Source organism: Ixodes scapularis, unplaced genomic scaffold (genome assembly GCF_016920785.2).
Source record: "Ixodes scapularis isolate PalLabHiFi unplaced genomic scaffold, ASM1692078v2 PGA_scaffold10__122_contigs__length_95168666, whole genome shotgun sequence".
Taxonomy (NCBI): Eukaryota; Metazoa; Arthropoda; class Arachnida; order Ixodida; family Ixodidae; genus Ixodes; species Ixodes scapularis.
This window is the reverse complement of record NW_024609836.1, coordinates 26,922,565-27,051,275: the sequence shown is the minus strand read 5'-3', so window position 1 is coordinate 27,051,275 and position 128,711 is coordinate 26,922,565. Positions and strand designations below refer to the sequence as shown.

The window sequence follows — 128,711 nt, the reverse complement described above, 5'->3', positions numbered from 1 at the left end:
GCTCCTTTTCGGGCGGAAATGATTCGAAAATATAATACTATTATTTATGGCGCCCAAAGCATGGGAATGGTAGAGTTATGCATTTACTCTAGGGAATGGGATCTCGCATCCGTGGGAGGCTTGCGGGCCGCGTGCGGCCCGCGGGCTGCGTGTTTGTGAGAGGAACGCACGCTGGCGCAGAGCGCGACGCGCGCGATGCATTCAAGGGCCTTGGATCCTGGATCTAAAAAGACGCCGCTACAAGTGCGAAGGGATCTTCTGGACCGAGGCCGGCCATGGGCACCCGCACGCCGAACGCTTTAGTGTGTGGGGCACGAATAGTGTTCTACTATTCGTCCCGTTCTTCAAACATTAAATGTAGTGCCTTGTTTTGGAAACCCTGGTTCCTTTCCCACAGTATCTACAATTTACTGATAACATTTCTCTTAAAATTTTATGGGCATTACTTCAGTTATAAAAAAATGACATTGACAATCTGACGTCCTTTCACATTTCGACCCGCCGGGGCGAGCCAGTTTTCGCTGCACACTTGGATAGGCCGTAAAGTTCCCCGCTTCGGTTTTTCGCGTCCTTTCCGCTGGATGTCGTCGGCGCCGCAAGGCGCGTTCTGACAGCGACTTTTCACAGCGCTTCCCAACTTGACGCCATCAACGTCACGGAGTTTTCGCAGACCGTTTTCCCAGATCCGCCGTATACGCTCTCTGGTACGAAAACTCCACCACTGCGCACGCGCGGCGCTAACTTTGCCTTCAGAGTCCCGGACCTCGTAGCGAGTTGCGGAGAACGTTTGGGAGACAGCGGAAACGACCCTAAGAAAACTCCTTATTGTAGTCATTAGGGAATTGTAGTAGACCGTTCCCGCAGCCCGCTAAGCATAATACATGTGGCCGTAATCCGCCACATGTATGATCTCTATGAACTATGCAGACAAGGCTGGCGGCGCGCATGCGCAGCTGCGGCGTTTTCTTCGGGGATACCGTAGCGGAGGAGAAAAACGATCACTCCCTATTAGGGAGTCTACCCGTCCCACAGCACTCTCCGCAACCCGCTACGATGCCCGGAACTCCACAGCCAAGGCCATCGGCGCGCAGGCGCAGTAGCGGCCTCTTCGTCGCGGAGGGCTTAACGGAGGGGGAAACGCGGTCTACGAAAACTCCCTATTATAGTTAGCGGTACCGTTCGCCATCTTGTGGAGCCATGTTGCTTCAGTGGAGCCATCTCGTGGTCTTTGTCCATGACGTCACGACCAGGATTTGCCTAGTCGTGACGTCAAGAGCTATGGTCCTGGCTACCTGTTATCGGTGGCGACAAGTTCGATAATGTATTTAAAAATGCCAACCGGGCGAAGTTGACACTTTGGCAATGCCCCTGTGCCTGTTTGGCTAATCTTAGAAAGCCGGCCACAAGGCAGTGTTTTTAAACGCGCGCGTTTTTTTCTCTCGTTTTTTTTTTTTTAATGTTTGATGCACTGGACGACAAGTATCATGAAAAATTATTTAATATGCATAACCAGTTAGATACTTACTGTACCGACTTCTCCACATAATCGCTGCACATATATCATGACGTGGCACAATTTGGATGCCCTCCTCAAGGAAGGTTACCACCGAATCGAACAAGAATGCCGGTCGTCGCAGACGTTCGTCCCTGACCCTTATCATCATGGACGTATGTTCGTCCTTCCAAACACTTCACGAAGTTCTCTCCATAGTACATGTCCGTGCCGACTGTATAGGTCTTATTTGTGCGTGGTGGAACAGGCAGCAACTGTTTTTTGAGGAGGTCATTCCAAATTTTGGTGCCATTTCAGTGCCTAAATCTGTGTGATCACGTGGAGAAAATACAATGTGCATCTAATTTTTGTGTATATTAAAACAGCTTTTCTCGATCTTAATTGTTTTCTGTAACCAGTTCATCGCAGGTTGAAAAAAAAAAATCACTCGTACAATTTTACGTTGTAATTTGATACCTTCACTTACTATGCGTGAAAACTAACATACACGGTACGTGTTTAATTTTAATTCGAACCAGATTAAAAAAAAAAAAAAAAGGATGAGAGTTAGACAATTTTCGGTTTCACCATGTATTTATCGGCTTTATCGGACTTTACAGAGGCGTACTGTTCCTATAGTCTGGCCCCCAAGTATACTCGCACGGACGTCCACCTTTCAGTCTTGCCTTCGCAAAGTTTGATGACGTAATTGCGAGATCGAAACCACCCGCCTGACGACACTCGAGAGCGGCTCATGGATTGGACACGAGAACTGCGTGAGTGGATTTCGGCTCGTAACAATCAATGCCTCGGCGGACACTCGGGCAGTGGCTCGTGTTCAACCACTTCGGTGCCGGCGCGTGGCTATGATTAAAGCTGGTTCTGCTTCTGCATGCCTAATTGTTGTGTACTTCTTGGTCAAGGATGTTCTGCGGATGTATCATTTCACCTTTGAGGTTCAGCACTGCCTGACCTTGATATGCCATAAGATAGGCACCAGGCCACGCGGCCGCTTCTGACTCCGAGTTGAGGGGATGAACGATGCTCATATTTCTCGAATTTATAGACGCTTTACACACGTGCCAAATTACAGCCGCCATTGCTGACCTTCTCTTGTCTTACCGAGATGCCGAGCAACTGAAACGGTAGTTGGCGATCCTGTACGAAGGCCGATGCTTTAGAAAAGGACACAGTTGAATCTAATATGGCAATAACCTGGCCTGCTATGGTAATGATGAAGTGAAATAAGCGGAATGAGAGGAGACAAAAACTGAAGGTCAGTTATGGCGGCGTCCATGCACAGCTGCTGCAAAGCGTCTATTGGATGAGCATCGTACCGGCGTGCGGTCGTGTATCACTACTGCGTACCCCAGGCTAGCGGCTGTACCGCACTGGCTAAATTTCTCATCTACAGCTCGGAGACTCGTCGCCCCTGTGAGGCAGACCAAGTTCTAGGCTGTATAAACACACACACAACCCAATTAATTGAATTTATTTGCCGACTGCCATTGCTCAGAAGGAAAAAAAATGAGGCAAGTTTATTCGGTTATTAGCGTTAGGGAGTAATACTGAGTAGTATTTAGCGAAAGTAGAAAACTCGTTTCATGGCCCCAATTTATAATCGCGCTGAAAAAGAGCGTCGAAGCCTTGTCACAGGAAAAGGGAAGTCGCCGTTTATTTGATCACTGTCTCGGCAGCGTGTCCTTGGTGGGTGCGCCGACGACAGTGACGAAGTTACCTAAACAACTACGTCACTCTTTCAAGCCTCATTATCGCCAGGCCTTGATGCGCTCTTTTTACGCGAAAATTTTAAATCAGGCAAAAAAAAAAAAAATGATTGAATAATATCTAAAAAATATTACATTTTTTTACGAATTCTTTAAATCGGTCTGACCTCTGATAGTCATTGCTGTCAACATTGCAATTCGCATATGACCCCTAAAACCAATAATTAAAAAGCCCATTAAGGAAGTTTTAGTTAATCAGTCAACTTAGCATAGCGAGAATTGCCTCGTCTAATGTATGCGCCGAACCTGATAAATACAAGGTGAAAAAAGCCACCGCCTAACGTTCGCCCCTTTTTTGAAAATAAAATTTCTTCGAATTAAAATCAAACACCTGACCCTAATTGAAAGATTAGAGGCGATACGAATCCGGGGAAGGACTATTTTTGCGGCCATGATAATACAAATTTACCCAGCGTTTAATTTTGTCCAACATCTTTTCAATCAGGAAATTTGAGAAGATCATAGTCGTCGTCTATTGCCTACCTATCAAAGTTGTTTCCTATCAAAGTGCTAGACAGCAGCTGTACGTGTTATACAAATATAACTGCGACTGTGATATAAAAATTAAAATAAAAAGCTTACTCCTTTTTTTTTTCTCAGACAGTCACAGCAAGCAAATTCACGGGTAGTAGAAGTCATAAAAAATGATGTTGGCCGAATATTAATTAATTAATTAATAATTAATCTAGTCATTATAATTTCTATACTGTCCTACCGATTGCGGACATCAAAAAGCAGTTCAAGCCGGAAGGTGCAAATATTTCTAACGCATCCTCATTCTTTGTATGCTTATGCTCGTGTTCATAGGCGTAGACTACGAGGGGGCATCGGGGCTCGTGCCCCCCCTGGTGACATCCAGGGAAGAGAGGGTGAAGGGGGCTGAGCCCCCCCCCTTCCCGGGCCATGATCTTTACCGAGACGCTGTTTACGTGCCATGTAACGAGCTTCTAGTAGTGGCATGTAAACAAAATAGCGCACACAGCAACGGACACATGAGGATATACATACGCCGTAAAATGTACCCCCTAAAATAAACTACTGATAATTGCCGGTGTAAAAAAAAATTGCACGGAAAAGCACCCCCGCCCCCCCCCCCCCCCCCCCCCCCCCCCGGGAAACTGGAAAGTCTACGCCACTGCTGGTGTTCATATACTACCATACGTTGAGCGACTTTTTCTGCCTGCAGTTTTAAACGTCTTTTGTTGCATGTTCGTCATTCTTTAATTTTTGAAGAAAGGTCACTGACACGTCGTTACGCGAACACATTTCTAAAATCGGTGCTTACTCATTAAAGCAACATATGTGTAACCAAGAAATCTCTGCATATTTTACAAATATTAGAGAGTTTTAGTAGATCGTTCCCATGACTCCGACAAACGATACCCGATACTCCGCCACCCGCCTCCCTTGCGCATGCATAGTATCGTTATCGGGGCTATCGGAGGTATCGGAACGATCTGCTAAAACTCTCTATTGTTATAGAGCGAATGTGACGATACTTATAACGGATTTTTGTTTCCTTTATCTAGAAAGAACATCGCGGGACTGGTCATTTATTTTTCCCAACGAGAACTTGCATGGATAATGTAAAAATGTACTGATGATGCGTAAATAAAATACATATACGTATATAAATTCAAGCATAACTAAATAATTTTGCATGCCTAGAAATTGATGTAACCTCACGAAATGAAACTGCCATACTTAATATTTTATAAAAGCGTACATAGTTTGTATTCTTACAAAACCCCGAGATAAAGGGGAAAAAGACAACAACAACAACACACATACATCTTAAAAAGAAAAAAAAAAGATAAAACACTTTATAGGAAAAAAGAAAAAGAAAACGAGTTAGAGGTGAATTTTGGCGCATTTTCATCCTGTGAATCTGAATATCACGTTCGTTTTCTCCGAAGATGTAACTACACGCGAGAAAACACGAAAAACCTTCGACCAGTCGTTACGTCCCAATTAAAGGATCTCATTGCTAATGTTTCTTATATTTCAAGCTCCAAGGGCTTGTTTGAAAAATATAATTTGTTGCGTGTTTTCGATATGTATACATATAAACTTATGGTCCGTTTTAAGGTAGAAAAACAAAAAAAAGAAACGTGGATATTCTGGCTAAACTTTCTAAACTAAGGGAACATGTTACCTCCTATCCAACTCGTTCGGCGGCACGTTGGGCTGTGCCTCTTTGCCATAACAACTATTCCATGCAGTCTCTAAAGTATATGCTACCTACTTTACTAAATTTCCTCTTAAACAAAAACGTAGGTATAATGTCTGTCACAATGCAAGATTTATTTTCTTAATTGAATTGAATATATTACTTTTCTGCGATAGGTTATAATCTATTTTTGTATACAATGTTGATATTTTTGCTGTTGCTTTGTATTTCTAATCTGTCATGTGGAACTGTAAGAGAGCAGGGGGCTTCGTCAAGCTGTTAAACAGCTTTTTCCCTCTGTTTCCTCCATTCCTGTATCGAATGGGAAATAAACTTTATTATGATATTATTATTATTGTGTCGCCATGGGCGTGTCACTCGTGTGGGCATCGCGTGCAATTGCAAGCTGGCCAGGTATATTCCCCCGTACTGACACCAGTCGTGACATCTCTTTCTGCAGCCATTTAGAAAATAGCAAGAGTGCGCGTGCATAGCTTTGACAGGCGCTGAAGATGCGCGAGAGCAGAGATTCTGAAAACTCTTTGTGTGACGTCACGCCCCGCGAAGGAGCGTCAGCGGTACTTTAAGAATTAAGTTCTCCAGCCTCCGTGCACCAAATTCAAAAATAATCTGGGTATTCGTGATCCTGGAGGCTAATTAAGAAGGAATTGGGTGTTTTTCCTCAAATACAGAACCGTTTTTGTTTCCCTTTAAAACAACACAAAATCGTTGTGTTGTAATTTTTTTCCTGGCTTTCTTTCTTTCTTTCTTTTTTCTTTTTTTTTTTTTTTTAACGTGAAGTTATAAGCATGTCCGTTCACCGGAACCTACTCCACTACCCTTATTTCAGATCGTCTGCATAATCTATGTGTTTTATTATGATTAATATTCCTCTTTCGTGTCGTGTTGTCGTTGTTTGCCTTTGTAAGGGTAGCGAGGTCTCGTCAAGCTGGATAGTTTCAACTTTTTTCCTCAATGCACCCCCCCCCCCCCCCCCCCCCAAATTGCTTATGTGATGGAAATCAACAATGTTTCGATGTATCAAATAGATTAGCAGGCAGCCCTCATTTTTAATGCCTTTTTCTAACTACTGATTTTAAAATTGAAGCCTCTAAAATTAGTGTAGGTCAAACGAAACTTTAGAATGTTACATATATTGATTTACGGGAAGACCCCAACATGGAAGTGTTTTACTCAAGATTAAATTGAGTTCCACCAGCGGCCACCAGTCGCCTAGAGGGCCGCGAGTGGCGCTCCTGTCCATTTCTAAGGAAGCCTACATACGGAACTATCAATTTCAAGGGGAAGTCTATTTATCCTTGCATAAACTTTAGAAAAGTACGCGTGTCAATTTCGTGACGGGTAATTGATGGACCACCACATTCCTGACCTTGCATAAGCACCACGCGATTTATTTAACCCTTTAGCTGGCAAGATTAGAAACAGTGAGCCTAGCATATTCTCACTGGTTTATTTCGTGTAACACACTTATACAAAAAAAAAAAAAAATAAAAAATAAAAAAAAAAACGAAACGTTTTATCAAAAATTGAACGATACAGAAGGTCAACAATTGTGTTGATCTGCCAGTTCACAATAAATATAGGGGTCTAACTCGGCAGATTTGCACTAATATAAACGTAAAAGCTGGGAACCAAAGCGGCGGGTTTTGCAAAGTTATTAACTATAAATCTGCCTACCCGAGAGAAAGCCAAAGAATGACAAAACGCTTTTCGCCATGCAAGCTTCAGATTTAGTCATCTGCCAGTCAGGGCCGTACCCAGAAAAAATTTTCGGCGGGGGTTTTCGGGGACAACGGCGGCCATTTTGAAAATGTCTATTGTCTTATTTTCGCCTATGAATCATGTGCATCGGTGGCATATAATGGAGAGTTATAGCAAACCGGAGAACCGGTCCCGGTTTGGTACCCGGTAGCCGACCGGCGCCACTGCGCGTGCGCAGAGGTGGAGATTAAAATCGGCTGGCTGCAAGTGCACCGACCAGGGCCGTACACAGAAAAAAATTTCGGGGGGGGGGGGGGGGGGGGGGGGGGGGGTGTCAGAACCCCCTAACCCCCCCCCCCCCCCCCCCCCCCCGATTACGGCCCTGCTGCCAGTATATTTGTTCGTGTCTGAATAACACTAATGTAGCTGCGTAGATTAGTATTTTGAGCGCGTCTGCAGTACCAGGACTGTTCAAAATATTTTAGTTAAAAATTCAGATGGCCTAATACGAGCCTTGGTTCGCAATCGACAGCACTGCTGCACCGTGACATACAAGCTTCAGTAAACCTTCTGAATAAATTTAGTTGGAGAATGCCCGTAAAATAAAAACCAGCATTTTTTAAAATTTATTTAGGGGGGTGAGGGACATTGGTTAGATCGATCTTTGACGACGGCATAAGTTTGGATCGTTCTCACCTTCACTCCGAGACACGGGCATCTGCTTCTGCACGTAGCACAAGATGGTCCTGGGCTTCATGGCGGCCGCGCTCCCCCAGAATCTCACTCAGCCTGAACAGGTGCACGAAGATGTCGTCGTCCATCTTGAGCACATGATCCACGCTGGGACATCGATCCACGGCCCAACGCAGTCCCATGACGTGCTTGTACGTCAAGTTGTGGTACGAGTCCACGAAGTCACCCTGGACGGTGTCGCCGTGTCTCCGATTCTCGTGGGCTATAAGGTCCTGGAGCGACTCCTCCGGCGTCCTCGCCAACAGGAAGACCATCTTGATGGTCAAGTTCTTGAGCCATCCGCTGCCACCGCTCCCCAGCTGGTTCGAATGGAGTCCCGCTCAGCGAAGTGGTCAGCCGCCGAATGAACCAGGACCAAGAGGTTCTCTTCTCCGCTCTCACTGCAGGACTTCGCATCCAAGACGTAACTGAAGTTCTTGAGGTCAATCAAGGATTCGTTGTCTCTTTCCGGGTATAGAATCCTCGGGCAAGGCACCGGGTCGTGAACGCACCTCTGAGGGTTCAAACTCCGTGGCACCGAATCCGTCTGGTCAATCACCGTAGGCAGCTGCACAGCCTTGAAGACAACGATGTAGGTGAACACCACCAGGCACAAGATTGAAGCGTTCCTCTTTAGTTTGGCGCGAAGAGCCATCGAGATGGTGAGGGCCAATCGCGATCGTTTCTCTTAAAACTCAGCTCATGCCTTCGTTCTCTCCGTGCCGGCAACGACTGTGTATCGGCCGCGAGATTCGAAGGCACAACCGCCGGCGTCCCACGCGCCGCGCGCCGAACGTCCCACCGCCCGTTGCCTCTTTCCGATCACACGTTTCGCTCAACGGCGTCGAGAGGGAAACGCAGGGGTGCCCCATAAGCTTGTTTTAGCGAAAATACCAATTCCGAAGTCTGGATGGATGAAGGCGAGCCGGGGAGGGTAGTCGTCGGAGAGACACGCCGCAGCAGGGTGCGGTTGTGCTGCCTGTTGCGCTGTCGCTCAAATCGAAAAGAGCGCTCGTCCGTATCAGACGCTCCCGCTGAGCAGGCGACTCACGACGCCGTCGTCTCGCAATGCATCTTCGGCGGAAGAAATCGTCGGAAGGAGAAACTTTCAAGAGGAAAACTAATTGAAGGCGGGGGTGGAGACCGTTTCGGCGGCAAGTAGACGCTGCGACCACGCCCGAGTTTGATGGCGGAAGCGGGGGGGACAACTCGTGGGACGTGTGTGCAAAAATTACGTAAATGGAAATTGGCGCGCTTCCAAAGCAGACGACGCTCTCTCAAGGACGAGTCACCTGCGGTTGCGTTCGATTGCGTCGTGTGGCAGCAAGCGGAGAGCGCGGAGGCGCGGAGAGCAATAGCCACGTGACCTAGAGTAACTCCGTGACGTCACGCTAATGTGTTCGCGTGTCAGAATACGGGACGAAACGAACAGACGGACGCATGGAGCCCTTTACGCGCGCATTTTTGAATGGCTGCTTCAGCATGTTATAGCGTGCGGCGATGGCGTAAATGGAAATAGATCTGCGGCATTTTTTGCGGACTGTCTGGCTGACGACTTCGTTTCGTATAAGAGATCGCGAACACCGACAATGGGTCGCCCTACCGGGATAGGGTAAGGTGGCCCACCTTTCGCTGTGAGAGACATCTGAGAAAGGGTGATGTTTCAACAACTACTATACTTCTTGCGTGGTCAGGATGTTCTTAATCTCATACTCCTAAACAGCGGCGTCGGAATAAGAAAGCAACTCCCCCCCCCCCCCCCCCCCTTTCCAGACATTTAAAATATTTCATGGAAACAATACGGGGCGGGGAAGGGAAAGCTCCCTTGCCTCCCCACCACCAGGGTGGCACGAAGGTGCTGATGAATCTAGAGAAAGCTGATTTATTCTGGATGGGAGAGTTGCTGCATCATTGAGAAAGCATTAATAAAATTATTCCGTGCTCGAGGACTTCCAGAGAACCCCGAGGCTCGATCTAAAACATAGAGTTATTATAATAAACGCTAGAGGCTCAGCTGGCGCTAGTGTCTATGGGACTTCCGGTTGCAAATTGAATCGGACAGCATGCAGTCTACTTTTCCAGTCTTCCTGTGTATTCCTATGGGAAAACGCGCGTGAATTTTGTCTCGTCGCCGAAAAATAACATTAATAACTTTTGTTAATTTCGGTTGTACCGGATAGTATGGACCTTTATTAATGTTGTGAAAGTGTAATTGCTTTAGTTACAGCATTTTTCCTTTACCACTGAACGATGTTAAACTTCGCTATATTTCAGGCCCTCTGTTTCATGGCAGGTATGTAGAAACGAGCGACGATTCCAAGCAAAATAACAATCGAAAGGAATGTAGAGTGTGTTCAAAGTTCACCAGCATTCCGTTGGTGCTTATATATTGCTAATATGCCTGTCCTCTCACTATATGAAAATGCTCCCGTCGTGCATCTTTGCGAGTGGTTAAAAAAGACGTTCGAAACGTAAAGAATAAAGTAAGTGGGCTACGAGAGGTGCATTTTCTTATTATTTCCTATGTTGGGCAGTTTTTATCGCGCACTTGTTCTCTTGCTTCCCTCTATTTGCAAAGATTTGGAGCGTGCGGGTGATGATTTGAACACAGAACAAGCATCTTCGCATGTATTCATGAGCAGAAAGAATAAAGCAGTACTTATTTATTGCAAATCGAACTTAATTACGCGACTTTCAATTTATTTTTGATCGTCTGCAAGCACAAGGAGTTACTTTTCCAGTGTTACTGCGTGGTTCTTGCCGTCTCTCTTGGTTTTCCACATGTCCTTCGTTCGTTTGGCACGTATACCCCCATGCTGGAAAGCGCCGGCGCCGTATTCGAGCTAACAGTGTCCGACAGTGCACATAAACACATGTACGAAGCGGTTTTAGCACCGTTTTTCATGCCACGATTTTAAAATAAAAACGCCGTGACTGACCAATTATTTCATCTGCGTGTCTGGGAAATGTTCCTATGTGCCTAGTACGTACACATTATTCGTGATATTTGCTCTTATAATCGAGCGCAGGGAGGAAATGCACTCGCTTTTTTCCGTAGAAATGCATTACCGGAAGTCAATTTCGGACTGCTTGCTGTCTGCTTCAATTTGCAACAGCACACTAGTGCCAAAAATGCGCCGTAAAAACCGGCGCCTGCACGTAGCAATCGAAACTTTTCGTCAAAGGTGTATTTCACAGGGGGCGCTTCTCTAGCTATCCGGTCTGCTTTGAACTTTTCCTTTTTTTTCTTTATTGTTTGATAACTACCTCCTGATTTCCTTTCATTATTTTATTACCGGGCGAACGTGACAATTGTGTCACGTTGGTGTCTTCGCGCCTTGGTAAGAGCCTAGTTGGTGTTTCCATCGACGAGGAAGGCGAACACAGCGTTGGCTGCGACCACAATTGCCTGCGACTGGACTTCAGCAGGGCCGTAACCAGGGGGGGGGGGATAGGGGGTTTTGATTCTCCCCGAAATTGTTTTCTGGGTACGGCCCTGGTCGGTGCGCTGGCAGCCAGCCGATTTTAATCTCCACCTCTGCGCACGCGCAGTGGCGCCGGTCGGCTACCGGGTACCAAACCGGGACCGGTTCTCCGGTTTGCTGTAACTCTCCATTATATGCCACCGATGCACATGATTCATAGGCGAAAATAAGACAATAGACACTTTCAAAATGGCCGCCGTTGTCCCCGAACCCCCCCCCCCCCCCCCCCCCCCCCCGGAATTTGTTTCTGGGTACGGCCCTGGACTTCAGTAAAAACACATGGACAAAGGCGAAAACCCGTCCTCAGTACAAGAGACGAACACATCTGGCTTAGAAGGAGGTGGAAAGGGTCACGAAGAAATTTGAAAGAAGCAACATAAGGATACAAGCGTCTGGTTACAGACAGTACATCACAGAGCTCAAGCGTCTCATCAAGCAACATGCATCCAGGCAGCCCAGTGGACGGAGAGTGAGGAAGAGGTGGTGGGACACAGAGGTTAAAGAAGCTATACTGGCTAGACGGAAAGCCAACATGGAACATCGACAATCGCTCCGAACTGAATCTGGGAGTGAGGTTGCTAGAAGATGGATCATGTACCACGACTGCAAGTGCTATGCTAAACGACTAACCCAAGAGAAGATGAGAACAGCGGATCTGGAGACCGTCCGAGATATTAGATCTAGCGGAAGGGACGCAGCGAGAAAGTTCTGGAAGTACCTTGGATCGCTGGAGGGAAAGGACCAAGATGTTACCATAATTGACGAGAGCACGGGGAATCCGCCAGAAGACCTTGGAACCCACCTCACCAAGTACCGGAAGGAGACGTTTGCTCCTGAGGAGGTGTCCACACCACTAGAAGGCCGACTTGCCCCGGATCAATCGGACTCCAACCAAGAGGGGGACATCGGCCGAGTGATGGTTGTGCGTGCACTGGCACGCTTGACAGGGGCTACTTCCCAGGGATTGGACGGGGTCCCCGCTAGCGTTCTCAAGTCCTTGGGAAAAGATGCAGTGGAGCAGCTGGCGGATATTTTTGGAGCAATCTTAAGGGGAGAGGAACCTGTGCCCCAAGACTGGAGGGTCGGCCGCGTGGATCTGATCCCGAAGAGAGGGGGCGACAAACAGTTCCTCAAGGATTATCGGCCCCTGACCGTGACCTTTACGGTATACCGCACCTTCGCCCACATTATCAAGGAACATATGGCAGCATGGGCTGAAGAGAACGAACTGCTCACCGAACTCCAGGGCGGATTTCGGAGGGGTCGAAGGTTGGAAGACAACCTGTTCACCCTCACGCAGTGTATTGAAATTGCCCGAAAACAGGAAAGAAGACTGCTGTGCTGCTTTCTAGATGTGGCAAAAGCATATGACAGTGTGCCGCACGCTCAACTCGTGCGACGTTTGGAGGAGCTCCACCTTCCTCATCGGTGGCTAGCTGTCATACGGCGCCTATACTCACGCAATACAGTAATGACGCAACTGAAGGGAGTCGACTCAGAGCAAGTCACAGTGACGAGGGGTCTCCGACGGGGGTGCCCACTCTCCCCGCTTCTTTATATTCTGTATGTGTCAGGGTTGGAGGAACGCCTGATCCAGTCGGAGGTGGGTTTTCCCCTGACACACATGGAAGGAGGCGCAGAGGTGAGGTGGATGCTGCCGGGCCTCACCTATGCGGACGATATTGTATTGACGGCGGAGACGGTGGAGGACCTGCAGCGTCTAATATGTATATGTGAGACGGAGGCGGCTACGTTGGGCCTTCGTTTCAACGCCAAAAAGTCGGCAGTCCTTCAATTAGCCGGGTCCGATGAGGCTAAATTAAACAGTCTGGTGCTGAACGGCGAGCAAGCACAGGTACAGGAGTCGTACCAATACCTGGGAGTTGTACTGACCAACAAGCCGGAGTACTTGTCCGATTATTACACCCACCTCCGACAGGCAGCCGTGCGAGGTACGAATGTACTCCGAAAACGTAATCTCTGGAGTTGCAATCGTTTTCTGGTGACTCGCGAACTCTGGAAGGCGGTTGTGGTGCCTGGACTAACCTTCGCCAACGCGGTTCTTTGTGTCCCTGGCACAGTGCGGGAAGTAATGGAACGTCGTCAACGAGAGGTCGGGAGGCAGGCTCTGGGCTGTCACGGAATGGTGGCCACCGAAGCGGTCCAGGGAGATCTTGGGTGGTCGTCGTTTGAGGCCAGGGAGGCGACCAGTAAGATAACCTACGACAGTCGTCATGGACCGCGGCCGGTGGGCCAAGAGACTCTTCGTCTACACATTATCTCACGGGAATGCAGACTGGCTGGAGGAAGCGGCTGTATCAGTTAGAGAAGAAATACGGCTTCTTTTCAACCCCTGTAACTATTACATCAGACAGGAAGTGGGAAATGGAGATTTGAAACAGGGTGAGAGAGGAGGAGGCAGCTCGGTGGGCAGAAACGGCGAAGTCCAAGTCGACGCTATATATGTGCCATCGATATAAGCACAACATTTCGGCAGAGACTAGGCTATACGACAACAGCCTGGGCAGCCGGCTCCTCTTTGAGTCACGCGCAGGAGGGCTGCGAACGCAGATATATCGCCGTCGCTTCGACCAGACGGTGGAATCTGCAGCATGCCGTGTGTGTGGTCAGGCGGATGAGACAATTGAACACATTGTGCTGTCGTGCACCGGTCTGCAACCAGTCCAACCAATGTAGTGTGGACAGGCAACCCGGAAGCTCGCACTGGCAGAGGCACTCGGCTTTGGGTCTGCTTCCAGCTCAGTGGCAGACTCTGCGGGTGGGACTAATGGCAACAACAACACCGACGAGAACCAACGGAGGGTGGCGTGAGCAGGTGGAAGCCACGAGACGAAGATTAGAGAACTGGTGGATGCTAGTTCACCAATGGGGATAACCGAATTCCCACTGGCTAGGTCCCAAACTCTACGGGACCGCCTGATTCAAAAGGGAACAGTCGCAAACCATCATCATCATCATCATCATCATCATCATCGTTTGTGACGTCGCGGGTAGAACAGTCGGCGCAGATCTTGGATCTCCCGTCTCGTCAGTCCCCTTCATGCGCTGCTTGGGTAACGCGCGGCAAAGCCTGTTTTACGGATTGTGTTTATTTGGTGAAGTGTGTTGGTAACATTGACTGGCAACAGAAGAATAAAACAAACTCTGGACGAGGGACGACGAACAATAACGCACTACCTCTAGAATTTCGTCGTCCCGCGCCCCGAGTTTGCTTTATTCTTTCTGTTTACCAAATCTTGATTGCGTGGCACGCGTTGTCGTGCTAACACTTTTGGCGCTGAGTTATCGAAGCGCTGGGATGTTGGTGAAAGTAGAAAATGCAGCGCTTTACCTCACCATTAACAGAAATGTGTGGATAGGTGGATGGATGGATAGATGGCGGCTATTCCCTTTAAATCGGGCGGTGACTTGTGCCACATATCCAAGTAGTGTTTTAGTTCTACATTGATTTTGACTACGTCAATTTAATCTATCCGTCCCTTGATTTTCGCCACCATTCCTCTAATCTTTTACTGATCTTTACCTCTTGAAGATGGTTTGTTTCACCGTTCTCTTCGAATCCCAGAGCCCTGAGGAAGTCAGCCTCTCCGCGTGATGTCATTGAGTGGCCGAGCCTCCTCCTCTCCTCCCCCCCCCCCCCCCCCCGCACACACACACACACACACAGACACACTCACACATTCCATAGCGACATGCTCTGACGTTTTGCCACCCTCCCCACACACCGTGCATGTTCTATCCACCTCTTGAAATTCGGCCCTGTACGTCCCGGTTCGCAAATAGCCTCAAACAATAACGTACTACCTCTAGAATTATGGGATATTCCTTCCTGTCTACAATATCAGTTTTCCTTGCCCTGTACATTTCCAAAGCTGGCTTCTGCTTTCAGTGTCTCCCACATTTCTCTCTCTTCAGCTCTCCCTTACAATATCCTTCACTGTTCCTGTCCGCCCATATTCCTCGGTGTTACATAAGTTCTTTGACGCGAGTCGTCGGGTTCGTTTTCTCCATCTTGCGTCTACGCTGCCCATATGTATATCTAAATATTCTACCTGCCCATCTCTCCTCATCCATTTCCCGCAGCCGTTCCTCAAATTCCAGTTTGCTATTTGCCTCCCTTGCCTCGAACGACGACCAACCCGTATCTCCCTGTACACCTTTAAGGCTCCATTGGTGGTTTTCCCATGGGATTCTAGTGACAAGCTGTACGCCACGCTGTTTGACTTCCTGTCTTGACTGTACCTCCGGCGTCGTGCAGAAAATAGCATTTTTAAATGTTAAACCAGGCACCAGTCCCCAGGCACCAGATCCCCCTTCCAGATACCTCTCATTACCTCGTATCTGTTAAGATTATACAATGCTCGTTTCATCATTACTGATGCATTCCTGTGGCCTTTCGTTGTCACATAGTTTTCATGTTCATGGAGGCACTGTTTGCCCTCGTTTAACCACCAGGTCTTAAAGTCTGGGGGGTCTCAGGGGGTCTCGGACCCCCGCTGATTTTAACGGATGGTCTGAGACCCTCCTCCACAGCCCCAGCATTAGTGAAATCAAAATTATATCTTGCAATAAAATAGCTTATTTTTAGGGATGTGACATTTGGGGATTAGCAATTTGAGCGTTGCAGGAACGGCGGGGACAGAGTCAGCTGTGGGTTTTATTTTATATACATCTAATACATTTCGTCGAAACTCCCCCCCCCCCCCCCCCCCCCCACACACACACACACACACACTCCCCCCTTCTTGTAGGGACACCCTCAACTTACGGGAGACTTCAAGCACTGTTAACCACACTCCCCAATAGTTGTATTGCTCTACTCTCGAGACTTTAAATCGTTGTATACATCATGGCTTGTCCTGCGTGTCGTTAAAAACCATAATTCCTGACTTCTTTGCACTAAATTCCAGTCCCAGCACGTCACTTTCCTGAGGTCGCGTACCTCTGTGGCGATGTCTGGTGGAAGGCTGGCCACGATGTGATGATACTTGGTGCGATCAGCGGTGATCTTCCGAGTCGCGAACTGCGCCTCCACTTGTAAAAACCACAGCTCGGGATCCGCAGGCCAGTACGGTGGGAGCTCGAGGGCGACGACGGAGACGCCTTCCGCAGGGGGCGCCGTGGTTGAGGAGTTAGCAGAAGCATTTTCTTCTTCTTGATTCATCGCAGCGCTTGAGGTCGGGTTTCTCGTTTGTCCGGGTCATCAATGTAGTTTCAAATAATGTTCTACTGAACTCGTTTTATTTTTCTGAGGGACTACACAAGAATAACGACATTAAAACTACGAGGAATGTTCCTGCGTCCTAACCGGGCGCTGCTCGCAAAGCGTCTACAAATGTAAAAAAAAAAAAAAAAAAAAAAATGTAAACAAGGCAAACAAACAAACAAAATATTAACATAAGTAAGCAATTACCGCACTTTTAAACAAGTCAAAGAGCGGTATGTTAACCGATTGCGCGGGAAGGCGACTTTATGATCTCGACAGAAAAGCTTCGTAACCCAACCAAGGGTTTGTGGACTGCACTTCGTGTCAGGTGAGGAACCTCTTTTCGATTGACTAGGACAGGAAAATATTCTGAAATGTTGCTGTAAAAAGACGGTGCTATCACTCTACGGCGCTGTTGCGACCGCAATAAGACGCCGAATGCCTACAACATGGCGCCAAGGCACTGATAGCCTGCTGATAGCAGACGACAATGTTGGTTTCGATTGCGAGTCTAACCGAAAGTAACGTCAAATGCAATGCGTGACCGTACTACAGCTATCGCTTTCGTTTCTTAGAACATTGTGGACAAAAAATACGATTTTGTTTAATAACTTATAATAGAGGAATAATCTCTTTCTGATAAACGTTATCATATCTTCTAATTTGTGTCTTAAACACTCAACAGTGGCTAGAGGGCGCGGTCTACCACCCAAACAAATAAAAAGCGGTCAATGCATTTTATTTCTCTAATTGCACTGGACAGTTTTCACTTTAAATGGCGGCGCGCTTGGTCTCTGTGGTGGCGTAGTTGCGTGGTTTACAAGGTTGTACTAAGACGTCGCGCAGGCCCTCGCAGGCATATATTTCCTCCATCTCACGCACCTCAAAATTCCCACTGGTGAGTGGCAAGGAAAAAAACAGGGCGCTGGCTTCCACAACGCCTCGTGCCCGCTAGATTGGTCCACGACCACTGTCCACGACAGTGATCACTCGAGACCTTTTGGTCTCGAGTGTAGAATCCAGTGAAGACCTTTTGGTCTTCACTGGATTCTGACTGCACATTTCTAAATGACATTGACCATTTACTGAGAACTATTACGTCTTAAAAAACAAAATAATAATAATAATAATAATAATAATAATAATAATAATAATAATAATAGTTTTATTTCTCATCAATGATGAAGTGGCCCTTCCACGCTATTTGGTAACACTTCTAGGTAGATTCGCCTCAAATGCATATCTTTATTTTTAAGTAGAACAACGCACATCCCTGAGGAGGCAGCCAGCACTTGGATGTACGATCTTCTGTTCTTTGGCTGCCTCAGGCTCTCGCAGGCACGTATCCAGAAAAGGGGGGAAGGGGGGAGGAGGAGGAGGAGGAGGGGAAGCATTAAACACGTTTCTTAAAGCGTGCGATATTGCACTACACCTTTTTATAAAGATGTAAAACTACAATACCCCTTCTCGTCACACACGTAGCCAGGGGGGGGGGGGGGGGGGGGCCCTTAAGGCCCCCCCCTCCGAAATCTTCTATTTTGCTGGGGCCTCCTCTCCCCCCTTCCCCTCATACAGCATTTTGTCATGGGCAGCCCCAGCCCCCCCCCCCCCCCCCCCCCCCCCCCCCCAATCAAAATCCTGGCTACGTGCCTGGGCTCTCGACTGTATGGAAGTTGAGCCAATAAACTCCTTCAAACTTTGAGGAATGCGGCGCTTGGGAAACAGTCAAGCCCATTTTATTTACATGTACAACATTAAGAAGTAGACATACATTTCACAAAAATTCCACAGATGTTCTGGGGAGTAGGTCCTTTGTTTGCTCCAAACTTCTAGATCCTTTGCACCACAAGGAGCAGCCTAGATTTTTGAATTCCCTAATAACATCGGCGCGCTGTCAATACTTTGATCAATGCAGAGCGCAAGTCTGTATGCTTCTTTTGCAGGGGTTGTGGCGACGTCAGAACGCCGAGCTCTGATGGGCTCTGTTTGAAGAATAGTGGGTAGACCCCAAAGCAAGCTGCCTTGAGGACTACCCACCATAGACTCGGAGCACATGTTTAGGAAGTGCCACAGTCGTGCGATAATCAGCACCTGCACTGGTGAAGAAATGCATTGATGGGCAGTCGCTGGCTTGCCTGACTGCGTACGTCCCCGCACATATTGAAAACATGGTGATTGGTTTGTCTGAAGTAGAACTGAGCTGTTCCTTTGGTATTGTGGATGTAATGCTCCAGGCATATTCTTAATAATCAATTGAATGCAGTCTGACGCGGAAGGCACCCACACAACAAGGTATCGGGTTGACGAATTCCGTCTCGGTGAGCTAATCATTTTTATTAGCATTCTCTAGATCATATCTGCCGTTGGTTATTTTATTTCTATACGTATACAGAATGTTTTATTTTGCGCCACCTCGGGAATGTGTTTCTTTTGAGGAAAATATTTATTTTATTCACATTATTTCATTGTTGGTGAACATTTGCACTAAACTTGTTCTGTATTCAGTTTATTCTGACTATAATATATTTGCATGACCAACCTTTTTGGGATTGTTTACGGCTTGGAGGGCTTAAGTCACTGTGATATATGGCTGGTTTAAAATATGGAAACGCCGATTTGTTTCGACAGCAGTAGGAGCTAATTAATAGTTATTGACTGCCAAGTTGGTGCATTGCAACGTGACCACAAAATTAAATGCAACGTTACGAGAAAAATAAGGGTTGTGCGAAACCTGTTGCCCGCAGACCAGAAGTTGGCGGTGTATTTAAGAAGCTTGTTATTAATGTTTCAAAATATATACATCTGTTTTTTTTTTTTCTTCTTTTAACTGGAATGTGGTTTAGATGTGTGGCGGTACTTAGACTACATATTTTGTGCACCACTTGGATAAATATGCCTACTATAACGTCGCAATGTCTCCACTTCTCGTTAAAATATGCCTACTATAACGTCACAATGTCTCCACCTCTAATTAAACTAAGTAAAGCACTTAGAATTGTTTAACAAATTAATAGTCAGCACCGGTCAAACAACAAATAACAACCTGGCAAATCTGCAAATAATGCTGTGGAAGTTCAAATAACAATATCAAGCGCGACAAAGGCAGTTGAGTCGGAGCACTATTTTGGTATCTGGAATAAATTAAAGGCAGAAATGTATCCACCACCTTCATCATTTCGTCTGCCAGCCACCCCCAGAAGAACCTTATGGCGTGCAGCTAGAGCTTTAGTTCTCTCGTTAAAGAAGACACTGCCACAAATGCAGTTTTCACAGTTTTGACAGCGCTACAACAAAACAAATCAATCACCGAAACACAGTATCGATTAAGTGAGTGCTAGAACTCAGCAAATGGATAAAATAGGTAAACAATGCAGCCTTTTGTCTCCAAGCATTGTTACCAAGTGCCCACACATGTACGGAAAGCAAGGACGTCGCACTTGTTGCCTTCGCTGTTTTACGCATTAGGATGACATGCAATATAGTTTTAATCACAAACTGTAAAAAAAAAAAAAATACAAGGTAGTTGTATGTTTTTGTTGTTGTGCACTATGCCAGTGGAAGTATAGCATCTTCAATGGCTCAAATGACAAACTGGACTTGCCATCGTTGCGAAAGTTGCACACCAGATGTGCAACTTCTGTAATCTGTTAGGGCAAACTCCATTGCATGGTTTCCATCCTTCCATCAAAGCCAATCAGTGCTCAGCATTCTGACGTCATTACAACCCCTGCGAAAGAAGCAGACGAACTTGCGCTCCACATAGTTTTATTTTATTCCTGTAATAATCATCATAACTGGATGCTCCACACTCGGGGATGATATTTTGTGGCATCTCAGGAGTGAAGAGTGTACGTGCAGAGCTGTGATTGGGTGGCACTCAGTTGGTTGAACGACGTTTTAGCAAACGCCGATTTTTCATCAGAAGACACTTTAGCGAATGGTCAGCCGCCGTGAAGCGGCGTTTACTGGTGGGCCTATTGGGTTAACATTTTTTAATGAGACGCCGCAAACTTTCGCCGCTAGGCGACGTGGACGCAGGGGGGTGGGAGGTTTAACACGCGCCCCAGTTATTTGCTAAAACGTCGGTTTGCTCAAATGACCGCTGTTTTCAAAAACGTCATTCGCTCAAGTGATAATCTGCGCTCAAAGTGTCCGAGCACATGGGTTTGACCTCACTGCCACAGAAAGTTGGTCCCAAGTGTTGGTGGCTCCAGTGAAATCGACGGCACCTAGCGGCTAGAACAGAAGGCTGGGATAGCCGGTTTGCTCGCCAGTCTTTTCGAGCGAATCAGATATTCACAGCGCCTGGCAGCCTAGAGGCAAAGCTGTGAAAGTAGGTACAACACGTGATGAAAATCGGCAATAATACATATATCTTCTTACATTTCATTCTATCACTTTTGGCCCTGTTCACTTCCCCAAAAGTGGCCGTGTAACAATATTGCGTTAGAACGTTTCTCCCTTTGCACAAGCTTACTAGTATTTGCATAGAGTTAATATAATAATCTAGAGGGTAAGGCCCTATGCACTGGGGCAGCTTGGAAACAGCGACGCATAGACGTGAACGTAGGCGGTCCAGTTAGTGGTCCTGATGGGCCAACATTGCTGGCGATGCCTTAATATGCACAAAGAGGTAGCAAAACGTCACCTGTAAGGTCAGTACCTTGTTCTTTTCTAGCTTACTCTGCAGAAAAACACTGGAATCGTGCACTGTATAAAAACGAATCAAGTCGACAAGCACTCGAGTAACTTCAGCTCGTTGCGGCAAAACAAACATGCCTAACCTTTTGTCTGCTTTCTTTCTCCGCTCTTCTGTTGCTCTCTTTCTCATTCTTTCTCTCCAGACCGCCAATGTCGGCGCCTAGGATTTGCCGCATTCTGCTCCCGTCTTTGCCCCCTTGGGTACTAGTGACCGAGATGTACTCGAGCGCAACGCCACCGTTTGTTTTTGCAGTCTCTCCTGCGAGAAATGTGGTGGTGTATTGATGGGGATTGCATATTCTGTTCTTAGTTGTGGGGATTACCATATAATGACAATATTCAGGTGCAGTTCGTAGATTTGACCTGAGTACTGCAAAAACACTTGGCTTGGGCTCGTGACAATCAATGGATTGACGAGCATTCGTGTAGTGGCTCAGTTCAAATCGCTGCAGTGACGGGAATAACCAAACACTAAAACATGTCTGGAACCCAGCATGTGCCCTGTTCCTTGCTAGCCTCAATGCGTGGGTATGGTGAACATTGGCGGCATACAATCGGCACCAAATCACGTGGCTGCTCATTCTGTTTGCGACTTGAGGGGTGAATGGTGCTCGTTTATTTTCAGTATTTTTCTGTGACTGCCATTGCGTGGGGAGACAAACAGATGCGTGTTTCGTAGGTCATGACCCTCAGACTTATTCTGTGCAGTATCTAGTGATGTACAAAAATTATTGTACCACCCCTTTAAACGGGGTAGCCTGTTAGAGCCTAAGGCACAGTGTTTTACTGAACACAATTTCTCTCTAGCCATGGCCCCAAACATCAGAGCCATTATGAGACGCAGAGCGGCGGCAAAGCGGTCTGAAGGTGACGATGGAACCAGCTGCAAGGTTAGAAAAAAACAGTGCACAAAGGCCGATCACGAGGCTGCCTCGACGTCTTCGAGTTGTGCCTCCGCTCCGAGCCACAAGGGGCTCTCGGCCAGAGACCTGAACAAAGTCAGGAACCGGCTCCATGCCCGTTTTTCTGCATCTGGACAAACTTCCGAAGATCCGCTACCCTGCGGCGAAGATGCCGTCGACGACAGCGACAAGAAACAGACCAGGTGGGATACCATAATTCCCGGTCTATAAGTCGCATCTCCCTATAAATGGCTGTTTTCAGAAAAAAAGTTGATATATAAATTGCACCTCTGTGTAAGTCACACTTCTATGTTTCTGTGCTCGGTGCGGTAAAACTGCATCAATAAGGCCACAAACATGTATTATGATTGCGATATATGCACTAGCAGGATCCAGTTACGACGCTCCTGCCAACAAATCAAATGTAAAATATAACCGATGTGGCAAACATGTGCAGTTAAGGTCCATACATATGGAAAACGAAAATGCATATAAGTCGCACCATTGTATAACGGTGCAACTTAAAAAAAGTTAAAGACGTTTACAATTTTTTGTAATGCCGAATTAGAGCGCAGCTCTTGAAGAGGAGGAGCGGGTGGTACGAGGGGAGGGTATGCCCCTCCTCCTTCCCGCTGAATTTAGCGGGGAAAATTTTCTGCTGAATTTAGCGGTAAAATTTTATTCTCGTGATGTCACACGTCGGTACGGTAAATTTAGCGGGAAAATTTTACCCTTGCGACGTCACACGTCAGTAGTATAAATTTAGCGGGAATTGTTTTCTGCCAAATTTAGCGGAAATATTTCCCCGCTAAATTTAGCGGGGATATTGACAATGTTAGATACTTCTGACGTCACGCAACATCACATGTGACGTCATACGTCACATGCTTCCTATAATGATGTCACACGTGACGTCACATGTGACGTCACGAGGGTAACCTTCGTGAGGGTAACCCTTTTGACCCTCTTGAGGGTAACCCTTGTGATACTCGTGAGGGTAACCCTTGCGACACTCATGAGGGTAACTCCCGTTACCTTTCGTGAGGGTAACCCTCGTGTACCTCTTGAAGGTAACCCTCATGAGGGTAACCTTTGTGACTCTCGTGAGGGTAACCCTCGTGACCCTCTTGAGGGTAACCCTTGTGAGGGTAACCCTCGTAACCCTCACGAGGGCAACCCTTGTGGCGTCACACGTGACGTCACGTGTGACATCATTATGGGAAACTTCCCATAATGCAATGCGCGGTTATGCCGACGGCGACACCGACGCTGTCGCTGCTCAAGCCGAAAAGAAGTGCCCGAAAGCTGCGCTTTAAAAAAGAAAAAAAAAACTTGAGTTATACATTGGAAAATATGTCATTTACTAATTTCGAACATGCTGCTAGTCATAAAGACAAAGCAGTTTAAATGTCTAAAACATAGAACGTCTTCATATCTCTGAAACGATGGTCCCTTGTAAAAACAGTTCTTTCTTGTGAAGCACCACGGACGGGGCAATAACACAGTCATTGGCCTTTCCTTCAGTGGCCTGTGCGTCTAGTAGTTTGCTCGTAAGCTTGTCTGTGTTTTTTTTCTACAATGTTGATGTTGTGTAACCTTGCAGTGCATTGGCACTGCAAGGTTGCATGCAAGGTCATCTTCAAACGTTCAGCTGCCTCCATCTCTAACTCCTAAAAGAGTTTGCGTTAAAGTGAAAAGGTGCAATGTATTTGTTGTTTTGCTCTCGTTGCCTTTTCGCGGGTTGCACACACAACATATTTGCGAATATCGTAAAGAAATGACCACGCAGCGAGTGAAAAAATAATTTTATCCCAGTGGGATACTGGTGCTTAGGGGTGGGACGTTTGCAGTAGACTTCAGTATCAGCACGGCCTAGGTAATGAGACCCCAGTGCTAGACTTTCGACATTCATCATTCGAGCGGGACTCGTGTTTGCTGTGTGAAAATGCAAGTTTCAGTTGAATACTGACGCAGCGCTGGACTCCAATCTGTGTCCCACGCTGGCCCCTGGTGGGTGGCACAGAAAATCCAGCATTACGCCCTTATAATTTACGAAATGTTGGGTGCATGTGGTACGGGCATCGAACAAGAAGACAGAAGAAGGGAAAGTTTCCTTGCCAGGCTGGGTTTTCCAGTGAAGCTGCACCCAAAGCTTTAAAGATGAGGATTTGACTGCTTTTCTGCCCAGTGTCATATTGGTTCCGTCAAGCTGCATTGTCACATTTTTGTTTTGTTGAGGCTCGTCATGGACCCAGCAGTGGCGTGGACCTGAGATTAGCCCGATTTCAGAGTGGGAAATTCAAACTATCTTCATTTGTGTTTGACGGATGGAGTTTAACGACACGTTACCCTTCCTGAATGTGTCTGGTTAATGCTGGTTCACACGCCTGCGTTTGGCGCCAACTAAGTGAGCTCGTGCCTTTTTACGACGAGAGAACACACTGGCACGTTGGCACCACCTATGAGGTGGCCCTGGAACTGCATTTCACTAGAGTGAAGGTCTTATAGCATTTGTGAGATCAAACATATATATTGTCTATGGCAAATGGTTTTTGATAACATTGTCAGAAGTTTTTCACGGCCACAATGAAAGAATGATGCGCGAAAGAAATGGGAAAATATACGGAAATCGCGGGCATTCCACGGCTACCTGTTATGCAGTATCTGCGTGGTCTCTGATCGTAAGGGGATCACTTATCTGCACGACAAACTTGGTTGCAACCAAACACAGGTGTGTGAACCAGCCTTTACGGTTACTTTGCAGTTATTCATGGAATACCGCATCGCGTCGAGACTGTGGGTGCCGTTGTTGCCCACCTGCTACTCAGTTCAATCCCAATTCGATTGCACCACTACCCACCAAACATTTCAAGGTGGGGATCAAAACAAGTAGCGTACATCAACAGACTCTGGATTAATGTGGATTAAAAAAACCGCATCATACGCTTGCAGGTGTGCTCCTGACATCCCAAAATTACAAGCGGTGTTCCAGCCGATTCTGCGCAACAGACTAGGCTGGAACCTGTCGTTTTCTCTTCCCGATTCTGCTCAGCAGACTAGGCTGGAACCTGTCGTTTTCTCTTTCCGATTCTGCGCAGCAGACTAGGCTGGAACCTGTCGTTTTCTCTTCCCGATTCTGCGCAGCAGACTAGGCCTGTCGTTTTCTTTTCATTCTCGCTTAACACAATCTTTCCCTGAAATGACTTTACACCTCGTTCCTCAAGTACATGGATGCGATTCATTTCAATTTTATTTCGAGCCTATTTGCCCTCTTTCTGTACGCAACATCGGACTTGATTGAGCGAAGCGAGGACGGACTTATGGCAGCCATTTGCCTGGAACTCTAGTCACATTTAGTTCCTTGTTCCCACGGAGCCGGTTGCATGATCTCACAACCTCTCCTGCGGCTACTTTAATCGCCGGGCGGTCAGGCTGCTTAGTGTTTTAATTAGGGGTGTGCGAATACTCGAATTCGAATCGAATAGAAAGTTCCCGAATAATTCGATCCGCGAATCGAATTCTTCGGTCACTCGAATATTCGATATATTCGGCCAAAGACGCGCGGTCGCCGCGGAGCTGACACAAAAAAAAGCCGTTTTTCCCCCCGATGTAAGCGCCGTGTTGTTAGACAAACCATGCGAAAAACAGCTCTTGGTCCTACCATTTCACAAAAATCTAACGCACAGGTTAGTAAAAAGAAAAGTAACGAACGCCATGAACTTTATAGTACGCAGATTTACTCACGATCGTGATACAACCTACCCTTGAATCACAACCGAAACATCCCGTTTGCGCCGCTTCCAGAGAGGAATTGTTGGGAGGCCGAAATCCCGCGCCATGCCTAATTCTTTTCACGAGTAAAGCCCCTCGTTTCAAATTGAAGCACCGATGTAAAACACACTTGCCGCACTCACAGAAATCGGCGACTGCACGATCACAGAAAGATAAACACGCCGATAAAACCAGCCGAGTTATCGTCGTCGTTCTTTTGGAACCTCGAGCCACAAATTCTGATTCGGAACGAAACGGAACGGGAAAATAGTGTGCCTAGATTTGAGAGGGTTTCCAACCGTTCGATAGCCGCGTTTGAATTACGAACTGCGAGAAGGTGACGAAAAAACGAAAGCGTCGATCGGGATCGGGCAGGCAGGCAGGGCAGGGAGACTAGGCGTCGTTGCCCTTCTGTTTGCTCGCCTTTTTCCTCGCGACAACACAACACATGCGCACTTACGACCTATCTGCACTGGAGCCGTCTCCGTGGTTTCAGTTTTGCTTGCTCCCTCTTTTAAATCTAGGCTCTCTAAAACAGAATAGATAGACGGAAAAATGGATGCATAGCGGCAGTTGGACGGTGTCTTGCGCCACCTAACCACGCTTTTTTTTTTCTTACTTCAGATTATATTGTTTAAGCCTGTTTACTAAGATTTAACACCTATCTGTTTATTTACGTGAAATAACATCCCGGGTGCCCTTTTTCTTCCTTAAAATGAAAACCAAATATTGCAAAATGCCCTTTTTCTGAGATATGCAAACATTTATAAAACAAAAAGTCGCGGTGTTAGGTTGGGCTTAAAAAAGGCATGCGTGGCTTCGGTTTTTTTTTTTTGTGACGTTTAGGGAAGATAGATTATATTTGTGCCATAAAATTGGATCTTTAGTGCCCAACATCCAACAGCTACTGCTTTTATTACTTTTTTTTCACCAGAATTTTTTTACATTTTAGCTTTTGTTCTGCACAAGATGCATATTCTGCAACAGGTGCATACTCTACACATATAATAATCTCATTCGCAGCACACTTTGAAGAATTACTACAAATAAAATCATTATTCGATATTCGATTCGATATTCGGCTTTTTTTTCTTGATTCGATTCGGTATTCGATTCGAAAACTACTATTCGGTATTCGCACACCCCTAGTTTTAATTGATGCCGCTCATATGTTTCCAGCTACACGCCACTTGAGAGCCAAGTGATCGCGATCAAGGCGCGCCATCCAGACACTGTCCTCATGGTGGAATGTGGCTACAGGTTTCGTTTCTTCGGGGAAGACGCCGAAGTGAGTCGCCGTTTTTTTTTTTTGTTCAACATCCCTTGCCAGAATAATCAGAGTGACGCATTTGTAGGTCTTGGAAACCAATTGGCCTACGTGTTGTCAGTCTATGCCAGCAGTTTTCAAATGGGGGTCCGCTGAGGAGGTTATAATGGGCAGGAGGTGGCGCCCGTATTCTCGATATATGGAGCAAAGTGTAACGGAAGTACCGTAGTCGTGCCCACAAAATGTCCCTTCTGTCTCACGGCCAATAGACAAACTCGGTTAATTGGCGCCACCATGTATATGGGGCAAACAACCGCGTTGCCATTGCCGTGACAATGAGGTTGTTTGCCCCATATTTAAATGGCAGCATCCACTGAATCGGTATGGAAGTGGGAATATTCAGAGTCCAACACTTGACTGGCCAGTAGGATATCGGCGCATGGTGGACGCTCTAGACCCAGTGCCGTGGGCGTCGTCTAGAGCGAGTAACCATAGTGCGGCTTTGGAAAGCGAGCATGTCGGGTGCTGTGTGGGTGAACGCTGGAAATGGCACCGGGTCAAGAGTGCCATAAAAGTTCTGTTTCCAGCACGCATTCGTTGCCTTCTGTTGTGCTGCAAATGCGCGTGCCCATCAAAACTTCTTTGGATGCTTTCATTGTATTGAAAGCCAGCCATGACAGCGGTCAGACGAAGCAGACCGCAGCCACGGAGCAGGCGTAGCTAACCTTAGCCCAGCATGGCCGACCAAGCTGATTGAGTGTCGAGCAGACGATGAGAGCTCCGTCAGAGTGCGAGGCAGTCGGGATTGAGTTCTTCTTCCGGCGTCGCCGAGCGTGGCGTTATGCCGGGTCCTGGGGTATTTGAATTTTCTTAAGGTCCATGGATTCGTTGGGGGTCCCTAAAAACATTCTTAGGGTCCCCAAAGCCCTTGACCATCAGTCAAACCTAGCTATAAAACTTGATTTGTATTGATGTTATCTGTTTCACAAAGATAAATGTACCAAACCATATGCTCTGAGCAAGTAGGGTTGATTATTCTTTGTTTCAGAACTTCGAAGTTCGTTTGCATGCATGCAGTTTTTTTCATTTATTTTTTGTCATTATAATCATACTATACTGCCCACCTTCCCTTGGTGGATAGTGGATAGGAACCCTTATCACTTCCACTAATTCAGAAGGGGTCCCTGAAACAATGAGTAGAGCAGTGTAGTTCACAATAAACAGATTTGCTCAATGCATGTAATTCCCTTTCTTGAGACCTGTGTTGTAGGACACAGCTCACTAGGAGTAGTCTAGTAAAGAAGCAAAATAGAAGTAGGATATTGTATCCCATCCTTGTATGGACATCTGACACAAAATATGCACCAGTCGCCTAGCTGTGTTTGGAGATTTGTGCTTGTCCTTTGTCCCCCTTGTTCCCCTTCTCCAGGGATTATCTTTATTCTTGTTCAGCTCGCTTGCACCTTTGCATTCATTGCATTATCATCAGAAAAAAGTCAGTCTTATGTGACATGTAAAAGTGTGAGCCTATATATTTAAGTAAGAATTTCTTGAGCCAAAGGATTTTTTAAACCACTGCAGAATTAAAATTAAATATAGAAGCTTTACAAAAACTACTTTGTGGCCAGATGCTGTGATGGACCGGGTGGCTAGATGATCTAGACCTTTCATTCCTAAACTGGGTTCCTAGAAACCCAGCAGTGTCTCTTACGACCTTTTACTTCTGAAATATACAAAGTTTCATTTTTGATTGCACACAACCATAAAAAAGATAGTGAGGGAAGCACAGAGTACTCTTTAAAGGTGTCTTCCGTGGCCGACATGGCACTGAACACTCTTCCACTTGTGGCATTGAGTGAGTATTGCGGAGTCATTTGTGTCGAGGGTGTTAGACAACAGGGAGTTAGTTTACCTCAAGGGCTGTTTTATGTCTCTGCTGCAGATGAACAATCCAGCCAGTGTGGTGCGACTGCTAACCCGAGGTCCTTAACATGCGTCACACTGCAGTGATTACACGAGCACATGCCGGTACGATTATGGTTCAGATCGAAACGGGCAGGGGTGGGGATCGATCCCAGGACCCCTGGGTTTCGCAACGCGTGCATTGTCGTCATAATGAAACTGAGAGCGGTCACCTCCTTTGCGACACATTGTGACAGTTTGTTGCACCTTGTGTTGCAGTTGGCATCGAGGGAGCTTCACATCATGTGCACTCAGAGTCACCACTTTCCGACAGCCAGCGTACCCGCCCACCGCGTCGGAGTCCACCTCGAGCGCCTCGTCTCTCTCGGCCACAAGGTGTGCATTCTCAAAACGGGATTATGCCTCGAAAGATCCTTAATCATTATGTTGACGCATATCATAATTGCGAAGCTTGCGAAGACAAGGACAAAAGGAGAACTGGACAGCACTGTGCACTTATTTTCATTCGTTTAATCGCGGGAAACGACAAAACTGTGTTTACTGTGCCCTTGCAGCACTCTCGGCCAATCCGATGCCTTGTCACTGCTTGCAAGAAAGTGATAAGGTCGTAAGCAAGAGTATTGAAGCTGATGTAATCAAAAGATTTGCTACAGCATATGTCAGTGTAGCCCTTCTTGAACTTGCAGGTAAGCAAATGGCAATCTTGCAAATGGTGGTGAGGCGTCGGATTGGTTGAGAATGGTGCAATGGCACAGTGTATATATACTGTAACATCTCGAGAGATGCCTCACCCGCAAAAAGTAACCCACCCCTAATTTTGGCGTGGTTTTCAGTTTTTTTTTTAAGAACACCGAGGGATAGTCGCTTTGTACTCAGTGGAGTGTCCGTGCCAATGGTGACACCAGCGGAAATTGGGTTATAGTTACCTGTGGTGGAAGATAAGCAAACATTGCTGACTGGAAAGGGCAATGATCCCTGCTTCATTGCTCCTCGTCCAAGGTAACATGCTTGACAGGTCACTTGATCTAAAAATAGCATTTCTTTCAACGTTTCTTGATTGTACACTGAAAGTTAGCCCACTCCTTGTTTTCACTCGATTTACTCTCGATTTCAGGTGGGCTGTTTCCCTAGATATTACGGTAGTTTCTTCTTTTCCCATAATTAAACAGTTAAAAGTTAGTGCACAATAGTGTGCAGTTCTCCTTCATTTGTTCTTGTTTTTGAGCGCTACCATGCATTCTATATGTCGGCACCAACTAGTTGAACAATCAACACATCATAGAGTCTGGTGAGGTAATTTACCCTCAAGCGGTAGCATGCCCCCTCTTTGTGTCCCCAAAGGAAAACACTGAAAGGTGTCCTGTTCTTAGTTTGGACAATTTGGGAGATGCAGTGAACGATTCGATTCGATTCTTGACAACTGTAGCAGTGAACACGAGCACTGCACAGCACACCGGAAAGCTTTGAATTTGCAAGGAATTGCAGTTGAGTTTGTCAGGGGACAGCATGAACTGCTACGAAGCACTAGCTGGAGTCAATAAAACCTGCCAAGGTAAGCATCTAGTTTAGCATGTTTTCCTTTTACCATATTTTCCAGTCTACAAGTCACTCCCGTTTGTAAGTTGCACCCTCCTAGAAACAGCTGCTTTCAGGATGAAGTTGGTGTACAAGCCACACTTACATATATGTACGGTTGACATGCATACGTCTGTTACACTTGCAATATATGTGCAATGAAAGCAGGTTTCAATATTTTCATCGACAAATCGAGTGAGAAATATAACCTCCGTGGCTAATTTCTGCAGTTAAGGTCTATACTCGTAGAAACAAATGCACATAAGCCGTGCATTGTTGTGTAAAAGGAGCCGACAAAAAGTTTTGAAAAAGAAAACCAACTTAAACACCGGAAAATATGATGCATATGCGTGTGGGAAATGTGCATTTGGTTCTTTGTCGTGCCGAGACCCCTATGAACCATTTCAATGCATTATTACATTTCTGTGTTCAAAGTTCTTCAGGCTCCTAATGGTTCACCGTTCAAGCGTCCATTGCCAGTGACTACTTTGGTCAGTTCTACTGCTTCACATTAGTCATTATACATTCTGTTTAAGCAGCCAGGGAATTTGAAGACAGAATTGTAGGACTGGGAGCAGAATGGACGTGGTTCTCACAAAAAAAATTTCTGCATGAGGGCCCATTTGCGTTAACCTGCTAATGGAGCAGAATGGGCGTTTCTCTGACAAAGGAAATTTCTGCACGAGGGTCCGTTTGCGTTAACCTGCTCTGAGAGCAACACACGTTGGTGTCAAAAGTTAAACTAAACCAAGTCAATTTGCTTTTTCAGTTGAGCTTCGCTTTTTAAATTTGCCCTCACTTTTATGGAATAATTTTGATTGACAGCTTAAGAAACACAGGGCATTGCCTACATTTATGCTTCTTGAATTGGGGTTCATTCTTCAGCATTCTTATAAGCTAAGGCCGCGATCTAACTGGCTCCAAAGCAAGAGTTAGGTTCTCAGGAGTTGCCCTGCGTTAATATCTTTCTGTTTTTTTGTTGTTGTTATTTTAAAGAATGTTTTTTTTTACTCCCAGCCTTTCACTTGTGATAGACTACAACTAGTATGTTTGTTTAATTCACTTACGTCGGTCTACACTAATGCCGGAAGTCTAGGCGCATTTTAGGGCAGCATACTCCCAGCGTGCCTTTGGAGGTAGGCTTCCATCGTACAGTGTGTCAGGCAGTGCACACTGGGGCTACACATGTACGAGAAGCATAGTTCAATGAAATCAACTCACCGTAGTCTTACGGCCTGTTCACACATACACTACACTGTTAACTCACCAGTGCTTAAATACATAGCACCAACTTTCCTCTATACTCAGCGCTGAGTCAGTGCTGACACTGACATTGGCTTAGTGCTTACTTAGTTTTATTTCAGCGCTGTGCCTAAGTGATAACCGGCCTTTACCGAGGAGTGGTCCACTCCTCGGTTTGAGAGCGAATTGTTTTGGTGTTTGTGAGCTTCGTTCTGGTGCTTCGCAGGCCTGAGTTGCCTTCACTCTTTGGTGTTCTTCGTGACCAGGTGGGCATTGTGCGGCAGACAGAGTCTGCTGCGCTCAAGTCGGTCGGTGCATCGAAGTCGACGGTGTTCTCAAGGGAGCTCTCTGCTCTCTTCACCAAATCAACGCTCGTTGGAGAAGGTATGGGACCGAGCGTCTCTCTCGAGACTGTTCTGCATCTTCATTTCTTCCAGTTTGTGTCTTGTATTTTTGCGCACAGTGCTTACGTTTTAATTGAGAATCCTTTTTTTTTTGCTCGCAGGATAATTTTGAAACGAGATGTAATGTCACGGATGGAGCATATATTCGTTATCATATACAGTAAACTTTCACTTGAGCGAACTTCAAGGGACCCAAGAACTAGTTTACTTTAACTGAAAATTCACTAAACTGAATATACTCGCTAGAATATGGAACAGCATAGGGCACAGCATACATCGAGTCAAAATTGTGAAATGGAATTTATGGAGTCATTTACATCGACATATACACAGTGCATAACAGTTACGTTGCTGCCTTTCTCACTTTGGAAAAAAATTTGTAATTTTCACTTACACCGGCGCTTTTAAAGTGCGTGAAGTAACAAAGCTGTCCAGAGAGTCAATTTTTTTCTTTGCACTTCCTCTGGCACAGCTTCTTTCTGTGGGAGCTATACCATAACAGCATTGTTTACTGGCTTGAAATATCCTGATCAGAGTCGTTTCCTGTTGGGATTAGATTGCAGCTTAAGCTTCCTTTAAGCTTCGACTTCTGCTTCAGTATCATTGACAACGTCGACGATAGAACTGTCGATTATGTTTCTGCTATACTTTGTTCCACTGTAACTTGGCAAACGATGAAGACTACAGTCCATGTTAGCCAGTCGGCGTGTAGAGGGAGACGCCTGGTTACAATCTGACTCGCTAGTCAGACGCAGTGCTTAGGAAAAGATGTTTTTGTACAAAATTTGAGTTACGGGCTAATCTTCTAGGGCATGGTTTCTCAAACTTTTCAATCTCGGGGGGAGCCCCATTCGCCATGGATGGCAACCGAGGAATCCCTTTCAGTCTCAGCATCAATCTAGTAAGGTAGTGCAGAAGCTTACAGACGTTGCAAACAATAGTGTACAAACTGGGGAGCAGATGATACATAGTTAGGCATCAATGGATGGCTCACGTCTGATAAAAGGCCGTTGAAACTGCAAAAATACCTATCTTTGAGGCAGGGGTGGTTGAGGAAATTGGGGAGCTTGGAGGTCACATAAGGGTGCTCTAGGGAACCCTTCAGTTAGTAGAAATCCAGTTTGAGGAGCCATGTTTTAGGGCGATAAAAGCGATGTCTGGCGTGCACAAAAGAGGGTCTGTGTATAATCTGCTCTGGCAGGTAAGTTACAGTAGGCTCGCGATAATTCAAACTCGGATATTTTATACTTCTGGTTAACCCTTTAAAGGAGCTGTGCAACGATTTTAACGTTGAAAGAATTGGCCTCTTCTGCTTTTGATATTGTTCACCTTGTCACAAATGACAGAAAACACACCTCCTTTCATCGAAATGTTGCGATTCCGCCGCGTAATAGCGAGGCAAAACTTAGAATATTCCCCGACCTGCAGCCGCGAGCGGCGGCCATGAGAAACGCTTGGCGTGACGTCGATGGGGAATCTTGTAGAAACATACCAAGTTGTGCGAATACCTGCTCGATAAAAGGTAACTTTTCTATAAATCTTGTCGTTCCAACATATATATAAATGCGTCAAAAACCTGGTATCATCTACAAAACTTTTATTATATGGAGTTTTAGTGGCGCCATCTATCCTAGGTCCACAAAACCGTCAGCTCTCTGCTACCGCGAACAGCTGCCAGAAGCCGGAGGGGGTGGGGGACAGGGTCGGACGGGTGCCGGACCCGGATGAGACTTTCCTCCTTTCACCGGCGGCGCCCGCCAGCACGTGGTCATGCGGTCGCGAGCGGATGAGTTCTCGCCGCTCACTGATGGTTCTAAAGAGAGAACTTTTCCGGAACACCGCGCCTACCCCATCAACGTCACTGCGCACATGACTCGGAAGACGACGTACGGGTTGAGAGGCGACAAAAACCTGGATCTTTTTCATTTTTTAAAATAAAAACTAGGGTATCCAGGCAAAATATGTTTTTTGTACTTCACTTCAGAAGTGTCGGGCATCAACTTCCACAATAATTTAAGCAAAGCCCTGAAATTGTTGCACAGCTCCTTTAATTAAGTGCCTTGGACGAGCTGAGCTCGTCGGCCGCTTTTTGGCTAAAAATGCCGTGGATGAGCTCAGCTCATTCAGTGTTTTTTTTTTTTTGTAGCCCTCACTTTCATGGACGAGCTAGGCTCGTCAGAGTAGTTTGTGGCGCTGATTATAGATGGCAGCACTCGTTTTAGTTGGCACATTTTTTTTTCTGCCGCGGCTAATTTTTGGGTAATAAACTTTTGAAATTTTATCTGTATTACTAGAAGAATAAAACTTCTAAATTAAAAAAAAAATGGCACTTTTAGGTTACTTTTTAAAAAAAAAGGGCCACTTAAAGGGCAACTCCGCTTCATTTTTGGTTTTGAAAAAACAATGCAGTCCTCTTCAGTATCGCCTAGGAAGACCACACATGAAATCTTACGACGCAGTTCTGTCTAAATGTTTCTTAAACGGTCCTGCAAACTTTGCAACTCGCCAAGTTGCCGAAATCGGCTGACTTGAGCGGGCGAATTCAGGCGCAATCAACTGCGCAGTCAAGGCTACGGCACGGGCGGAGCCAACATTAAGCTAAACGCCATCTACATGGCCCCCTTTTGCTTGTTTTCACTTCTCCGGGCGAGCGTAGCGCATGACGTCAGCAACGTTGCCTCTCGGCGCTCAGCAGTGTCCACGTGATTGGCGTAACGCGCCTGCGCAACGCGTTTCTTGGGAGCCGTCCGGCCGCCCGCCGTGGTCCCGCCGTTACCGCCGTCTTCCGCGTCACAACCGCTGTCGTCGTCTCACCGATTGTGATTATTGTCTCTCGGAGTTTCGTCCACACTACGGACACCACGTGCGCGCACACTTATGCCGCAGTTGTGCAGACGTCGTCGAACGCCGTAGACACCAAAACGTGGCGAAGAGTGCAATGCAGAAGACACTCGCGCCTGCCACACGCCCGCCCCAATCCCGCCCGTCGTGGGGCCGAGGATCACGTGACACATCTCGTACCACGTGATGGCCATGTACTTGGCGACCCGAAACCAATGTTGCCTGGCGGAGCCGAAGTTTCGGTTTCGATTTCCGCTCGGGTTTAAAATCAGATTTAAAAATATATATCCCATTTTTCGCGAAGCAAACGATGTAGTGTGTTTTACTAGGACTTTTTAATTCGAAATCAATCATTATCCCGAAATCTTCGGAATTGAGCAGAGTTGCCCTTTAAGGGGTTAATTAAAACAAATTTTAAAATTTCGGTAGTCCCGCTTTGTTTTCAGTGTATTTAAAGTCCTTGTCTTTTTTCCACACTTTTACATTTCAAGTATACTTTTGTTCTCATGGCCCCGTTAGGCACGCTTCTTTCTGAGCACTGGTGCTGTGGAGAAGCAATAACCACAAAGCTCGTTTCCGCGGGTGTCGCTGCTCTGCAGTGCACCGGTGCTGGGTAAGAAGCGCGCTCAACGTGGGTAATAGTCCACAATAGACAACCTTTTTTGCTGGATGAACAAACCTAATTATGTTTTGAAGTGTCATGTGCTCCTAAACAGCCCACGATAGACAACATTTCTGAGGGGTGAATGAAGTTATACATTATGATTAGTAGGTCTGTGTAGAGGGAGTAATCAAATGTCTGCTTTGTACGTGTAGCCATCCACATAGAAAAGCATAACTTTTTCTTGCATCATATTTAGATGCATTTTTGATAAATCAAACGTTTGATATTTGAAGCAATATTTGTGGCTTCCTGGAGTTTGAATTAATGAGACTCTAGTGTAGCTTTGTTGAGTGCACTTCTCACCATGCCCTTGTGTATTGCAATAAAGCAACAACCACGAAATAAGCTTTGCAATTTTGCTTATCCTGCTTCTCCGCAGCACACCCGCATGCTTAAAGGGAAGCACTCCCCCTGAGCAGGACTTTAAACACGCGGGTGTCGGGTATATTAAAAAAAGCGAAACTTGGTGAGTGTTAATGTAACAGATCTTAGTTGCAGTAAAAATTTCTGAATAAAACTGCAGCTAATATTTATGGTAGACTGCAATATTCTGGCGATATTTTTTTCAAATGCGAGATTAAGCGAAGGTACTCGCAAGAAAATTTGTGTGAACTGCTGTTTAGGTTTATTTTTATTTCAATGCTCTCGTTTAGTTGTCACCTTTGGAATACCACAACAGTAGGCATGTTTCCTAGTTGGATAGGCAAAGACATGAAAAGTAACATAATATAATATTCTGAGTGTTATTTGTTCGAGGTACAGTCAATAGAATAAATTAAAGATAAATTAACTGACGCAGTGGAGGAAGCTTGGGAATTAACTAGTTTGACTAGATTGTTTTCATAAGGCATACTTATCGTTCACTTGTCAATCTTTGTTATCTTGAAATTTTACATACAAAATGTCATTGATGTTCATAATTCATTGACAAGAGTTCTTTTTTTTAAAACTGAGTTAAGATTTTCAGTTTTATTACAACTTTTTGAACTTCAATGAAACACCAATTTGTGTGCTCAAGATTATTCTAGCATTATTTCAGTGGAATATGCTATTTGGTTTACATTTTATTTCACACATAAAATAACCAGTCACAGCAGTCCATACTGTCCTTCATCGATTAGCATCTTGTTGCCATGCCTAGTGCTTCTATGTGCAACTAAACAGTGAGTGCTGTGTTCGAGGCAAAAGCAATCAGTCCTGCCGTACAATTAGTGCGAACGAAAGTTTCCACAGAAGTGTGAAGGTAAAGTAGGCATGTTTCCTAGTTGGATAGGCCAACACATGAATATTAACATAATATAATATTGTGTGCGTGTGTGTGTGTGTGTGCTTTAAAAGTACTTTTTTTTCGCTTCATAATGAGATGAGCTTGTGGCTGCTCCAAAAGGTGCTGCAAGACGACTCATAGCCAATCACATCACTGTAGTAGGTGCTTGATGGAGACATGCGATGTGTGGAAAAAGCTTTTGTGTTTGGGTAGAACTAGATTTTACTCCAGGTTTGCATCCCAAACAGGTTTTATCAGTGAGCATTTTCAAAGTTGTTTCTGTTGTAGTCATAAAAACAAGCTGTCATAATATTTCACAAAAGCTGCCTGTTCTTAATGAGATGCTTGCTGTTGAAATTATGCGCAAAAAAGTAGTTTTTGCATGTGTCGATCATCCCGGCGTGCTGTAATCTACAGTGTCTCGTTTTCTCAGAGCACACGAAACCTGGAAAGCTGGAGACTCCCGAATCATAAAATTGGACGGGAAAGAGTACGACTCTTCTCCGCATTTCAGTACGAACAGCAAAAACCATAAACCTTACTCTCTGAATTTTCGTCGATCACGTAATCCGAAAACAGAGAACCCCAAGCACAACCGAGTTGCATGTCATGTCCGTCACACATTTTTCGACAGATCTGCAGTTGAGTGGACAGTGCCAGTCCACGGGTGCCTACCTGGTGTCGGTCGGCGAGTCTGAATGCACCACACCAAACCACGTCCTCGTCGGAATCGTGGTATGTGACGTCGTCTGATTTGCTCGAGCCAATCTCAATTTATGTGCGGACGGCGGTGTCAGTTACGTAGACCGAAGCTAAAGTCACTGGATCTTGGGTAAGTAGCACCAGGTCGTGTGGTCACCATTTTGGTCCACGGAACAAGCAGCTTTTTCTCGACCTCATGGTGAACCGATCCCAATTCGGGGTGACGGGTTACTTTATGAAGACATCGGTTGGCCACACGTCGGCGAGACGAGTGCATATCTTTGCACTGCCACAACATGCGGTGTAGGTGCCCGATAGAATTAAAAAATAATTTTCTGGAGGTAAGTTTGTTTCGTATATAGTGCCAAAGACGCGTATTTATGCAAGGAACGCTTTCAGTGAGATGGATGACCCTTTTGAAGCTTCGAAGATTTGAAAGAATCAAAATGGAGATTTCCCCGGCAACAGATGCCATTCAGCAAATCGCCTTGCTAGGATTTGGTTGTCTGTATGCTAGTATCTGCTTTGTATACAGCTAGCAGGCAGGGAAGGCAATGGTGCTAGCTTTTCAGGATCCAGTGACATTAAAGGGAAGCTGAAGAGGTTCTGGAAAGAAATTAGAGGTGAATTCTAACGTATGTTTGTTCTGTGAATTTGAATATCACAAGCATTTGACCCAAACACATCAATAGATGCAAGAAAAACAAAAAAAACCAACTGCTGGGTGTGACGTCGTACCCAGAGGTTTCAATTGCCTTGCGCATGCTGCTTGTGAAGGCATGCGTTCAGCTTTTCTGACTGTTTAAGTCAGCTTGCAAAATGTGTGGGAAATGTTGAAATCCCTGTATAATATGTCACAATTGTTTCCTTGCTCTGAACATGCTGGGGCTTCAGCAGTATTTTGAAAGTGCTGTTGTGGCTACTTGGCGCACCAATTTGAGATAGAATTTTGATATTCGTTATCCCGAAGGCCAAGTGAAGGCAATTTAAAGGGACACTGACAGGGCATTTTGCTCTCGAAGGTCTTTATTTGTACATGATATATAAGAGCCCAACTACCCAGAACAGAATTTGCGGCTCAAAATTCGTTTTCTTGCTGTCCGAAGACTGCTGATCGAGAACTGGCTGGTTTGAGTCGTGCTCAATCTTTTCTTCATGGTCACGGGCCATTTTCTATGGTTTAGGCACAACCACCAAGTACACATAATAAAAAAAGCTGTAGGTCCTCGAAGGCGCACACTGAATATTAAAAATATAAAAATAAATGTGACATCCATTTTTTGTGTCTTCTAAAAAGCTGCAAATATGTTGAGTGCACAATTATGTAATTTTTGCCAACTCTCTCCTCCTCTGTTTCTTCTTCCTCCCCAGTCCAGTTTTGATTCCGGTTTCGAGCAGTACGTTTTTTTCCTTTATAAAATATATAAGTGACGCTGCAGCAAAAAAATTGATTGGGTAGTCTTCTCACACCATGTTAAATTGCCTAGAAAAAAATTAAAAAAAATTTTTCCGAGGAGTGTCAATGTTTTTTAAATGTCTTTCGTCAAATACAGAACTGCTTCAGTTTATCTTTTACCAAAACAACAGCAACGACAAAGTCACAAGGACAAGTGTTTGCCACACAATAGGGCAATCAATGCAAGAAGTGTCCTTCTGAAACAATCATGAGTCTCGGTCGTCCTGGTGTCCTGGTAGTTGCTGCTGGTTTGGTTGCTGTGGACGCAGCCAACACAAATGGGTGAACTAGGCTTCAGCCGCACTATTTATTATTAAGAAGATATAGCAGTAGAATTTCATCTCCGATTGGAACTTTTCCGGAATCCAGATGGCACTGGAGAGGACGCCTTTCCACTCACCTGCCTACACGATATAGTGCTATTTCCAAACAAAAATAGAGAAAAAACTTGTCTTTTTGTTCTGGTTATCAGCGGACGGCTTGACCCTGAAAGCCCCCCACTTAACCCACCCATCCCGTCACCCCGCCCTGCAAGCTGCGAGAATGGCTTTTTTTAAAAATTCTGTAGTAGTTCAAAAAGAGGATAGCAGTGAGGGTTGTGGGCCTCCAAGCCCATCGCGAAGGAAGCTCTTTGTCCCATTCTTACTGGATTAGGAAGAACAAAAACGCGGTTAGAGAACGCCTCATTTCGCTGCCCGGTTTTACTTCGGAAAAATATCTTCCTCCGTTTTTCGGGTATTTCATGTTCCGAGATTTTTCGCACCGAGATTTTTCGCACAATATGATTTTCAAATTGCATGTAGATTGTTGATATCGTCAGTACAAAAGCAAAATATGCCATACATTTCTTTCTTGCTGTTGTGTCATAAACTAAAATGTTGCGAAATGATCTGCCACAAATCGGAATGGCGTTGCGTCCTAGATAGCGGCCTTTCAGAGCCTGCTTTTCATTCCAGCAAAGCAGTGCTTAGAAAAATAAAGCTAGTCACTCTAAAAAGTATCTGATCTCGTGAGAAAAAAAGAAACAAAATTAATTATTTCGTGACGCAATCAACAGCCTTTAGAGTCCCAGCATTCCTTTTTTTTCCAGAGCACCAGATGTCGTTTTATTTCAACGGTCACCCTGATTTCTAAATAGGTGTGCAATTTCTAAATTGCACGGAAGCAGAACTATATGTTGTACTTCCGAAATGCCAAAAAATCAATTACCACAGGTTTACATAGTGTTGCGTCTTATATGCTTACTGATTAGAGCCTAGTTCTATTGTAAGAAAGCTATGTTTTAAAGAAAAAAAAAAAGATTTTGACTAACTTTTATAATCACATGTTCTGATTAATTACTTCACAAAACTGAATTGCCACTAAGGCCCCAGCATCTTTTACCGAGCACCGCATTTGTTGTTTTGTTTTGTTTGCCCAAACGAGACACCGCCCCCGCAAATCACTCAAATAAGTAAACGCTGTAGCACCAAGTAACCGCGTCAAGGGGCGCCGGGCGCTTTTTGGCTCATGTGATTGTCTTTTTGACAAAATTATACGTAAAAACTTTTTTTTTTTCGAAGTGAGCCAGTTCTATGTCAAGCAAAACTGAGATGAAGTGAAATGTTTGAGTATCAGTAAAGCTATGAGCCATGTACTGTGGTCACCTCTGCAGTGTTTTTTCTTGCATAATATGACCAATTTCAGTTTAAAAACATGAGATTGATGCACCGACAGATATAGTCTGAATTTCAGGAAAAATTAGCTGAGTTTCGGTTTTTGGCTTGTTTCGGGCCGGCTCTCTCTTTGCGCTGGGGATAACGCTAATTGAACTTGAGGAAGAAGACGAGGAAGGACGGTTTTCCTTCCCTTCTCGTTTTCTTGCATCTTATACCAAACCGCTCGTTCCGTCCTTGCGGATAACGCTACTCTCGAGTTAATTAGAGGGGTTCACTGTCTTGTGGCTCGGGTAGGTGTCGTTGTATTGCATTCCGAGGAGTCTGGACCTCCTTTGTGTTTTGCCGGTTTGCCTTTAGGGAGAAAAAAAAAAGGGGGTGGAGGGGGCTCCAAATCTGCGCCTGAGTTATCCTCGAGCAAAGCAGTAATGAAAAAAATAACCCCAAAGTAAAAAAAGAAGAAAAAAAGGGGGAAACATGTAGGGTTTCAGGACATTTAATCGAACGCCGTTTCATCGAAAAAATGGTCGTCCCGTACCGAAACTTTCAATTGCAATAATTGGCCGGTATTTTCAAACAAAAAATCCTAATAGCAAAAAAAAAAAAAAAAAAAAGTTGCTAACAAAAAAAAAAAAAAAAATATTGAGGCTGGAGAAGGGGGGAGGTGGTGCAAAGCCCAAATCCATCCGCTTGGTTACAACTCCAGGCGTGTCCTCCGTCGTGCCATCTAAGCGTCTGTCGTACGAGAGGACAATGAGAAATGACTTCATAGTTTGCAAGATTCAATGATGTCAAAGAAAGTATAAATTTTTAAATTTTATTGGCAGAAACTTCTGATACATTGAATGAAACGGCGTTCGGTGAAATGTCCGGTCCCAGTTGCGGTTGATCTTCTAGTGCGCAACAGAACCTCAGATGCCTCGCTTGGGGAGAATATGATGACTGAAAACCGGCGCCGTGCAATTTTTTTTTGCGGTTCCGATATAAAACAAAAAGTGCAGGTCGATGCCGAAGTCACGAATCTTGGAAAAAAGCTAATAGAAGAAAATCTTACCGCACAACCGACTGACGAGGAGAAAAGCTCACCGGCCTCTTGATGAATGCGGTGGAAACTCACCTACGATTTTTGTTTTCGGAAATGGCATTCTTTTGGTATATAGATAATACCAACAATCTTTTCCATATTTTTTTTTTTTTTTGTAGTAACTTTTGATTTCTGGTGCGGATGGGTCCTGACACAATTTCAGGGCTCTCTGTGGTCGTTGGGTGCAATGACGAGGTCACTTCATTATAGAACTCAACGTTGAGGCAATGTCTTCATAGAAAAAATGTGTCTATCACTTTGTTAATTTTTTACATCCTGCATAACTGTGGACTTCTGCCTCTTCATTTCTATTGGTGTCTCTAATATACAAATTTATATATATCTCCGTTTGCGTTCCCCACAGGGCCCCCGCAGTAGAGCCGCAGATACTAAATTTAAAAGCTTGATCGTATAATTCTTGCATGGATTTATCTCAGCATTTTTGCAGTGAGCTTTTCTTCCGTGAACTTCTTGGTGTTGCGCTGTTCTCCGGCAGAGAAAAGCTCACAGAAATCCGGCGGATGCGGAGAAGAGCTCACCAGACTTTTGATACATGCAAAGAAAAGCTCACCTTTACAAACCGATCTAACATTATTTCTTCGTAGCTCTCGATATTTTATCGAGCTCTGTTCTATCAAAGATATTTATTTCAACGCCATTTATTTGAACCCAATTTCATCGAAGCCGTTCAATAAAACACCGTTTTATTGAACATCATGGTTTCTGGCCAGATCGTTTCTCGTTTTTGTAAATAGTGTTTTTTCTTTGCATCCAAAGGATAAATATATTGTCACGAATGACAACTGATGAGGCAATGAATAATTTTAGAAACTAAGCGTTTAATCAGGTGAACAAAATAGAAGGTTAGCATCGCAGGCGTCGATGTCGGCGAAACAGCAAGATCGAGACTGACTGCGGCTCGCCACGCGGAGCCCCTTATGTACACTCATGGGCTTCTGGAACAATCGGCGTAAAAGGTTCGGCGGTGGAACCAGCTAACCTCGAATAAGCAACAGGGTTCTAGAATTTAATAAAGCTTGGACTTGGGTTTGGGCTAGTTGGTTGTACCTGGCAACTTAGCAGCGCATTGTGCGAGATGCAGCTGCGAACCGCTATTTGGAAATACATCAGTCATGGACAGATTGAAAAATAGAAACAAGCGAGATATCATAGAAGCCTTCCACATGGCATCAGGGAAGCACGTCACAACGAAAAGGAAATTGAACTGCTGAGACACTACATAGCATAACGAGGCGGACACCAGCACCAGCTTCAAGGTCCCCTCTCACTCCACAAAAGCCGAACGTTTATCAGAAAAGGGAAAAACACCACAAAAATCGAAAGTCCACACATCTTCATGAAGACATTTATCATTATTACATAGCGTTCGCTCCTTTCCAAACTCGCGCATTGGGAAACTCATGCATTGAAAAGGAGAAAAAAGAAAAGAATAAACAGTTGTTAGTCTGCGCCCATTCGTGTTCGTTGTGTTTCTCCTCTCAATGTAAACTCATCCTTTTCCTTTCAATTTTTAGTCACGCGTTTGTTCCGTAGAACTTCGCAGTGCAGCATGTCTATGATTCTAGAATTTACCAGAACACGACATTACAGAAACAATAAAAAAGTGTATTCGTGGCCAGGCATCGAACCTCGGCCATCTGCGTGGAAGGCAAGCACGGTAACCGTTAAGGGCGCGCTGCCTAGTTGGCCAGCTGTGCACGCGGCAATACTATGTTCCATTTTTCTTTTGCTTCGTAGTAAACAATGACCTCTTTCGGTGATGTGGCCAAAGACGGACTTGATACTTTTTGGGAGGTCAGGAGTCGTCGGGTGCCGAGATGGAGGTCACATTGTTGCTGTTCGTAGTACTCAACTTTAAGGCAATGTCCTGTTTCCATGTAAATGATAACAGAAAAAAAAAAAAAAATGAGTTCCTCACTTTTTTTTATTGTTCGCATTCTGCAAAACTGTGGATTCGTCTGCCTCTTCCCCATTTTTCTTAGAAAGTAAGCTATTCTTCTGGGACTGAACAAGAACACTTGGTTTTACAACTATACGAACACGCAAAAAGTGCAGCATGAGCGGTGAGCAAAGTGTGGACGTGAGTTTTAAATATAAACACCGCAGTGCGAACAATACCGAGAATATTAAATTTTAATTGTTGAATAAATTATTTCGTAAATGAGCTTTTCTCCGCATTTGTCAGTTTTGCGGTGAGCATTTCACCGGCGAGCTTTTCTCCAGTGAAATTTTCTTCTCCGCCCGACAGTAGCAGCCGACCAAGGGCTCATCGCAGCCAAGACGTGCAGTCGACAAACACCATAATAAAAGGCGTTCGGGTTCTTGTCTAATACATTCGCCTCTATTTCATAAAATACTGAATAAAGAATGTGTTGGTTCGGGTCAAACAGAGAATCTTCAGCGCGAGACTTTCACAACTTCCAAATAGAAACGTGTGACGCCCACTACCAAAAACCTTGTTTTGTTTTTAGCTTCACTGAAGAAATTTTTGCAATGTTTGTTTTATTACGGTAGAAATCAGCCTCCACAAGTTGATATGCAAAGCGAATGTCGAAATTAAAACAAAATCGACAAACTCACGTATGTTTCTTCCGCATATAAAATATGTAAACATTTTAAATGCATCTCTGCAGAATATTTGAAATCGCCAAATCAAATCACCTTTCCTACTTCAAACAGCAAGAAGTGGTAAGACATTATCGCCCTTTTGACGCTTTGGTAGCTCTTGTCTGCCTGCATTTGGTAACTTCAGGATTCACGCAAGGGCCCCTTAAAGCATGAAATCTTTCACCCCCATTTTCGTGACCCAAAACGCCAACTAGGACGTAACATCCTCCCAATGACGCACTCTGGCGATTGAAAACTAATGACTCACACCCACCCGCAAAATATCTTTGCCGCTGAACAAGAAAGGAAAAAACAAGAAACCTTTCACTCGCATTTGTGTGACCCCAAAACACCAACAAACACCGGAACATCCTCCCAAGGACGCGCTCGGGCGATGGACAACTTACTGCTCACTATCGCGATAACCCGCAAAATATCTTCGCTCGCAAAAAAAAAAGTTTTGAGAGGCACTTTTTCTTAAAATCTTGACCGTCAGCCCGAGAACTTGAAGATGTAAGTACTAGTCCAGGGCGCAAAAACACATTGCGCAATTTCAAGAGGTAGTATTAGCGACACGCTCATACCGTAAAATACCGGGCAAGCGCCCACTCAAACTTTGGAGATAATCGCAAAAAATTGGGGGATGGGCGCTTGTCCGGTCATCAATTTTACATATAAATGTACTGTGTGTATTTTCTCAGATCTCACAAATTTGGTAATGGGCGGCGCTTAATATGGAATGGGCGGATGCACGGTATTCTACGGTAGATGGCGCCAGCTGACAGCTGGATTTCTGGCATTTTGATGGGCCACAAACTTAGTTAAATTTTACCACAATGAGAATCTCTGGCAAAAATATCTTGTAAGAGATATATTCATAAAGTCTTGGTCTTCAATATTGTGGCACCTGAATTTGTATTTAGGCCCTGGTTTATTTTTAAATGTTCATGAAGGACAGAACGAAAATAGGGCCTTTACGAGCAAGTTTAAGTTCCCGTAAAACAATTTTAACGTTTAGATCGGGAAATGTAGTGCCACAGTATTACTCCATTTTTTATGATATTTCTAATAAAACCATTCCCAATTTAATCCGTTTGGTGGTTGCTGAGAAAAAAAGTTGCCATTGGAATTGCATATGGGAGCTGCGATATCCTCTTACGTATGTATTGCAGAGAAATGGGTACCATTATGGTCGGGCTAATATTTGTTTAATAATTTGTTTGTTTTTCCTGGGAACCAGAGGTTTCTGCTTTGCTATAGTATTTATTTCACACATGACTCGGCTTCATAAATGAAAATTTATATCGATAAAATAAAGTTTCTGTTTATTAGTCTGCATTTCTTGCAGATATCACTCCAGTGCTAAAGGCTGTGTGGAAAAACGGTGTGAAGAAGCATGACAGCGAGTGAAAGTTTGGCAGCATCAACATACAGATGATTGTTTGGTTCTTTGAATTTTTTGATGCAGCATATTTTTGAAAAATGAGTGCTGTACATGCTTCCACATTTTAGCGACTTTGTAGCTTTCGCAAAGGGTCCTTTTGGAAACGTCAGATTGGCACCTGACGTTTTGCCAGGAGACTGCTTTTTTTGGAGGTTCGTCATTGTAAAGGAATGAATGTCTTTCATTCATTTCAAAATGAATTATGTTAATGACTTCTTTTTATTTGAGGCCTAGGCCCAACCTCAAGATCAGTTTTATATCTCTGAACAGTGACCTTCATCATAAAAACAGTGGAGCTTACCCTCTCTTTAAACTCACTCTGTGCATAGGGTAAAGTTTTGTCAATGCCAAAAGAGTACCCTTCGAGACCCTTCCTAGGCCAAATACCTCAGTAACTGACTACACTGTTTTCTAAGTCACAAAAATAAGCCTTTGTCATTTATTAATTTATTTACAGAAGTACCTGCTGCGCCGTTAGGCATTATGCAGGGGGGAACAAAAGAAAAACACATTCAAAAGACATTCTCAGTAATGCAATCAACAAACATTAAGTACTACATTTTCACTTGAGCACGCTTCTCTGCATCCTGTCATAAAAGATGTCATTATTGATAACATATATCGGTTCTACTGGAAGGGCCCTCCACTCCCGAGCAGTTTGAACAAAAAGAAGAAAAACAAAAAGAATAAGGGTTACTATTTGAGAATCTTGACTCAGATAATTGCACGCTGAAATTTCGGTAGCCTTTCCCCCACTGCATCTTGGTGCATCTTTGCAGAAGATCACTGCTGTATAAAAATTGTACTGTAAATAGTGTAATCATCATCATCATCATTATCATCACAATGACTTGCTGGATGGTGCCACTTTCCTGGTGCTTATCTATTATTAATTTGGTGCTCCCTTGTGTCTCGTGCTTTGTCTGGCTCCTACTTCATCACTAGATGTATGTTATGACCTTTTATTTATTTCATTTTGCAAGTGAATACAGTGAGGCAAAGCTTGTGAAACCAAGCAGGAAGAGCCTCAGGTGTAGTGGGGCTATCCAGCGACTAAACAAGAAATTAACTTTTTCCTTATGGCAGGAAAAAGGTTGTCGTGGGGTGGTCTCGGTAAAAAAAATTGTTTAGCCACGAATTGCACAACTAAATGTGACAAAGCATACCGAAATGTAGTTAAAGGAATTCTCTTTTCAAAAATGTAAATGTCAAACCAAACATTTATTTATAGCACAAGAAAAAAAAAAAGTAATTTAAAATTTTGTGTAACCAACATGGAAGTTTTTATTTAAACTCAATGTGCCTTGCAGAGTATTAAAAGTAAAAAAATTAAGAATATTTATATGTTTCATACTTCATGCTCTTCAAGGTACAAATCTTGCAACTTTGAAAAGTCTCTATGCAAAACTTCTTGTTCTGTAGACGAAAAAAAAGTTAGACTTTGTCATGCCGGGGTCGGGACCGCGCCGCCTTTCCAAAGAAAACTCCTCTTGTTTTGTTGCTGATGGCATAAATCGAATCTATATTAGGTTGTCACCCTGCAGATGAAAAATAATGCATTCGGAACACTTCCAGTATGTCCACAGAAGTTCACGGAGGCAATGCAGTAAGTACTCTTAACAGGTAAAACGAAACATACCGCTCCTGCGGATAATCCCAGCTAAATCGACCCACTGCCACGATCGAAACTCAAATCCATTGAATGAACGTCATCATCTGACTCACTGCTGCCACTTTCATCCACAAACTTCATTGCGTGTGCACCAGAACTGCGAGTCGGATGATGTTTTTTTGAGGAGCTTCAGCGTGTGACGAGGAAGTCATGACTGATTCAATCGCGAAAAATTGACCCCCATGTGGAAAAGCAAAAACTGAAACTCAAGGTAGAGCTCCTTCATAACGTCATTGATGGCGTCGCATGTCCAAGAACGGCGCTGAACACGTTTAATTGTGGGTTTGAAATCTGTCGACCGAACTGATAGACTTAAATAGGTGCGTTAAGGAAAGGGTTGAACTATTTACAGTTACGGTAATCGGGATGCACTTTGTCTCTATATGTATGTCGTAGCCTTTTGTTTGGAGAAATACACGAGAAAAAATACACTGAAGCAAAGCTCGAGATACCAAGCACGAGAAGCTGGGAGTATTGTACTGCCACCTTACGACTGAACAAGAAATTATACTATTGCAGCAGTCAGGATGCACTTTGTCTCTAGACGTACGTCACAACCTTTTATTCGGCGAGATACCCGAGCCACTAGATGAAGACAAAGCACGAGAAAGAACAGGTATACGTGTGCCATCTTGCGACAAAACGAGACACTAAACTGTTTACATTGACAGCAATCGGAATGTGCTTGGTCAGGAAACAACCAACTTATGATGTACATAACTAAAGACCAAAACGAATTGTCTCAGGTATATTACGCCGGTGCCGTCATAGTCTTTCATTTTGCAAGATACATGAGCCATCAGAATGAGACAAAGTGCAATAAACTGCCAGTATAGCGGTGTCATCTGACGACTTGATGCCAAACCTTTTACGATTACAGCAGTCGGCATGCACTTGGTCAGGAAACAACTGACTTGTGGTCAGTACGACCTGGGATTCAAGTGAATTGTCTTGTACATGGTGCACCAACGCACCTATCTCGGTGAAGGAGTGTTGCGGGCTGACGTCTTGCAGGCAGTGCAACCGACGACGGGCGAAGTGCTTTACGACTCCTTTCAAGAGAGCTCCGGCGGAGGGGAGTTGGAGCAGAGGCTGGAATCGCTCCAGCCGGTGGAGATAGTCCTGTCGGAAAAGTCGAGTCCAACGGTTCTCAGGACGGTGTCCTCGTACCAAAGTTTGAGGTGAGTCAGAGGCTGGCTGCTCCTGTCAGCAACTTAATTTTTATGAATTTCGCGACTCGAGGAATTGCGAAGAACGGATCACGCGAGTATCTTACAATATGGTAAAGAACACATAGCGCACTCCTCCCAATTGCCAAGTTTTGTGCTTGCAAAGCATTCCCAAAACCCAGACGTCTAAAAATATTGCGCTCGCGAAAATGAAATTGTTCGCAGTAGTCGCCGACGGATCAAGAAATGTAGGGCGTGACGTTCTATGTCTGCGCTCCTTGTTTCGTGATTCGTTATTCAGCCTTCTAGTCAGTGAAGGCCGTGAAGGCCACAATCTTGTTGGCTACGAGCGATAATGAGATGCTTGGAGCATGGCCCACCCTCCATATTTTCCAGTTATCAGCGACTATAAGTGGGAAGGAGGTCTTCAGTTATCTTGTTTGTGCGCAATGCATTTTAACAGAGACGTGGTTTAAATTTTGTGCAGCTGTCGCGTCGCCCTAGCCCTAGTGTGCCTACATCAGCTAGATTTAGCGGGAAGCGGCTGTGGGCCACGTGGTCACGTGACATGCTCAGGGGCTGTCCGAGGCCTCATGACACATGCGAACGTCACGTTCCACGTGACTCGCGGTGTGTAGTCGTGGTGCCGCATCACGTTACGGTGTCAACATCATTACATCTAGTCATGTCGGGCATCAAATCTCGTGTGCGGAATCCTGTGTGTATGCACTTATGGAACATGTGTGCAAATCTTAGGGTTTTGACAGTGTGACGGTGTCAAGTCATGGTGTCACATGACCGTGTTAACACGGCCACGTGGCCTGACTATGTGACACGTGGCTCTTTGACTTGACACCCAATGTTTCTACATCTAAAAATGTTGACACTGTGACATCATGTGATACCACAACTCTGCACCATAATGTCACATGGTCATGTATCCTGTAGCGGCATCAGGAGTATGATTCGTGTGATCCACGGTGGTGTCTTGCTACATTTAGCGGAAGTTAATCCGCTAGATTTAGCTAATGACGTAACTTTTAAGGGGAAAGCCTTATATGTCTCATTGTTCAGTCGACCTTAAAAGTCCTTGAGCGAAATAAGTCAATGACACGACAAGGATGAAAACACGCCAAACAAGTGTCAAAAGTGCATCTTCAGAGAGCGCGCTGTCTTCGGAGGTTTGCTATCACCGGGACCTCAGCCGATGCCACGATCCGAGTGAGCCAATGAAACGGCACCAGGAGTGCGCCGTCAGAGAGAGTGTTGTCTTCGGAGATTCGCGATCACGTTTACATCGGCGCTTGGGCTTTCACCTTCAAGTCGTCTTAGGGATAACATAAGAGACCCTGTGACTTACTCCTCGCTTTCATTGGCACGACACGGCGACGGCTGCACAAATCCCTACTTCATTTTTGTCAAAATGCATTCTGCATTAACAAAAGTTTGCAGTTGTATTTTGATCTCTCGATCAAACCGTCTTAGTACGATGAATTCCGTTTCATGAGGAACGCAGTGGAAGCAAACTTCAGTCTCGGCCTTCCAGGCATGCAGCACCGTGTCTAGCGTCACCACGTCCTCATTTTGTACAATATTTATTTCATTCTTGTTATCAAAGTTTTTACAGTGTTGTCAAAGTTTTTACAGCTGGCAAAGTATTCTTGAAGTGTCTTAGAGTCCCCTCTCCTCTTCTAGAGTTTTCTTTTTTTACGTTTGTGTTATGTGGTCGGCAAAGCTTGCTATGCAAGCGTTTGGCAGCCGACCAGCTTTGTTCCGACCGTGGCGCACTTTGCTTTTCAAGGCTAAATCAAAATTAGGTTCACTAAGAATGCAACTCTGCATTAAGAAGATTGTACAGCGCAGAGAATCTACCGCAGAGAGAAGTGAATCGCGATGACTCGGCGTTTTGTCCATCCAGCCGTGAAGGGGTGAGAGTGGAGCACCTGTCCCCGTCTCAGTTCGACCTCTCGGCCTCCCTGGACGCCCTGACCAAGTTCTACCGCAGAGACGGCGTGGAGAGCAAGGGCGAACTCGCAATGCTAATGGCTCTCCCTCCGGTCGTGGTGTGCTGCATCGGGTCTCTTCTCGGCTACCTCGCCACCTTCAAGCTGGAGGAGGTGCTGAGGGATGTCAGGTGAGCCCGTCTAAAAACAAAATGAGTCTAGTGCCCCTTGTGGTGTGGAAATTTTGCAGGAGCTCTGTTCATAACCTACTGCTTTCTTTCATTAAGAATTGACACCAGAGGTGCGTGGGGGAAAAAGCGGACACGGAGTGAAATTGCGGGCGTGACTTGTCCTTCCAGCCGTTTTACGGCCATGGCCAGCGAGTGTCAGAGAATGGCCTTCACTTCGGCCACGCTCCGGCGGCTGGACTTGTTCCGCAACTCCCTGGACGGGACGTCTCGGGGCAGCTTGCTGGACGTCATGGACCACACGGCCACCGCCTTCGGCCGACGCCTCTTGTTCTCCTGGCTTGGCCAGCCCCTGGCAGACCTCGGGTGACTGCACTCTTGAAACGTTGCAGCTTACCAACTCTATGTGCATGTTAAATCCTCTTACAAGCAGCATGTCGAACCAAACCCAAATCGAAAACTGGATTAAAACCACTATTTTTGATTGAACCGGAACAAAACCAAAGATGGAACATTTAGTATTGAACCAGAACCCATTCCAAATTAAAAATCAGTTCACAGCCATTATTTGTGATCAAACCAAAAAAAATAAAAAATATAGACCTTTTGATATTGAGCCAAACCCAAACCAAAAGACCATATAAAAGTAATTACTTCTGACCAAACCGGTACAGAACTGAAACTGAAATAATAAAATACTTGATATTGAACCAGAACCAAATCCAAACCAAAACTTGGTCCTTAACCATAATTTTTTTACCCAACGGGTGAAAAGCAAGGACAGAAATTGGCCACTTGATAGTAAGCCGGAACTAAACCCAAACTGAAAACCAGATAAAAAGAATTATTTTTTGACTAAACCCCCCCCCCCCAAAAAAAAAAAAAGGCTAAAGATGGTTATTTCTGATCTAACCAAAACAAAACTGAAACTGAAATAGAGCAGCTCATGTTGAACCGGAACCAAACTGTGATTCCACGAGTGGGACATCCCAGGGCAGCTTGCTGGATGTCATAAAGCACACGGCTATCGCCTTTTGCCGATGCCTCTTGTTCTCCTGGGCCCCTGGTCGATCTCGGGTGACTGCCTTCTTGGCTCACTTCTTTCCCTGTTTCTGGTTGCCCAATTTTATGTGCTTCTAAAAAGTTTTGCAAGCAGGGTGTTGGAATTGGACCCAAACAAAAATCTGGATCAAAACAATGATTTTTTTCTGAACGGGACAAAACCTGAATTGGACGCTTGATGTTGAACCAGGATCACAATTGAATCCAAACCTGAAATGGGCCAAAACAAATTTTTGACCAAACCATAACAAAACCAAAATCAAACGCTTGATGTTGAAACAGAATTGAAATCAATTTCGAACTGAACCCAAAATATATAAAAACACAAATTTTTGCCTGACCAGAACAGAACCAAAACAAAATGCTAGATATTGAATCGGAACCAAACTCAAACCAAATCCAAAATAGATGAAAACCCAAATTTTTGTCTGAATTGGAACAGGACCAAAGCCAAAGGCTTTATATTGAACCAGAGTCAGAACCAAACTCAAACCAAACCCAAAATTGATAGAAACCCTAATTTTTGCCTGAACCAGAGCACACCATAATATCCCGAGAAATGCCCCACCCTCGAAAGGTAATCCACCTCTATTTTTTTGCTCTATTTGCTATTTGCTTTTGAACATCGTAAAATAGCCCACTTGTAATCGTAGTGTTTGGATCAATGATGACCTCGGTGTAAATTCGGCTAGTTAACTATGGCAGAATGTAAGTGAACATCGCTGACTAGGCAGTACAGCCATCTTTGCTTTGTCGTCCCTTGCCACAATAACAAGTTTGACAAGAAAGCATGATCTAAAAATAGTGTGTATTCAACTTTTCTTGACTGTATGCCAAAAGTTAGCCCACTCCTTATTTTCATCCAATTTTCTCTCAATATTAGGTGGGCTATACCTCGGAATGTTACGGTAATCAAAACCGAACGCTTGATATTGGACCAGAGTCAGAACCAAACTCGAACCAAATAAAAAATTGATAAAAACCCAAATTTTTGCCTGAACTGGAACAGAACCAAAACCAAACACTTGACGTTGAACCACAATCAGAACCAAACCAAACCAAACCTGAAATGGATAAAAACTATTTTTTTACTTTAGCAACATGAACAAATAAGCATCATGAAAGAATGAGCGACACTGAAGAATCAACAACTCAAAAGAATCGGCAACACGAAAGAATTGGCAACACGAAAGAATCGGCAACACGAAAGAATCGGCAAAACGAAAGAATCAGCAACATGAAAGAATCAGCAACACATAAGAATCAGCGGCAGAAAATGGCACTTGACAAAGCCCACAAAAACGTGGGATAAATTATAATAATAATAATAATATTAATAATGCATTTTATTTCCATCAATGGTACATCAATGGAGGAGACCATGGAAAAAAGCTGTGTCGAGACAGCTTGACGAGCCCATGGCCCCCTTATTGTCAATGAAATACAACTTGGTGGTGCAAAAAATGTTACAAGAGCAAACATTGAGAAATTATACAATCATAATACAAGCACTGTCTGAAAGCAAAAATAGTAGTTTTATTATGGTTTCAGATCTAAAAACACACCGCGAAGTTCAGAGAAAGACATTTCTGCAATGTTAAATTTTTTTTCATCTAGCCAATTTAGTATTTTAGGGAGCGCGTATTTTAACATTTGATACCCATAGTTATTATTACATTTGGAAACTTTCCAGCATTCGACGTGTCGAGTAGTGTAGGTAGGTATACGGCACTGTAGGGAGGCTAACTCAGAAAAGAAGCTTGAGTGTCTACTTTGTTCCAACTTAAGAGGGAGCGCACTTCAGAGCCCCATAGAGAATACATGAGGTTTTTCACCAACCTAAACAAATTCTCACATAATAACGGCTGCGCGGATCTTCTTGAAAATTTCGGCTTTAAAGATATTGAGTCATTATCGAGACACTAAGCGCAACAAATGTTTCATTATAAATTTAATTATATTCTTAAAAAAATCATGAAAATGGTCAAAATCGGCTAATTCGGCACTCTTGCGTTCGAGCGAATTTACAAAATTATCTAAATTCAAACATAAGAAGTATTGCGCTTAATGCCTTCTAAATTTATTACGGAATCGAATAATATTAAAATTATTCATGTAAGTCGATTTGTTCCGTAACTACAGCAAATATAAAGAACCAAGGTGTCGGTGCTTGTTTTCGTCGTTTTTAAGGTACCTCTCTCTCCCGTGCGGTGGCGCTCGCTGTCCACGAAATGTGAAATCGTCCGTTCGGAGATCGGCCGGATCGGCACTGTGCGAGGTGTTCTTCCGCGGCCGTATTCCGCGCCCGTATCCTGTTTCACTCTGCACGCCGAGGCGTCAGTGTGCGTGTCTTGCTTTCCTGGTTCTCGGTGGGTAGGTCTCCGTGTTTTCGCAAGCGGCAAATTCACCTTGGAGCTAATGGTCGAAGACAACCGTCCTGTGGCAAGCGGACCGCGAGGTGTTCCACAACCACGCGGTCCGTCAACGCGTTGTGCTTGTTTCTACTTTTTTTTTCTTTTAAAAACGGGCTTTTTTTTTGACGCAAAGTTTTATTTTATCGTTATCCTTCACACAAACGTCCTTCGGCCTTGGGGTCGTGGAAATCGGGGATGAAACGTGCACAGAGTAGATTGTTCTTTGCCTCCTTTTTATTTTTCACGGACGTCCTGTGAGCTCCGTACGGTTCGTGGTCCCCGCAATCTAACGCGGGGAAAAACGGGTCGCCCGCTCTGTAGTCAGGGTATTCCTAGGGGAGGGTGATAACTCGCTGTTCTTCTGGAAATTCACATATCGCCCAAAAAGGTGACATGGGTAATGATTACAGTATGTTTTTTCCAGTGTTTATTTTTGAGCGAAAATTGGTGCATGTTTTTTGGTGCTTATTTTTTAATCGCCAGTGTATTATGGGTTGAACGTCTTGTGATGACGCTAAAAAGTGTCGATAACCAAAGAAAAATGCGATTGGACAAGAACATTTCAAATTTCCAATTCTCCCAGGAGAGCTGGTCACTATGATCGCCATATCTTTTTATACCTATTCCTTGGGGTCGAAGAAGAGGAAGTTTGAAATACAATTCAGTTGATAGTTCAGCGCTGTGTGAGTGTATTTTTTTGTGTGTTTGGATTTTGAATAACTGTCTACTTGCGCTGGTTCGTGATGATGGTTCCAATTCTCTTCACATATCTCGTACGGTCTTCTCGTGGGAGCATCTATCCTAACGAAAAATGCCTAAGTCATTGAGCTGTGAACGCATACTCAGTGTACAATCTTTCGGCCTAGAGAGGTATTGCGCACGCTCGAACACGCTTCACAGCCCAGTAGATGAAGTTGGTGGCACCCAGAAGGCGAGTTTTTGAATGGTCTGTAGTAGGCAAAAGAAACAAATAACAATCAACGCATATCAGTTCAAGCGAAGAGGTGCGTTTCTAAGGTCAATGGTTCCGGACGGCACTAATGTTGTTGGCATTGTCGTAAGATGACGTCAGTTCATACGAACTGACGTCATCTTACGTGATCACGTGACACAAACACGTCATCTTACATGATCTCGTTACACGAAATGACGTCATCTTACGTGATCACGCTGCACGAAATGACGCCATCTTACGTGATCATGTAACACGTCATCTTGTAAGTCAACCTCTCCCCACAGCAGCGCGCTTCCCGGGCCCGTGCAGTGCTGTAGTCAAAAGCAAGCTCCCTATGGCAAGCGAAAGCTTCTGAAGGCTCACATTGAGAATACTCGCAAGCGGCCGTCTGTGGAAGCTTCGCACGTTGAGGTTTTTGGTGAGATCGAGCCATCGTATTCCATTAACTATTGTTGAAGTTATCGTTCAATAAAGCCCTAAAAAATATGAATGTAGTTGGTGTAGACATCAAGATCTAATCACAAATGCGGTTTGACGTCGTTTAATTAACGTGTATATACAAGTGTAGAAATAAATGAGTTATTTGTGCATAGATGTTTAAAAAAGTGTTTATTATTTGACATAGGACTTTGGGGAGAAGGATGTGTTCAGATTTTTCTTCATGAGCGCAAATACACCTGACGCAATAAATAGTGACGATTTCGTCGTCCCAGTGGTGAGCAGGTGATTTCTTGCTCGAAACAATGATGCCATTTCATAAACCAAGTTCTGTGACATATGCTTTTCCAATATCTGGTCACTATTTTGTAAACCTTTTAGTCCAAACGAGTATACTTCTGTTTGTTTTTGTTAGCTTAGGAGGGGGTCACAGAGCCTATCTTTTTGTCTTCTTCTAGGACAGACGTACAGAGTTATACCGCAACACGCACCTGTGGAGCACACAGAGCTATCGCTCTTCTGTTGGCGGTACAGTAGCAGACAACATAACGCAGCTCCGCAGTCTATCGAGGGCACGGCTAGCCGCGGCCCGTAGCGCGACCGTTCAGACTAGGGAAATGGTTTTGAAGAACCGAGAAATTGTATCTTGTGTACAATAATCATATGTCGTTAGTATACTAGTATTCTACTTGCTAAGCCAAATAAATATTTGCAGCTTGTGAGAATATGTTTGCGTGACGATTTACCGTTCACACTTCTGACGGATGTTAGCGAATCCTTCATGTTCGTGGCTCGCAGTTATCGGTACCCCCCTCGGAGTGACTTCGCCATATATTCTTTTTTTGCTTGCAGGACATTATAAAAATCAGAAACACGCAAAAGAAAAAAATCTTATGAGTACGCGTCATTTTGAGCTTCGTAACTCTAAAGATGCCTGGTAAATGTCGTCCAGCTTGGGAAGAAACTAATCCTTTTTGTTGGAGTTTGACTAACGTATGCTGGCAGCTCGTTTCCTGTCTGTTTTGTCTATACTCCGTTTCACCGTGATTTGGCAACCCTCAGTCAGAGCTGCTGTGAGGGAATCACAGTCGCGGAGCAAAGCACGTGACAGCTACTTTTAGGAGCAGTACTATAACGCCTGCAGCGCGTCTCCGACTAGTGTGTTTAGCGTCCTATGCTGGCCATACATCAAAAGCGGTCCCGAAGTGCAACAAATGACATTACAGAAGACGTAGTGTCACGCTGTTGCATCTCGCAATCCTGGCAATTCATCGTATAAATGCTGGCGAAAACCACGAGCGAACACGAGTGTCGCTGTCGTCATGGCGTCCCAACAAAAAGCAATTATACAATTTCGACGTTTTTGTAATTCGGTAATTTAAATTACTGTATACAATTTTTAAGAAAGTAAAGACATCATAACCAAATAGGAACTTCCGTGCTAAAACATGCAGTGCGAAATGAAGACAACTACTATCTTTTTTTTTTTTTCTTGATGTCCACAAAAAAAGAGGCTATGCAACATCAATCCTACCAGTTTTTTTTTTGGTTTTTTTTCGCACATAATGTGATGTCCTCTAACACGAAAGTACCGACGTAAAAGCGCTGTAGAGACGACATAAAAACAAAAATTTAAGTGAATCGAGCTTTGTAGTGGAACGGAAAAAAATAAATAATTAACGACTTTTTACAGTAAATACTTCACCTCTAAGTAGAACTTAAAAAAAGTGACGGTTACGCGCTTTCATGCCCATTTCAACAAAGTTGGGAGAACGATGTATTGCATCTTGTGAATACACATGTGGAGCAGCATGTTTATGTTAGAGGCATTGCGTGTAATCGCTGCGCAGTACCTGCCAAAAGAAGATATTATTTGGGCACAGTCTCGACCGTTTCCGTCTGTGTGTGCTACGAATACAGCAACTCTTTTCGTAGAAGTGATGAGGAAATGGCGTGCCCTTGATACGATTGTGATTTGGAAATAAAATTTTGAATCAAACAATAATTACAACCTGTCCGGTCGCCTGGAACCCTGACAACAACTATCGTTTTCTAAAATGTTCATTCTAATATTTACACGTTTTGTGGAGTTCATCGAGCGAATAAGAATGTTCCAACAATGAGCTAAACCTACACGAGTTCCCCAATCCAACACGGCGCTTTTGAATTTTAGCTCTGTAGATAGTTCTGCGAACAGTGTATACCTGTGTGCAAATATTCGTCTAACAGTTTTGCAACGTTGGAAAGCATTGGAATGATTCAGAATCACTGCGGAGTTGATACTCGGGAAGATAAGACGGGCACTTGGGAGAAACGGACCGTGGCATTTGAGACAGGGGCACAACCGGGGGACAAACGTGCTACAATCGCATACCCTTTCAAGGTCATCGCTTGGGCGACCGCGCGCGCACCCAAGAAACCTTTTTTTTCTTCTTTTTAGGGTTGGGGGGGGGGGGGGGGAGGGGGGGGGGAGAGGGGGAGGGGAGGGGAGTGGTGTAGGCACTGATTGTCTTCCTCCTTTGTGGCTTTTGACAGACGCACAACGAGACTGGTAGAACAAGCGCATGATTCATTTCTTTCGATGGAGGCGTTCTGTCTGTGTATGCGAACATGATTTTTTTCCTCTTTTAGTAGTTAGTTGTTCTTGCCTTGACTCGGGTCCCAGTGGGTGCATTTTTTTTTTTTAGTTTATGGTAGTTTTTGCGCTGATGGGGTATCAAGGTAGACGAAAAGAAAAAAAAAATGAAATAGCACCTCGACAAAAAGAAAAAAAGTTGTTGCGATCAGGAACGTTTTCAAAGCGATTTTAGGAGCCTGCATTGTTACCGCAGGTGCAGGATTGAGGGCGTAACCCACGCACTTGAAGAGAAGGGGAAGCTCTCGTCTTATCAGGACTCTCTTTTATGGGTTTCCACGTCGCGATTGTCCTTCGAAATCAACTGTCATTTATTTCTCGCTCGTGGCTTCTAAACCACGACTCGAGCCACAATAGTTTTGCGAAATCAAGGTTTCGCTGAAATGGATAACTTTCACGTACAGTTCGATGCGCAATACCTTTGCCGTATTGACTCGCGAGAGATGCCCCCAACACGGCTGAGTATGGCGGTGCTCCAGACGTTACATCTAAATTTTGTTGCCTTACCTGTTACTATTTCGCGCCCATTTTGAGCCATGTCAAAATGAAAGCGCATGATGAAATAAAAGTGACACTCGTTTTCTGCTCGATGGAAATTTCACGCCAGCTCGCTGTCTTTGCTGGTACCTTGAGCGTTTCCCAGCGATGCGGAAAGTTAGAAAAAAACAAAAAAAACAAAAACAAACAAAAAAAAAACACGTACGATGGCATTCTTTGCACACTCATTACTTCTATAACACCGAGCCACCTCGTATCCTTTTGTTTTTCTTTCATGGTACTAATTTCTTTCTGCGCATTACGGCTGTTACGACGCTAAGTCTGTCTGCACCTTCGCATTTGAACTAGGCTCAGATCAGGGACGAACCAGTTTAAATCAGGAAAATATAATTAACACTGTAGCAAAGTAAATCTATCATATCGATCGGAAATACGATTCGGTACATTCCATCTGAACACATATTGTGCAGAGCAAATGCAATAGCGAGTCAGCGTGCAAAACGCCGCCACACTGAGCTACCATAACATCTAAGCGATTTTTGCATAGCACCGAGCACGGAAAGGAGAAAACAGTTATTCATTCACATAAACGAAGCAAATTTATTTAAAGCCCGGACACTCCGTACGTCCAATCTAGCTAAGGTTATCAATAGACTCGACCATGTCATTTGTTGAAACAGATACAAGACGTTGGCAAAAATGATTAGACTGAATAAGTGAATCTAAAGCACGTATTTTACCAACCGACGGTTGCGCGCCTTCAATACCCATTGCGCACCTTGGACACACTTTGGGGAGCAATGCATATTTACATCGCCGCCCGAGGTCTCCATTGAACGTGTGGTGCTGACCAAAATAAAATTCTAACCTGACTCTCAATTGCTCACCGCAAAGGCCGATTTCGAAGAGGCAATACTCTAGGTCACTCGAAAAAAAAACAACAAAAAAAAACTCAAGCTATAGAAACGAGCGTCGTAAAAAAGGGGACCGACATTTTTATTCCTATCTCCGAACAGAAACGAGCGCCGCCCACTGCATCACACAGCGCAGAGGCCGGACTCGGCCACCGCATGTATTACCACTGACGTCCGATGCTATGCACTCTGAGCTGACTGACCGCAGGCATACCCAGCGCGCGCGAGGGAGGGAGAAACTTCCTCCGCCGGGAGAACACGACACATTTTGGGGATCTATTTCACGTAGCGGATAACGCTGGCCTTTTCACACTTCGATACTGGCGCCATCTAGAAGTCGCGCGTTCAACCACGTTACGAGCCGCGCGCCATCTGGTGGCTGAAACGGACGAATAAATAGAGGTACCGTGCCCTCTTAAAAGAGGAAGTCAGCCTATAATTATATAGTTGTTTTATATCAAGTACTCGGAAGTGTTCAAATAATTGTTGAGTGTGAGAGTGATAGGAAACATTTGAAATAATTCTCAACATTTCTTTCTGCAACAAATATAGTCTCTCTAGGTTTGTAAACGTGGTAGTGCCCCAAACAAGGTGGCAATAACTTAGACTGGAATAAAACAATGAGTTGTAAATTAATAATTTAACGCTAGTTGGGAGTATAAACTGATGACGATGTGTTAGACCAATAACACGTGATAATCTTGAAATAACACTATGTACATGTGTGTCCCATAACATATTTTCTAAAAAGAGAACCCCTAAAGTCTTAAAGGAACTAAGCATTTCTATTGGGCATGAATTCAAAAAAATGTGTTTGTTTAATTCTATTATTTTATTTTTTGGCCGAAAAAGTACTGCTTTTGTTTTATTAGTATTGATCTTCAAGCAGTTACACTGTGCCCAAGCCTCAAGCTGAGTTAAAGCCATGTTAGCCCTGTCTATCAACTCATTTCCGTTTGTACCTGAAAAAAAAAAACACTAGTATCATCTGCATAGATGATGAATTTTGTCACAGAGTTGATATTGATAATGTCATTTATGTAAATGTTGAAAAGGAAAGGTCCAAGTATGCTGCCTTGTGGTACTCCGGCGGAAATATGTTTGATTTCAGAACTATAACCAGCTATATTTACGTACTGTTTACGATGTTTCAAGTATGATTTTACTAGTTTTAAAGGAGTTCCTCGAATACCGTGGTATTCTAATTTTTTAAGAAGAATGTTGGGGTCTAAATAATCAAACACTTTCGTAAAGTCTATAAATACACCTAGCATTAAGTGCCCCCTCTCAAACTCTCGCAAAATCCATTCTTTTTGTTCAAGTAATGCTTTCTTGGTTGACTTATTTTTTCGGAACCCAAATTGGGAAGAACTCAATAAATCATATTTATCAGAAAAAACTTACTAGGCGATAATGCAATACCTTTTCGATGCATTTTGAAAATACCGGTAAAATTGAAATTGGTCAATAATTGCTTATTTTATTTTTATCTCCCTTTTTAAAGAGCACAGTTACTTTAGCTATTTGCATATTTTTGGGGAATATACCGCTCGTTAAGCTCAGATTAAAAATGTAAGTTAAGCAAGGGGCTATAATATCCGAGACATATTTGACCGGTTTAATCTGGACATTGTCTGGGTCACAGCTGGTGCTGTTTTTTAACTGTGAAATAATGGAAACTACTTCAGCTTCATTAACTGGATGAAAAAAAATAGAACTACTGTTTCGAGATTTTAGATATTTGCAAGCGTCTTCTGTTGAAATCATATTCACCGGGTCAACAAAATAGTCATTGAAGGCATCTGCCAACGAACATTGGGCTAGCCGTGCGCCATTATGAAATATATGGTCAATTTGGCAGTGAGTCTCAGAACGGGCGAGAACCGAGTTTAATATGTTCCATACACGGTCCGTGCGCCCAAAAGTTGCTTTAAAAGAATCAGAGTGGTACCGTGATCTTGCATTTCGTATTTCCTTAGTCAATTGATTACGGTATGACTTGAATATTTTAAGGTTGACTGGGTCTCTTGTTTTAATAAATTTGTCATATGGAACATTTTTTATATGAATCTTACCTAAAATATCTGGTGTAATCCAAGGCTTACGAATGTTCCGTGATATTTTTAGTTTCTTGTAGGGAAATTCCTGTTGGTAAAGTTGTTTTGAAAATATTGATAAAGGTATTATACGCCTCATCGACAGTTTCCTTTTGATACACTGCACTCCAATCCGTATTTGACAGTGTCAGTCTAAAACTCTCCAGGCTGTCAGGTGTTATATATTGTAACTTAGCAGTTTGTTTCATTTTCGGCCTATCTAAACTGTGTTCGTCTACGGATACAAATATTCGAAAGTGATTACTAAGATCGCATCTGACCACGGCAGCTTTCACATTAATAGAAGTGAAATTCGTTATAAATGAGTCGAGTAGTGTTTCTGAGTTTAAGGTGATTCTTGTAGGGCTCGTTATTACATTCATACAACCATTTAATTCAATAGTATTTTTTGGTTCTCTTTGGTGGGAATGATCAAATAACATATTTATGTTGAAGTCGCCTCCACATATTAGGTTATACCGATTCGTGTTTGTAAACATTAGGAATTCTTCCAGAAACGAAAAAAACTCTGAAAATCTACCGTCTGGCAAGCGGTAGAACACTGAGAAAACAGTTTGATTTGCTCGTAAAGAAAGCACTTCGTAATCTTTAGTTGTACAGCAGTATTCCGGGATTGGCTCACAATCGATGCAGTCTTTGATCAGCATCGATACGCCTCCGCCACGAGACCTAGTACAATTCAAGAGATGACTAGTGTACATAGGCAATTTGAAAACATTTATGTCATCGGAGTACCACGTCTCCGACAGCATTACTACATCAAAAAAATTATCAAACTGAACAAAAAAATCTGCAAGATCTGCTATCTTATTTGACGTCGGTTATTGGGAATGGACCCCATTTTCCAATGGAAAGTTTCAGAAAATCATTTATGACTTTTCACTAAGACAAGAGCAAGTTTTGAAACTTTGGCATCGGTTCGGAGTGCTAGTGCCACATTTGGTCGGGGAATGAGCGCTCGGCGATGCACGTTTATTTCTGCGATGTAAAAAACACATTTTTTTTAGGTGACATTGCAGCATGCTACCATTCTAAAAGCAATGAAATCAGTAAAGTTGTGAACGGAAGCAGCATGTTTCCAACTGAAGGAGTTGTGCTTCCAGGTGAAGTGAAGTAACAGTGAGTGTAGACATGTTAGCAGTGTTTTGCTAACTACATAGCTGTGGAGTAGTATTTTACCTGCTTTTTCTAAATTGCAGGATCTTTGAGGATTATTGGGGTCACAAAAGAGGCAGTATGCAGTTTGAGCCATTTGCTTGGGGAGACTATCGGAACGCAAACTATATTTCTGACAGTGCGATTATCGAGCGCCAGGACGCCGTTGAAGACATCTTGTCGTCCGGCTCGACCGCTTTCTCCGACCTGAGGAAGTTTCTGTCACGGATGCCCGACGTGCAGCGTGGACTCTGCGCCATCCTGCACAAGAAGGTGAGCTTCCCCATATTTTAAGCACCCTTTGCACCATAGTTATGTAAGTTTCTAGCAGGCCTCAGTTTCAGCTTTAGAATACTAAAGGCTTTTGGAATGTCGCTTAGTTTCAAAATGGGCGAAATCATTTGCTGAGCTTATTGTTGAATCAAATGAAATCAAGTGAAATATAATTGGGGTTTAATGTTTTCAATATATGGTGATAAACTCTGAAAATTAACCCTCAAGCCAGCTCTGTTAAGACTAGGACGCTGGAAAACCCCAAATGGGACCTGTGTTTGAAAAAAATTGACCGCATCTCCACGTGGTGAATGATGTTGATTGAGGCGAAGCTCTGGTGGTGCTTGTCTGCGTAGACGCTGAGCCGCAGCATGCCGAGCCTTTCGTTCGTTTTCGTCCATGTCAGAAAGAAAATGTGTGGTATGGAACGTGGTTATATACACATTTGAGCATTTGACCGCAGCGCCCTCTCGTCTATAAACGTTGAGCCAATGCATGCAAAGTTTAACCCGATTATATGCACATTTGACCGCAGCGCTCTCTCCTGTATAGACGTTGAGCGGCTACATGCAAAAAGTTTCATCCATGACATCCCCAGCTCTTAGGTTACTACTACATCTCACCTCAGAGCCCCCTACTCGTCCCGCAGTCGTCGACGAGTGGTTAAGGCGATGGACTAGAAATCCATTGGGGTCTCCCTGCACAGGTTCAAATCCTGTCGACTGCGCAAACATTTTTTTTTTTTTCATCATTTTTTTTTGCTTTACTTGAACATGTGAGCACATGAGCTCACGAGCACGAGCACCAGCAAGGTCGATGTGAGCACGGACGCGGGACGGATAAGGCTAGACCCTAAGGAGCTTCGCCCCTAAAAGGAAAGTTTAAGCTCGCCGGAAGGAAACCTCTATCTACAGCTCCATTTTGCGTTGACCCAAAACTCAGCCCGGACTGAACTGCCCGCGAGGGCCGCTTCTTCCCTCAGGGAAGCTGCCCCTCATCTCGCCTGCTTCTCTTATCGGTACAGGAACGTTTCCCAAGCATGTTCAGGTCACACGCACATTCCCTGGAGGTCGCCAAACCACACGCCCGTCTCCCGTTTTCTTCAACACGAGCCCCAAAAAGCTCCCATTTTCTTTTTACAGCGGAGCTGTTAAGGGCTGGGTTCCCCAGGATCGAGTCAGTGTATGTCGACACAAACCTACCTGTACAGCTACCGCCATCTATAAGCGACGGCGCAAGCACACAACCAGTATGGTTTCCGCCGCCGCTCGTAGATGGCGGCAACCTTTCCAGCTATAATAGAAAAATGGATAGCTGGGCGCGTTGGTGGAAATTCATTGTAGGAAACAGCGTGGAAAACAGACGACGACGAAGAAAAAGCACACAATGTATCGAGTACAGCTCCACTGGTCTTTTTTCTTCACGAGAGTGGAAAGGCTGAACGATTTTGTCCGACATCGATAAGAGACGTTGAAAACCATTAAATGCCTGGGGAAAAATGGACTCGGGAAAAAAACCAAGAAACCTCAAACTAAAAGGAACAAAAGACTCGTTGAAGATGGGGAATTTTATTTGTAGCCATATAACCTGCTAGCGTTATTTCCAAACGGTAAAAAAAAGTTGCCTGACTGAGGTATTTTGTCGTGTGCAACAAGGGTGCAAGAGCACTTGATGGGTTTTTAACGAGCGGCACTTTGTATCCCCGCTGCATCTAGTAGATGTATCCCTGCTACATTTAACGGTAAATTGCGATGTCACGGTGGGTGACATCGTGACAGCATGATGATTTTCTCGGGAATTAAGCAATGCCACGTAACCTGATATTGTGTGATGTCACGTCATGGACATTGTTACCGTAATATCCCCAGTCATTGCCCCATCCCCGAGTCATTCCACATCCCACTTTTTGGGCAAATATCGATTTCCACAAAAACACAGAGTAATCGCCCACCGCTACAAATACCCCAACGCGGAGTCAGCGATCCACAAACATTCAACCTACCCGAACGACGCGGCCGTGGACTTTACGGTTGGAGGGTGTCCGTGACAAAGTAAAACGAAGGAGGGAATAACATTTCACTTTGTTTACGCATTTCCTCCCCGATTTCCCGATTTCTGAGACTCCAAAATCGGAGTGCATGCATAAAAAAAAAAAAAGAGATGGAGATAAAAAAAATAAATAAATAAAACTTTGTTTTTGCTTTCAAAAAAGTTTGTTTGAACAAAAAAAAAATTGGAAAGATGGCAAAAGCAGTAAACCATTCAGGGATAGTGAAGTCAGCAGATGCCCCATATCCTGGAATGTAACTGCAGAGTGTAAGGTCAGAGATGTAAAATCAAGATCTGTTTCCACTGAAATAAGGTCACCGCAAAACTTGCTCCTTCCCCCGGAACGTCGCGACAGCGGTTGGTAAGGTTGTGCAATGTTTGAAGGGGCACTGATGTCCCAAAGGTCGTATTTATTTTGTTGTCTAAAATGATGCAAGTTGTAGTTACAGTTGAACCTTGCTACAACGAAATTGACGGTGCGCAAAAAAAATTCGTTGTAGCGAAAATTTTGTTGTTTTGAAATTCACAAAAAAATGGCATGCAAAATGGCATACAAAAAATGGCATACTGGTAGAGTACAAAAATCTGTACAAACCAGGTTTCATAGCCCTGTGGAGCTCTTCGTGCGCCAACGGTGTCAGTTTCTTTCGCTTGGCCGATGTCTCTGGTGCAAGAGCATATTCAATTGCATCTTTCGACTTTAGGATCGTTAACAAAGAACTCGGAGAAATTCCGAACTTTTTCGTGATGACAGCTTTTTCCTATTCACTTGCAACTTCGGCCAGGGTGCGAGCTTTATCTTCTAAAGATAAAACCTTCCCCTTTTTCCTGACGGTACCACGCCCAAAAAGCCTGCGTATTGTGCTGACAAAAGAACTGCCAAAACAAAAAAGGCGACTGAGCTTCAGCTTTGGATAATCTGGAGCAGAGGATTATCAAGCCAAAGCTAGGGTGCAACCAACATTGGTGCAACAGCGAAGGAAGGCCGGAAAGGCCAGCCTCATCGCCGTTTCCATCGAGTAATGGCGCCATAATGGAAAACAGCGCAAAAGGGACAGGACACAAAGTAGAAGAAGGACACAGGACATACGCTGACTAACAACCAAAGGTTTACTAGAACTTCCACGTTAAAGGCCGGCCCGCAAGCAGAGAGAAGGAACCCGACCCTCACTTTCCTTCTCGCCACTGTAAAAGGAGGAAATCGCCTCTCGTTTCCTCCTCGCCATTTTCCGACTTTTTTTTTGTTTTTTTTGCCAGCTGCCTGTTGTTTTTTTTTTTTACAAATTTTGGGTAGAGGAAATGAAAGCTTCAAGGATTTGAAAAGATTATCCAGAAGCCAGCCGGCACACCTGCGACAAGGACCTGAACCAACCGAGTAGCTGTTTTGAGCGAGCTTGGCACTTGCTCTTCCCAACGAGTTGCATTGGCTCTTTTTTAGCATTGGTTTGGAGGACGATTCTTTGCTTTTGTGAGAGCACAAATGCCTTGTTCTGCTCAAAGAAGTAGTCATTGAAGTATCAATTTTAATATAAATATCTGATTTGGCATCTTTCGTTGTTTAGGCGGATTCATGGCGACAACGGGAAGTACGAGCGGCGTTTTCTGTATATCAGAGATGGCGCGCCATAGACCAGTGGTTCTGAATCAACATGGTTCGTAAACCGGCAGAGGTGACAGAGGATCCCATCCGCAGTGGGTCTAGCACTTTTCGGTGTAGAGCGTTTTGCTGTAGGGCATTTCGGTGCGGACTTTTTGGTGCACAGACATTTCAGTGTACGGACTTTTTGCTGCAAAGACTTTTTGGTTTTGGACTTTTCGGTGAGCGGATATTTCGGTGCACGGACATTTTGATGCATGGACATTCGACGCTATGGTTTGCTCGCCAGTATCTCTTTTCCAACGTACGCAGACACGCTTCACATCGTGTTTGCGCGTTGAGTTGATAGAAATAGTCTCCTCTATAAGGTGTTGACATTATTATTGGTCCTGCATGTAGGAAACGACCCAAACAGCAAGACGTTTGAAGTTGTTTGTGTATTCAGAACAATTTTGAATATCTTTAAATGCGCCTTCTCCGCGTAATCGCATAGCTCCGATTGTTAATAATAAATTGTGATGACCTCGCACGACAAAAAAAATGCAAAAAACAATGTAATTATTACTTGTAACTCATTAGGGAATAAAGTAGGCGTGTGCGGGTGCAAAATAAGTGTAATCAAATCAAATATCGATTTGAATCAAGTAAACAAGCCGAATTTGGTGAATGCTAAATCTATTTTATTTGGTATCAAATATTTGCTCATTCTCGTACGAAAAAAAAACAAACAGTGACCACAGATCATACATAGAGTATGATCTGTGGTCAACGTCTCCTTCCATGCCGTAATGATGTCGCCGGACGTAAAGAACTGCCTTACAATCGTGCTTATACAGGGCGGTTTTTTTAACCACTAGACATTTTTCTAAAAAAGACGTCAGAGTTACGCAATTGCGGTTTGTGCCTTATCTATAGTCATCAAAAGCACCAAATCATTCATTTTTAAAGAGATGTAGTGGACGTGAAGTGGCTCACGGCGTCCTAAAAAGCCTAATTTGGACGCGAATCGTGTTAGCGCAATCTTTTCGGCCACCGCACTCCTCGCCCCTTCTACAGTGGCGTTGTCACAGCGATGCGCATGATTTGTCGCTTTAGCTTCATGGCGTTAGTCTGTGCCACGCGGAGATGGAGCCCACATAAAATCAGAACTATATTTTCGCGCCCAAATTAGGAGGACGCCGTATAATAGTGTATGCGCGTTACATCTTTTTAAGAATGGACGGTTTGGTGGCTTGCGATTATGGCCAACAACTTTCTAAATACAAGATGCCGTTTTCTTTTCTAATTAAAAGGTTAATTAGCGAATTTTAGGCAATCGGTCGGTTTTAGTTGCGTTCGTTATTGAACAATCCTCGCCTGGCCGTATAGCTCACCTACAAACCGCAATGGCGCTAATTTTCACTGGACAATTTGGTGGCTTTCGATTACGCCCAACAACTTTATAAATCAACTATCCCGTTTTCTTTTATAATCAAAACGTTTATTAACAAATGTTAGGTAATCAGTCGGTTTTTGTTGCGTTCTTTCTTGAACCCAATCTTCGCCTGGCCGTTTAGCTCACATCCACAAAACGTTAATTTCCACTTTTTTTTCTAATACCTAGTAGGTGAAAAAAAAAAAAACAACCGTTGTATATAAAATAGAGGGCAGTTCTTTTCTGATATAAATAAAGCGTGGGGCACGCGTCTTGCATGCATCTCTCTTTTTTTTTTCCGGCCTATGAAAGCAAATCCCGGGACATTCGAAATTGAGTTTATGATGGGGCGGGCGCTTTATCACGGGGTATTTTGTCATGTTTCATAAGCTTTATTACTAGTCAGAAGGAAGCCACGCGAGCCGCATCACGTTGCAAACAGCTAATTCGGGTGTTTCTCAAGCAGCTCTAGAACTTTCCAATTGACATTTTGGTTCTTAATACATCTAAAAAAGTTTGGTACTTAGTCCTAAACATTTAATTTATTAGGCATAATTAAAAATACTGCAACTCTCGCAAGACGTCTACCCAAAACATAAAGTTGGCTTCATTGGCGTAAAGTGGCTGCGTCTTTCATTTTTATGCTTGGTCTTTAAAGATTCGTGAAAAGCATTCGCGACCTTATCTGTCAAGGCGCGTACGCGGACAGCGCGGCCTCCTCGGCAAGTTGTTCCCTCATCGAAGACGACAATGAATAAAATGTGCGATAAAAATCTTAATGCCTGAAAAAAGCGCAAGTTTAAAATAATTCTAAGGGTGTCAGTTGATTTTATTTCTACTATATTCAAATTTCAACTTTTCAAATTTCAACATTGCACTTTTGGCGCAAACCAGTGCCCAGTCAACGGTTCTACACTCAAACACGCATCACCACCCGACCTGTTTGAAAAATAAATAATTTTCAGCACTTTTGGTAGAAAAGGCGAATTTTCTACTGAGTGTGATATTTTGTGGACCCAAAAGTCCTGTAGCCGGGATCGGTAGTTCATAGCTTCAGGAAGACGAAGAACGACGGATGCATTATTTCCCGCGGAAGTACTGTTTTGAATTTGAATTACATATAAAATTGTATATGCACAAATTGTGGCACGATAGCGAACTTGCTTGATTACTTTTCTTTTTGAAGACAACATAACCAGGCATAATCTACAGATATTGCAGAATTCATTTTAATTGGCATACAGCGCGAAAGACAAGTATGGACATAAAGAACACAATAGAGCTCTGCATCTCTACTGCATTTCTTTCCGTACTTGTGGACAGTTAGCCCACATGAATATATTCAAAAACTGCCAAATCGTTTAAGCCTACCCCTTTTTATAATTTTTTTCGTAATTGAATTGTGGCGAATCCCGGCTGGGTTCGGGTAAAGATCTCGCACGTGTTCAAGGACACATTTCGGCATGATTTCCCGCTTGGTGACGACGTTGAGCTGACCGCTGTTCCACTCCTTTTCTAAGTAGGCGGGGAATGCCAGACGCCTAAATTATCCAAGCAGCCCCAAAACTTGCGGTAGTACACCTTCCGAACCCCTGGGTTTTTTTGGAGATGGCCTTCGCCCACCCTGACAAAGCCCCAAACAATTATGTAAGGGCTGCAGAGGCTATCTGGGCATTCCGTTTCTTCATCAGCGAACAAATGCGAACAGAAGAGAATGAAAGCTTCGTAATACCTGCTGTCTTTTAATAAATGGCATAATATTGCTAGTGGCATAATATTGCTAGTTGCACTATTTTACGCGAAGAAAATTGTGATTTTGCGGTTCTATCTCCGTGTTTCCCGTTCTCTTTGCTGATACGCAAGATGTTTGTCGGGTGTCAAGTTTTCAGTTACATTTGTCGACAGAAACTAAATGCACGTTTGGCCACGAAGAAATTTTTTTCAAAGGCTGAAGATAGATGAAATATACCATAAACCGTTTCAGTTTTTATGGAAGTTTGTTTTTACTCTTCTTAGTAGCTTCAACGAGGCGGCCGTCACTCTAGAAAACACCTGTAGTACGAACCTATATATTATGCCCCAGAAATGGTCAGACTGGGTTTCTCTGACTGCAATATCTTTGACTTGTAATTACTTATGATTATTACTTTGTACAAAAAACAAAAACAAAAAACACAATAGTGATATAATTACTCTTCAGTGTGCCGTTTTTAGAACGACAAATTTTCAACTCTCTGGGTAGAGCTCAAAGTTCGGATAAAAATACCCATCTCTTTTCCTTCTGCTGTGATGTTCAAGTTCCGTTCACTCGAGATAAATATGCGGTGGTGTAGCGTGTGTGGCCGCATGCAAAAGTATCTGAATGTAAAAGAAATTGTTGTTGGGCTAGTTGGTGTTGACTATCTGAGTGTGTTTTAGAACTGCAGAAAAAGAGCAAAAAAAAAAAAGAAAAAAAGAAGAAAAGCGAGCCAGCCCGAACCCTTCCGAGCTCATATCCAGCCTGCCTAACTAATCCCTGGTTTTTGGGATTGAAGCAGAGAACCTTGAAGGGTTCCAGAGATTTTGTCGGGGGGCCAGTAAGCCCATTAGCACTCATGCGAGAAGGCCGTAAAAAGCGAGGAGGAAAATGGAGGAGGAAAGGGGAGGAGGAAAAAAGAAAAGAGGGGGAATCTTCTGCCACGCTGAAGAAAATTTTGAGCCCCCGCCTTTAAGAGTAATGGTGGCCTGCACGGCTGGTCTACATTGCGCTCGGGTAGCTCGAATTCCGGTTATTAGTGGCAGTTTCTGGTGGTTCAACAAGCGGTTTAAACTTTATAGTAGACATATTTTATGTGCCAGAATGCACCAAAGTGCTTGAAAGTTTGTTTTTCGTACGGAAAACTAAACTTTCAAACTTCGAATGTTTCTGTAAAATTTTGTTCAAGCGGAACAGCACAAGAAACAGTGTTCACTGTAGTGACAATTTTTATGCGTTGACTCCTATGGACTGTTGACGGGGAACTGAAAAATATTCGTTGAACCGGAAATTTCGTTGAAGTGGCGTTCGTTGAAGCTTGTTTCCACTGTAGTGACACGCAAAAAAATACCGCAACGCCAAAAGAAATTTCTTTACACGCGCACGCGCGCCTTTTTATTTTTGGGTGCTCTTCTCTCTCGCTTCTCTCCTCCTCGCTTCTTTTGATTTGTGACGTCAAATATTATGAAATTTAGAAGCTTTATAAGCGACATTTTTATAACATCTAATAATGGCATGTGTAAAACATGTTTTTTAATGCGATTGCGAATGCACTATGGCCCTTCTTTTACAAATACCGAAAATAGGAGTCCGGTGTAATGTCGCCTCTTGGATCTTTATCCTCCCTCGGAAGACATGGTGGCACTTGATGCACGTAGCAGAGGATGATGGGTAAGTCGGGGAATGAGACGAAGTGGTCTTTTTTGGTTGCCTGATGACCTTTTAAACTTCGAAAAGGAAATCGTCAAACGATCAGAACAACTGGGTTTTGTGTCTGTGTATCGCAGTTTCGGTTGTGACTCCGCCAGGGCAGCCTTTGATGCAGAACCGGTGCGACATGACCCCTCAAGCGCTCTCAAAAGTCTACTGCGCATTTTCTTCGACCTCACACCGTTTCAAAGTTGAGATCGCTGAAAGGGCCTAAAAGAACTTCACACTCGAAAGTCAAGCATCGTCTGCTCGCAGCGATAGGCGGCACATACGGAGAAAACCGATTGTTCGCTGGACGCCGGCAAACACGACACTCCGGGTGGCGGTAGTTTGGAGGAGTTAGAGAAACTCGATTCGCAGGAGAGCTTAATATTTGACGTCACTGCACTGGTGTGGATCGCGCGGGAACTTCAAAGTCAGCATTTGGAAATTGTTTTTTTACTTCACAAATACCTACTGAATTCCCAAGTTTCGAATTTTGAGGGTAATGACCAGAGATCGTTTTCAGTCGTTTTGGATAATAAAAAAAAAAAATTATTTTGACGTGTCAGTGCCTTTTTAATACAAAGCCTATGGATAAATAAAGATTTGCTGGAACGCCGCACACAGACGTCTGTAAAGCATCCCACTTCGAGTTCCGTGTTCGTGGTGCTGCCCGTGCCACACAGCAACACCGCCTCAACCCGCGTTGATGGCACGCCGTGCACGGACACTCGCATGCATGCAGGGGTGGATGCAGGAAGTTCCTGAGGGGGGGTCAGGTGTTGGTCAGCGTACCGTTTGTTTAGGAACCCCCTCTCCCTTGTTTCACTCCCTAAAAGTTACACATGCAGAAATCAAGGGGGGGGGGGTCAGGACATCCGGACCCCCCCTCTAAATCCGCCCCTGCATGCATGCACCTAACAAGAAAGTTGCACAAGAGCCTCCTCCTTCTGATTGACAAAGCACCCAACTTGGCACAACCTCAAAGTATTTGCCAATGCAATCGCCGGCTTTCCCGCTTCACCAGCATCGCTACTTTTGTCCGCTCGCTCGTTCACTTGTTGCGCCTGGTCGATTTTTCTACAGTAGAACCTCGTTGATACGTTCTTGGTTGATACGTTTTCCTGTCCGTTGCGTTCAAAAACGCCGGTCCCGTTTTACTTCCATAGAGATACATGTATTAGTTTCCTGCCTGTTACGTTTGCTTTCCCGGTTGTTACGTCCAAAAGTGCCGGAATCGCGGCGCCTCGGCGCGCCGTGCGCCAAGGTGCCACGCAGCCGAACCACGCAGCGCGGATCGCGCGGGCGCCCCCCTTCCCTTTACCTTTACTACTTACACCCTCTTTCCCGGTCTCCTCACTAGGCTTTGCTGAGCTCTGCGAAACGCTCGTTCTCTCTTGCTCTTTCTTTTCGTCTGTCCTCTCTCTCCGGCGCGAGTTGTTTACGCGCCGCACGCACGCCGGGACGCTGCACCAGAGGAGTGCAACTTCCTATACCGCCCATGGAACGCAAATTGGAAAACCCTGGGAGGCCGCAGCGCCATTTGAATCCCCTGGTATCTGGTGGCTGTACTAAAACCAACATGGCGGCACAGCGAAACCAAAACCGAAACTGCACGGCAGCGCCATTGTGTTTGGATGGATGGGCGGTAGCTTGCGCCACCTAGAGTTAAAAATATATGTATTGTAGCTTTTTTTTTTTTTTTGCCCGGTTTGCGCGTTGCTTTGCTAGGCTTCTGCTGCTTTGCGGCTGGTTTTCGCATTTCAATGCTGGTTAATGTGCGTTGAAACGCACACAAGCCAGCACTGAAAAGCGAGACCAGCAGCAAAGCAGCAGAAACCTAGCAAAGCAACGAAAGTGACACATACACAAAAAATATGCAATGCTTGTCCTTTTGCGTTCATTTTTATTCAACAGACAGAAAATACAGACGAAATTTCTCACTGCTTTGCACACGAGAAACAAAGAAATGAACAACAAAACAGGATAAAACGTTAAGGTTACGTGTGACGAAGGTGATGACATGCGTCCTTGCAAATTTGATTATATAAGTAAGCATATAAGTAAAGACCGACGACGGTGTCTTAATTGCAACTAAAAGAAACTAAGCAATGAGTACCAAGAAAAACAGCTCAGCTCTTTGGTATTGAGTCTTCATCGAGAACCTGCCCATTCGTTTTTAATATTATCAATTAAATTTAGGAGTGAGTCACTGCTAAACGAAACGGGAAACCAGAGCGGATCGCTCTATCGCTCATCCTCAGTTAATCGAAAAATATTTAGGCTCATATTTTCACTCCTGGCGAACAGACGCGTGAATCGCTGACAACAGTGCCAAATAAACAGCTCACAGCAAAAAGTTTGCCATCTTTTAAAGTGAGCATATGTACTCGATCTTGATATGACAAAGTCTACACAGAAGTCTCCAGTAATTTGACAATGACTTATTTCTCGCGGCGAGTGAAGAGCAATCCTGAACAATGAGAGGATTTGGTTTTGTGATTGGAAACCATCGTAGCTATTGCCAAAATCAAACAATTAATACTCACTACTACTGCGACAGTTAGGTTTTGTTGCAAACATTTAATCAGAAACTTAAGCAAGAGAAGACCAAAAGAGCGTACCGCACGTCCATTCGAACTCGAAACCATTGATATCCCGGCTTTCGGCAGTCATTGTTTCCCCACTTGGCGCATCAGGTGGTGTGTTGATGACGAAAATCCATGCTTGATCATATTACACCAACAACAAGTTCCCACGAAAAAGAAAAGATAGCCGCGCGCGCACGAACGCGGGACGAATCTCGCGCCGCGACGCACTCCTAGAAGCGAAACAACTCGCCGGCTCGCGACCCTCGCGCGTTCTAACGGTCCACCGACTTCCCGGCGCCAGCGGCCAGCGCATCTCGAGGCGCGAGGCGCGGGTTCGGAGAGAGAGAAAGCGCGCCCAGACACGTTGAAAGAGTGAAAGAGAAAGTTACAATAACAAGCTTCAAAGCCATTCACACCTTCAAAACAACTTCACCTTTATTTCGCATCATTAAATATATGAATCAATTTTATTTAAAATAAAATAACAAGTGCCAACAGCCGCTGGGAGCGCGGCAATCGGAAGCAGTTTGCCGGACCGGACAAACGTCATAAGTATACGCGGCGGGACGGAAGTAGCCGGGAGCTTCACCCCACTGGCTGCACTTCCAGTTTCTGTTGCGCTCGACAGCTCGACTGCGTGAACAGTGCCGTTTCTGAGTGCGTGCGCGTTGACGACGGCCATGACATCCCGAAAAAGAAAAGCACTCTCTTTTAAAGAGAAGTTTGACATACTTCGCACGGTGGATCGAAATCCCAGCCGGAAGAGGTCTGAGGTCGCAAGAGAGCTTGGACTCGCGCCGTCAACTTAAACAGTGTCGTCGCGAGACGAAAGGAGATCGAGGCGAAGGCTCCTTTCTACCAACCAGGCTTTAAACAGGCTCGGGGGGCAAAACACGCAAAGTTAGAGGAGGCCCTGTTGGTATGGTTCAAACAAGCCCGGGCATCTTGTGTCAACATCGACGGAGGCATTCTGCGAGAGAAGGCGCAAGAGATTGCTGATCGTTCGGATATCGAGCATAGCGGACATTGTGGCCGACCTCACTACTGCCGACAACGAAGAAAGTGATGAAGAAGACGAACAAAAAACCAACGATTACGCTGCACCCACGTTTGCGGACGCGATCGCTGCGTTGGACACCTTGCGCCGCTACGTAAACGTTCATGACTGCGCGGAGAGAGAGGGGACTGCGGCTTCTGGAGAAACGACTTTTACTGCATACCATTAATTCGAAGCGGCAGGTGGATATTACGCGTTTTTGTGAACGTGTCTGAGTCCAAAAGAGTTCGGTAAGTGCATAAAATAAACCATTGCATAAGAGCTGCTTTCTATCTTATATAGAGTGCCTTTAAGTGCGTTATCGGTTGCTGCGCTTTCCCGGTTGATACGCTTTTTTTCCGCGGTCCCCTGAAAAACGTATCAACGAGGTTCTACTGTATTTTCTTGTTAGCTCTTTTTTTTTTCTAGGGAAAAGAACATGTCGGTGTTAGAAACATGCTTTCACGGAACAAACGTTTGTGCTGTATGCCGATCGGCGGTGTCAATTGTGCGTATGCAAGCAACAAACTTTGTGATAGTAAAACATTCTTTCATGAGCTTTTCTTGCATAAAACAAATATACCTAATTTGAGTTTTGAGTTTAATGTATCTCTTGTGCAGCCGTGCTAAGTGTCTACAGAAAAATGGGCGTTTATTTAGCTTTCTCTAAACTTTTCATGCTTAACCACCGAGACATGGCTTACCCCTCTTCTTTTTATGAATTTCAGGGGGGAGGGGGCTGGGTGATGACTAGGGATATTACAACAGGTTATATTACCTACCATAATATCCTGAGAGATTGCACACCTGAAATCGAGAGTAAATTGGATGAAAATGAGGAGTGTTCTAACTTCCGATCTGTAATCAAGAAAAGTTGAAAACATGTTTTTTCTAGATCATGTGTCCCTACCAAACTTGTTATCGTGGCGAGGGACAATGAAGCGAAGATGACTGTACTCCCCAGTCAGCAATGTTCGCTTATATTCCGCTATAGCTAACTAGACATATTTACGCCAAGGTCATCATTGATCCAAACACTACGATTACTAGGAGTAGGCTATCTTTCGACGTTTCCAATAAAAGAGCCAACAATCAAGTCAAAAATAGGGGTGGGTTACCTTTTGGGAGTGGGGCATCTCTTGAGATTTTACGGTAAATTTGACATCCCGTTCACAAATATCTGCAGACAGTTTATTGACACAATATTTGGCGGAAAGCTAATTTATTTATATATTGTTCTAGAGAAAAACAAATACCTATATATGCTTCGATATGATATTTTGGGAGTTTAGACTGGTGCTTATGATAACATCTATTTTGTGATATTTTGTGACGTCATGCGGTTGGACCAACACGAGCAAGAAGGAGGGCACTCGTGTAAGGCTGTCGCTTTAAAAAGATTATGGTGCTTTCTCCTTCGCTTTGTACGCAGGTGAAGCCCTCGGACGCATTTGAGATTCTCACTTCTCTTGCCTCGGTACGAGATCTCTTCAGTTCGCTCCAGAGCGACCTGACACTGGGCGTGAGCAGCGCGGCATTGAAGACGTGCTTTTTGGGTGCCACGGAACTTCTTGCAGACGTTGGATGTCACCTGAGGTGCCTGGATGCTCAAGCAGCAAGGTGGGTGCACCACTTCCAGTTTCATAGAGTTAATAAAGGCATTGTTACGAACGTAATAGGCCCGTCTCCAAAGTGTGCGCCATTCGGTATCTGCTGCGCCAATTGCGCAAGTCTGCCATTGTTTGGGCACATACCCCGAGTGTGCATTGGATGCGAGGACCGCATCAGCGCTCAGCAAGGACTCGGAACCATTCACACATTTCGTACCCACAAAATGGCGACCACCAATGTTGCTTGACAGGGCTTTGAAAAGGGTGTATTGCAAGTGGCCGGTAGTTTGCTACGTATCTCGTTTTGCTGGTATATATTCCACGGGCTTGACAATACATACTTTAATTGCAAGTTAGCGCTGTGTGTGTTTTACTTTATCCTGTGTTGTCTTTTCTGTGCTGTGTACTCACCGTCTTATAAAGCATAATTATAAATATTTACACTACGCAGTATTTATGCTGTGAGACTGTGAGACGCAATTTAGGAGAAGGTCACGGCCCGCTCTAAGCTCCACCCACAGCCATGTCCAGACAGCCACCTGGACATGGTGGCTGTCTGGTCTTCCACTAACCACCTCCAGCTACAGCAAGTGTGCCGTGATGGGGTTCATTTCGGCCTGGAAGGTCTAGTCACCACACTACACGAGGGTTCCTTCTCCCGTCTGTACAGGAGCTCGACACCTTGGGCATATCATTCACGCCATCACTCGATTTCGGCCATCATGTGGTGTGGTGAACAGGTCTCGCGCTCTACTGGGCTTTGCGTCCAGATTTTCTCGGCATTTCGGATGAGTGTCTCTGAAGACGCTGTATACTGCTCTGGTGTTCCCTCAATTAGAGTACTGCTTTGTCATCTGGAGCCCTCTCCAGATCCACCTCACTGAGCGCCTAGAGAGTGTGCAGCGCCATGCGACTCGAACCTTGGCCCACCATGACCATTCCTCAGACTACAACGAACATCTGCGGTCGTTGGCTGGTACAGCCAGAGCCACCGTCGAACGGTGGCGCATATCTGATTCGTCGTTGTTGGTGCTGGCTTCTCTTCCTAGCCTCGGTCCTCTGGATCTCTAGCCGGACAGGCTGTCTCATCCCTCTCCGCGCCCGCACCCGGCGGCATGAAGCTTCACTGTTCCCCTCCGTGGTGGGCGCATACTTGTCTTTGTCGGAGTCCACGCGCCCGCTTTTGTCTTGGGCTGGGGACAAACCCTGCGACTTCAACAGGATTGTGTCGCGTCCTCCGTGCTCAATACGCTTTGTGTAACCCAACCACTTCTTTCTACATCTTTTTACCTGTTAAAGGGCCCATGAAACGAATTTTGGGCTGGAAATAGTCAATTTATATTGGGACTTTACTAATAGCACATCGTTCAGTGGACCACAAGAAAAAAGGTAGAAAGTCAAAAGCCTGACTTTTGGTAAGAAAATTTGAAAACACAGCGGACTATTTCATACTTTCTTCCCTTCGTAAGCTCTCTGCCTGTTCACAGGGATACATCCGCGGACCCTGCAGCACGTCACAGGGCCCCCGCAGCACGTCACCAGGTCCAAACACACGTCACATGGCACCGGACCTCCCTTAATCCCTTTACCCCTAAGCTGACATTGTGGTAGAAGCTACGCGCTTGCCGGACCAATCAGCCGCCTCCCTTTCATCACCTGACCTCATTCTCTGCGCGTGGGTATGCACGAGAGAGCGTGATCGCGTGGCAAAAGTGTGGCTGGTCTAACGAGCACGTAACTTCCACAGCACTGTCAGCTTCGGGGTGAATGGGGTGGGGAAAGCAACTTTCGTCTGAATTTTGAGCGACGGGCTAATCTTCTAGGGAAAGAATGGCTGTGCCCGGGTACATAAACGAGATTTTGAGCAAGAGAGGACTCCCTTCTTTCCGTCTTCTTGAACTGTTTGGTAGAATGCGCGATTTATGATTTGAGAAGGAAAGCTGAACAGGAAAAAGTTGGAAAAGCGTTTCATGACTCCTTTAAGGGGGAACACTACTCCAGAAGGCTAACTTTTGAACCGTCTGTCTTATTTGCATGAAATTTGCAGGGTGTCCTCATAGCACTGGACAAGGATGCTGTGGAAATTTTCAACCCTATAAATTTATCCCACGATGAGTTACATAAAAGTTCATAATAAAAAAGTGTATCTGCTGAGGAAAGCTATCGTTTAGAAAGGGTAATGAAAATGGCCAGTTTTTTTGCTGGAACATACACCAGAATACTTGCTTCAGACGACTATGAAAAGAAATTTCAAAAATTATAAAAATTTATTCACAAAAAAAATATGGAAAAAAACTTTTTTTATTTACATTTGATTTAAAAGAAATATAAACTTTTCATAACAAAAGAGCATAAAAATGAAGAAAGTTCACAGTCGTGTTCTCCAGAAAATTTCAATATAGTGAAACCAAAATATATCTGCACGCACAATTTGATTATGAAATGATAGCTTCCCTGAACTGATATTTGACACTAAAAAGTGAAGCAAAGATAAATGCACTTGAAGTTTCATGATGAAGTTTTAAAAATTTATTTTTGTGTCTTAAATGTCAAAAATTTTTTCCTCCAGTGTAGGTGATGTCTTCCTCAAACTTCTTCTGATATACTGACATTGCTTTCAGCTATTTTCACTTGTGGATGACGAGTGCTACGCAGTGCAGCCCTCCTCACCAGCATATAAAGAATAATTATTTTTGACATTGTTTGTCAGTGCACATTGACAAGACTTTGTGAGAGTGTTCTTTGTTATCCATACATGCCAAAACTTAGCAGTTCTGAATATGCATTTTTTTTAAAAAAAAAGGTGCAATTCAAGGTAGTGTCCCCCCTTAACACACAGCCGAGGAGGCAGCCAGCACTTGGTTGTATGGGGTTAAGCCTTTTGGCTGCCTCAGGCACTCGGCTCTGTGGATATTGTGCCAATAAACATCTTTATCACATTTAATGGTGGCCTTGCCTATCACTACTGGATTGGCTTGGCTGCTCGGCCGAGCACATATGCAAGCCTGATATCTCCCTGTCGCGACATCCAGTGCATGTAGTCTGCCATCTGAAGTTACCTTCTAGTTGTGAAAGCAGACACATGGCAGCGTACGGCACCACCTGCTATTATAACACACTCTGCCATCGTCTGCAACGTGTGCAAGATGTAACCATGAAAGCAATGCTCTAGTGTTCCATCATACATGAGCCACGGTCTAATACAAGCGTTTGTCAGCGTCTATCGATGAGCGCTAAAAAGCGACTGAGAGGACAAAAAATGTCAGCAAAAGTATTATGTACTTAGTTCTTTCAGCTTTTCTGTTCTTGCTTTCTTGCATAGTGTCTGGAGCAAGGTGGGTGAGCACCATGATGCACAATTAAAACTTAACCTAAATATATTTGTTTTGCCTGCTCAAAACTTAGAGCTACAAGCCTTCCGGAACTAAATGACAGGAACATACCCGGACAGACCTGACGTGTGGCGAACACCCAATGGCTTCGAGTGAAATGGTTGACAAATTTTTATCTGTGCAGGTATCCCTCCAGGACTGAAACTATTGTTGCAGTCACAATGGTTGCACAACTCACAGGGCAGTGGTGCCGCTTTCATGGGAACCAGCATTTTTAATAAGCAGTAGGCTTATGCCAGTTTAGCTACCAAAGCAAGCACCCACACAGCACCTCCAAAGACATACTACTTGCAACAATTGTTTGCTGCAAACTACGTCAGTTGAGGCATTCCTTTTAAACACCATGGTGGATGCAAAACTGTCATGGTCACATGCAGACGTGCAAACCAGCCTTAAAGTACGAACTGGCTCTCCCTTCCCAGGTCCAACAACATGGCGGGGCTCTTCACCGACCTGTCCCACTGGCCAGACCTAATGCAGAGGAAGCAAGACGTCATTAACACCGAAGAGAAACTGGCTGCCCTGAAGAAGACCATAGCAGGGCAGCTTGGGCTCCTCACCTTTGACTACAAGACTGTCAGCGGAATGCCGGTGAGGTCCCACTCCGGCCATGTCGACTTCCGTCAGGGTTTGACGCAACTTTCCCCACTTAGACGATACAGCCTAAAGTCTCGTTAACACACTTGCGACAGCTTACCGATGAATGGATGAATGAATGCTAACACTGTACTCCTTATAACGGGCGGTAGCTTGCGCCACCTAGCCTAAATACCACCGAGTTCCTCAACCTTTCGAGTGCCATGCCCGAGAATGCTTGGGCATGCTCCCACGCAGGTTTCAGTTTTGATTTTCTCCCTACCTCTCAACTGGATTGTTGATTTTATTTGTATCTGCAGAGTATTGTTTTTGCTTCGTAATAACACTTGTTGACAACACATGGAAAGTTTTGTTTAGGAGACTTCTGTTTCGGTTTGCTTTGTCCTTGTTACGGAAAGGCACATCTCTCCTTCAACCTCATGTTTTACAGAGAACATGGAAATCTAGAAATATGTAATAAATTATTTTTGTGCACTAAACTAAATAAGAAAGTCCCACTTCCGAATTAAAAAATGTTGGTTAAGACCACTCTGCACAGTACTGTCTCGAAAGCGTTATTCAAGAAAAATATCCTAGGTTGGAGACACCAAGACACCAGTTAACTTTGAGCCCATAGATCGGCGTGTCTTCGTTAAGTAAAGGCCTGTCCAAACGGGATACTACAAAACTCACGACTCCGGCAAATCGTGCAGCGCTCCGCTTCCGGCCGTCGGGGGGAAATTTCCCTCCGTCAAAGCTCCCGAGGGGAAACTTCCCTCCGACAAATGTCCCCCTCGCTTCCTCCACGGCGGCCTTGCTCTGCTCATCACGTGGGTCCGGAGCGCCACTCACACGCTTTGTTGGCTGTCGGTGAATCGCTCAAGGCCTCCGCTCACAATACGGAACCGCGTCGGATGCCATCACGACGAAAGGGAATCTCGACAAAGAAAGCAGATTTGAGGCGGGCGAAACGCACCCCTCGATGCAGGAAAGTCCCAAATCCACCTGAAGCCGGACCTCCTTGGCCTTCGAGCCAAGGCGACGGCGGTACGCGAGGGCGTTGGCGAGGTGAGCCAGATGCAGGTGTCGTGTGACGTCAGAGAAAAGTGGAGGAGGGCGAGGAGAGAAGCCGTGTTCGTGAAAATTTTCACGACTCCTGCAAAAATTTTATTGACTCCGACAAATTGTAAAAATAGAAGCGTCCGCTTCAATTTTCACGATTTGTCGGGGTCGTGCGTTTTGTAGTGTCCTGTTTGGACACCCCTTAAGTATGCTTCATGAAGCGGGCTACAGTTTCTCTGCACGGGACCAAAATTTGCGTTCGACATGCGGGACAAGAAACCCAACTCTCAAAAGGTTAAAGAATTCGAATCCTCTTATGACAAAAGAACAGACTGCCGCCATTGATCGCGTAGCCGTGGAACAGTGAGCATTTCCACATATTTTCTTGTGTCTTTCTTGTGCATCATTTCTCTTTTGGTTTAAAAACTTTCAACAACGTTATAAATGACCATTTTTCACAGATAGTAGGTACATCTTATCTTGCCAGGGAACTGCGGCAAAACCTTTGCTCTAGTGAACTGCTGAAGAACCTTTGCTTTAGTTAACTACAGTAAAACCTTTGTTTTGGTGAGCTGTAGGGAAACCTTCATTCTAGTGAACTGCAAATTTTTGTGCAAATAGTGCAAAACCTTCACTTGAGGGAACAGCATGTCAGTGTGCTCTTTCGTCATAAGGCTGCACAAGGCTGCACAACATGCTTGCTTCCAACCAAACACTATTGTGTGCACCAGCCTTAGGGCAGTGCGGAACGGTATCAGTTCATTACAGTGGAATCTCGTAAAGAGTAGCTCGCCTACCGTGTTTGCATGAGTCTAACGTGCACTTTTTTTTTGCCAAAATCGGTGCCCAAAAATACATGTGCGTTACAATCCAAACTGAAAACCAGAACTCAAAAAGAAAAATGCTCATAAGGTGCCTAGCCCCATCGCCATCGTGACCGTTTGTTTACATTCGCCATTTTGATATCTGTAACATGTGTATCTCCTCGCACCTACGAACTCGATGGAAGAACAAAAGACATTCTGCTTGGAGGCTTTCTTCAAACGAAAGGCTAGTACACTGGGGGGAAAGGATAAATGAGCAGTACTGCATGGCCTCGCAGCCCCAGCGACCCGATGAGCTCGCAAAGTTGTTTGGAAGACCACCCTCCTAGAGGCAACGGTCGCGCACTCATACAAGTGCAAGAAGCGTGGCACCTGAAGCACTTTAGACGAAAACAAGGATTACCTCTGTGGACAGCGAATAACCATCGTCGGACTCCAACAGCAGCAACTAGTGTACAGTATTTTTTTTTTTTTTGTATTGGCGTGCATTTCATAAAGACCTTAGATGTTTTACCTGTGCGGAAGAATCGGCAGCAATTTACTCTTTGAATATCTGGAAGCTAAATCTGCCTGCGCATTAGAATTAGGGGCACGTTAGGATCGTGCAAACACGGTAAAGGCTGACATACGAAATGATTTTCTGCCTGACAGAAAACTTTTCCCAGTGTCCTCTTCATACCTTGTCAGACACTTCACCCGCCTTGCACGAAAAAAGGGGATGTGGAAGCCAGTCACTGATTTTTTAGTAATAATTCAATAGCAATTCAGTGACCTTTTGTCTCTCATTTAGACTGACCAACTAGCCACCTAACCTTGCGTATTCTTTACTCAAACAATAAAAAAAAAAATTTGATTAGGGCATTGCAGTTTGCTAGTGGGTAGTCATGCAGTATTTTTGAAAATCTCGTGAACTTTCTTTAAAGGTTGCAAAAATGAGACACATTAGGGCTGCCACAATGGAAATGACACAATGGGATGTTTCTCAACATACCCTAAAACTTCTGTATTAGCAAGTCTGTGAAAAAATTAATATTATAAAAGATTTCTAATAAATCTGCATTAATTAGCCAGTTTGGCGCACCGCAAATTATACCGTCGCTCCCTCAATAGGACTGTGAGCAATAGCGCAATAGATTGACTTGCGTAGCCTGTGCTAAGTTCTTTTAAGTCTTGGCACAAGTCAGCTGAAACACCTTGTATGGCTGGAATATCGAAACAAAGAAGATGACGGCCCACTTTTATTTTCGCCGTTCCAAATTTTAATCCAAACTTATTTCAGTTCAGGTTTGGTAACCACGGCAAAACTTGGTAGGTTGTGCATTGCTGTTATTTGGTATTTTCGGATACCTCTGACGTTTTTTCCGAATGGTCGAGAATGTAAAAATAGGGGACTTTTAAGAAGCACTTACCGTCATAGTCAGTTTTCATATATTAACGCAACAATCGGAGAACTTTCCGAGGCACTTTGAACATGGCTAAATACATTTGTTTTTGGTCTCCCCTTGCAGTATCTGATTGAGGTACCGACCCGGCGGCTGTCATCAGTTCCTTCCAACTGGCTCAAGATCAGCTCGTAAGTCGGCTAGATGGAGGGAAGGGCTGTGTTTCTAAAGCCAGGAAGGGTGCAGCTGCTGAGTTTCTAGCATTTGCTGTTTTCGTTTTGGACACTAATTGGCTGTCATTGGAAAATCTTGGCAGAATCTATGTTGGTGACTTTTGTCTGCTCTTGTCTCAAGTCTCTGCATCCGTGGAGGCCGTGTTTTCCAGATCGAATTCTCTTGCGTCGTGATCGATGGCGGCAGCCAGTCTGTTTGGGAGCATAAAGGAGCGTCGGCTAGTACTGCATTTTAAAACATGCTGGTTTTTGTTTCGGACTCAGAATGAGCCGAAACCCCAGAAGTCGGCTTGTTGGCGGCCAAAATGACTCGGGCAGATGCTGCCAGGACGGTTTTAAAGAGGGAAAAAACGCTGCAGGCTTGGGTTTAAGCACCCCAAATATGTACCCGATTGTATTTCTTGGCTTGTGTTGTCAGAAGAGACGTCTATTTGGTTCTGCATTTCATGAGCATCAAAGACGACACTAATGAAGAATCGCTCACCTGCAAATGAATAGGGAAAAGGGCGAAAGGTGTCGTCGGCTTTTTGACTTCGGGTTTCATAGTTTTTGAACGCGCCACGACGGAAGGCACGTTGAGTGCAAGGCGGTTTCCCAAAACGCCTTTTCACTTCTGGAAAGCTAAGTTGCATTTGGTTTTGGATGAACAGCCTCTGCCACTTTCGCCATTAGTTTTTATGCAGACGCTTAGTTATTAGTGTCATTTTTCGTGTTGGTGAAACGCACAAGCATATGGTCAGTGACTCTGTCGATGACGGAACTTGGTACCTACGACCGGGAACATATTTGGGCCGCATAAGCCCATGCTTACTCTGCATTTCTTCCTTCCAAATTCACTCCGGCGGCGTCTACCTGGGCTATTTCGGCCGCCGACAGGTCGACTTCTCTATCGTCAGCTCGTCCGAAGTCCAAACAAAGACCGGCATTTGTAAGAATCGAGTATAAGACGATGCTCCTTTGTGCCGCTGACTACTTCGTCAGACACAATCGATTATGACAAAAAAAAAACAACTTAACCGAGCTGGAATGCACAGTTTTTGCGCACGGGAGGACATTCGACAATCGTTCACCAACTTGGCGTCCGGCGAGTTTCCGAGCTGGAAGTAGATCATGTGAAAGTGCCCTACAGGGCTGGATGCCATCCATTTGAGGAGGGAGCCCTTCTCATTGTAATTTCGACTGGAGGACATTGCAGAGTTTTCTTGCATCTGGAAGTCTGTGTCTTTGTCCCACGACTGAACAATCGTCAACGTTTCGGATGGCAGGATGAAAACGGCAGAGCGGTTCCGTTCACCGGCCGTGGATTCGCTCTACAAAGAACTGTGCGTCGGCCAAGAGCTGGTGCTCGTTGAGAGTCGCAAAACGTGGAACGCCTTCCTCGGGTGAGTGTGCTATCAAAAGTCCCTTTCCTGCGTGTTGCACGTGTGTGCTTGCCTTTTCGCATCACTTATGTTATGTACTGCTAAATCAGTAATGCTTTGGAAGCTTTGGTACTCAAATAAACACTGAACTTTTAAAGAAACGACTTTTTGAGTGTTTGGATGGAATATGTTATGCCACAAAGTAAACTTTCTACATAAATAAAAAAAGGAAAAAAAGGTTTGTAGCACAGCATTCACATCACGAGACTCACTTTGAGTTAGGAGTGATTCCTCTATTTTGAGGTCAATGTCAGAAAATACAGGGTATCCCCGCCAAAATTTACATTGTTTTCTCAACCACAAAAACCAACTACCTTTCTTCAAATTGTTCCCTAGTGGTCTGAACCAGGTGCCGAAATTTCAGAACTAACCGTTATCTCTTATTCAAAAGTTACAAGCGATTTTCTTAAATTTTTAGTGGGATAATGGTGGCCGACGGAGCTCTGAAATGTTACATGGAGCTGAATGGCACCAGTTGCTGAAAATGAAAAAAAAAAGGGGCCCCATTTTTTCATTGAAATTTTTAGAAAATCACAACTTTTGATTGAGATCATGGTTAGTTCTGAAACTTTGGCGACTGATTCAGACTGCTGGCCCTGCATTTAGGCAGAGAATGAGCGTTTAGCAATGCATGGTTTATTTTTGCGGAAAAAAAAAAAAAAAGCACTACATATTTTTGGGGACACACTGTAGAAACATGTTTTGGAATCACTCCCAACTAAAAATGTGTCATATTTTTTGTCTTGCATATATTGCACTGAAATTTTTCTTTTTTTTCCTTTGAAAGGGTGGGAGGGGGAACTCTATTTTGTGGTATCCACGCCCTCCGATACTAAAAGAAACAAAAATGTTTTTCAGGATTTTAGTGTTTTTTTTAGGTCACTGGCACGTCTGGAATACCTAGAATGGTCACTTACTATAGCCCTAACGATGCTTTGGCACGACATCTACCGAAGGACCTCTCTGCTTTTCAAGGCTGACGGCGGCTATTAACTTTCCCGAGAAGAACTCTTAGGCTAATACCAACTAGAAGACGATACCAGGTTGAACCAACTTTTATTGCCGGGCTTGACTCATGAGGCCCGTTTGAGAACCACTGCAGAAGGAGAAACCGTAACAGTGACACTCTATATTCCCCAGTCCAGTTTAGTCTCATTTCTGCACAAACTTGCACATGCCACAACCTCAACGTGGAAACGTTTAGTCACGCCAGAAACGTGCAAGACACAATGCATTTTTCTTTAACTGATCAATCTAGCTTAAAGAAATGTCGGGGCCTGGCACATTTGTGTTGTAATGCAGTCGTAGCCTCTGGGATGGCAGTTTATTGCCTTGGATGGTATATGAATTAAGCGAGGGAAACTTTTTCAGTGTACGACGCAGGACTTGCATTTAATAAACAAAACTCTCTATAACTGCTGACAAGGTGAGAATAACAGAAAAGGGCTTCGGTCGTTCCTCCTCTAGCAAGAGCTTCCTACCTTCGAGACAATGCTTCTGCGTCTTCTGAGCCTCGAATGTGCACATGCAGCTAAAACACAGTGAAAAGCGTGGAGTGCGTGCTGGAGGTCGATTATTCGAAAGAAAGTCACACCTTGCCTTTCTCACTCCGTCGGCGGCGACTAGCGTGAACAATTGTGCACTGAAATTAGAAATTGCACTTCACTTCGTGCAACGACAGACGACACAGGATAGACCACGCTTTCGGAGAAACAGTCTGCGGTCGAAGAAACGTCCACATTTGAGGCACCTGTCGTCCACAAAACAAATTGCATGTTTGTGCACGTATATCTTCAATGAACAGTCGGTGTTTGAGCATGGACATTCTTTTGACTAGATATAGGTCCCAGAAGCATCCAGACTTGCCACTGTGTTTGCCTCGGAAAGACGCAAAGGCTAAATTTATGCTGGGGCGACGAGGACCTTCAACCGGATTTCATGAGCGGTACATGTCTTCGAGCTTTCTGTAACCCGGGCACGGTGCAATTTTCTTTCTTTTCTTGTAGGGAGGTGAGTCAGGGCTACAACAACTATCAACGAGCTGTGAGAGCCATCGCGACAGTGGACTGCTTCCTCTCCCTGGCACGAACAGCATCCCAATATGGATACTGCAGGTTGGTTTAACAGGTTAACTGGTTTTATCAAGGACTCAAACCAGGAGAGAATACCATAATTTTCCGGTCTCTCGGTCACAGAGGCAGATTTAAGGGAGGTGAGGGTGACTGCCCCTTCCAAGCCTCTCAGTGGGCATTTTTTTTATGAAGAAAATGACAAACACCAGCGGAAAGAATAATACAGGAAGAGGATGACATACACCAGCTTTTTTCTTTTGAAGAAACAGTTACCGTAAAATACCGGGCAAGCGCCCACTCAACCTTTGGAGATAATCGCAAAAAAATGGGGGATGGGCGCTTGTCCGGTCATCAATTTTACATATAAATGTATTGTGCTCATTTCCCCAAATTAATGGGCGGTTAATGTGGAATGGGCGGATGCACGGTATTCTACGGTAGTTTTTGGCGAAATGGCAAATATTAGGTCAACCAAATAGATCTAGGCAATGCTTCACCCGTGACGTCACATTCATTCACGATGTCGGATCTCTCTGTAGACCGCCCCCACCTTTCCTACCCAAGCTTAATTCATAAATCTGGTGCCGATAAGTTGCTCCCTTTTATAAACAGCTGTTTTCAGTAAAATGTTGGTATATAAGTTCCGCCCTTGTATAATTCGAGCCTCTCTATTTGTACCGTCAGCGCAGTGAAGCTGCATAGAAAAGCCCACAGCTTATGTGTAGTATTATGATCGCAATATATGCACAAACGAGAGGAACTTTGAGTGCAGCTTTCAATAACTTCCTGGAAAATTTCTCCCTCAAAGTCCATACTTATAAAAAAAAAAAACCCATAAAGTTGCATAGTTATGCAAGATGCACCGACAAAAAATTTGGAGAGGAAAACAATGTGACTTATACAGTGGAAAATGCGGTACTTGACCAGCAGGCTGGACAAGTGGGGACATTTCTATACATATAAGTTCTGTCAATACTCAACATGAGATAATGAGCTTTATCATTTTGAAAATAGCCCTCTTCGCAAAAGTTCTTGTTCAATGATGTCTGAACCCCTGATAGGTTGAGGTATCAGTCATATTGCTCGAAAAAGATGCTGAACTATTTTAAACTCTTCGAACGCGCTATGCCAAAACAAACTCGGGAGTACATTCATTAAAGGTTTCTGGGTTATTGAATAATGCTTTTCTCTCATACATGATCTTTGTGTGTTAATATTCTATGAATCGCATAGGTCCTTTTTTGTTGTAAGGTCATCTTACAAAAATGAGACCTATAGTGTGTCAATATCTTTTCTATATTAAGGCCTAGGAAAAAAAATTTCTGCAAAAAAAGCTGATTTTGAAAAATGACATATTTACATCGACCAACATCTAGAGAGTATTCCCAAAAAGTTCAATTAATTTTCACTGCATAGTTAATTTTTTATAAATTATTTTCTGTCCACCAAAGCTAAAGAAAAGGTAGGGTTCGGAGCACTTTGAATGCATTTTTCTCCATTCCACTTTTTGGTATAAATTCCATTTTAGTCAATCTATCGTTTGATAATGGCAAAACAGGGAAGGCTCATTCTTTCTTTTTCCTGACTGAAATTTAATAAGGAATGCGGCTATGGAACTTTTTTGCCACTTTACGAATGTCTTTTATAAAAAATGTTGACATTTTGTCGAAGACACAAAAGACCAAAAAGTTGACCGATTTTGCAGAAGAGAAAATTTATAAAAATAAATAACTTTTTAGAAAAAACGTTCCATAGCTGCACCCTCTAGGCATTCTGCTACATATCTAGCAGATAAAAATCTTGAATATCGTGATAGTTTTCTGACGATAGATTAACTAAACAATGTAGGCGTGTTTCTGATAGAAACTACTCTAATTTCCTTCTCATTTAACCGACAGACCTGAAATTTCGTTATACACCCTCTAGTGTGACCGCCAGCCTACCCTGTAAATTTCATTAATTTTAAGAAAAGGGTTCAAAAGTTGAACCCCCTAGGGGGTGTGTCCCCTTAAAGGGAAACTCCACTTAATTTCGAAGATTTTGAAATAATGAGTGATTTCACATTAGAAAGCACTAGCAAAAAACACCTTCTAATTTGCTTTGTGAAAAATGGAATATATATTGTTAAATCTAATTTAAAAGACAAGCAGAAATCGAAACCGAAACTTTTGGCTCCGTCAGGCAACATTGGCCTTGGGCCGCCAAGAGCATGGCTATCACGTGGTACGAGATGTCACGTGATCCTCTACGCAACGACGGGTGGGATTGGGGCGGGCACGTGCCGGGCACAAGATTCGTCCGCACTTTTCACCACGTTTTGGTGTCTATGACATTTGATGACGTCTGCACAACTGTGGCATAAGTCTGTGCACATAGTGTCCGTAGTGTAAAGAAAACTCCGAGAGATATTAATCACAAACAGTGAGACGACAACAGCGGTTGTGACACAGGAAACGGCGGTAATGGCAAGACCATGGCGGGGCGGCGGAATGGCTCCCAAAAAGTGTGCTGTGCAGGCGCGTTATGCCAGTCAGGTGGACACCGCTGAGTGTCGAGAGGAAACGTCGCTGACGTCACCCGCTACGCTTGCACGGAAAAGTAAAAACAAGCAAAAAGGGGCAACAGTGATGACGTTTAGCTCAATGTTGGCTACGCCCACGCCTCAATTAGCCTGCTTGAGTCAGCCGATTTCGGCAACTTGACGAATTGCAACGTTTGCCGGACTGTTTAAGAAACATTTAGACAGAACTAGGTCGTAATATTTGACGTGCGGACAGCATTATTTTTTCAAAAACAAAAATGAAGCGGAGATGCTTTTTAATACCTTAAATGCCAGTAGAGTGGCATCATGAGCTTAGTACAACTTTTCTGAGAAAACGGTTAAGGTAAGCTTATGCTAGTAAACAATAATTTTTTTTTCTAGAGGATGGTTATTTTTACTTTGAAAATATTGTTAGGGTTATTCGCTGCTATTGAAAGACAAGAGTCGCAGTGGCACTGAGAGAGGGGTGGTTCTGCGTGCCACTGCTCCAACGTTGCTTTGATATTCTGAAGACTCTGACAGTAGCAAAGGTTCTAAAGTAAGCTTGTGGGGCTGGTGAAGGCATATAAGGTAGTTTAATTATAATGAACTTACTGACGTAGCAAGAGAGCCTGTTTTCACAGAGTATTCTTGAAGGTTCACTAGGCATCTCGGATCGACAGAATGTGTTGGTTTTCTTTTGACAGGCCACAGATGCTGCCCAAAGAGCGCAGGGTCTTTCGCATTACCAAGGGGAGACATCCCATCCTCGAGCAGCGAGTGACAGCCACCTCCCAATACGTCTGCAACGACACGGACCTCAGCGTACGAACTCGGTTACTTTTCATAAATTATGCGTGTTGTCCCAGTTAAGGGCTGTCCAAACAGAAAGCGCTTTCTGCTGTGTGCAACAAAAAAGCATGCAAAAGCATAAAAAAACGAGAATGTTGTGGCCCGTGCATTTCTTTTCAGTGAGAACACGAACCACGCAAACAGCGTGGATTTCCTCCTCGCCTCCTCGCTGTCGTATTGTCCCCTATCTTGTTTTTGGGGTCTGGCAACAACGGCGTAGGCCTTGGCGACAGCCAGCAGAGAGCGCGATTCGCTACGTCCTGCCCTATGTCACGAGCACGCTCCAAGGCTTTGTCTGAGAACGGTAGCGGAGGGTGACTTTGCCCCTGGTGAAAAAGTCTCAAACTGAACCGGAAGTGGGGGAAAAAACCTTCTCTTCTGTTTTAGCAGATGCTGTCCACAGCTAAAAGTGTGTCTTGTGTGGACAACCCTTTACGGCGTCGTCACAGCAGAGATTGTTGCCACTACTGGAACTACTACATCAGCTGCGCTTCAGAGTTGTGACACTTTGGCCGTCTTGTTGCTTAAAGTCATAATTGCCAGTTTTTTGTCTGAAATTGCAGGACACACTTTTCCTGAAATTTAAAAAGCACACTGATGCCCAGACAAGGAAGATAGACAGAGACACAGCGCTAACTTACTACTGAACTTTATTTCCGTGGTGACCTACTTACTACATATAGTGGAACCTCGTTACTTCAAACTCGCGGATAATTCAAACTAACATGCATGTCTTGTCCTATGGGTTTCTAGGGAGCAAACTTTCGGTAATTCAAACTTTGCATTATTCAAACAAAGTTTTGGTCCCCCTCGGGTTCAAATTAATGAGATTTCACTTTATAACCGGTGTCAACATAAAAAAGCCAATGAAGAAACACAGACACACGCCGACACACAAGAGACACAGCAACATAAGCTGCTCTCCCGCCCGCAGTCCTTTATAGATTGGGACGCAGTGCTGTCACACTGCAGTCCCAATCTACCAATTTCTCGGGCCTCAAGTATCCCCCGCGTAATCTTCTATCTGTTTTTGTATACAGTCAAACCCGTTTATATGGAACTCGCAAAAAACCATCTACCAGTTCGATATGGCGGGAAATTCTATATAAAAGTTTTAATGAATCTGCCAACGATCAAGCACGCCACATTTAGAAAAGCTGTTTACTCTCAAAGGAGCGCCTGTACATTATGAGCAATGCTCACCGCGGCTATTCAGTGGCCGCTTCTTCGTTTTTTAAAGTCTTACCAGCTCACTCTCTCCTCGCTTCCTCCACAACAGAGATTTTTCTTTTTCTTCCGGGGAGTCGACGCTGCCGCTCAAAAGAAAAAAAAGCCAGCTTGAAGAGCTAAACGGTGCTCTTGGCAGTTGGATCTATCGGGAGAAGCTGCAAATTTTGTTCGATGTAAACGCATTTTTCACTATACTTTTTATTGTAGCTATTAGTCCGTTCACAAATAGTTCGATACAAGGGATAGTTAGAATCAACCGGGTTCGATATAATCGGGTTTGACTGTAGTATGTTACAGTCAGTGAAGATGGGGGCACAACCACAACCTCTGCAGTGCACACCGAGATGCCCCGATATAAGCATATCTGCATTGTATCGATGTTCCCTCAAACATTCATTCAGGCAGCGGCCCCTCTGCCCTACATACTGACGGCCGCATGACAATGGGACGGAGTACATGACCTGTTCCACACGCTCCGCGAATCAAGTTTTATGCTTCTTCGTGCAGCCGCTTGTCCTTATCATATCCGATTCAGACTTGACTTTCTTACGCAGAGTAGGCAATTTTTAAATATTATGAATCACCGACTGGCCCAACTTCCACCCTTGTCAATGCTTTTTCGTTCTCCAGAAACGTTAAAACCGTTTGAAACAGGGCGAAACAATATTGCCTGAGCTTCCTGACACGCTTTCCAAAGCTGAGGAAGTCGCATTTTTTTAATCGTTACTATCGCTATCTATGTCTGCTATGCATTAGACAACCCAATGGCGGCGCCCGCGAGACAGTCAAGAAATAAAGTGTCGGTACTGTAAAGTGCAGCTTATTTAGTGGCTCTAGCTGCTACCAGTGACTTCTTTAGCAGTTTGTCTGGAAAATAAAGAAAGTAGCATTTGCTTTGAAACGATATAGCACTCAACCTGAAATGTAGTTGCTGCAATATGAGGTCCATTGTGTCGTACATGCCACTCTCTATCAAGCATCACCTGTGATGTGCCGCAGTCTCTGTTGTTGAAGTCAACTAGAATTGTGAAGACAGTCCTTTGGGTCACACCTGTAAAGATGATAAAGTGGTGATTTGGGGGAGGGGTGGGAGGGGGAGCAGATGATTTAGCAGCCACCGGAATAGAGAGCTAAACCTCGCTTTTCCAGCTCACTGTGCATACTGTTGGGGGTTCAAGGGTTCACTGTAATATCTTTAAGAAAACTTGTTTTGAAATGGACTAGTGTTTCTCAGAGGTGGCAGCGCTGACACCATGTGACATCATGAGTTTGGTGTTATGCGACGTCAAAGTGTCATACAAGAAGCGGTCATGTGGTGTTACATGGCGCAGCATGGCTTAGCGTTCTTGTAACACCTTTTGTTAATGCCAAAGCTAGTGAAATTACTAGCAATTTGCCAAACCTTGGTTCCCGCTAAATTTGGTGGGTGTGGGACGGTGTTCCATGGTGTCGTGTTGCATTTTCTTTGGTGATAGCCGTCCCTTGGAACGGATTCTGTGTTAGAAACTTGCAGCTCATAATCATGTCATAATCTCTTTTGGGGTAAAATTATTGTGCCCGGGACGCATCCCCTTAATGGTGCACTTAGCGTCCTACACCGCCCGTGCCTCGAAAGCAGTCCCGAAGTGGCAACGAATGACCTCACAAAAGCCCGCATGTCTCGCTGTCGGATGTCGCAATCCTGGCGGTTGAAGCTTAAAGTCCTGGCCAAAAATGAGAGCAAACGCAGGCATTGCTGTTGTTGCCGTGTCCCAAGTCTCGGCTGCTTAAACTTCCGTCGACTGTCAAGCTGGAAAGTGACCTGCAGCAGAACAGGCGTCGGCCACATGCTCCATTGGTGCTGCAACACCGCCATGATTGTGTCCGGCGACAACGTGGCACTTGTACGACGTCATCGGGCTCGAGGTGTCAGGCACCATAGTAAAATGTGTGATTGTAGGAGGACCTCCGCTGCTGCGTCATCACGGGGCCCAACATGGGGGGCAAGAGCTCCTACATGAGGCAAGTGGCGCTCATCGCCATCATGGCCCACGTCGGGTCCCACGTGCCCGCGGAGGCAGCCACCATCAGCCTGCTTGACGGAGTCTACGTCAGGTCAGCAAGACCAACTATTATCTTCTTTTAAAGCAGTAGCTTTATAGGCCCATTCACACTCAAGGTCATGTCTTCGTCCTCGAAGTCAAGTCCTCAAGGTCGCCTAATCAAGGTCACGTAATGCCCGTGACTGAAGTGCAGGGTCGCGTAAGCGCTGGTTGCGTAAATTCGGTCCGTGTCAGCGCCCGTCGCGTAAGCTCGTGAGCATCAATAGCTGAGGCTGACGTGACCTGACGTCCTTGATGTCGTCCTAGAGGTTGTCCTAGAGGTCATCCTACACGTCGTCCTAGAGGTCGTCTTTGAGGTCGTCCTCTAAGACGTCATCCTTAAGGTCGTCTTTAACATTGTCCTAGATGCTGTCCTTCACATTCTCCTTAATGTCAACCTAGAGGTCATCCTACAGGTCATCCTAGACGTTCTTGAGGTCGTCCTAGAGGTTGTCCTAGATGCTGTTCTTGACGTCATTCTAGATGTGATCTTCGATTTGTGCACGGTATATTACAATGATATCATCACCATACCATTTCCTTTCATAATTGTTTTCACTAATGATGTTCTTGTAAAGCTATCATATTTCATCGCGTTTGGTCAAATGAACGTGCCTGTAATTGTTTTAACATAGAATGTGTTCTATCGACCGAATTTTATGGAAAAGACCATCACGACTTGATGTTGTCATAATGTCACAGTGGTGTCATGAAGTCATTGTGACGTGACTTCCGATGACGTCATGATGGTGTCATAGTGATTACATTATGTCATCATAATATTACGTCACATCACATGACATCCTGTCACCTGAAAGCATGAAGTTGTGCGACGTTGAAAGGTCACGTAACTGTCATGTCATGTGACATAATGCATGGTGTGACACAGTGAAAAAAAAATCTGGCTAAGGAGAAAGACAGTATTGCTTTATTTCTTGCTGGCAAGCTTTTTCAAAAAAACTAATGCTAGAGGCTCTCTCAATGGCATTTTTTTGCTCGCATTAAAAGCTTTAGGTGAATGTCGGCTCAAGGAGAAATTTTGTTTTTCCTTTGTATCTTTCGTGCCAGGGAACGTTACGTTCTCAAACTTCCAGATTCTCTCACCACCGCTAGCGTCACATTCTCACGAAGTTTCTGCTTTCTGCAACACACAGTTTGTTTATATGGGCTGGAAATCCCGGTTTTATTTTCTTGATCGAACCCGGTATTACATCCACAGTTGAGTGTCGTTGTCTGCGACGCAGGATGGGTGCGGAGGACGACGTAACGCTGGGGAGGAGCACATTCCTGTGTGAGATGCAGGAGACCTCCGAGATCCTGGACAAGTGCACCACCCACTCACTGGTGGTGATCGACGAGCTGGGCAGGGGCACGGCAACGCACGATGGCACTGCCATTGCGCTCGCCACGCTGCGCCACCTTGTGGAAGAGGTTTGTGCCACGAGCCGTCTGCTCTTCACGTTCTACGGCAGGGGCCCCCAAACTTTACAACTAAGGGGCCGGATTGGGGATCTGTCGCAGTGTCAGGGGACAGTGAAGAAGTAAATGTAAGTGGCGAAGAATTTTAAGGGCAACTCCAGTCAGTATTTTTAAAATTTAGATTATGACTGTTTTTAGCTAAATCAATGTTTCTGAATTACAAGGTATAATTTTTTTTCTCTCGTTATTGTGCGTAATTTTATAAATATCACGGCTCAAAGTTTGGTTTCGGGCACCTACGGCAAAACCGAAACTATCTGCTAGAGGGACGGCAACACTGATCATCAGCCGTACGGTTGCGATGTTGCGTCAACATGGTGCTGCAGTACGCTGTACAACCAATCAACCGCAGCTCCAGCACGACGTGATGTCACAGGGGTGCTGTGCCAGTGTTCCTCGACTAAAATCTAACCCGCTTACCGCCCGCTAAAGAGCAGCTGTCCGCAACTTTAAAATCGGTTTTAGTGGAGTACGCAACTTCACTTCAACGTAATATTTCGGCTGTGATCCTAATCCGTGCCACTAAAGCGATACCAGTCATTTATTTTGGTTTCGTTTTTGACTGGAGTTGCCCTTTAATAGATAAACTTTGGTAATTATTTAAGTACAAAAATTAAAGGTGTAGTAAAAATAAAAAAAGAAGCTAAGGTGGAAAAATACATTTACTTTGTTTTGAAATTCAATAATTATTTAGCCAATTACGACATTTCACAATAGTTGTGACCCTGAAAACTTGCAAGGCACAACTCGGAGCACGTAGGAACTTTGGCATAATTACGCGGGGTATGAGACTATTCTGAGTGGTAGTTCTGATAATAATATGGCAACAGTTATGACACGGGACTCCAAGCACAGCCACACGCGAGAATGCAAAAGACTTTTAATACAGCTGTGCAAACATGAAGCGGGGGAAATAAGAATGGCAAGGCTGGGGATGACATTGTGCGGTAAAGATGACACAGAACTATCAGCGGAATATGGGTAGGAACAGCCGCCTCGTCTCGCCGCCGACCAACATGCGATGGCATGTTGGTCGGCGGCGAGACGAGCGGAAGCCTCAGTGCGCGTGGCAACGTGTCCATTTTAACCGGCGCGGGGCCCGTAGTGGCATGAGGTTGCGGCGGTTAGTTTTATCGGCGCGCTGGCGGCACAGACACGCAGCGCCATCTGGCAGCAGTTGTTGAAACTGATGCGCGCAGCGGCCAATGGGAGCCTTGTCGCCGTGTGCGCCAGCCAATGGAACCTTTGGGATCAGGGAAACAAGGTGCCGTTTTCGCGCTTCAAACTGATGGCGTTGGCTCGCTCCATGGGACAGTTAATGCTCTCGCATTAAAAAAAGGGACCAGTTTCTCCGTTAGATCTAGCGGGAAAATTGATGTCATTCCGCTGGAGGCGAAGGAGCAGTAAGTGAGGAGGAGGAGAAGGAGGAGGGGACGAAGATGGGGAAGGGAGGAGGGTAGAGGAGGAGGACAAGGAAAAGGGGAGGGGAAGAAGGTACAGAGGAGGAGGAGGGGCATACCCTCCCCTCCTCCGCCTCAAGAGCTGCACACTGATTTCGTGTTGCAGAGATTTGTAAACGTTTAATTTTTCTTAAGTACTCTTGTACTGCACTAGCGTAAGTGTTTGGCAGGCCCGTTTAAAGTGCAGAGCTCGCTTTTGTAGCCTCTGCTACATTTGAACCAAAGCGACACAGGCATGTGCCAAACGCCTGCAATTTATGCGGGAAACAAAGGAGCACCATTGCCGCATGGTGACTTCAAAGATTTGAGCTTGTGTATACACGTTGCTCAAAAAGATCTAAAGCTCAATACAATCCTGCATTCCAGCAGGAAATACAAGCACGAAAGTATCTATGTTAGAGAGGCATACTTTTCAGCTAGTGGCCTATTTGATAGGGTGTGGTCAATTGAAGCCAGTCACCGTCAGATGCGGTTCTATGAATGTGCTCGTATGCTCCCGCTGATGACAAATGGAGTGCTCAATGACTTCATTATAATATTCACATTTTGCTCGATTAGTTTCTGCAGTCAATATTTAAATTGATGTGCACAGAAAAGCTATTTGTAGTATTCAAGTATGGTCTTTTGAAAGCTACATCACTCAGCTCCAAAATATTATCTTTTCTTTTGCAGTGTGTTGCAGATATACTTTTGTTTTATGGTTTCATTGGCACTGTCATACCATTAGAGATAGTTGATGCAGCTAAAGATTTATTCGGAAACCAATACTTCACCAGTGTCTATCAAACTATGGTAATCCCTCATTATCATGAAATCGCTTTTTTCGAATTATCGCTTTTACCAAAGTTCAACGTGGTCCCTACCGAAATGCATGCATTTTTAACCGGATAATTCGGAGTGTGTCGGTGGCTGACCACGCTTATTACGAAGGCTGCGGTGCCAAAAGCATGCAAGCTTACACACAGGTGCACAGAGACCTTCATGTTCCCTTCCCCGTCTTTACCGAGGCAAACGGCAAACTGGGAAGAAGGCGAAAAAGAAAACAGAGCAAATGGGTGATGGAGGTCAGAGCGCGCAGAGCGCCGCTTCTGATGCTGATGCGCCATTGTGGTCAGGGAGGAGCGGGAGCGTCGTCCACGTTCTAACGCTACTCACGACGCCTGCGGCCGACGCTGCCTAACTCCTGTTGGAATCGGGTCAACGAAGCGATGGAGCTGATGGAACCCAGAGATCGTCCCTTTGAGAGCCCCCGACGTGTGCACTTTTGGCGTACGTGTGTACGCGCACAGATGTCTTGTATGGGAGAGTTTATCAAAAGTCGCTTAGATCTGCGAGGTTGAAAAAAGTGGCTGGTTCAAGTCTGAAATTTTTAAAGAATTCGACATTCTCGCATCGGCTGCTTGACACTGTTCACCATTTTGCACAGCAAGCAAGGCATATTGGACGGGTTCTGCTTTGCTCACGTCGGATTTTCTCTCAAGAACATGCTTGTTGAGCCGGCGCACAATTCCCAGAGCTGCACCAGTCTCTACAGGAGTGTGTGAAAACATGTTGGCGAAGCTGGTGCACTCGTCGATGTGGACATTCTCATTGTTGCTCCTGCCACGGATGCTGCGCTTGTAGACCTTGCGTGCAGCCAGGGTCAACACAAAACGACGTTGAAGATGCACCTTGGGAAAAGCCGACGACTGCTTCGAAACAAAGTGTCGTGCATTGGTGGTGACAGTCTTCTTGCAGCCTGAAGCAGTTCGAGGAGAGCTGTTGCCCAGATGAAATTACCGGCAAACTCCACTTAATTATTTTTTTTCTCAGTAAAACTGAAACTTGTTGTTTATGACAAAGATTTATTGAAAGGGGGACACTACCCAGGAGAAAAAAAAAATTCTGCAAAAAAACATTAATTTTGAAAAATTACATATTTACATCCATCTACACCATCTACATCCAGAGAGTATTCCCAGAAATTTTCACTAGTTTACATTGCATAGTTAATTTTGTTTATAAATTATTATCTGTCCACCGAAGCTAAAGAAAATGTAGGGTTTGGAGCACTTTGAACACATTTTTCTTCATTCCACTTTTTGGTATAAATTCCATTTTAGTCAATCTATCGTTTTATAATGGCAATACAGGGAAGGCTCGTTCTTCACTTTTCCTGATTGAAATTTAATAAGGAATGTGTTTGTCACTTTACGGATGTCTTTTATAAAAAATGTTGACATTTTGTCAGAAACACAGAAGACCAAAAAGTTGACCAATTTGCAGAAGAGAAAACTGATAGAAATCAATGACTTTTTACAAAAAGCTTTCCATAGGCACACCTCATGGGCATTCTGCTACATATCTAGTGAACAAAAATCTTGAATATTGTGATAGTTTTCGGACGATAGATCAACTAAACAATGTAGGGGTGTTGCTGATAGAAGCTGCCCTAATTTCCTTCTTACTTAATCAACAGACCTGAAATTTTGTTATGCACATGACCACCAGCCTAACCTTTAAATTTCATTAATTTTAAGCCAAGGGTTCAAAAGTTGGCCCTCCCCGGGGGTGTCTCCCCTTAATTATATATACAGTCAGAGTTCTGCGCAGTCTTCCCCTCCACCTTCAAGACTGCTGGCATGTTTTTTGGCTCTATTGCTTTATTGAATTACCATTTATACTGAATTTTTTTGCCATCTTGTTCACTTTTTTATAACGAAGGACTATTGTAGGGTGCTACTAACTACATAGCCTTCAAATTTCCTAGAATAATCGAGCACAATACAGTCAAACCCGTTTATAACGAACAGCAGGAAACGCTACGATCAGTTTGATATAGCAAGTTGTTCGATATAGAAAAAAACATTTACAACGAACTTCCACAATGCGTTCGTTGTAAGGCGAGAGCTTATCTTTCTATCTCATCTCTTGGCTCCTGCCTTGTAACAATGTGCTAAACAAAAAAAAAAAAAAATTTTTTTTGTTGGCGTGCAGTTTTTTTTTTTTTTAGCTTATTTTCTTTTTTGAATTGCTTCTCTTCGTTGGCAATTGCTTTGGCATGAAAAGTTTTTCTCTGCGCGTGCCTGCAAAGTGTTTATTTTTAGCTTTTTCTCCTTCTGAATCGCTTTTCTTCGCTCAATTTTGTTCACAACTTGAGCTTTTAGAGTTTTATTTCTTGCCTACATTTTTCTTTTGGAGGGGGGGGAACAGGTCAGAAGACTATTGTTTGCACGTTCTTGGAAGCCTTCCCGGGGGGGAAAAGCTTGATATAGCCAATGTGTTGTTCGTTATAAAAAGTATGTTTTACATGCATTTTTATTTAAATTTTTTGTGAGTGTGATATTGACAATAATTCGCTGTACGTGTGTTCGTTCTAAACGGGTTTCACTGTAGTCATGCATAAATCTTTCTTTTTATACGGAATATGTTTAGAGCTAGGGTTTTATATAGAACTCCCCCAGAGAAGTGTACTGCAAAAGTGTAATGCACTAAATTTAGCAGGACTTTTGCCCCCACTAAATATGTTACAAAACTTGTCGGGAAGCCTTTCCCCTCTAAATTTACGCTGAGTTCATACCCCGTAAATTTATAGGGGAAATGCTTCCCACTGAATTTAGTGTGACACTTGTGCTTAGAAAGGCTGATGAAGAACCCTGTGCAACGCAAAATGCACATTTTGTGTCTCTGGATGTTATCTAAAGGGTTAAGATGCATTTAAATTTATTAAATCTAACTTTACTGTTGGTATTCCATGGAGGTAGGAAGCTTCTAGAGGCAACACAATGCCACTGGAGGTGAAGCCGGAGTAGACCTCTAGTTTGGAGATACACGCCCCCAACGATGACCAAAACCAAAAGACGCTATTGGACGATAGGGACAGCTGATTTGGCACTAACGGCTGTTTTGGTCACCTTTGGGGCGTTCCCAATGAATCAATGTGGTGATGCAGGCGAGTTGGTTCATGATTACAACTGGTAGCAGTGCACAGAAAGCACAAGGACTAAGGGAGGAAGGCACAAGACGAGCACTGATCTTGTGCATTCTTCCCTTTGTCCTTCTCTTTTTTTCGCGCTGCTACCAGTTGTTTCCATTGACCGCGACTTCTACTTCCGGCTTCACTTGGAATTGTCTCGTTTGGGTGGCTTGAGTCAGTATGTTGCCTCCTGTTCTTCCCACCTCCATGTGGTATTCATATACAGTTGCATGGATGGATGGATGGATGCTAACGGCTGTACCTTCTATATCAGGTGGTTGCTTGCGCCACCTAACCTAGAAACTGAAAACCAGAAGCACGACTCCTCTCTTCGCCCTTCGAAACCAATTGGCTTCCCTCTGCAATTTCGTAACTATCACCAGGCAGTGTGAATACCACCGGATGACCTTGTTAGCTATCCAGTGTTGCTTTTAATAGTCTCTGACATTTTGAAATAATTTCTTATTTATTTCTGGCCCTGTTGCCTTCCTGCTGCGAATTTCAGAAGCAGTGCCTCACCCTTTTTGTGACGCACTACCAGCCCATCACAGAGATGGAGACCTTGTACAAGGGCGCCGTGACCAATTGCCATGTTGCCTTCAACGTCGATGACGACGGTAAGCAACGGTCCCTACCTGACGCCAGAGTTTTTATCGATAAACGACAGATTCTGTGTCGAGCTCTGTATATCTTGGGACATATCCCCAAAATGTCCGATAAACTCTCCGATAAATGGTTTTACAATTCAGGTAACCTAGAAAGCTCTAGTTTCTTACAATCATCTAAAACCCTGCTGCTTTCTGTTTGTTTGAGGTTTTATTTCTTAAAAATTAAAGTTGTTGTCTATTTTTAAACTTTGAACTGCATTCTGTGTAAGCTACAGCATATACAATTATAAGGTGAACAAATAAAGAAATTCATAGAGAAAAAACAAGAGAAAATCAACAAAGAAATTAAATATATGAGCATATGATGGTGCTTCAATTTAAATGAAATTGGCCACATTTTGCTGGGAGTCCTGTCACTTCCCATACTCAGTATGTCGCCTCCTGTCCTTCGTTATAAGAGTACAGATATTTTTTTGGAATAGAGACTTTTATTAAAAAAAAATATATATATATCTGCTCTTATAACGAAGAGGGCACATACAATATCTAAGAAATATGTATTTCTATGATGTTGCCTCTTTTTGGCTTTCATTGCTATTTGCAACTTTCATGGCCCATAGGTAGTAGCGTGCACAAAAATACATAATGGACATTTATTTGGGCTACCATTAGAGAACGGCAGCGTGTGGTTTGATTTGAGAGGCATAAGTGTTCCTAACTGCATAAGGTATGGAACAGACAGTTATAGTTAAAGTGTGGAGTTCATTGTGAATGCAATCACCACTCTACGATACTGCATTTGCCTTAAGTTGAAAATTGACTAAACTTGGTGACCATGTGAAGTAAAGGATACAGTAGGCTTGTAATAATTTAAACTCTGATATTTCGTACTCGTGGTTAATTCATACAAATTTAAAAATTTTGGTTGTCCTGCTATGTTTTTTAATGTATTTATACGGAACTTAATTAGAACAGCGTTTCGTGTAATTCATTGTAGAAGCGTAGAAATCTGGGCGAGTTGGTGATGCATTGGAACATAAATACAGGGCAAACAAACAACGGACCATTAGAAGAGTATACACACAGACCAGGCACTGACTTACAACTGAACTTTCAGTTGTAAGTCAGTGCCTTGTCTGTGTTTATACTCTTCTTCTGGTCTGTCGTTTGTTTGCCCTGTATTTACGTTCCGACGTGTAATTCATACCTTTTGTTCTTGTGGCCCCGTTGAGTGCGCTTCTTTCCGAGCATTAGTGCACTGCAGGGAATCAACACCCGCGGAGCTTGCTTTCACGGGTGTTGCTTTTCCGCAGTGCACTGGTGCTCGGTGAGAAGAGCACTCAACAGGGCTCAAGCAAGGCAGATATGAGCTATGAAAAGGGGCACCATGCGAAAATTTTCGTGGCAACTTACGCGGACGCTATAACATGGCGACATGGCATAGGTCCACGTCACAGCGTCCGCGTAAGTTACTGTGAATACTACTGCGCGGTGCCTGTTTTCATCGTTCAACTGTTCCCTCCTTAATAGTCCGCACCAGACAACTTCTTGACCTCATGAACAAGCTTAATTTTGTTTTGAGTTGTCATGTGTTGTCTAAACAGTCCACGATAAACAACATTTTTGAAGGATAAATAAACTTATGTCATACATTTCGCAAATATTTCATATCTGGCATACCTGCACATGATCAGTAGGCCTATGCAAAGGAAGTCATGAAATATCTGCTTTGTATGTGTAGTCATTCATGTCGCAAATCATAATTTACCTTGCATCATATTTTGATGAATTTCTGATAATTCAAATGAATTTCATGGCTTCCTGGAGTTTGAATGAATAAGAGTGTACTGTAGTTGGCCTCAACTTCGTATATGGCCTTACCCGAGTGCCTTGATGGTAACAAATAGGTGCTTGCTTCCACAGAGGTGGTGACCTTCCTCTACCGTCTAGTTCCTGGAATAGCTCCCAAAAGCTATGGCCTCAATGTAGCCACGCTGGCGGGAATACCTTCCTGCATCGTATCAAGGGCCAGGGAAAAAGCAGAAGCCCTCGAGTCTTCGACCAGAGAGAAGAAAGAGCACTTTGCAACAATAGGAGACATCATCTCAGAGGCATCCTGAGTGTGTGTTTTTACCTCGTGGCACCTCTACCAGGATGTATTGTGATCTTCTACAAGACAAAAGTGATCAGGAAATGTACTTTTTCGTTGTCACTTGTGGAGCTGCAGCACCCTTGTGCATGCAACTCGGGAACAGTTGCTTTAAAGTGACCTTCTGTGAAACGAGTGGTCAGGGAGTGAACATTTTCGCTGCTATGCCATGTGGGACTACTGTGTCCACGTACGAATAAGTCTTGCTTTATTGTGACCTTCTTTGAGATAAGCATAATTTGGGAGTTCACTGTCACATCTTCTGGAACTGCTGTGCCACTGTGCGCTCAACTCTATCAGGAACTGTCACATTAGTGTGACCTGTGAGACAAGTGTGACCTGGGAGTGTACTGTTTTTTTTACTCTGACACCCTGTGGAACTGTGTCACCCTTGTGCACTCAACTCTCAGGAACCGTTGTTCTATTGTGATCTTCTGTGAAAGAAATGAGGTCCAGAAGTGTACCTTTTCAGCGTCACATCTTGTAGGACTGCTGTGTCCACATGTGCACAACTCAACGAGGAACACTTGCTTTATTGTGTCCTCCTGCGAGACAAGCGTGATCTGGGAGTTCACTGTCACATCTTGTGGAACTGCTGCAGCCGTGTGCACACAAGTCTCAGGAATCATTGTTTTATTGTGATCTTTTGTGAAAGAAGAGCAGAGAGATTGCTTACCTTTCGTGACCTCTTTGAGCTCCTCCGTAGTCAGTTCATGCTGAAAACTCTTGCCCTGTGTAAAAATCTTTACAACCCTCAATTTGTTCCCGTTACTTGCCATCATAAACGTAAAGCATGTGTGTAAAGTGCCACCGGTCGCTTTCTCCCGCCTGGCACTCAGTGTGGGTACAGCTCCCCAGAAAATAGTAGATTTCAGCTTGAATAATCAGCAAAAATCAGTAGATTTCTAAATGTTGGTATTCTTTTTTTACAGCGGAGCTGTTAAAACTAGTTTCCCCAGGATCGTGTCCGGTACCAAACAAATGTCGACACCTTTGGTCAACACAGCACTCTGGTTGCTGCCGTCGCTCACAGATGGCGGTAGCTGTCCAGAGTGTTGCGTTTGCCGGTTGTCTGCTTGCCGCTGTTGCTTATAGGTCGTGGCAACCTTTCCAGCCTTGGCAACCAGACAACTGGTTGCTGCCGTCGCTCATAGATGGCGGCAACATTTCTCCGGAGGAAAAAGAGTGGGTACGGAACGAGCGGCGATGTGCGCAGCAGCGCGAATGGTTCCGCAACCACCGCGAGGCCGCTATCGCCTAAAGTTCCACTGCGTCGAGTCCATCAGATTCCTTGCGAAAGAAGAGCAGATCGCTTGCTTGGAAAGCCACCACCGATAACATAAGCTACAGCTCCGCTACTCTTCCTTCTGCACCAAAGTGGAAAGGCTGGAAGTTTTTTTATTAGTTTGTTTGTGTTGTACGGTTATTGCATTGATTATTTTCCCAGCACCTGGCCACCTGGCCAATGTGAGGCACACTGGTGAGGCAGCAGTGTATCACGTGTTAGAGCAAGGCCTTCTGTTGGCAGGGTTGGGACTAGGGATGTCGCGAACCATTCAAGGTTCGAGTTCGCTCAGGTTCGACTTTTTCAAACTTCTTGTGAAAAGTTAGACTCAGATTTGACTGCTATGGGCATGCATGACAGGCTAGCCAGTTGACTTCGGATTGGATGGTGATGGCTAAGGGATGAATTAAGGGCAGCACTGATTGGTTCTAGTTAATACCGTAAAAAAAAAATTATTATTAACTTTTTCAGTGATTAGAATTAGTTTCTTTTAATTGCAACTGTTCATAAAATTAAAATAACCCTTTGCATAAAAAAATTCTCCAAACCTAGACATGCTTGTATCAAGGTGTGACCACACTGTCCACAAAGTTGAACCGGTCGAATCTGGTTAAAAGTTTGAAGGTTCATCGAACCGGTTCGAACCAGTCGAACCCCGAAAGTTCGACCTTAAAATCTGGTTCGACAAAAGTTCGCAACACCCCTATTCGGGACTTTGTTGATTACAGGATTACCAGAAATAGCTGTCTTTATCGCTTAGTAGTCTGCTCAATCAAGTAGTTTCACACTTCTTGTTCTTTGAGTGTAAAACTTGTTGCTGGAATTTTTCTTGAAAGTCCCCCTATCCCGAGGTGTTTTAAAGGGAAGGGCCCTCCAATAATTTTTTGGCTGGTCGAAAACTTGTGCTGAGATAAACCTCAGGCAACATAGTAACACAGAGAAAAAAATCGTCCTGGCAAACTTTGCATTATTTTTGAAGTTATAAGCAAATTAAAATCGCTCAAACTGCTATGCATATGGCATGGCCAATTTGCAGACATGAAGCGAGGTACGCTCTCTCAGATGGCCGACCGCACCGTCGCTCTGTAGCGGGTGTCGAACCGGAACCGAACCGGAAACTGGAACCGAACCATTATTTTTAGCCGAACCGAAACTAAACCAAACCAAAATCTTCACCGCCATCTTGGAACTGAACCGGAACCGAACAGGGAAAAAAATATAACAGTAACCAGTTCAAAACGGTTCAAGGTAATTTTTTTATTTTTTTGTTACTATAACAAAATGAATATTTGGAAATAAAAAACTGGCAGCTGTATGTATGTATTGATCAAATCGCCATATACAGAATTCCAAGTTATGATAAATTGTGGGTTTACTTGGCGCTTTTGCATTGGCACTATGATCAATTATGTGTCGTGGTCGCGTGACGTCGTGGTGTCAATACATGCTGTCAAGTAGTGTCATGTAACCCCGTGACGTCACGCAACTCACTGCGTCAAGTCGATTTAATTTGAGGAAGTTGCTAGATTACTAACCTTGTTGACAGCGTGACGCAACATAACATCACGGCTTTGCATTGAGAGGCATGTGACGCCGTGACGTAAGCGATTTTCAAACAGTCGAGTGCTCTGGTTCGTGACAATCAGCATCGCCAAACATTTGGGTAATGGCTCGTGTTCAGTTAAAGATGGTGATAGCCCTACTCAAACAATATCAGAAGCTCAGCCCAAGTTTTTAGCTTTCCAAACCCCATTGCACGACTATGATAAACACTGGTGGTATGCAATAGATGATGATGATGATGATGCTATTTCCCTTTGAATCGGGAGGGCTCAAACAGGGTTTGTGCCCAAGCCTGGGAGCATAGGTGTCTTAATGCTCCCTGAGGTAAATCTTCTGCCACCAGTCCTTCAGTCTCCTCTTTGTGTCTGCAACAAGCCTTTTTGTGTCGTTGGAGGCTACCTTCAGCCCTGTAGATAGGCAGACTGCTGTGAATTGTCTGATTTCACTGTCGGTGAAGCCCAACGCTTCAGCGAGCGCGAAGGGTTTCGGAAGTCTTGGGCCATTGTCCTGTGACTGGGACAGCTTGAGTCTCGCGCAGTCTAGCACGAAGTGCTCCACCATTTTATTGTTTACCCTACGCACCCTACACGTTTTTGACGTAGCAGTGGTGTCGAAACGACGGCTATAACACAGCGTCTGGAGTGCCCCGGCACGTGCCTTGAACAAGAAGCGGCTACACTTCCGAGGCGATGGTCTTGTTGGCGAGGTACACCCCCAGCGTCAATTTTGTTTGGGCGTCCTGGAGCCTTTGTTGAGTCTCGTAGTCTCGGACCCTCTTCGTAACTCGCCCCCCAGGGTGTGTGTAGGGAAATCACTGGGTGTACGTAAAGGGACCCTGCAACGACTTTTTTTACTGTTTATTAATTTGCCCCGAACCTGAGCATGCTCATCGTAGTAATTTAGTGGACTCTTTCTTTTTTCGAAATTCGCTTTATTTTACAGGTTATAGCTTATAGGCATATTAAAATTACAAAAATAAGGAAAAAATAACCTCCTTCATGACGTCCTTGGTCTTCTGTCCCTCCTTTTCCCGCGCCGGAGGATTCCCCTTGCCGCGGTGACTGAGGTATGTGGGGAGGCAGGGGAAAACGGGGAAAGGAGGTAAAGCCGAGGGGAGACGCTGCCAGGGAATGGGGCAGCTCTCGCCTCGGCTGACGTCGGAACCAAAAACGTCGCGATTTCGTCACATGCCGCGTTATCGACATCACGGGGCGCCCTCGTAGGAGGAGGAGGTTCCCGCGTCGTACGGTTAAAATACGACGCACTGATATTTAGTTACTCTCTCCGTGCCCGCTGGGTTGCCCGAACCACGAGAGACATGGAAACCGCAAAAAAGGAGGACACTTAAGGGCCCCTTTAAAGGCGCATTCACACAGCGGAAAGACGCGTGTCGTGGGGGCAATTTTTCGCTTATTTTTGTATTGAAAAAAAGTCGCGCGCCGAGGAGGACGACTCCTCGGAACCCAATTTTTCCCTCGATGCGCGCGCTTGAGCCAATCAGCGAGCGTCCGGACGTGACATGTCGCCGTTTTCCGGTTAGGGCATGTTTTCGCCGCTTTTGTTTTCGAGCCACAATGAATGAAGGCGAAAAGACGAAAAGGCACAGCCGCAGAGGGGTCGGGGAATTCGTGAACTCTCCAAACGTGGCTGGAAGCATTTCAGAGTGGAGAGAAGCAAACCGATTGTAACATCTGACTGTGAGCAGTGTTTTATGTGCGTGTACGACGCCGTGAAACTACTCTTCATCGTTTGCGCGCGAAAGCTGCCACCGAAGTTGGCGCTGTGTTCTGACCTCCGACTGCGCGAGAGCGGTCACTCCCAATGTGTTGTGTAGTCTGTGTGCACCCGCCACTACGGAATACAGCAGTTCTCCGTCGGAAACACTATCGCACAAGCTGCGTGCATGCTAAAGGTGGGCGGCGGAGAAAAGCTCACCGGAGAAAAGCTCACCGGAGATAAGCTCACCGGAGAAACGCTCACCGCAAAACTGGCAGATGCGGAGAAAAGCTCACCGGCCATCGAGCGGATGCGGAGAGAAAATCACCATTTTTTTTTTAACTTACCGGATTCTGCGTCAAACGTGGCAATTTAACACAATTCGCATTCATCACTTCATTAAGAATAAATCATCGTTTTTGTAATATTCTTTAAGTTCATTAGGCATGTCTACTAATTCCTCAGAAATTTGTAATCTCCCATTCTGTATATTAATGAAGCCGCAAGTATAAAATCAGAACATCGTACACCGGTAAAAGAGACAACAATTTATTGACAGCTGACAGTGCGCCATCGGTAGCTCTCTCAGATAAAGAGGTTTGTTCTTTGCGAGCTAATATGAATAGCGGTGTGTGAACCGTTTCAGCTCCAAATATTGTGTAGTGCCTAATATATAGGTAGGTGTTTGTTCATGTAATCAGTGGCGGCTACCCTGTTCTCTTTCTGTTAATTTGACTAACAAACCTTTAGTTTCGAGAACAGCTTCGTCTTGTCGTGTTTGTTGTCTTCACTCGGTCGTCGTCGTTTAAGCGGTTTTCATCATGTATAACGCTTACCAACTCGCCCTATTCGCTACCTTACAGAAGACTACTTCTTATATAGGTCACGAGTAACAACGGTGCCAGTGTGCAGCTCTGAAGGTCATGGGTAGTTCGCTGTAGAAGGGCACAATCACACAAAGGCAACGTGTGGAAACACCAGCACGAACGGCTAGAAAACGTTCATGTCCATGGAAGAAAGAAACCTCGATATCCTACTGACTGTTTTATCCCGTTTTCAAAGGCTAACAAAAGCTTCAAAGAGAATTTCAGGCACAGCGTTGTTGCGCATGCACTTTCGAATTTTGGGCATTTACAGTTTTGATTTTTAGGTCTTAGGCAGAATATATTAAATTTTCAAACTTTTTCCTGTTCTTCAAGTTTATAAAGTTTTCAGTTAGGCTTTAGTTGCTAAGAAAGTAAGTCACAGAAAACACTCGCTCGCAATTATTAATTTGGGAGCAGTAGACCCAAAAAGTTTACCAAACATTATAGAAAATGCCATTTTCTTTTTTACAAAGCTGACGAATTTTAATGACAAAAAATTGATATATCTTACGCATAATCACGCAGCCCCCATATAAAAAGAAGAAAAAAATATTGGTGAGCTTTCCTCCGCATACGCTCAATGGCCGGTGAGCTTTTCTCCGCATTCGCCGGTTTTGCGGTGAGCTTATCTCCGGTGAGCTTTTCTCCGGTGAGCTTTTCTCCGGGATTCGCTAAAGGTACGGACGCGCCGGCGTAGCACCGTGCTTTGTTTGCACAAAAACGCGCCAGCAGGGCACCTTCTGAAGCTGCCCGCTCGAGTCCGTGCCATTCGCAAATGTTGCATATAACCGGAATGTCGTTAGTTCAAACTTGCGGATAACTCAAACTAGCATGCATATGGGAGGAAACTCCCAGTAATTCAAACTTTGCTTTATTCAAAAAAATTTTCGGTCCCCCTCGAATTTGAATTAACGAGATTCGACTGTGTATCATCGCCACGGTTGTCTCCCAGCGCACATATCGCGAAGGCAAAGCAACAACGATCGTACGAACAAGGAGTATACACCTTTTCAAGAAACAATCGATTTCAGGGGCAGCAAACAGTTTTCGAGCCCAGTCACTGGGTCTGAGGCTAGACTCTCACCGGCGTCCCCTCTAACCCTAACCCAGTGGACTGTGATTTCGATAGGCGCAGCCTGCGTAGGCAGAGATTCACACACTGCTGGCGGCTAAATTCTCGTCTTTTCCCGCTGTATTTTGTGTTTCATGGTGCATGTATTTTCCCGGGGTTACTGAAAAATCATTGTACCACATTTGAAGAAAAAAAAAGCAATAAAAAACCTCAACTATTTTTGTTGGGTACGCTCACGACAGAACGAATGCGACTGAAATGTATAATTCTAGTTGTTTTTTTTTACGATAAGTTTTGACGCCGCCGCGCGATTCGCCGCATGTCAAACGACAAAACGCTTAGCTGTCAAAAATAAATTACAACAGAAGAGGGCCAAAAGGCATGCATTTTTCGCGCTCACAAATTACATGTTTACCGATGGACAGGACACGGACATACACTTTAGAAAGTGTTAACATTCGAACAATATATTGTACGTATACCGCACGATGCAGCGTTATCTAAAAATAATTTATTTGAGAAAGATCTCAAATAACAGTCACAGTCGACGGCAGTCACATCTTGACGATCAGGCGGAATCCAAGATGACTTCGTTTTGGGGCACGTTTTGGGGAGAGTTTCCTTTTTTTACACCAGCACCAAGGCAAAGGAACCAACGCGACTAACCCGTTTTCCACCACAACCCGGACAACTATTTTTAGAGATGACTGAGGATTCTACGCGGATTATCTCTGGGAGGGGGGAGAACAATGTTCGCAAAATCGCGTCAAGGGTCGTTCGACGTCCTTCACCTCCTTGCAGAAAAGCTTGAATGGCAGACACAAGTCTTATTTCTCACAATGGAAGATCACACAGAAAGGGTACGCAGCACGCATAAAAATATTAAGTGGAAACTTTCAAGAGGTGCGAGACAACGTCGAATGGAAGCCGCAAAAAACGTAGGTAGAGAACCGCGTTGAGTGGGTCTTCACAGTCCAAGAGAGGGGCAGAAAATGTCTACCTGATAAAGGGCGCGAGAGTCGCACCAGCCGTATCAGCATCAGCAACATGGCGGCGGCCTCGCATCTCTCTCATTTTCTCCCTTACTCTCCTCACTTATCAGCCCAACATGACCACATCACGTGACCGTAGCTAGCCTTCGTCTAGAGCGCGCGCAAACCTGCAAGGAATCCTTCTACAATCAACCATCCATCTCGCACGTGACATATCACGCGCACCAATCGCCCGAGAGATCTGCGGTCACGTTGGGCACAATATCGTTTAAACTTTTTATGACTAGGCTTCACCAATATTGCAACGTGCCCCTCCTAGTAGTTATAACCTCCTTGCGTACGAAGCAGACGAATAAAAAAATACCGTGTTCTTTCGACAAACGCGAGGTTCCCCGAGAAGACGCCGCCGTCGAGTGGCCCTGTGTGACTGGTTCGTTTTTTACGACATCGACGTCGACCGCATCGCGCGTTTTTGTAGCGTGAGCTACACTGGTCGAGGTTTAGCAGTTTCGCGTGGCTCCCAAAGAGCCGTGCTGCGCAAGCGCGAGGAGCAGTGACGTCACACGGCACACAGCTGGCGCGCCGGAGCCGCCGCCGCCGCGCACTCCGCCGCCGCCGCGCGCGCCTCGCCGGTCTGCGCATTCCAGAGGAGTGACGTCATAGCCGCGGTAGACGTACTGGCGCTGACGCGTGCCCAGCTATGCTCCTCCATTGCGTTGTAGTCAAGTCTGACGCTGCACCGGAGCCGCTTGATAGCACCTCTCATTTTGTGCGCATAAGCTCACATTTCCAAAAAAACGCTCCTAGGCCGCCGCCATGTTGCTGATGCTGATGCGACTGGTGCGACTCTCGCGCCCTCTATCAGCTAGACATTTTCTGCCACTCTCTTGGACTGTGAAGACCATACCTCGGCAAATTCATTCATGAACTCGCTCATTCACCTTCATTCATGTTCACGGCGTGAATCTGAATGGCTCTGAATGAATTCTTGAAATTGAAAAAAATCACGATGTGATGGTGAATGACTGTGAATTTGAATGAATTCGTGATGTGATGGTGAATGACTTCGTGGATTCGAATTAATTCGTGATGTGATGGTGAATGAATTCGTGAATTTGAATGAATTTGTGATGTGATGGCGAATAAAGTCATGAAGTCGTGATGTGATGGTGAATGAGTTCGTGAATTTGAATGAATTCGTGATGTGATGGTGAATGACTTCGTGAATTTGAATGAATTCGTGATGTGGTGTTGAACGAGGTCGTGTGTGATGGTGAATGACTTCCTGAATTTGAATAAATTCGTGATGTGATGTTGAATGAAGTCGTGATGTGATGGTAAAGGACTTCGTGAATTTAAATGAATTCGTGACGTGATGGTGAATGGCTCGTCAACACAATGCATTTGTGATGTGAGTGGCGTGTGAACTTGATAAGTTTGGGATGGGAGGGAAGTAACACCGTGAACTTAATTCTCGACGTGATAGTGAATACGGTTATGAATTCAGAATAAGCGGAAAACATGTTACGCAGGTGCTTGCTTGCTTGCTGCTTGTTTTCATCCTTCACCACAAACGACAGGGACCCATTTGACTTTAGCGGTTTGGGCATCAGTTTCGCTGCGTAACCGTGCGCGCCCCAGCGCGGTGGCCCTTTGTCGAGCACTTTCGCAGTAACAGCTGTTTATAAGGGAAGCGCGGTGGCAGTGGCAATGAAGGTGAGGGGAGGGGGCTAGTTCTTTTCTTTGGCACTTGACATTTAATTTTTCCGCTGTTCTGAGCGGTTCCTCGCGAATCAATTGAGCTCCTGTACCCCGCAGCGGCGCACGGAGCACATTCACGTGACACGATCGCAGCGCGGCATTGGCTGGGTTGGCGCTTTATCAATGTGCTTTGCGTTTCGCGCAGTCGAAATACCCCACTTTTCCGATGGAGTCAGGTCCTGGTTTCAGGTGGCTGAGACAAAAAGCCGCCACAGTCCTATTCCGCAAAACCTGCGAACCCGTGAAGGGCTACCAGCCGTGAAGTCGAATTTAGTCAGAATGGACCTGAATGATTTCGTGAATTTTGCGGAATTCATTATGTGATGGTGAATTCCGGTGAATTCGTGTTGACCATGATGGTGATTAACTTCGTGAAGTGATGGTGAATTCGGATGAATTCGTGAAGTGATGGTGAATTGGGTGAATTCGTGATGTGATGGTGAATTCCGATGAATTCAAAATGGTGAATTCCAATAAATTCGTGGTGATGGTGACTGACTTCGTGAATTGGTGATCTGATGGTGAATGACTCCGTGAATTCGGAGGCGGCGGTGATGTGATGGGGATGAATTCTTGGCGCGGTTGAACGCCGTGATGTGAAGGGGATGAATTCTCGGCGGAGTTTGAAGGCCGTGATGTGAAGGGGATGAAGTTTTGACGCGGTTGAACGCCGGGATGTGAAGGGCCGTGACTTTGGGAGGTCGGAGTACCTTGTGACGTGAATGCGAATGAATTTGGAGACGTGATTTTGTTCGTGATGTGATGGTGAATGGAGGGGCTCTAAAATGCCGACCTATGGTGAAGACCCGCTCAGCGCGGTTCTCTACCTGCGTTTTTGCGGTTTTGCATTCGATGTTTTCTAGCCCCTCTTGAAAGTGTCCGCCTTTTTTTTTATGCGTGCTGCGTACCTTTTTCGTGTTATCCTCCATTGTGAGAAATAACGCTGGTAAGCGCCTGCCATTCAAGCTTTTCTGCTTGACATTCACGGGAAACGAAAGAGGTGAAGAACGTCGAACGGCCCTCGACGCGATTTTGCGAACATTGTTCTCGCCCCTCCCAGAGATAATCCACGTAGAATACTCAGTCCTCTCCAAAAGTAGTTGTCCGGGTTTGGGTGGGAAAAGGGTCAGTCGCGTTCGTTGCTTTGCCTTGGTGCTCTTGTGAAAAAAGGAAGCCCTCCCCACAACGTGCCCCAAAACGAAGTCATCTTGGATTCCGCCTGATCGTCAAGATGTGACGTTCGTCGACTATGACTGTGTTATTTGAGATCTTTTTCAAACAAATTCTTTTTAGATAACACTACATCGTGTGGTACGTACAATATATTGTTCGAATGTTAACACTTGCTAAATTGTATGTCCGTGTCCTGTCCATCGGTAAACACGTTATTTGTGAGCGTGAAAAATGCATGCCTTTCGGCTATCTTCTGTTGTAAATTATTTTCGACAGCTAAGCGCTTTGTCCTTTCACATGTGGCGAATCGCGCGGCGCCGTCAATAGGGTGTTTTCACTGACGTGATTTCGTCCAGCATTTTGTTGTTGCGAGCTGTCTGGCGTGTGCGAAACTCGAGCATTTCAAGGATTTACATGCCTTCTCAAATGCGTAGAGCACCGCTGACATCATTTCAACCGGTTACGATGTAATCCTTCTATGTAGTAAATTTGTTTAAAAAACAAACAAACAACAAAATGGCGGTTTAACGTCATGTGCAAACAACCTATACTTATCGTGAAGGAAACAGCAAAAAACGAACTATACCTTCCAGTCACATTCGTTCTGTCGCGCGCGTACCCAACGAAAATAGTTTATAGGTTTTTTATTTTTTATTTTTTCAAATGTGGTACAATGCTTTTTTAGTTACCTCGGGAAAATACGTACACCAGTGAACACAAAATACAGCCGGAAAAGACGAGGATTTAGCCGCCAGCATTGTTTGAAACTGCACCTACGCAGGCTGCGCCTATCGAAATCACAGTCCACTCGGTTAGGGTTAACAGGGACGCCGGTGAGAGTCTAGCCTCAAACCGAGTGAATAAGCTCGAAAACGGTTTACTGCCCCTGGGGTGGAGTGTTTCTTGGAAAGGTGTATATCCTGGCATAGCCGAGCTAAGCCACCGCAATTTTTTTTTTGCTCAGTGTGAATGCGCCTTAAAGGAATACTTCAACGAAATTTGAAATATTCCCGTCGTGTTCAAAAATAGGTTGAATATTGAATTGAATTGAATTTGAATTGAATTTGAATTTATTTATCTCTCAACATTACATTGTGAGATGGGACGCAAGGGAAAAAGCTGCGTGGTGCAGCTTGAGGGCCCCCTGCGCCCCTACACCCGACAGCAGTGGGCAGGAACAGAAGAACATTTCCAAAAAAAAAAGGTACACTGACACATTCAACGTAATGGGGCACTATGCATATTTAGTGAAAGGAACAGTTACACAATTCTTACACAAAATGTAGATATAAAAGATGAAGGACATCGATCAATTTTTTCTTGGAGGTTGTTTCTATAGAAATATGATTATGCAAAAGAATGTTGAGATAAAGCGGTAAGTTATAACATAATGATTGGGCGCGATAAGATGTGCGGCAAAATGGCAATGACCAAGCAATGTTGTGACGTATGTTATATGCGGGTGTGTGGGGATTGAGTTTAAACATACTTAACAGGACATCATTGCTAGTCGCGACAGCACTCTTTAGTTCGGGAAAAACTCCTGATAAAAGTCCTATTCTGGATGTATTTGGGTTCTGCGAAAGCAATCGATTTTTGGAACTGAATACGTATTGCGTTCGTCTCACGTATAACCATCGGTATAGCTCAAAGACCACAATAATTTGAAAGCATGAGAAATTCGCAATCAGCCTTACTACCCTTTTTTGCGCGAGAAGTAATTTGAGTTTGTTTTGTTTTGTGGTTGTTCCCCAGATGATATTACAGTAAGTAATAATAGGTAGTAAAAAGGCATTATAAATGAGGATTTTAACACTTGTCGGAAGCGAGTATCTATGGCGACACAGTACACCAATTATCTTGTTCATTTTTATGCGTGTATGAACGCCTAAGCATTTCATCGTTGGTACGATATTAAAGGGGCGGTGCAACGGTTCTCGGACTTTGGTCAAAGATTTTTGGAAGTTGCCCCCTGACACTTTTGAAGTAAAGAACAGAAAACCGATTTCGCTTGCGTCTCCTAGTTGTTGCGTAAAAAAAAGATAAAGATTGGCATTTCGGGCACCCCTCAACTCACTCCCAGTCTTCAGGGTCACACCTGGTCGCACTCCCAGTGACGTCATTCGGAGTGCCGTGTAGCTTCCCTTGTGCTATCTCGGAGGACGCTTCCCCTCCCTCTCTCTGCGCGCATTAGCGGGCGCTATGCTGCGGCTTAGAGCCGAGCGAGGTCACGTAATCTTTCCGCCGTAGTTCCTTCGGCTGCCACTTGGGGCTGCAGGTAAGGGGAAAAGCTCGACTTTTGCTTTGCGATTATGCAGCGGAATCGCGACATTTTTAATGAAGGAAGTGTTTTTTCTATCCTCCGGGACACGATAAACAACGTAAAAATGACGAGATGCAAATTATTTTAATCATAAAATTGTTGCACCGCCCCTTTAATCCTGCTTTGTCCTAAAAGAAGTTATACAGATATTACTTTATTTTTCGTTCGAAATATTATAGCTTTAGTTTTGTTAGTATTAACCTTCAAGTGATTTTTTTTGGACCATTGGTGCAAGTATGAAAGGAATTGATTGCCACATGCAGACAACTCGCCAAAGGTTTTTCCTGTTACAAGCATTGTAAGATCATCAGCATAGGCAATAATATTTACTGAAAGGGGAGCATAAAAAATATCATTAATATATATCAAAAATAACAGAGGGCCTAAAATACTACCTTGTGGTACACCAGATGACAGTTTCTTTAGCTTTGATGAGAAGTAATTATGTGATACCATCTGATTACGGTGCATTAGGTAGGAGTGAAGAAGTGATAAACTTACGCCCCTGATCCCATAAGGATTAAGCTTATATGTTAGCACGTTATGGTTGAGTAAGTCAAATGCTTTAGAGAAATCTACATATATTCCAAGCACTAAATGTTTTTCTTCAAATGCGTTGATTATTATTTCTTTTTGCTGACCGAGCGCCATTTCCGCGGATCGATTTTGTCGGAAACCAAACTGGTTGTCTGACAAGACAGCATGTTTGGTTAAAAAAGAGTTAATTCTATGATATCTGATTTTTTCTAATCCTTTTGGCAACACTGGAAGAATGGAAATTGGCCTGTAATTTGACAAATCAGAAGTAGGACCGCCTTTATGTATAACGACGACTTTTGCGACTTGCATTTGTTTTGGAAATACGCCAGTGGAAAATGAAAGGTTGTATATATGAGTTAACACTGGGGCCAATAGATCGATGATGTATATGAATGGCTTGATTTGAAACCCATCTTTATCTTTTGCTTTATTGTACCTGAGACTTGTGAATGTGGCAATTACTTCGTTTTCTGACGTTGGGAATAGATATAGGGACTCTCGGACACCTGGTGCCTGGCATGTGTAGTCACCAGGCGTGTCAGGTGGGCTACATAGGTTCTTTGTGACGTCAATAAAAAACTGATTGAACTCATCACATAGCTCTTTTCCGGTAATTTCATAACCATCCTTTACTACTGACGCGACCGGTACCATGGAGCTTAAGTTAAGTATAATCCATAATATCCGTAAATGACAACAGCACGTTTGTATTTTGAGCCTGGTGGCTGTATTTTTCGTTATAAACGGCCTACTCTGGCAAGCGCTCGGAGAAGGCCCAGCAGAGACCACGTGACATCCAACGCAATCGTGACGTAGTTCGTTTCGGGACGGGCAAAGCTACAGCGAGGCAGACGTCGACAGGATGGCCTAGTCGTTCCAGCCACCGAAGGGGCTGCTTTTGTACGAATTTTGAGTGACGGGTTAATCTGTAATCTTGTAGTGGGACAATAGCGACTTTTGCGACACACAAAAGGGATTCTCGAGAATAGGGGAGTTCCTCCTTCTTCTCTTCTCTCCTCGTGGCCGGAGGCGAGACACTCACCGTCACTAGCTGTCAAGGTTCCTAGACGGGCCTTACAAGCGAGGCGTTAGAGACATCCACCAGGTGCTCTTTGCTAATCGTTTAACTCGTTTTAAAATTCCTTTTCGAGACTTTTTTTTACAAGATATTGGTATGTTCGAAGTGATACTGCTCCTTTGAACACATATAGACCAAAAAATGAGCGCCGAAATTTCGTTGTATTATCCCTTTAAGAAAGCTGTCTTTGTATTCATCGGACGGGTAACCAGCCCCTGAAAGTAGCCTTTGTAACCATCGGAGGGGGGACCTAACCCCCGAAAGTCGTATTTGTTTCCATCGGAGGGGCAAAACTCTAATCTCCCTCTCGTGGCTTCCACGAGTGGGAGATTGCCCTTCCGCGATTGGCCGAATGTTGACAATGGCTACGTTTACATGGATGCGACAGCAGCGCATCGGATCCAGTTAGCGAATCGGATCCACTTGAACCACTACGTTTACATGGATTCGGATCGACCAGCAGCGGCACCTGGTGTCGAAGGTCACAACGCAAACCTCGTGACCTTCAGATTGTTTCCGAGGTGTCCGGTTTGCCTAGCGGCAGGCGAAGCAAAGCTCCCGTAATCCCTCGCTCGAGCACTCGATCCGATCGATTCAAATTGACCATCTCAAACCACCCCGTCCCAGCGGATCGGATCGGATCCGATCTGATCCGATCCGAGCTGTTTACATGGACCGATTCGATTCGTTAACTGGATCCGATGCGCTGCAGTCGGATCCATGTAAACGTAGCCTATGACGTCCGCAAAGGACCTCTCATCGACCGAAATTAAAATAATCTGAGAACTTCAATTTTGACGGCGTTGGCAGTGTTGCTCCCAGAGCGCAATGATTTCAACTTCCATCATGTTATTTACAAACAGCATCGAACTTGTCCGCAAGGTAATGACGTGAGGAGAGGGAACCATATGGGCGCCACCAGAAACACCTCGCCGCCATTAGGGAGCATTCAATTAGACCGATCCCGCCAAACGCTCCACGCATGCGTGACGCCGCCATAACTGTAGTTCGTAGGAGGCAGATGCCAGTTCACGAGATAGCTCATGCCGCCTCGTGCTCTGCTCGCGCAGAGCTCCAGCAGGGTTGTCGCGCGTGCAGAGAGACCACAGCTCCCACGATGCATGTCGGCAGCGGTGGCGTACTCAAACTAGCTCTGAGATCGGTCTATTGGTGCGCGCGTGCCGACAGCGAGCTTCTGCAGTTCTTTTGCAACGTGCATTCCGCACCATCAAGGTTGACGGTCTTAGCTACTTATTAATGCAAGCTCGTTCTGAGCATCCGCTTCGTTGCTTAAGGGTGGGGGCGCCACCTTTTTTGGGGTAGGACAGAGCTGTGCATGTAGAGAGTTTGGCCATTAATTGGGAAGCATAGGAGACAAATGAGGAGGCGCCATTGTCTGAAAGCGGGCTGGGCGTGTTCCAGGGCGTCTTCCCAAACTCGAATGTGGCCAACCAGGAGCCGGAAATAATGCGTTGGCGGTGGTCGCAAGAAGCGAAATTAATAAGTGCGTCGGAGTAACTCGGTGACTGAAAATATGGTTCACGGGATGTTTCAATCACGGCCATCCAAGATCATGGTCGAAGAGCGCAAATAGCGGAACGATCGACATAATCATGCCAGGCGCCGAAGGCCGGGAAGCTGCCGTCCGAGCTGTCACACTCTGTCCGAGCAAAACAGAGTTCGATGGCACATTCGATTCTTACATCTTTCTGCATGATCATAATCAAAACATCACGTGCACCCTGTTTTCAGCGAGGAAGGGTTAACTATACATTTAACTTTTACGCGCCTAATAAAACCACATACCTATGATTAAAACTGTTTCTCGCTACTACCGCTAGGGGATTCTTTTAGGCTTCCGGTTGGCCAAGCGAGCATGTCAAGCCCTCTTCCTGCGTCTGATGCACGCCCTGGCTCTGCCCGCGCCTCCCGTTGACCGAACTCTCTCTATACACGGCTCTGGGGCAAGATTTAAATAGAGCTTAGATTGAAGAGAGGGCCCATCTCAAACCATGGGGAGCGTTCGCAATTTAATGGCGGACACCTCCTGCGGCGACCAGTCGCAAGTGCGCATGCGCTGCGTTTTGGCGTGGCGAGGAGGAAAGCAGTAGGAAAGGCGGAGGCCTTTGCAGACGACTAACGCTTTTGCCACCTCCTCGCAGCTCGTGTTGCAAACGCGGCCCATATACCACGTGACCACGATCGAGCAGTTGGAAGCTCTCTGTAATACGGGCTCACTTGAGCCGATGGTGATGATGATGATGGTGGTGATGGTTTGCGGCTCTTTCCTTTTGAATCGGGCGGTCCCGTAGAGTTTTGGACGTATTGTGGGGATTCGGCTATCCCCGTTGGTGAACTAGCATCCATCAGTTCCCTATAGCCTCCCAACGCAGACAGCTCCGTTTCGCGGCGCACACGGGCGTTAGAAGAAGAGGAGGAAAGAGGCATTGTCCCAGTCACCCGGCGAACTATGATGTTGCGCGAAAGACAAAGAAGAAGTAACGGACTTTTGGGTGGAATCCAGCGGGTAACTCTAACGAAACTCGCTTTATTATGATGGACTATAGCGGTGAGAAGCGATTAATTTCCGCCTTTGTTTCAAGCGGCATTACCTCCATACCTAACGCGAACTACGTTGACCACTTAGAGCATTGAAAATACTTAATATTGTATGGTTCCATTTCTTGCTTACAGATTTCAGAAGTCACTACGTGGGAGAATACTTAAAAGCGGAAGGGTAGGTTTAAATATTTTATGAGTTTTCTTCAGCGTAGTAGTGAATGTCCTTCTAAAAGGCACGTCCTTCCTTTTGCCCAATATCTTTCTATGCACGGAGGCCGTTTTGTACAGCTCGCACGAGTTCTTTCGCATCGTCTGCGTCACCCGGAGTAGTCTGCAACATAAAAACATCGTCTGGAATTTAATGTTTATGCCAGAGCTGGTAAGTACAGCTGCAACGGAAGATGATTAGCACAAGTGACCGATGACCGGAGCTGCGAAATCGCGAAACGCGATGCTATTGTTCCCAAGCGCGCCGATAGAGAGAGTACCAGTCCATGTCTCAACGCGGGGGTGGCCGATCTGCGGGCTTTAGGGTGGGCTGCTTTCTGCAATACATTTGCATTGACGTCAGTTCAGCTGCCATTTTGATGCCCTTGCTGCTGAGCGGCTACGTTCTGTAGCGCACGTTTCGCACCACGGAGTTCGTTTTCCTCGGCAAGACCGAGTAGGAATGACCATCAAATACTCTTCTACGAACACACACACACACACAAAAAAGAAATAATGTTCGGAAGTGGAAATTATGGCTATGTTTCAAATTTACTCGATCTTATTCCAGGATAAGGGTTTTGTACAGTGACGTTCGAAAACCTACCCGCGTTCAGCGTTGCTCTATCTGTGTTGTTACGTGACACGACCCATTGGAGTAGCTCGGATTTATTTGGCTGAGAACCAGAACAAAGCCTATAGGAATTATGAGTAGAGTGCCGTGTTTTCTGGGTTAATTTTTCTTCGAATTCGGGGGTGTTGTTTTGAGTATTTATTTTTCTCACAGATTCGGTTTTCTTACGTACCGTGGCTTCCGTTGAACGAGACAGTACGCGGCCGTGGGATTCCATAAACTCCAGGGAACATCATGCGCACCGCTCCAATACTGGGAAAACGTACTGGTAGCGATAAGAGAAAGATGAAAATGAAAAAACGCAGGCAAACTGGTAAACTAACTTCATAAAAAAAAAATAAGTACAGCAAACACACCGTTCCAAATTACAGCTGGAACATCATCAAACACTTAATCTCCTCCTATTATTTAAAAGAATTTGTTTTTGGTAATTATTATGGCACATTCACACTGGTGGTTCAGCTGTGTTTGCGAAGCGGTTGCGGATGCGGTTTGCGAACGAACCCGTTCAGACACACGGAGACAAGGTTCAGCGATCACGCGTGATCTCTCGGGAATTCCGTTTGCCAGCAACCTCGCTTTCAATCCGAAATCCAGTTTTGTCTACGATCCAAATCCAAAATTAAACGCTCTAGCTAATACGGAAGTTTTTTTTTTTTTTTTCGTGTTCTTCGCAAACATGCCAAATTGAAACAGCAAAAAAAGGGGGGGGGGGGGGGGGGGGAGGGGGGGGGGGTGGAATGAGATATGGATTTGCGATATTGCGCTGGCGATTACTAAACTGACTTGTAGATTCTAGAACGAGGTTGGGGGAGGGAGGGAGGGGGGGGGGGGGTGCAAAGGCAAGTCCGGAAAGTTCACGCGTGATCGCCGAGAAACCGCCAACCGCGTTTCCGTTTGTCTGAACCGCATGCGCTTCGCAAACGCGGTTCAACCGCCAGTCTGAATGCGCCATTAGTGTGAAACGGAACACCAGCTAAAATAATCGAGAAAGAACCTCCTCTTCCTTCGTGGAACGTCATCCTTCTCGACTGGCGTCGAACTCCTCAATGAACAACGTGCAAAACCAAGGCACTCCTAGCGGCTCAGGTGCGTTCTGGGAAATATTTGTCAACGAAGATGTATTTTCAGTTTCCTCCATCGGACCGCGACCATACGCAAGCGAACACCGTGGGCCTGCACCACGGCCCTCCACGCAGCGTGCATCGCCGAGTCATCGTAGGTTGAGCTATGTGATGCAGTAAGTATACTTCTCGCGACTTTATCAGACGGTAACTGATTCAAGGCGAAGGCAAGCCACGTCGCTTCGGCGAAACTAAACTATATAGAATGTCGATCGGCGTACACTGCTCTATACACCGACTCCTTGCGGGTGTTTTGATTTTTGACTTCGACATATCTTCGAGGAGGGACAGCACCAAGGTTAGCATCGGGCTTTCACAATGTCTTTATGTCGTGTTTTATCCATCGTTTTTAAGTCACCTCCTCCTTTCACTTTCATTGCCCCGATTAATTTGAAACCTTGTCTTCCTTTTTCCCGAACTTTCTTGCTTTCGCCTTAAATCAGTTACCGTCTGATAAAGTCACGAGGAGAGAAGTATACTTACTGCATGCGCGCACAACATACAATGACTTGGCGAGGTACGCTGCGTTCAGGGACGTGGTGCAGGTCCGCGGTGTACGCTTGCGACCGGCAGCGGTCCGATCTAGGAAACCGAGATTAAAATCTTCGTTGACAAAGGTTTCCCCGAAAGCACCTGAGCCGCTTGGGGCGCCTTGGTTTCGCACATTGTCCATTGGGCCCGAGCCCAACGCCGAGAGTCCTTCGACGCATTGAATAGACACGACGTCAGCCGAACACGGCCGTATACCCTCGGCGTTCGATCTGTGTCTTCGCTCGATCTGACTATGATGATGTCGAAGTCCTAATGCACAGGTTTCGATTATTTTAGGCGGTGTTCATACAGTAGTGGTTACCGCGCGCGTGGCGGTTTCGATTTTTTTTTTTGCAGATCGTGTATTTAGAGATGAGACGCTTGCACGCAGAGCGGGACTGCCCGGCTTGGCTAAAATGTTGGAGGCCCCACACGGAGATCTCTTTCTTCTCTTCCCAGGGCGCCCTCCTACAAGAGGTCCAGCTACATGATCGTGTTCGTTGTTATGGGCTTGGTCTGCTTCTCGCTTGCCGTCGTTCTCGTCGTCGCAGTGCCCGTCCCCAACGCCAGACCGAACACCCGTGGGTCCTCATTGTCCTCATAAGATGCCGTCACGTGCGCTTTGCTTAAGGTGGGGACTAGAGCTTGATTGTGTCCGAGTCATCGGTGAAGGATGACGCAGCACTCGTTTTCTATACGAGCTAAGCCGAGTCACGTCGAACGCCGACGCAATTCTCGTGTACAATACATGCTCTGAGATATCAAGCAATGGCGGACAGGCGGTGGCACGAACTTTTGGAAAGTGTTTATTAGAATATTTTCAAGGTAATAATGGCGTTTCTCGCCAATATAAGCAAAGATGCTTCTATTGGCGAGGAAGGCTTTCAGTATACACGTTTGCACGAGATGCGCTCCTGTCATTTTAAGCGATGCTGGTGTCGCATAACGTTTCTGCCATGTTGGGATGTGCTAGGGGCACGTCATTGGGGTGCGCGAACGTGGGTCAAGAAGGAAATGCAGTAGCCATTGTAGTGATGACTCGACAGTTTTCACTCTTTTGCCCCGCGGCGACGCGTACTTCCGTCCCTGCGAGTGCGCATGCCCTGGGTCATCTTGAGTTGGAAGAAAGTGATAATAAAACACTTGACTTCCGGACTCCGGTTGGCTGGTCGCTCCTTCCCCGCGAGAAATGGTGTCAGAAGTGGGATCCGTCCCGGAGGAGCGACGCAGCGAGTGAGCCGTCGACGTGGCGCATCCTGCAACGCCGCCATGGCGGACGAAGACGCTAAGTCTGCGCAGTTCTGCGCCGCCGGTATCCAGCCGCCTCCGAAGTTCGACTTTTCGAACCCGGCGAGTGAAAGGAATGGGTTTTCCTGCTCGACGACTACTGCTACGCTTCTGGGCTCTACCAGGCGCCGGGCGAAGTGTAAGTCAGGACACTGCTCTACGGCATGGGCTCCCGTGAGGCTCGACGACTCCTGGACACGTTGGCATTGACAAGCGACGACTGGTGTTCTCTTCAAGCTGTGAAGACCAAGCTCACCGACCACTTCATCCTCCCGGACAACGAAGTCTACGAAAGCGTGCGCTTCAACCGTCGCGTCCAGGCTGAAGGCGAGTCAGTAGGCGACTTTTACACTGCACCACGTATGCTCGTCAAAAAGTGCAATTACGCGTCCGCGGAAGTCGAAGAACGCTTCGTCTGCGATAGATTTGTCGTCGGTCTTCTGGACTCTAAGCTGGTAGACAAGTTATGTCGCACGCCAAGGCTCACGCTCGAAGATGCGAGACTTCAGGCCCGTATTCACCAAGACGCCGTAAAGGCCCGGTTTGAAGTTTTCCAGAAGGAACCAAATCCTGGCAATCTGGTCTCCGAAGCAAAAGTCCGAAAACGTCTTTCGAAGTCACGGCGGCGTTCCGACTTGGCGGGGAAAGGCGCAACGAGGACTTCTAAGCCTTGCTCAAGCGACGGACGCTGCAGGTTCTGCGGCAGGTCACCTCACCCCCGCTCCGACTGTCCTGTAAAAGAGGCAAGATGCAGGTGGTGCAAGAAAGTTGCACACATCAAAACCGTCTGCGAACAAAAAAAAAAAAAAAAATCCATGAGTTTTCGAGTTGCACACAGTTGCGGCAGGCGCCCGTACCAGAGCAAAGTTCGCAACCGTGGCCGTCGACGGACACAACGTGAACTTCAAAGTGGGCTTCAGCCTGGATGAGCTACAGACATATCTCTTACATTATTATCGTTCTCGTACGGCTTCAAAGACGCTGACTTTAAGTTAGAAACGCTAAAAATGTCATAAAGAGCTCTGCTGAATCCGAGCTAAATCCCGGTTTTGGTTGTAATTGCTCGGCTTTTAAGTAATTCCTTCTAAAACAACAATCACGAGAATGAGAATATGGTTAGAGATGTCGGCCACTCAGCCTGGTTGAAAATTGGACAAAATGCACAGTATCATAAACGCTGCCATTGACGAGAAAATTTAAAAGTGATATGACAGGTACTTGATCCCTATGGGGCGCTTGTTCAGGGTGACTACGAATTACACTCGAAACTGTGTAACCATGGAAGTGGTCAAAACTAGCGATCACTAAGGAGCTGAAGGATCACCGTTTCCATAACTCCTCGAGTGCGGGCCGGGGCACTTGGGAGAATTGTAGACAATAAAAATATATAAAGTGCTGATTTCAGGCTTGTGTCCTTTTGAAACCCCTGGCCAGATCTGGAATTTCCTTACTTAGCCAAATCTGGGATTTCCATACCTAGCCAGGGGTATCAGTCTATATCTGGCATTATGAGGCTATATCAGGCAGATATACCATATCAGGATATATGTGGCCAATTTTTGATATGGCCGTATCTGAAATCTTCAGATCTGGCCAGATATAAATTTTTTGTAAGGGATATGTCACGATACGTTCCATTTTTTAACTGTAACGGGAACGAGTTCCTTTTTCTCATATGGAACTTGTAACGGGAATGCGTTCCAGAAATAAGAAGGAACAGGGAACGATCTTTCGTTTCTTTTATTGAGGAACGTGTGCGACACTGATTCATGTGCACTGCTCCTTATGCTGTACCGCAGAGAAGGCTAGAAGCGCGAGCTCATAGCGTTGGGAGCTGCTCTTGACGCGCGAGAGCTTGTGCCGCCGAGATGTGCCCTAGAGCAAGGAGCTCGCGCTTGTAGCCTTTCCTGCGGTACATCATAAAGACGGCGTCGTCGTTTTTCTGCATAGGGGATTTACGTACCCAGCGAACGAAGGGCAGGTGGAAAGCCAAAAGAGACGGCAAGAACTCCGGAGTAATGCTGGATCAGTAACTCCCTGTACATGCAGAGGATCAAAACAAAGTGAAAGCCAAGTTAATACAGTCCGATTTGCAATAAATAATCATTGCTTTATTCTTTCTGCGCATGTGCGAAGATGCTTGTTCTCCCTACCGAAAAACCCTGTATAACTTTTTGCGCTATCTGAATTATGGAACTGCAAATTTGTTTCTGGAAACCTGAAATCCAGATTGCAGGCAAAGAAATATATTTTTTTTTTAAACCTGAAATTCATATAGAGTTTGTATGGATTTCAGTTCCATAGTCTAGATAGCGAAACTTTATTCTGGGTTTTTCTGTAGGGCTGCGTTCAAAACATGACACGCGCGCTCGAACTCTATAAAAATAGGAAGACAGAAAACAGATGCCTGATAAAAGCATGCCCATCATAGGAAGTAGTAAAATCAGACACATTTTATAACGCACATACTTTATTCTTTACAATTTGCATGATTTTACCGCTCTTAAAAATGCACAACGGGGTCATTCTAATATATGTGACAGGGCTACCTAGGATATTAGCAATTTAAAAGCGTCACCGGAATGCTATAGCGAATTTTGAACACACACTAGATTCCTTTGGATGATAATTTTGCTTAGATTCGTCACTCGTGTTCACACACCTTCTGTGGAACACAGGGTTGGGCCTGAAATATAGCAAAGTTTAACATCGTCCACTGATGAGGAAAAAAATGCTGTAACTAAAGTAATTACACTTTTATAACAATAATAAAAGTATACATAGTATTCGGTATGACCGAAATAACAAAAGTGATTCATGTTATTTTCCGGCGAAGAGACAAAACGCACGCGCGTTTTTCCGTAGGAATGCACAGGAGCACCGCAAACGTACACTGGTTGCTACTATACTCTGTTTCACCTTATGATGTACCGCAGGAAAGGCTACAAGCGCGAGCTCCTTGCTGTAGGACACATCTCGGTTGCACAAGCTCTCGTGCGCCAAGAGCAGCTCCCAACTCTATGAGCTCGCGCTTCTATCCTTGTCTGCGGTACAACATAAGGTGAAACGGAGTAAAGCGCTTGTTGAACATCTAGCGTACACTGTAATAACTCTATGGGTTAGCCTCGCACACGACCTACGAAGCACGGAGGTTCCGGTGATTCGCGTTCGAATCACAACCCAACTTGAGCAAAGGCGGTATAACATTGCCTTATCCGTCCATTCTTTTAACCAATTATGATTCACCATGAGGGGAGCTTCATTGCTGAAGTCTTATTTGGCACACACAAAATTCGTTTAAACAGATATTAATAGCAGGAAGGCATATGTTGTCGAAATAAGAGAAATACCCACAACCCGTGCCAACAGACGATGCGAACGATACGTCTTTCGTCAGACACA

General features: G+C 44.8%; 3 protein-coding genes, 1 long non-coding RNA gene and 1 pseudogene across 4 annotated transcripts; 4 read left to right on the top strand and 1 right to left on the bottom strand.

The window, feature by feature from the left end:
* Positions 1-7,823: 7,823 nt before the first annotated feature.
* LOC121834751 lies at positions 7,824-8,558 on the bottom strand (annotated as a pseudogene).
* An 8,366-nt stretch (positions 8,559-16,924) lies between these two features.
* Positions 16,925-37,925, top strand: LOC121832981 (DNA mismatch repair protein Msh3-like). The gene is made up of 6 exons (XM_042288507.1): positions 16,925-16,943; positions 22,124-22,421; positions 27,169-27,277; positions 29,438-29,554; positions 32,263-32,380; positions 37,807-37,925. Exons 2-6 carry the CDS (start codon positions 22,126-22,128, stop codon positions 37,923-37,925), a joined length of 759 nt encoding a protein of 252 aa, XP_042144441.1. The 5' UTR covers positions 16,925-16,943; positions 22,124-22,125.
* A 10,845-nt stretch (positions 37,926-48,770) lies between these two features.
* LOC121834749 (DNA mismatch repair protein Msh3-like) lies at positions 48,771-51,483 on the top strand. The gene is made up of 3 exons (XM_042288506.1): positions 48,771-48,994; positions 50,901-51,116; positions 51,285-51,483. Exons 1-3 carry the CDS (start codon positions 48,771-48,773, stop codon positions 51,481-51,483), a joined length of 639 nt encoding a protein of 212 aa, XP_042144440.1.
* A 15,129-nt stretch (positions 51,484-66,612) lies between these two features.
* On the top strand, positions 66,613-84,726 carry LOC121833849. Its single transcript, XR_006076899.1, has 4 exons — positions 66,613-66,731; positions 77,121-77,308; positions 81,113-81,281; positions 84,661-84,726. It is a non-coding gene; the product is annotated as an uncharacterized LOC121833849 (long non-coding RNA).
* A 1,307-nt stretch (positions 84,727-86,033) lies between these two features.
* LOC8030001 (DNA mismatch repair protein Msh3) lies at positions 86,034-105,400 on the top strand. Its single transcript, XM_042288505.1, has 7 exons — positions 86,034-86,149; positions 88,195-88,302; positions 91,489-91,606; positions 94,803-94,957; positions 96,189-96,375; positions 102,344-102,455; positions 104,370-105,400. The coding sequence occupies exons 1-7, from the start codon at positions 86,034-86,036 to the stop codon at positions 104,564-104,566; spliced, it is 993 nt and encodes a 330-aa protein (XP_042144439.1). The 3' UTR covers positions 104,567-105,400.
* Positions 105,401-128,711: the final 23,311 nt, after the last annotated feature.

What these genes read in the sequence shown, in the direction of transcription:
- LOC8030001 (XM_042288505.1), top strand. Translation starts at nt 86,034, where the DNA reads ATGAAAACGGCAGAGCGGTTCCGTTCACCGGCCGTGGATTCGCTCTAC. An exon ending in TCCCAATATGGATACTGCAG is followed by an intron (nt 88,303 to 91,488) that starts GTTGGTTTAACA and finishes TTCTTTTGACAG; the next exon opens with GCCACAGATGCTGCCCAAAG. An exon ending in CTTGACGGAGTCTACGTCAG is followed by an intron (nt 94,958 to 96,188) that starts GTCAGCAAGACC and finishes TCTGCGACGCAG; the next exon opens with GATGGGTGCGGAGGACGACG.
- LOC121834749 (XM_042288506.1), top strand. Translation starts at nt 48,771, where the DNA reads ATGGTGCACCAACGCACCTATCTCGGTGAAGGAGTGTTGCGGGCTGAC. An exon ending in TCCTCGTACCAAAGTTTGAG is followed by an intron (nt 48,995 to 50,900) that starts GTGAGTCAGAGG and finishes TTGTCCATCCAG; the next exon opens with CCGTGAAGGGGTGAGAGTGG. An exon ending in GAGGTGCTGAGGGATGTCAG is followed by an intron (nt 51,117 to 51,284) that starts GTGAGCCCGTCT and finishes TTGTCCTTCCAG; the next exon opens with CCGTTTTACGGCCATGGCCA.
- LOC121832981 (XM_042288507.1), top strand. Translation starts at nt 22,126, where the DNA reads ATGGCCCCAAACATCAGAGCCATTATGAGACGCAGAGCGGCGGCAAAG. An exon ending in AGCGACAAGAAACAGACCAG is followed by an intron (nt 22,422 to 27,168) that starts GTGGGATACCAT and finishes ATATGTTTCCAG; the next exon opens with CTACACGCCACTTGAGAGCC. An exon ending in ATCAACGCTCGTTGGAGAAG is followed by an intron (nt 32,381 to 37,806) that starts GTATGGGACCGA and finishes ATTTTTCGACAG; the next exon opens with ATCTGCAGTTGAGTGGACAG.